General features: G+C 44.1%; 1 pseudogene; it reads left to right on the top strand.

The window, feature by feature from the left end:
- Window positions 1-220: 220 nt before the first annotated feature.
- LOC129051216 (cytospin-B-like) lies at window positions 221-93,873 on the top strand (annotated as a pseudogene).
- The last annotated feature ends 28,445 nt before the right edge of the window (window positions 93,874-122,318 follow it).

The following is a 122,318-nucleotide window of genomic DNA, read 5'->3' on the forward strand; positions in this document are numbered from 1 at the left end:
ATACATCATGTTTCTCTGACTGTTCGTGGCCTCAGCTGTTTCTGAGGCTAATAATGCAAGAAACAGCACATGCCAAAGGCGTCTTTGCCACTGTGTCCATGAGCCTGCTGCTGACTTGCCAGGGGCTTTTTGTGATGTATTATTTTAGATTGAGGGGGTTCATGTACAGGTTTGTTACATGGGTATATTGTGTCATGATGGGGCTTTGGCTTGTAGTGGACTGATCGCTGTGGGAACTTTGTTGTTAAACCGACCAGGGAACTTTCCTTTTATTTTAAGTGGAAAAAGATTATTCATACCTGAAGGAGATGTGTAATCGCCAAGCAGAACAGCTAAACAGAACCAGCCTAAAGCTGCAAGAAACATCATCAGAGAGTGATGCAGAGATCAAAGACATGAAAGAAACCATGTTTGCACTGGAAGATCAGGTGGAACAGCACTGGGCTATCAAGTTACACAGTACTCAACTTACCAGTGAGCTAAAAAATAAGTGGGGTCAAGCCCAGGTGAAATGTGGAATGGGAGTGAGTAGGACACTAAAGAACCCAGCAGCAGTGGGTGACTGTGGGAAGGTTTTTGACCGTGTGTTGGCTGGGGTTTATGAAGAGTCTTTCGTTTGAGTGTGCTATAATCTCCCGGGAAGAATGTCACCTAAGAAACAATCATTAATCTCTTAAACTAAGTTGAAAACTGGATAACAGAAGAAAAGAGTAAGCAACGTAAGTGACTGTGAAAAATAGCAAATGCTTTGTTGTTTGTTGTTTCTGTTGTTGTTTTAGAGAGAAGGTCTCAGTCCTGTTGCCCAGACTGGAGTGCAGTGGTGTGACTATACTCACCACAGCCTCAAACTCTTGGGCTCAAGCGATCATCCCAAATCAGTCTCCCAGAGCACTGGGATTACAGATGTGAATCACTGTACCCAGCCACAAATGTTTCTTGCCTGTGCTAGATGTGCTGTGTGTGAGCCATGCTGCTGCCACTGTCTCTAAGCAGCCTGATGGGCTTGGAGGCCACAAGTTGGGACACTTCAGCTGTGACTGTGTGAGAGTTCACAAGGACTCTTCCTAAGGACATTCTGTGGGGTAGGAATGCATTATTCAGAAGAAATAACTTGCCAAGCATTGATACTGTGTTGTCACCAAGCATTGACACTGTGTTGTCTCTTGGAGCTGATAGAGATGGATGATAGGTGTCAGAGTGGATGAAAAATGTGTGCTCTTGGTCTAAGGAAGAAAACAATTCCTGCATGTGTGCCATTGATGGTAGGATATCAAGTAACTTACAGATGTTGGCCACTTAGTTGCTGAAGAGGCATCATTATGTGGCTTATGAGCTCATTGTTTACTTTGACTTGGGAAAAGAAATTTTTAAAAGGGATTAAACGTTGCCTGCTTTGTCCAAATGAGCCTTATCAAATTATCACATCTAATGTGCTTCGCTTTTGTGACAAAAGACTTAATGGACATGGCCAGGTGTGGTGGCTCACGCCTGTAATCTTAGCACTTTGGGAGGTCAAGGTGGGTGGATCACCTGAGGTCAAGAGTTCGAGACCAACTTGGCCAACATGGTGAAACCTTGTCTCTATTAAAAATACAAAAATTAGCTGGGTGAGGTGGCAGGTGCCTGTAATCCCAGCTACTTAGGAGGCTGAAGCAGGAGAATCGCACAAACCCAGGAGCTGGAGGTTGCAGTGAGCTGAGATCATGCCATTGCATTCCAGCCTGGGCAACAGAGTGAAACTCTGCCTCAAAAAAAAAAAAAAAAAAAAAAGATTTAATGGACAAAGCATTTAGGTCACACCAACCATTACTAAGAATAGCCTGGTCAGTTGCCTGAGAAGTTCCCCACACCGTGCAGCTGATCCTTCGTATTCACAGATTCACAGATTGCACATTTGTGAATTCACCTGCTTGCTAAAATTTTTTTTTTTTTTTAGATGGAGTTTTGCTCTTGTTGCCCAGGCTGGAGTGCAGTGGTGTAATCTCGGCTCACTGGAGGTTATCCTGCCTCAGCCTCCCGAGTAGCTGGGATTACAGGCATGCACCACCATGCCCGGCTAATTTTGTATTTTTTTAGTAGAGACGGAGTTTCTCCATGTTGGTCAGGCTGGTCTTGAACTCCCAACCTCAGGTACCACCTGCCTCGGCCTCCCAAAGTGCTGAGATTACAGGCATGAGCCACTGCGCCCAGCTGCTCAAATGTATTTTAACCCTCAAATCAACACACAAAGCACTTCCACAGAGTCATTTTTGTCATTTTTGGACATGCACAGAGAAGTGAAAAAGTTGAGTCATCCAGTGCTTATGCTCCCCACTGAGGTCAGACAGACACTTTACCTTCTCATACTGTACGTGTGTCTTTTCCATGGTCTGTTTAGTACCGTGCTTTTAGCATTTTTTTTGCTTGGTTTTGGTGACTTCACTGTTTAAAATGGCCCCGAGTGCAGTGCTGCAGTGCTGTCCACTGTCCCTAAGCGCAGGGAGGCTGAGAGAGACCTGCAGAGAAAACACGTGTGTTAGGGAAGTTTCTTGAAGGCGTGAGCTCCTGTGCTGTTAAGCCTGAGTTACTGAATTGACAAGACAGTGCATCAGAGAAAGGGAGAGGAAGTTTGACAATATGTATGTAAAGCTGCCCTGACATGCTAAAGGGACATCTGTAGAGTGTGATGCAGCTGTGGAAAAGATGGAAAAGCAGCCAAATTTATGGATTCGTGAGAAGACAGCCAATTTTAAAAAGCAGTGGGCAACATTATTGTGAGACTGAAAACCAAAGACATGTACGTGCACATCGCCTAAGGTCAGGAAAATATTAAATCCTTCTTGGCTAGTGCTGGTCGGCTCCTAGGTTTCAAAAGGCTGTAAGGTGTGAGAACGGTTAACGTTGCAGGCAAGGCAGGTTGTGCAGATCAGCAGGCTGAGGAAGAATTTAAAAATACTTGCTCAGTGTTAGGAAGAAGGAAATGGGAAGAATGGGTTTCCACTGCTGATGAGACTTGCTTGTTTTATGGAGATATTGCCAGATGCAACTCTGTGCACAAACCTGAAAGTTGACTGTGTATTCCAGATATTGATTAGTTGGTTAGAGTGAGAGTTGACAGCACCTGCCTCATTTCTTCTTGAACATGACACACAGTAGAACTGTGGAACCTCAGCATTCAGTGTCGGTGCCATCCAGGCTGTTCTCAGGATACAACTGAAAACCTGGATGCCATTATCGTCAGTGTATCCTTCCAAACCCAGCACCATGATTGAGAAGAAAAGTCAAAGAAGACAAGTTCTGTTCTGTTTGTTTTTGTTTTTGTGATATTTTGCTGTTGAGAATGGGGTTGTATTGTCCCTAAATCCTTAAAAGTCAGCACAGATACACCAAGAAAACCAGTGTATAATTAATGTCCACAGCAAAATTTAGGCCCACCCCTGTGGTTATATCATCATATATCCAAGACTGAACAATAACCCAAGCCATCTTTTGAAAAGCTGTTAAACTTTTTAAAAGGATTTTGAAGTATTATTCAGATATCTTTTTGCTCAGAGACCCCGAGACACACGGATCCAGCCCTAGACCGATCACTCCTTCCCATGAGATCCTGATGGGAGAGAAATGGACTGAAAAATAAAAGGAAATTAGGGAGTGTTTTCTACTCAGCAGAATGATCCCAGACGCAGACTTCCAGGCCCACTAGAACTAGAACTGCTGGGGTAGGACCTGCCCACAAGCATCTTTTTAGCCTTCTCTGGTGATTCTGATTCACAACCTTCATAGAAAACTGCTCTAGGTTATTCCATTTCTTTGTATCCTCTTTTATTTCATTGAGCAGTGGTTTGTAGTTCTCCTTCAAGAGGTCCTTCACGTCCCTTGTAAGTTGGATTCCTAGGTATTTTATTCTCTTTGAAGCAATTGTGAATGGGAGTTCACTCATGATTTGGCTCTCTGTTTGTGTGTTATTGGTGGATAAGAATGCTTGTGATTTTTGTACATTGATTTTGTATCCTGAGACTTTGCTGAAGTTGCTTATCAGCTTAAGGAGATTTTGGGCTGAGACAATGGGGTTTTCTAGATATACAATCATGTCATCTGCAAACAGTGACAATTTGACTTCCTCTTTTCCTAATTGAATACGCTTTATTTCCTTCTCCTGCCTAATTGCCCTGGCGAGAACTTCCAATACTATGTTGAATAGGAGTGGTGAGAGAGGGCATCCCTGTCTTGTGCCAGTTTTCAAAGGGAATGCTTCCAGTTTTTGCTCATTCAGTATGATATTGGCTGTGGGTTTGTCATAGATAGCTCTTATTATTTGAGATACGTCCCATCAATACCTAATTTATTGAGAGTTTTTAGCATGAAGAATTGTTGAATTTTGTCAAAGGCCTTTTCTGCATCTGTTGAGATAATCATGTGGTTTTTGTCTTTGGTTCTGTTTATATGCTGGATTACATTTATTGATTTGCATATATTGAACCAGCCTTGCATCCCAGGGATGAAGCCCACTTGATCATGGTGGATAAGCTTTTTGATGTGCTGCTGGATTCGGTTTGCCAGTATTTTATTGAGGATTTTTGCATCGATGTTCATCAAGGATATTGGTCTCAAATTCTCTTTTTTGGTTGTGTCTCTGCCTGCCTTTGGTATCAAGATGATGCTGGCCATGCTCATGGGTAGGAAGAATCAATATCGTGAAAATGGCCATACTGCCCAAGGTAATTTATAGATTCAATGCCATCCCCATCAAGCTACCAATGACTTTCTTCACAGAATCAGAAAAAACTACTTTAAAGTTCATATGGAACCAAAAAAGAGCCCGCATTGCCAAGTCAATCCTAAGCCAAAAGAACAAAGCTGGAGGCATCATGCTACCTGACTTCAAACTATACTACAAGGCTACAGTAACCAAAACAGTATGGTACTGGTACCAAAACAGAGATATAGATCAATGGAACAGAACAGAGCCCTCAGAAATAATGCCGCATATCTACAACTATCTGATCTTTGACAAACCTGAGAAAAACAAGCAATGGGGAAAGGATTCCCTATTTAATAAATGGTGCTGGGAAAAGTGGCTAGCCATATGTAGAAAGCTGAAACTGGATCCCTTCCTTACACCTTAGACAAAAATTAATTCAAGATGGATTAAAGACTTAAACGTTAGACCTAAAACCATAAAAACCCTAGAAGAAAACCTAGGCATTACCATCCAGGACATAGGCATGGACGAGGACTTCATGTCTAAAACACCAAAAGCAATGGCAACAAAAGCCAAAATGGACAAATGAGATCTAATTAAACTAAAGAGCTTCTGCACAGCAAAAGAAACTACCATCAGAGTGAACAGGCAACCTACAAAATGGGAGAAAATTTTCGCAACCTACTCATCTGACAAAGGGCTAATATCCAGAATCTACAATGAACTCAAACAAATTTACAAGAAAAAAACAACCCCATCAAAAAGTGGGTGAAGGACATGAACAGACACTTCTCAAAAGAAGACATTTATGCAGCCAAAAAGCACATGAAAAAATGCTCACCATCACTGGCCATCAGAGAAATGCAAATCAAAACCACAATGAGATACCATCTCACACCAATTAGAATGGCAATCATTAAAAAGTCAGGAAACAACAGGTGCTGGAGAGGATGTGGAGAAATAGGAACACTTCTACACTTACAGTTGTTGGGACTGTAAACTAGTTCAACCATTGTGGAAGTCAGTGTGGGGATTCCTCGGGGATCTAGAACTAGAAATACCATTTGACCCAGTCATCCCATTACTGGGTATATACCCAAAGGACTATAAATCATGCTGCTATAAAGACACATGCACACGTATGTTTATTGTGGCACTATTCACAATAGCAAAGACTTGGAACCAAGCCAAATGTCCAACAATGATAGACTGGATTAAGAAAATGTGGCACATATACACCATGGAATACTATGCAGCCATAAAAAATGATGAGTTCATGTCCCTTGTAGGGACATGGATGAAACTGGAACTCATCATTCTCAGTAAACCATCGCAAGAACAAAAAACCAAACTGCATATTCTCACTCATAGGTGGGAATTGAACAATGAGAACACATGGACACAGGAAGGGGAACATCACACTCTGGGGATGGTTGTGGGGTGGGGGGAGGGGGGAGGGATAGCATTAGGAGATATACCTAATGCTAAATGACAAGTTAATGAGTGCAGCACACCAGCATGGCACATGTATACATATGTAACTAACCTGCACATTGTGCACATGTACCCTAAAACTTAAAAGTATAATAATAATAAAATTAAAAAAAAGAAAACTGCTCTAGGTTAGAGCATGAGGACCTATTGAGGAATTTCAGCTTGGTGACTGACACCATCAGATTTAAACTCGAATGACTCTGATAGCCATATGGAGAGAATTGGAGGCGAGGAGAACGAGGGGCTGCAGGTGTCCTTAAGTAGGGAGAGTCAGGCAAGCCACCAGGGAAGATGTTAAATGTACACATCCTCGGGTTCTGTCTGCGCTTGAAGAGTCTGCCTTCAGGTGTCTGGAGTGTGGGACTAGAACATCGGTGCTTTTGAAAAGCTTCACCAATGATTCAGAGGCTTAACTGCCATTGAGACCCATGACTCTGGAAAGTGCTTTACAAACCACAGGAGGAATAAGCAGTCATGTGCTCTATTATGTGAAAGCCTCTATCTCACAGCAATAAAGGACACTCAGGATGATTGTGTGTGAGTGCGAGGGAGGCCGGGCTCGGTGTGCAAGTGTGTGTGGCCATGGAGGCCTCTTCCCGTAGTGCTGCTATTTGGTTGTGCATCCTGTCTGCTGAGACTGTAACCTCAGTATGCACCACGTATTTTTCAGATCATCGTGTTCCCTATCTTGGAGGAACTTACTGCTTCCAGCCCCTCTTTGCGGGGTAAATTGAAATTGCTAAATGTTGCCTTTAGAGTAGAATGCATTTAGAGTAGATTTGAACACCTGCTGTGACATGTGGAGCTGCCCGTTTGCTACCTGACTTATCTTCTCTCAAGAGTCTCACAACTCTTCCAAGGCCTGTCTGAATTGTTTATTTCTAGGTAATGTGATCAAGCTGGAGAAACAGAAGTCAGATCTGGGGAGGCAGCTAAAAACTCTAACTGAGCAGATACAGGGGAGATGTGGCGGGAGCCTTCACCACCATCTTCCTATAAATTACCCCCTCCGAGGTCTGGATCACTCTCTCTATCCTGCTTTATCTTGGAACATTTTCATGACATGGGCCCTGAAACTGTAAATTCTTGCCAGCAGGAAGTAAAATCAAAGCAGTCATTTGTTGTCAGGATGGAGAGCTCTCATAACCTGAAGGTGTAATTTCCACCAGTGCCTTTTCCTAGCAGCAAGACACTGTGAAAGCAGGGCCTCACTAAGCACTGCTGGCTGTTCTTTCTTGGTGACTGACACAGGGGCTCTGGAGTCTCTGCCCAGGCACCAGCCCTGACAGGCATCTGACACAGGGGTGGGCTCTGGCATTTTCAGAAGGAGACCATGGAATGGAGGTGGTTCCAGCCGGATCTGCAGACTGTGGTGGCAGTGACCAGCAATGTCAAGTGAGAAGCCCAGCAGGAGCTGGGCACTGTGAAGAGGAAACTGCTGAACTGCTGGAGGAGGAGAAGGAGGAGGAGAATGCCTGGCTGCAGAAGGAGCTGGGGGATGTGCAGGGCCGCGGCAGGGTGGTTCCCAGCAGAGCTGCCCCTCCGTGAGTCTAGTGGGCACCCAGGCCATGCTTGCTTTTCACTTAATCACTGTGCGTGGGGCTCCCTGGTGGGGATGAGACACTTCATGTCTCTCTGTGCAAGGCTCTGCTGTTTCTTTTCTGGGATCAGTCTGCGTTACCAGCGCATCACTAGGAACATTCCGTCCAGTGCCCAGTTTCTGCCATGCTTAGCAGCATAAGGGGCTGCTAAGCTTCTTACTTACATATGAAGGGCAAGTTCTAGCCAAGTATCCCGCTAGGCTTAAAGAATAGAAGTCCTGTCTAGGATGCTCCTTGAATCTTAGTATTTATTAGTGCAGGGAGTGCACACTAATAAATACAAACCCACCACCTTGCACAGGTCACTCCCATGCAGTGGGAAAAGCTGGAATCACTCCCGAAGGGAGGAGCCACCATATAAGGACACATTCCTCCTGGCCCAGGGATGTGCCTACTTATTGACAACACCCATGGGCTACTTCAAAAGGCCTTGACATAACTCACTTTATTTTAAAAAGAGTGGAAAACATGCATTTGGCTGATGTATGACATTCCCTCTGCTCTTGACGGGAAGAAACACACAGCCTGTCAGCCCAGAGAGCTCTGCTAATAGTGACATTTAAGAGTATTTGGGACTACAGTTGCACCAGACAAGATCATTACTTTATAGCCGGACCTCTACCCTCTGGCCACCAAAGGATGTGGATTTTAGCAAAACTAGATTTTGCAGTGTTCCCTATTGAAACAGCAGTGAGGCCATTCTGGGTGGCCTGTGTGTCTACTGTTGTTTGTTTGCCTCTGTCTTGCTTCCCTATTGTCTGTCATTGGAAGAAGATCCCAGTCAGAACTTGTGTTGCTTCACATGGACGTTATTTTAATGATAAATGGTAAAAAATAAGTCCTAAGTTTCTATGGTAGCCCTGAATAAGCAGGTTCTTGTATGAGCTGCTGCATTTCTTATGTATACTGTGAGACACAGGCCATACCATGCAGTGTGAACTCTGGTATTCTAGGAAATCTCTGCATGCATCCTGGCAGTTTAGGACTCCCTATGCTGCATCCTGCATCTTCAATCTTAACGTCACTGTTTTTTTAAACACAGAATTTTCTTTTTTGATTTTCCAGTGGTTTGCAACATTACTTTCTCAATATAGCAGTTTAATCCCTTACCACAAAACATTTCAAAATTTTGGAACTGACACCAATGAGAACATGTCATGGTACTGAAATCAGGCATCATAATGATTTTGCCTGTCATTGCATTTGACAGGAAGTCAGACAAGTGCCAGTGATGGTTTCTTGTCTGATTTTGCACTTCTCTGGCAAGCTGTCACCTCTGAAGAGTTGACTATTGGACAATTACTTGCTCATGGCTCGGTCACTTCTGGAACCTACCCCATGAGCAAGAACTAAAACCAGTTCACACCCTCCAAGCTCCAGAAGCCAGCCAGTGTTTCCATCTTGGCTGAATGAGTTCTTGATTGAAACTCAATTTGACTTTGGCAGTCATCTAATAAGAACTCAAAAGTCATCCTTGGTTCAGCCACAGCAAAAGAACTTGCAGAACATTCTCTGATGAGATCTTCCAAGTACAGCTGAGAGAAGGTAAGAACACCCAAAAAGCACCTGGATCCTGACACGAGATTGCCTGGTTCTTAAACTCTGTTTGCCCCCATGGGCACTCACAGGGATGGTTGCAGCCAGGCTGATAGGCATGAGATGAAGCGCCCAGGCAGGAATGCACATCAGCATTTATTACCGGAACTCAATGACTACACAGTGGAATATTATCTAACTCATCAATGATCCTCAGCCCTGTTACACTTTCAGAAATATTTTTATTTCAGAGTTAGAATAACTGATGTTAAGGTATGTGGGGAAGGAAGGTGGTAGCCTCATCTTTGCAGCCAACCAGCAGTATCTCATTCTCAGCCTCATCTTTGCAGCCAACTAGCAATATCCTATTCCTAGCCCCATCTCCTGCTTCTGTTAAAAGAGGTGAGAAAAGTGAGTAGTTTTCTTTTTTTTTTTTTTTTTTTTTTTTTACAATATCACTAAACTTTATTTCAATTTCATTAGCTCTTTCTGTTTTGAAACAAAGTCTTTCTCTGTCACCCAGGCTGGAGTGCAGTGGCATGATGTCCACTCACTGCAACCTCCACCTCCTGAGTTCAAACGATTCTCGTGCCTCAGCCTCCCGAATAGCTGTGACTACAGACATATGCCACTGTGCCTGGCTGATTTCTCTATTTTTTTTTCTTTTCTTTTTTTTCTTTTTATTTTTTTTATTTATGAAGTATTTATTGATGATTCTTGGGTGTTTCTCGGAGAGGGGGATATGGGAGGGTCATAGGATAATAGTGGAGAGAAGGTCAGGAGATAAACACATGAACAAAGGTCTCTGGTTTTCCTAGGCAGAGGTCCCTGCGGCCTTCTGCAGTGTTTGTGCCCCTGGGTACTTGAGATTAGGGAGTGGTGATGACTCTTAAAGAGCATGCTGCCTTCAAGCATCTGTTTAACAAAGCACGTCTTGCACCGCCCTTAATCCATTTAACCCTGAGTTGACACAGCACATGTTTCACAGAGCACGGGGCTGGGGGAAAGGCCATAGATCAACAGCATCCCAAGGCAGAAGAACTTCTCCTAGTCAGAACAAAATGGAGTCTCCTATGCCCACCTCTTTCTACACAGACACAGCAACAATCTGATCTCTCCTTCCTTTCCCCACACTTCCCCCGCTTCTTTTCAACAAAACCGCCATCGTCCTCATGGCCCGCTCCCGATGGTCGCTGTCTCTTCAGAGCTGTTGGGTACACCTCCCAGATGGGGCGGCCGGGCAGAGGTGCTCCTCACTTCCCAGACGGGGCCGCCGGGCAGAGGCGCTTCTCACTTCCCAGACGGGCGGCCGGGAAGAGATGCTCCTCACTTCCTCCCAGACGGGGTGGCCAGGCAGAGGCGCTCCTCACCTCCGAGATGGGGTGGCCAGGCAGAGGCGCTCCTCACTTCCCAGACGGTGTGGCGGCTGGGCAGAGGCGCTCCTCACTTCCCAGATGGGGCAGCCAGGCAGAGACGCTCCTCACTTCCTCCCAGATGGGGTGGCAGCCAGGCAGAGGCGCTCCTCACCTCCCAGACGGGGTGGCCAGGCAGAGGCGCTCCAAGTGAGTAGTTTTCAAGGTCCGTTTAAGCTCTGCTATTCTCTGGACTGGTTGGTCAGCTGACCTTTCCCTGGTGGGAGAGTCAGAAATTCCTGTGCTAGCCTTAGCATCTTTCTGATGCAATCCTGTCAACCTCTTTGACACAGTGGTTTCCCCACTGTTGATGAGCAGTGCAAGACAGAGTCTTCTCTAACAGCAGCGGAGAAAGACCTCTGCATTTACTGTGTTTGTTTATTTCTCTTGTTCTGAAACAGTAAATGCTGTTATTTCAGGGTGACTTACCTAATTCTTACAGTGTTTATGTAACACCAGTAAACATCCATAGAAAACATCTTTAAAAGAGATCATTAAACACACCTAACATCTGTGCCTAATTAATGCTATTGGTATCTAAATAGAAGGTCTGTGATTCGAATGTGTTTTGCCTGCACCACCAGTTCTTGGGTTGTCCCCTCTCGGAGGTGAGCAGTGTGGCAGCACAGCATGTGCAGACTCCGCTGGAATTGGCTTAACTCCGTGTGTGCACATCAGTGTCAGCCCGAGCGTCACTGCATGTGCCCGCACTGCCCTCTGTGTTGCTCTGATGGCTCTAATGGATCACAGCCGCTCAGCACATGTTCTCCAGCTGCTGTGGAGAGGGGAAGGGCAGAAGTTGGAGGTATAGATTCTTGGGTCCCTAAGGTCCCTTTTCAAGCTCTCTTGCTGTAGATGCTCTCGTACTGAGTCCCTGTCCCAGGTGGAGGGGGCCCATTCCGCTGAGGATTCCTAAACAGTTTCTGAACAGACTTCACCGTAGCACCCATGACCAACAGGGGCTTCTGGCATTTAATTTGGCCCTTAATGTAGAACCTGGTCCTCTCATATCCTCTTACTGTAGCCAGCATTATCTGTTGACTCACATAGTACTTTTTTTTTATAGTTTACATTTATGACATAGATACACAGTCTGTAATTCTAAATAGCTGTGTCTGCCTCGCTGTTCCCTAACCCGCATCTTTACAGATTTGAACAGTGTGGACATAAGCTTCTCTTAGGCCTTTAGGATTTTTAGGTTGAAATTATGCAAGAAAAAAAGTTTCTTGGCCTTGACAGTAGAGGGAAGCACAAGCCTCTCTAAATTCTGGAGGGGCCTGTGGTGTTCATCATGGGCATCTCTGCTTCACCACACAGTTCTTTGTTGGAGAAGTTCTGGTTGGAGGAGCCTAGTACAGGCATTTGTAGTCTGACTTTTTTTATGTCCGAAAACCTTTGGCTTCCAAAAAATTGGAACAGTAGGAATTAAAACCCATTGGTCTATCCTGGACATTAGCTTGTCCCTGTAGGACAGTGTAAGCTGGAAATTCTTGCGTTTGTGAACTAAGACCGTGTTTGCCTTAGGTAACTCCTTTACAGCCTCTCCCTCCCCATTTCTATTTTCACCTCTCCGTGGGCTCTGTCAGCTAGCAGAGCATTTGGTGGAAGAAAGACAGCTCAGCTCTTCCCATGATTGGGAGCCACAGCTATCTCTATATGAAAGGGGGAATGTGTAGAAGAGAAATTGCCTCTTTACAAAGAGTCCAGGTGTCTCCTGGTAACATTCACTGTTTCTCGGAATCATTGCCTTTGAGTCTCTGCTTTTTGTCCACATTTTGGAATCAGCTCACTGCATGATCAAAGATGATCCTTCACTCTTTTTTCTTTTTCTCAGAAGCTTCAGCAGTCTTTTATTTGGAGAATAAAATGAAGTTGTACTGAAAAAACAAAGTACAGGTCTCTTGAAGAAGAGTTATTTGCAGCTGGAATATTGAGAGGGCACAGTGGCAGAGCAGATCTGAGTAATGCTTATTCTGAAGAAGTCAGAAAGTTTGGCTTCCTTCTGTGGGGTCTTGATTGTGCCTCTTCACGCAGGGTCTGACTTCATTACCTCATCTGAAACTAAGTGCCACTAAGCTTTGGTTTGATTTCCAGAATCTTGCTGGGCTAAACACAAGTAGATGTTTCGTTGATTGTTGGGAATAGGCCCCCAAAATCTGGCCATAAACTGGCCCCCAAACTGGCCATAAACAAAATCTCTGCAGCACTGTGACATGTTTGTGATGGCCGTGACGCCCACGCTGAAGGTTGTGGGTTTACCAGAATGAGGGTAAGGAACACCTGGCCCACCCAGGGCAGAAAACCGCTCAAAGGCCTTCTTAAACCACAAACAATAGCATGAGCGGTCTGTGCCTTAAGGAGAGCATGCTCCTGCTGCTGATAACTAGCCAGAGCCCATCCCTTTATTTCAGCACATCCCTTTGTTTCCCATAAGGAATAGTTTTAGTTAATCTATAATCTATAGAAACAATGCTTATCACTGGCTTGCTGTCAGTAAATATGTGGGTAAATCTCTGTTCGAGGCTCTCAGCTCTGAAGGCTGTGAGACCCCTGATTTCCCACTCCACACCTCTATGTTGCTGTGTGTGTGTCTTTAATTCCTCTAGTGCCGCTGGGTTAGGGTCTCCCGACCAAGCTGGTCTCAGCAGTTGATCATAAAGGATGCTGTTAAGCCAGATAGGTAAGCATGGTGACAGTGGCAATAGAAATCTAATGGAAAACGGTTGAATGACAACTACACCAAAAGCCTCATGGATGAAACTCACCCTGGAAACTTAGTATTCAACACAGAGCAATCCACAATTTTATGTGGATTTTAAACTTCCAGAAATGTGATTTTAAACTTCTGGAAATACCTGTGTTTGTGAAGATCCAAATCCAATTCAGCAACCTCCATCAGGCAGAAACCTCCTGCAGTTCTCAGCATGGAGCTATTAGCTATCCAAAGGAAAGCTAGTATCTATCTTATCCAAAGGATTAGACAAGGCAAGAGTTACTGTCTAATAAAAGGAAAATTAGGAACAGGAATGCTCTTTAAACTCAGGAAGATGTTTTGGGGTGTCAAACCAGACAGCACAGAATCACTAGAAACATTAGCTTGATGTGAGAAAGAAGAGACATTGATATCTTCTGTGTAAAAATAACTTAAATACTTGCGAGTACGACTGCATATTCTGGGAGCTCTTTATCTCGTATTCAGAGTTGTTGGGATGATTTAAAACTCATTTGCTGGATGTTTTTAAATATAAACAGTAAGAAAACTGCAACCTCAACTTAAAAGGCATCACTGTATTTGCACCCCACATTTTGTCCTATCTTTACTTCAGGTACTGCTGAGTATTTTTATCTGTAAGCATTTGTAAAATGCTAAATATTATTATACAGAAGCTCATCTGCTGCTTGAGGATTTTTTTTTTTTTTTTTTTTTTGAGACGGAGTCTCGTTCTGTCGCCCAGGCTGGAGTGCAGTGGTGCAATCTCAGCTCACTAACCTCCATCTCCTGGGTTCACGCCATTCTCTTGCCTCAGCCTCCTGAGTAGCTGGGACTACAGGTGCCTGCCACCACACCCAGCTAATTTTTTATATTTTTAGTAGAGATGGGGTTTCACTGTGTTAATCAGGATGGTCTCGATCTCCTGACCTTGTGATCTGCCCACCTCGGCCTCCCAGAGTGCTGGGATTATAGGCGTGAGCCACCGCGCCCGGCCTGCTGCTTGAGTTTTAATCACCAGCTATGTTTCTGCAGGGCCTTTATGTCATTTTGTTCTACATTTTTTCATGAATATAGTTTCAGAGCTTCAAAGCCTCCTCAAATAATAGAATTTGAAGGAGAAACAAGCTGAACTTTAAATATAAGTTGTAGATAGAAGATTGAGCTGGGATATGAATTATTTTATTATTAGAACAAGAGGACGTGGAGCAAAAACACTAGTTTTGCATAAATTAATTTTTAAGCAAAACTGTAGAATCTCAGAAAATATAGTATGGACTTTTTAGTCTAGATGTGTCTTGTTGAAATTTAAAAATGAGTAGACTGGTGAATTAATGTATTGGATTTTTTCCTAATTATGAAGTAATATTTAGGTATACTGGTAGCAAAATGGAGATGTGTCAAGAAAAATACTAATCTTTCTCCTCCTTCAGTACTCACCCTGCAAGGTAATCACTGGTAACAGTGTGTATATTTTTTGTTAATCATAAAATGTATAGGCTTCATTTGTATATGTTTAAATATAAACAGGACTATGTTCTACACAGTATGCTGCACCTTCACTTTTTATTTCATGTAACGTGGGCATCCTTCCAGGTCAATACATACAAAGTGAACTCATTTTAAGAGCTGCATGGCCTTCCACAGGAGGGACGTGCCCTGGAATATTCAAATATTGTCTTACTAATTCCAGCAAGGTTATAGGTTTCTTTGTTACGAATAATGCTATAATACGCGTCCTTATTCATATAGTCCTATATAGTTGTGATTTTATTTTTATAGGATGAATTTCTAAAACTATGACTGCTGCTGTAGAGAATATACACATTTTTATCTTAATAGATGTCTCCAGGTTACTCACCTGACTGCTGTGACATTTCACTCTCTTTTTTTGTTTGTTTTTTTGAGACAGAGTCTCGCTCTGTCGCCCAGGCTGGAGTGCAGTGGCACGATCTTGGCTCACTGCAAGCTCCGCCTCCTAGGTTCACACCATTCTCCTGCCTCAGCCTCCCGAGTAGCTGGGACTACAGGCGCCCGCCACCATGCCCGGCTAATTTTTTGTATTTTTTAGTAGAGACAGGGTTTCACCGTTAGCCAGGATGGTCTCGATCTCCTGACCTCGTGATCCACCTGCCTTGGCCTCCCAAAGTGCTGGGATTACAGGCGTGAGCCGCCGCACCTGGCCGACATTTCACTCTTGATGAACGTGCCCATCTCTGCATAGTCTGAGCAGCCACAGAAAGCGTTGATCTTATTTTTGCCATTAGGATAAGTGAAAAATACTATCTTATTAGATTTTGATTTGTATTTCTCTGAGCATATTTTTATGTTTACTAACCAATTGTACTTTCTCTTCTAGAGTTGCTAGTTCAGCACTTTTGCCTATTTTTTCACTGAGCTGATTGTTTCTCATCAGTTTATAAGTCAGTATTTTATTAGGGATGTTGGGGTTTTTTGTTTCGTTTTGTTTTGGGGGGGGTTTTGTTGTTGTTGTTGTTTTGAGACAGGGTCTTGCTTTGTCACCCAGGCTAGAGTGCAGTGGCATGATCACAGCTCACTGAAGCCTTGACCTCCCAGGCTCAAATGATCCTCCTACTCAGCCTCCCAAATAGCGGGGACTACAGGCGAACACCACCATGCCTTCCTAATTATTTCAAATTTTTGTCCAGATGGGGTGTCACTTTATTGCCGAGGCTGGTCTTCAACTCCTGGGCTTGAGTGATCCTCCCACCTTAGTCTCCCAAATCACTGGAATTATAATTGTGAATCACTGTGCTTGCCCAAAGATGTGTTTTTATCCCCAGTGTGCTACAGGCCTTTGGCTTTAACATCTGTATCATAGAAAAGTTTATATTTTTATATAATGTTAATTGTTAGTGTTTTGTTATTTCTTTTTGTTTGAAGGTTTTCCCTCTCCAATCTTATTTGTTACAAATAAGCTATTAAGTTTCATTGTCTATTTTATGCGTGCGCACACACAGACACACACACAGATACACGCACACACACGCGCGCAGGCGTTTGATCCACCTTTCTTTAATCTGATGTGAGCTGTGCGTCTTTCTCTCCCGGTTAGATAGCTGGTTATGCCAGCACTATTATCAGAACCATCCTTTGTCCACTGAATTGAAATCCCACCTTTACATGGTTCATTTCATCTGCATTCAGAGAGAACTGCCCTAAATATGTCCCCATTTCTTTGTCTTTTGAGTTAGTTCTGCTTTAAAATATTAATGAGTTATTAGATTGCTTATATTATTTTTAACTCACTTTTCATTTTAAATTGTCATCTTTAATTTATGTCTTCTTATTTTATTGAACTTTAAGGTAGATACTATCAGTGTCAAATTGTTTCTGGTCATGAATTTACAAACGTTGGTCCTCTCTTGAGTGCAGTTTCCTCTTCACTTTGTATTATGAAATATTTGCATCGGCTGGGCATCGTGGCTCATGCCTGTAATCCTAGCACTCTGGGAGGCCTAGGTGGGTGAATCACCTGAGGTCAGGAGTTCGAGACCAGCCTGGCCAAAATGGTGAAACCCCGTCTCTACTTTAAAAAATACAAAAATTACCTGGGCGTAGTGGCACCTGCCTGTAATCCCAGCTACTTGGGAGGCTGAGGCTGGAGAATCTCTTGAACCCAGGTGGAGGTTGCAGTGAGCTGAGATTGTGCCACTGCACTCCAGCCTGGGCGACAGAGTTAGACTGTATCACAAAATAAATAAATAAATAAAATAATAAAAATTTTAAAAAGAAATATTCGCATCAAGCAGGGCATTATTTTGTTCATCACCTTCTCTTGCTGAAGCAGATCCAGGTGTGGCAGGGCCTGACGTTTGGCCCAGGTCAGTGTCTGGATCCTGTTCAGACAGTGCTTAGGATCTTATGACTGAAACGCGTTGGAAGGCTCTTGAAGGTGCATATATATTACATATTGAAAGGTAGAGAAGCTCAGGTAGAGTAGAGAAGGGTGAGTGCCTAATGGGGAAATTCACCTGTGCCCAGTTTGTTCTCTGCTTGGTGAGCCTGGAATACAGAGCCAACTCTCTGGGTCTACATTTGCATGCCCCTTGTCCATTTCAGATGCACACCATGGCTTTTCCTGCCCTGTCCCTTGTCACTACTGTCCTTTGTGTCTGGGGTAAACCAACCTTGGCCTCCTCAGATGTAAATTCCTCTTGTTCCTGATCTTTTGCCAGAATGCCCTGCATCTCTCTGGGCTTCTCATGCTCCTCACCAGCCCTGGCCTTCTAGGGTGGGGGACATTAGTGGAGGGTTTCCCTTATCTCTATTTTCTTTGGAAGGGATTTGGGGGAAAGCTCTTGGTATTTTATTTTAATTTCCCCCCCACCACATACTCTCTCTCTTTTTTTTTTTTTTTTTTTTTTTTTTAGTATTTATTGATGATTCTTGGGTGTTTCTCGGAGAGGGGGATATGGGAGGGTCATAGGATAATAGTGGAGAGAAGGTCAGGAGATAAACACATGAACAAAGGTCTCTGGTTTTCCTAGGCAGAGGTCCCTGCAGCCTTCTGCAGTGTTTGTGCCCCTGGGTACTTGAGATTAGGGAGTGGTGATGACTCTTAAAGAGCATGCTGCCTTCAAGCATCTGTTTAACAAAGCACATCTTGCACCGCCCTTAATCCATTTAACCCTGAGTTGACACAGCACATGTTTCACAGAGCACGGGGCTGGGGGAAAGGCCATAGATCAACAGCATCCCAAGGCAGAAGAACTTCTCCTAGTCAGAACAAAATGGAGTCTCCTATGCCCACCTCTTTCTACACAGACACAGCAACAATCTGATCTCTCCTTCCTTTCCCCACACTTCCCCCTCTTCTTTTAACAAAACCGTCATCGTCCTCATGGCCCGCTCCCGATGGTCGCTGTCTCTTCGGAGCTGTTGGGTACACCTCCCAGACAGGGCGGCCGGGCAGAGGCGCTCCTCACTTCCCAGACGGGGCCGCCGGGCAGAGACGCTCCTCACCTCCCAGACGGGGCGGCCGGGCAGAGGCACTCCTCACTTCCTCCCAGCCGGTGTGGCAGCCAGGCAGAGGCGCTCCTCACTTCCCAGAGGGGGCGGCCAGGCAGAGGCGCTCCTCACTTCCCAGACCGGGCGGCCGGGCAGAGGCGCTCCTCACTTCCCAGACGGGGCGGCCGGGCAGAGACGCTCCTCACTTCCTCCCAGATGGGGTGGCGGCCAGGCAGAGGCGCTCCTCACTTCCCAGACGGTGTGGCAGCTGGGCAGAGGCGCTCCTCACTTCCCAGATGGGGCAGCCAGGCAGAGGCGCTCCTCACTTCCTCCCAGACGGGGTGGCGGCCAGGCAGAGGCACTCCTCACTTCCCAGATGGGGCGGCCGGGCAGAGGCGCTCCTCCCTTCCCAGATGGGGCAGCCGGGCAGAGGCGCTCCTCACTTCCTCCCAGACGGGGTGGCGGCCAGGCAGAGGCGCTCCTCACCTCCCAGATGGGGCGGCCAGGCAGAGGTGCTCCTCACTTCCTCCCAGACGGGGTGGCAGCCGGGCAGAGGCACTCCTCACCTCCCAGACGGGGCGGCCGGGCAGAGGCGCTCCTCACTTCCCAGATGGGGCGGCCGGGCAGAGGCGCTCCTCACTTCCTCCCAGATGGGGTGGCGGCCAGGCAGAGGCGCTCCTCACCTCCCAGACTGGGCGGCCAGGCAGAGGTGCTCCTCATCTCCCAGACGGGGCAGCCGGGCAGAGGTGCTCCTCACTTCCTCCCAGACGGGGTGGCGGCCGGGCAGAGGCACTCCTCACCTCCCAGACGGGGCGGCCGGGCAGAGGCACTCCTCACCTCCCAGACGGGGCGGCCGGGCAGAGGCGCTCCTCACCTCCCAGACAGGGTGGCCAGGCAGAGGCGCTCCTCACTTCCCATATGGGGTGGCGGCCAGGCAGAGGCGCTCCTCCCTTCCCAGATGGGGCAGCCGGGCAGAGGCGCTCCTCACTTCCTCCCAGACGGGGTGGCGGCCAGGCAGAGGCGCTCCTCACATCCCAGACGATGGGCAGCTGGGCAGAGACGTTCCTCACTTCCTATACGGGATGGCGGCCGGGCAGAGGTGCTTCTCACTTCCCAGATGGGGCGGCTGGGCAGAGGGGCTCCTCACATCCCAGACGATGGGCGGCCAGGCAGAGACGCGCCTCACTTCCTAGACGGGGTGGCGGCGGGGCAGAGGCTGTAATCTTAGCAGTTTAAGAGGCCAAGGCAGGAGGCTGGTAGGTGGAGGTTGTAGCAAGCCGAGATCACGCCACTGCACTCCAGCCTGAGCACCATTGAGCATTGAGTGAGCGAGACTCCGTCTGCAATCCCAGCACCTCGGGAGGCCGAGGCAGGCAGATCACTCTAGGCCAGGAGCTGGAGACCAGCCCGGTCAACACGGCGACACCCCGTCTCCACCAAAAACACAAAAACCATTCAGGCGTGGCGGCGCGCGCCTGCAATCCCAGGCACCCGGCAGGCCAAGGCAGGAGAGTCACAGGAGCCCGAGGCAGGGAGGTTGCAGCGAGCCGAGATTACGGCAGCGCACAGTCCAGCTTCGGCAACAGAGGGAGACCGAAAAAAGAAGGAGAGGGAGACCGAAAAAAGAAGGAGAGGGAGACCGAAGAAAGGGGAGAGGGAGAGGGAGAGGAGGGAGAGGAGGGAGAGGAGGGAGAGGGAGAGGAGGGAGAGGAGGGAGAGGAGGGAGAGGGAGAGGAGGGAGAGGAGGGAGAGGGAGAGGGAGAGGAGGGAGAGGGAGAGGGAGAGGGAGAGGAGAGGGAGATGGAGAGGAGGGTCACATACTCTCTATTAGCAGAAATTCTTCAAAGTCTAGGCTTGTAGATGATACCTGACTACAAGATTTTTACCGTTTCTTTGATTCTTTTTGTTCAGATTTGTAGATGAAGATGCTTATGTTCAAATTGCCGTCTTATCCTGTTTGATTTTATTGTTGAATATGCTTATATTGAAATTTGAAAGTAAAATTCAGAAGATACTGTTTGACATCTGGAGACAGAGTACTTCATAATTTCTGCTCACAATAGAGGGACAAATTTCTCTTAGATTCATTTTGTGTAAAACCATAAGAAGTATTTAGAGAAAATTACACTCCAGGCAAGGGCATAGAATGAGCAAAGGCACAGAGGCAGGACATAAAAGAAAAAAAACTTCAGGTGGCTGGGTGTATAGTACAGAAACTAGACGGGTAGAGGGGACTCATGGGAGATCAATCGAAAGGCCTGGTACTGGGCTTCATCCAGGTGTTCAGGAAAGATCCCAGAAGGCATGAGCATGTGGTTGGCACAACCCGCCCCCTTCACAAATAGTAATCTGCCAGTTGTGAAGGTAGCAGTGGTGCCATGCAACACTTCCCAAATGGAGTTACCCTTGAATACTTAAAAAATCATCATGGGCTGGGCATGGTGGCTCACGCCTGTAATCCCAGCATTTTGGGAGGCCAAGGTGGATGAATCACTTAATGTGATGAGTTCAAGACCAGCCTGACCAGCCTGGCCAACATGGCAAAACCCTGTTTCTACTAAACATTAAAAAAAAAAAAAAATCATGTATAGGAGCTCACCTGTGCCTGGATCAGAATAAACAACATAAAGTGGTGTCTTGAGGAAGTAAAAGCTATAGACAATCACTGGCATTTGAAGACTCTGTTCTCTAATATAACAAAGAAAGCAACAAATTAGAGAGGTTAAATAAAAGTTTTAAAGGGAAATAATTACCGACATATATGTGTATGGTCTTAAATGACAAGGTAAGACATAGAAGGCAGACCAACGTTCATTGAGGAGGGCCGTGCACCTTGTTGTGCTCTGTGGAGACGCTGCCTGCTTATAGGGTGCGTGCATGTCACCTGCTGTGTGTGACACACCATCAGAAAGTCTGGCCTCCAAATGTTATTTACAGGTATGGGTTGCCACATTGTAAGAACAGATTATTGTACAAAAATAGGAATGTTGAAAGAAATATTGGGAATGTTTTTTCTTAAATATTATTATATTTTAAGAAGAAATACCATCAGCATTATTTTTGGAACCTTGTATACCTCTCACAGAACACTTGTGCACAACAGAAAATTTGAGAAAGGCATGGCCAGAGCTGGATTTGCATCCCAGATTTACCATTCATGAACCATCTGACCATCATCAAATTTTCCTCTAAAATAAGAGATAATATGTGGAGGTTTTGTGGAAAATTAAATTAGATAACATTTTTAAGACACATGGTAATGTGCCTGTCATATACAGTGGAGTTATACTGCATTAGTTTGTTCTCACTTTGCTATAAAGAACTACTTTGAGGCTGGGCACAGTGGCTCATGCCTGTAATTCCAGCACTTTGGGAGGCCAAGGCAGGCGAGTCACTTGATGTCAGGAATTCAAGACCAGCCTGGCGAACATGACAAAACCGCATCTCTACTAAACATACAAAAATTAGCCAGGCATGGTGGCACACACCTGTAATCCCAGCTACTTGGGAGGCTGAGGCAGGAGAATCGCTGGAATCTGGGAGGCGGAGGTTGCAGTGAGCTGAGATTGCCCCACTGTATTCCAGCCTAGGAGACAGAGAAAGACTTAGTCTCAAAAAAAAAAAAATTGAATTACCTGAGACTGGGTATTTTATAAAGAAAAGAGGTTTAATTGCCAGGCACAGTGGCTCACACCTGTAATCCCAGCACTTTGGGAGGTTGAGGCAGGCAGATCACAAGGTCAGGAGATCGAGATCATCCTGGCTAACACGGTGAAACTCCGTCTCTACTAAAAATACAAAAAATATTAGCTGGGCGTGGTGGTGGGTGCATGTAGTCCCAGCTACTCGGGAGGCTGAGGCAGGAGAATGGCGTGAACCTGGGAGGCAGAGCTTGCAGTGAGCCAAAATCACGCCATTGCACCCCAGCCTAGGCAACAGAGCCAAGACTCCGTCTCAAAAAAAAAAAAAAAAAAAAAGAGGTTTAATTGACTCACAGTTCACAGGTCACACAGGAAGCATGGCTAGGTAGGCATCAGGAAACTTACAATCATGGTGGAAGGCGAAGGGGATGCAGGTACATATTCACATAGCTGGCAGGAGAGAGAGAGTGAATGAAGCAGGAGGTACTACATACTTTCAAACAACCAGCTCCCTTGAGAACTCTTATCACAAGACAGCACTAGGAGGACGGTGCTAAACCATTAGAAACTGCCCCCATGAGCCAGTCACCTCCCACCGGGCCCCATCTCCAACAATGGGAATTACAATTCAACATGAGATTTGGGTGGGGACACAGAACCAAACCATATTATGTCTGCATATTTGTTTCAGTGAAATTTTCTGTTATTAACATAGTTTTATATGCTGGGGACAAGCAGAACACATGCTTCATTTTGTTGTGTTAAATGTGGCCCCTAAACACAAAGCAGCTATTTCATCAGTGGTGTAACTAAAGAAAGAGCCAACCTCAGTGGCTCATGCATGTAATCCCAGCACTTTGGGAAGCTGAGGCAGACGTATCGCTTGAGTCCAGGAGTTCGAGAACATCCTGGGCAACGTGGTGAAAGCTCATCTCTTAAAAAAAAAAAAAGAAAATTAGCCACGTGTGGTGGTGCACATCTGTAGTCCCAGCTACTCTGGAGGCTGAAGTGGGAGAATCACTTGAGGCTGGGAGATTGAGCCTGCAGTGAGCCGAGATGTTGCCACTACACTCCAGCCTGAGTGATCCACCTCGGCCTCCCAAAGTGCTGGGATTACAGGTGTGAGCCACCAGGCCTGGACACTAATAGTATTCTTTTTTTATTTTTATTTTTTATTTTTTATTTTGAGACAGAGTCTCTCTCAGTCGCCCAGGCTGGAGTGGGAGTAATCTCCACTCACTGCAACCTCCGCCTTCCAGGTTCACGTGATTCTCCTGCCTCAGCTTCCCAGGTAGCTGGGATTACAGATGTGTGCCACCACCCACGCCCAGCTAATTTTTGTATTTTAGTAGAGACGGGGTTTTATTCTGTTGGTCAGGCTGGTCTCGAACTCCTAACCTCAAGTGATCCACCCGCCTCGGCCTCCCAAAATGCTGGGATTACAGACATGAGCCACCATGCCCAGCCACCAATAGCATTCTTAATAACCATATTCTTTGGTTATTTAGTTCAGGCTTTGTTTTGTGAATGCCTCCTACACACATACACCTACACATACACCTACACATACACACACACACACACACACACTTGCTGTTATATAACATGGGAAGTATTTAGTGGGTATTTCTCTAATCTGCTTAAATGATGCAGGGCTTTCTCATACTGAGTGGTATTGTTCTAGCCAAGCAGACTGAGCATTTGAAATAACATCTTAGGATGCCCAAAGACAGGGGTACTGGAAATTAATTCTTGTGGCCTTGCTTTTTTCTTATACACTCTGAATGAGTCTATTTATCGTTCAGTAGAGAATGATAAATAGAATTTAGAGATGATAAATGATAAATAGATAAATGATAAATAGAATTTAGATGATAAATGAATTGTAGAGAAACTTAGATAACTAAAAGGAATACCTCAGCAGAATGTAGGCTTCTCTATTTTTTTCTTATTAAATTATCAAAGAAGGAAATGAACATGAATTATTTAAAATGATTGTCCTTGGAGGCCTTGGGGACCAAGTCATTTAAATGGACTGATAAGAAGGTGGCCCATTTTGTTTCTTGATGACGTTCCTGAGAATGGCTGGCACAGACAGAGGAGATTTTTTTCTCCTCAGACCTAACCTGATTTCATTCTGTTTCTGCATATTTGCCAACCTGATTTTATTCTGTGTAACATAAAGGGGAAAATGTGAAAACCAGTTCCTGTCAGTAAACCTTTAAAAATTATTTAAAAACCCAACCCCCTACAATTTGTTAAGTTCCTGATGGTTTCTTCCAATGAAGTTTTCAGTTTACTGATTTTTTTTTCCACTCAGAAGAAGGGGCTGTGAAGTCAAGAGTGTAAGACAGTGTGGGTTAACCGTTTTAAGTTCTGTTTCTGTGAAATGTATTCTATTCATGTTTACACAGCAACAGAGGAAAGCTTGGAGAATTAAGTACACCGTAAATTCAACCACAGAAGCTTATGAGTAGCTAGATTAACTTCAAAACAATCAGTAAATAAATATTTTAAACTTCCACTGACCTTTTTAAAATCTACTTCCAGATACGTTGTTTGAACTATTCTCATAAATTAGTCATCTTGCAAAACAGCTGTGACAATATGATATAATGAAGAGAGCAATGATTTAGCAATCAGAAGGTTGGGAGTCCTTGTCTTGGCTCATTCACAGGGAGATCACATGACATGCCAAAGTCCCCTAGATGAGGAAGCCATGCATGAGAAGATTGAGGATTGGGTCAATGATATATCATAAAAGACTTTCTATGAGTCTGTGCTTAAACTTAGAAACCTCACAAAGAACACACCAGGGAATTTGGGTGAGAGCAAGAGCTTCACCTCATGCAGAATTGCAGTGTTATTTTAGAGTTGTGTTATGACTCAGGCTTAGAAGACAGAATGTCTGAGTCAGGATTCTGTTGTGTATAATGGATTGCACTCTCGTTGGCTTAGACAGAAAAGCGTTAAATGGCTTGCAGAATTGTTGGGAGGGCTGAGCTTCCAGGGGCAGCTCCCAAAGTCTCCACACAGAATTGGACCACCAGGGAACCTGCTCCCTCCACCAGGACAGAAGCCTTAACTTCAGAAAGCTGCCCACCCAATTGGAAAGCTGCCACCTCAGTCACCAGCACCAGAAGCATCTTGTCTCTGCTACAGTCTCTGTGCACATAGTGAACGCCCTGTGCCCTGCCTCTCTCCCCCTGACTCAGTTGCCACTCCGGGTCTCGCCCTAGTCTTTCTGATGGTGAAACTTAAATCACACCCAAAATCCCAGCTGCAGGAGAGCTCTGAGATTTCATCTTTCCAGCCTCTGTGTGCTACGTGGGGTTTGGAGCATTTGCCAACAAGCCAATCCACTGCATTCACCATTGACAATAAGCAAAATATTTATGATCAGTAACATTTGCATTTTTTCACAATTTGCAGCATACAGGCTTCTTAATTAGAGCTAATGTCAAGTCATTCTACATATAAAAATATCATTTTTGACCATTTCTCAAGAAACAGCTTTTTAAAAAATTGAGAGCAATGCCTACATTATTTCCTAATTCAAAGCTGGTAGAGAAAATAGGATGTTAAATTTAGAATTTCCCTTCCAGCTTTGTTTATTTTCTCCACATCAGCTCTGTTTTCCTCTGTGTCTTTTTCTCCCATGGAGACATCATCCACCTTTTCAGTCTGATTTGACCTTTGCCGTGCAGACCTGTGGATGAAGAGCCAGAGTCCCCCAAGGTCGATGCTGCTGGCCAATGGCCTGGTGTCTGTGTTAACAGAACACCTCCAGCGCCCTCAGAGCCCATGACCACCATAAGTCACTCATCAAGTCATTTGACTTGCGATGCCCTGGTATTTAATCATTTTTTTCTATAAGCAAAGTTCCAAATTCAAACTTTGGCCCGACATATCAAACGTTTCTCGACTCTACCCTGGCCCCACATTGTTACAACCGCAAGGGCACTTTCCAGGTACTACCACATGCAGCTACTGCATGCAGGAGCCTGGCCAAGGCTCCGGGGAGGCACTGATGGAGAGCCTGACTCATAACACAAAAGCAGCCTCTTCCTCTCTACCTCTTCCTCCTCTCCAGTTCTTGTCTTGCCTCATTTCTTTTCTGCCTCTCATAGCCATTAAAGTCAGGTCACTACTATTTGCCATTTTCTTATCTCATGAGAAATAGCACGGTCAGCCAGAGGCTTCATCTCCAAGGAAACCAGGCGTCACAACTGTGCACCTGACCCTTTTGTAGGCACCCTTTGGCCATCCCCATCTTGCAGCCTGCTAGACATTTTTCTCCCTGGTCTTGTATGTGAGCACCTGTGTTGATCTGTCATTTCTGATCTTGGTGTGCTCCCAGGTTTCCTGGAATTTTCTGATAGACTCACAATACCCCTTTAGTCATGTTTATCTTCATATATGAGAAAGATGCATAGCTATACTTCATACATATACTGTACACATAAAGATAGCAAATAGAAGAAACAGAATATGCATCTGTCCACTGTAACAGTATCTTTCTTCCTGGACTGCAATGAACATGCCATTGTATTGAAAGACTCTAGTAGGCTGGGCACGGTGGCTCATGCCTGTAATCCCAGCATTTTGGGAGGCTGAGGCGGGTGGATCACGAGATCAGGAGATCGAGACCATCCTGGCTAACATGGTGAAACCCCGTCTCTACTAAAAATACAAAAAATTAGCTGGGCGTGGTGGCGGGCGCCTGTAGTCCCAGCTACTCAGGAGGCTGAGGCAGGAGAATGGCGTGAACCTGGGAGGCGGAGCTTGCAGTGAGCCAAGATTGCCCCACTTCACTCCAGCCTGGACAACAGAGCAACACTCTGTCTTAGAAAAAAAAAGGCTGTAGTAAAAATTAATCCTAGAATGTACCCGGTTATTATCTCTGCTAAAATAGTTTGCAATTAAATTAAATGAAGATTAAACTACACGTATTGAAAGACGTGAAAGCCCAGTGAGTGAGTCAGTGAAGATGGGAAATGAATTAACAGTCACAGTTTGTGCAAGAACTTTGCTGTTCCTTCCTCCCCTAGGCACCTCATTATTAAACATATTCGTTTTACTCAGTTGTCCTACATCTAGGACTGGCCTCCACTCAGCTAACTCCTCCTCCCATCTCATTTCTCCAATTCAGCTCTAGTCCAGGGGAGAAAAGGATAATAAATATCACACTAAACGCCATAGAATACTTCTCAAGTCACCAAAGAGGTAAATCAAAAAGTATTATTTGCTATTTTGAACTGGAACAACATGTAAATGTTCCCATCTCTTTTCTTGGCAGGTGGAACTGGACAGAATACTTCTGTCCATAAGGCCCTTAGAAGCCCCTTAAGCGAAATACCAATGAGGACCTCCCCAGCAGCTGCTATCTCTCCTGCCAGGTAGATGAGCCCCAGGAATAACCACTGCTTATGGTTTGTTCTATATCCTTCTAGATGTTTTTCTTTATACATATGTGTGTGTGTGTGTGTGTCTGTGTGTGTTGAGAGAGGGTGTGTGTTGTGTAAATTGGATTATATTACACATTTACACATTAGTCCAACACTTACTCATTTCACTTTGTCATTGGAATGTGAGCTCTGTGAGGACCAAGATTTTTGTTTATTTTGCTTGCTAACACATCTTTTGTTGATAACAGGGAGTGAAACATGGTCACGTCATGATAGAAGCTCAACAAATATTTGTTGAATGAATAAAGGAATATGTCTGAGACATCTTTACATTGCAAAATTTGGAGAAATGATTCCTTTTTGTGAAGGTTACATAATACACATCAATTTATGTAGCTGTACTTCTACTGATAGATTTTAGGTTACTTGGGGTAAATAATAAAGTGAAGATCCTTATGCAATTTTTTGACCACTAAAGGGGCTATTTCTATATAAGGGTGGATCAAGATTCATTTGCAAATATGAGAGATCACTGTAGTTAAGCAGAAAGGGATTTAATCCACGGCATTTGGTACTGGAAGGGCTGGAGAAGGCAGTAGGCTCCATCCACTGAGCTTCCAGGAAGGGTTCCCTGAGCATCTCAATGCTGGTCCAGTAAAGGAGCTTCTGTTCCTGCCAGAATCAGGAAGTCTTTCTGTAGGTACATGCCCAGGTCCACCACTGCTGCCAAGATCTAGGATCAGCCTTGGGACCACACAGCCATAGGTGCAGTCCATGCCAGCACACCATGCTCTGTGCCTGCCTCATACTGCCCAGAAGATGATGGAACAGACCCAAGAGTCTCCACTTCGCTGCCACTGAACAGCAAATGCCTTCCCAGCCATGCTTGCCAGGAGAAGCTGCAGAAGGGAAGCCTTCTACTCCCTATACCTTCCACATCCTCTGAGAAGGGGCCCGTTTGACAGAAACTAGGCCACTTGATGAGCCAAGCTTTAAGGACTTTGGGAAATACACCCCTTAGCTTTCCAGTCTCATATAAGTCAGTAAGTCACCCTTCAAAGAGACGAGGATGGAATCAAGTGAGCCTGTCCTGAGATCTTCCACACATTGATTCCTAGAAAAGGAAAATGGAGTCCTAGAAAAGGAAGTGTATTTGACCTGTCCTGGCACGTTGAAAAACTTGATAGACACATTGCCCTTCAGTTTACCCTCCCACTCATAGCATGCAAGGTACTGTTTTCCCAGAATTTTCACACTCTATAAATTTTAAAGATTAAGTAAATGAACAATAATATCTTGATTTACTTTGTCCTTCAGTAAGGTTGAGCACTTCTTCATATGTTTACAGACCATTTATCTATCTTTATATGTGTGAATGAAAACTTACATACTTGGCCTATATTTATTTTGAGGTATTAGTCTTTTTCCTATTTGTAGGAAATCTTGATATATTGTGCTTTTTAACTTTTTTATATGTAATGCTATTTTCTTTATCTTTGAACTTTGTTTGAAGTTATATTTTACTGAAGAAAAATGTTGCATCTTGTGTTCAGTGCTTTCCTTTATGATTTTAAGTGTTTTGTTTCCTGCCTTAAAAAGACCTTTCTAGCTGTTAGATTATGAAAATATTCTTCCTTAACATCTTAAAGAAGTCTTTTATTTGTTCAGTCTTAAAACTCATAGAAACATGGGTTTGAATTTAAGTGATCTTTCCCTATCTTAACTGCCTTCTGGACTCAAATAAATACTCTTTGAAGGAAGATTACATCATCCAGAACCTCAACTTATAGCCACATTAAAAAAAATATGGTGTCATAGTCAATTTTAAAAATACTAAGTACACAAATAGATAATACCAAATGATGAAAAAACAAGAGAAAAATAGGCAACAGAAACAGACACAGGAGATCCACATATTAGACACGGACTTCAAAACAACTGAGATTAATCCAGTAAAGAAAATAAGTAACAAGGTGGATAATTTCAGCAGAAAACCACAATCTATAAAAAAGAATCCATTAGAAATGTTATAACTTAAAAATAAAATGCCTAAATTTAAGACTCAACAAAGTTTACCTGTAGATTAAACATTTTCAGAGAACTAAAGACAAGTTGATAGAAATATCTGAACTGAAGCGCAGAGAAAACAAAGAATAGGAAATAGAGAAAAGGACATAAGAGCTATATGGGATGGGGTGAAAAGATCTAATGTGTAATTGGAGTCCCCAAAAGGGGAAACAAGAAAAACAAGACAGATAGGGCAGAAGCAGTATTGGAAGAGATAATGGCCAAGAATTTTGAAAACTAAACAGATGTTAAGCCCTAGATTCAAGAACAATATGAACTGAAAGCTATGAACTGAATGCAAAGTAAGTGCAAAGAAAACCACCTAGACACATTAGGCTAAAACTGCTAGTAATGAAAGAGAAACCATCGTAAAAGCACTCAAAGGGGAAAAAGAAACCTTAATGTCAAAGGAGCAAGAGCTAAAACTGACATCTGCCTTCTCAGCAAAAATGATGGAAGCCAGAAGACAATGCAATGGCGTCTGCAAAATGCGGAAGGAATGCCTGCTTTCCTAGAATACCGTACTTGGTGAAAATACCCTTCAAAGGTGAACACAAAAGGAAGATGCTTTCAGTCCAACAAAAACATTTCTTTTTTAGCAGTGTACTTGTGATGAAAAGATTATTTTAAAAAGTTCTGCATGAAGTTTGTTCTTTTAAAAGATTATTAAAATTGACGAACCTCTGACAAGGCTGATATAAAGAAAAGGCATAAATTAGCTATATCAGGAATTTTTAAAGGGGTATATCACTAAAGATCCCATAATTATGAAAGCAGTGATGAGGAGATTACAGATTAGTGCTCTGTATAGTACTACTCTATAAATTAGAAAATGTTGATGAAATGGTCAAAGTCTTAGAAAAACATCACTTACTAAACTGACATAAGAAAAAGTAGTAGGAAATCCTGATAGTCTGTAATTTAAATATTTATCTCAAAGGAAATGCCAGGAGGCCCAGATGGTTTCATCATGAAATCTCCCAAACATTTAAGGAAGAAATAACACCAGTCTTACATATTCATACAGAGACTAGAAAAAGACTAGAAAAAAGGGTAAACTTTCTTAGATCATGTAAGAGGCCAGTATACCTTCGATACCTAATTCTTGCAAGGACATTAAAAGACAGGAAAATTAAAAGGTCAGTCTCTCTCATGAACCTCCATGCAAAAATCCAGAACAAAATCTTGGAAAACCTAATTCAGAGATACATTTATTTATTTATTTACTTATTTATTTTTGAGACAGAGTTTCACTCTTGTTGCCCAGGCTGGAGTGCAATGGCACGATCCTGGCTCACTGCAACCTCCGCCTCCCAAGTTCAAGTGATTGTCCTGTCTCAGCCTCCCAAGTAGCTGGGATTACAGCCATGCGCCACCATGCCTGGCTAATTTTATATTTTTAGTGGAGGCGGGGTTTCTCCATGTGGGTCAGGCTGGTCTCGAACTCCTGACCTCAGGTGATCTGCCCACCTCGACCTCCCAAAGTGCTGGGATTACAGGCGTGAGCCACTGCACCTGGCCTCAGAGATACATTTAAAAGATCATGTTAAATTGGGTTTATTTGAGGAATGCAAGGTGGTTTTAACTACTGAAACCAACCAGAGTTAATTTACCACATTAACAAAGGTATAAAAAGTATACAGTCATCTCAGTAGATGACAGCAAAATATATTCAATAAAGATTAATACCTTTCTTAATGAAAAGTCTTAGAAAACTAGGAATAGAAGGGCAATTCCTTAATCTGATGAAGGGTCTCTATTATATATCTACATCATATGTCATACTTAATGGTGAAATATTGGACGCTTTCCCACAAGATTGTGAATGAGATAGGAATGCCCCATATTGTCACTTTTGTTCAGCTCATTTCAAAAACAAGATATAAAACTACTTTTGAAAACTGTATACCATTATATTAATGTGGGACATGGATACATGGAATTGTGTTTAATGCGATGTGGAGTAGGACCTCTAAAGGAAAGAATGCTTTGGAAAGCCTCACAATGGCCCTGCTACTCATGTGCACAGACAGATGTACCAGGATGTTCATTTCCTAATACTCATGTCAATATCAATGCCAGTATTAACAGAGAATTGATCAAATAAATTATGGTAATGAAAATAGCTAAAATCTGCTGAATGTCTACTATGTACCAGGCCGTGTTTTGATTGTTCTAACTGGATTTAACTCTTTTTTGTTTGTTTGTTTTTGAGACGGGGATTTGCTCGTTGCCCTGGCTGGAGTGCAATGGCACCATCTTGTCCCACTGCAACCTCCACCTCCTGGGTTCAAGCAGTTCTCCTGCCTCAGCCTCCCAAGTAGCTGGGATTACAGGTCTGCACCACCACACCCGGCTAATTCTATGTTTTTTTAGTAGAGATGGTATTTTACCATGTTGGCCAGGCTGCTCTTGAACTCCTGACCTCAAGTGATCCACCTGCCTTGGCCTCCCAAAGTGCTGGGATTACAGGCATGAGCCACCGCACCCGACCAGATTTAACTCATTTAATACCCCCAACAATCCTCTGGGGTAGGTACTATTTATATCAGTGCCATTTTATAGATAAAGAAAGTGAAGCACAGAGGATGAAGTAACCCAGAGTCGTGCAGCTGGTTGGTGGCTATGTGGCCCCAGAGCCCTGTGCTTGGCCTCTTGTGTGATACTTCCCATGAGAAGCCACCAAGAAGGTAGGTAGAGAATGACCAGTAAGTGAAAGAAGCAAAACGGTATGCAAAGCAATGGAATCCTGTTGTAACATTTGTGTTTTTAGAATAACAGAGGGTTTTTCTTCAAGGTTTTTCCTTGAATAATATCACTCTCACCTGCATTCTGAAATGCTTTTTTTTAATGGTGGTAAAACAAATACACCATGAAAACTACCCTCTTAACAAATTTTTAAGTACGGTTAACTATAAGCACAATGTTGTACAGCAGATCTCCAGAAACTTTTTCTAAAATTTCAACTTTATTTCAGATGCAGGGTACATGTGCAGGTTTGTTACATGGGTATATTGTGGGATGCTGAGGTTTGGGGTACAACTGATCCCATCATCCAGGTGGTGAGCATAGTATCCAATAGGTAGTTTTTCAACCTTTGCCCCCTCCACATTCTACCACTCTCCAGTGTCTATTGTTGCCATCTTTTTGTCCTCTAGAACTTTTTTATCTTGCTTGCCTGAAACTGTACCCACTGAACAACTCCCCACTTGCCCTTCCCACAACCTCTGGCAGCCACCACTCTACTCTCTGCTTCTGTGAGTTTGACTACTTTAGATTCTTCACTGATATGGTTTCGCTCTGTGTCCCCACCCAAATCTCATCTCGAATTGTAATCTCCATAATCCCCATGTGTCTAGGGAGGGACTTGGTGGGATGTGATGGGGTCCATTTCCCCCATGCTGTTCTTGTGATAGTGAGCGCTCACGAGATCTGATGGTTTTATAAGTGTTTGACAGTTCCTGGTTTTATAAGTGTTTGACAGTTCCTCCTCCACATGCACTCTCTCTTTCTCTGTCCCCCCCTTCCCCCACCTCCCTCCTGCCACCTTGTGAAGAAGGTGCCTATTTCCCTTTCCACCATGATTGTAAGTCTCCTAAAGCCTCCTCAGCCATGTGAAACTGTGAGTCAATTAAACCTCTTTATAAATTCCCAGTCTCAGGGAAGGTCTTTATAGCCGCGTGAAAACTGACTAATAGTGTAAATTTGTACCAGTAGAGTCAGGTACTGCTATAAAGATAGCCTGAAATGTGGAAGTGACTTTGGAACTGGGTAACAGGCAGAGGTTAGAACAGTTTGGAGGGCTCAGAAGAAGATAGGAAGATGTGGGAAAGTTTGGAACTTACTAGAGACTTGTTGAATGGTTTCGACCAAAATGCTGATACGATGTGGAAAATGAAGTCCAGGGTGAGGTGGTCTCAGATGGGGATGAGGAACTTATTGGGATCTGGAGCAAAGGTCACTCTTGCTGTGTTTTAGCAAAGAGACTGATGGCATTTTGCCCCTGACTTAGAGATCTGTGGAACTTTGAACTTGAGAGAAATGATCTGAAATTGGAACTTATGTTTAAAAGGGAAGCATAAAAGTTTGGAATCTTTGCAGCCTGACAGTACAATAGAAATGAAAAACCAACTTTCTGGAGAGATACTCAGACCAGCTGCAGAAATTTATATAACAAGGAGCCGAATGTTAATCATCAAAACAGTGGGAAAAATGTCCCCAGGACGTGTCAGAGATCTTGGTGGCAACCTGTCCCATCACAGGCCCAGAGACCTAGGAGTTAAAAATGGTTTTGTGGCCTGGGCCCAGGGCTGCCGTGCTCTGTGCAGCCTTGGGACTTGGTGCCCTGTGTCCCAGCTGCTCTAGCTCCAGTGGTGGCTAGAAGGGGCCAATGTACAGCTTGGGCCATTGCTTCAGAGGGTGCAAGCCCCAAGTCTTGGTGGCTTCCATGTGGTGTTGGGCCTGTGGGTACACAGAAGTCAAGAACTGAGGTTTTAGGAACCTCTGTCTAGATTTCAGAGGATGTATGGAAATGCCTGGATGACCAGGCAGAAGTCTGCTGCAGGGATGGAACCCTCATGGAGATCCCCTGCTAGGGCAGGGCAAAAGAGAAATGTGAGGTTGGTGCCCCCACACAGAACCCTCCTGGGGCACTGCCTAGTGGAGCTGTGAGAAGAGGGACACCGTCCTCCAGACTCCAGAATGGTAGATCCACTGACAGTGTGTACCGTGCACCCAGAAAAACCACAGGCACTCAACACCAGCCCGTGAAAGCAGCTAGAAGGGGTGTTGTACCCTGCAAAGCCACAGGGATGGAGCTGCCCAAGACCATAGGAGCCTACCCCTTGAATCAGTGTGACCTGATGTGAGACATGGAGTCAAGGAGATCGTTTCAGAGCTTTAAGATTTGATGACTGCCCCACTGGGTTTTGGACTTGTATGGGGCCTGTGGCTTCTTTATTTTGGTCAATTTCTCCCATTTGGAACAGGAGCATTTATTCAATGCCTGTACTCCCATTGTATCTTGGCGGTAACTGACTTGTTTTTATAGCAGCCTGAAGCAGACTAATACACTCACATACATGGAATCATGCAACATTTGTCCTTCTGTGATTGGCTTCTTTGACTTAGCATAATGTCTTCAAGGCTCATTTATGTTGTAGCATGGGACAGGATTTCCTTTTTATGGGTGAATAATATTTCCATTTTATGGGTGAATAATATTTCCATTTTATGGGTGAATAAAATATTTCCATTTTATGGGTGAATAATATTCCATTGTATATTATATACCATCTTTTCTTCATCCATTCATCTGGTGGTCGACACTTGGGTTGCATCCACCTCTTAGCTTTTGTGAATAACACTGCAATGATCATCAGAGTGCAAATACCTCTTTGAGATTCTGTTTTCAATTCTTTGGGATAAATACCTAGAAGTGGCATTGCTGGATCATTCGGTAGTTCTATTTTTATGTTTTTGAGGAACCTCCATACTGTTTTCCATAATGGCTGCACCATTGTACGCTCTCATGAACAGTGCACAAGGGTTTCTCTGCCTCCTCGCCAGCACTTGTTTTTTTCTGGGTTTTGATGATGGCCTTCCTAACAGGTGTGAGGTAGCATGCCACTGTGGTTTTGATTTGCATTTCCCTGATGATTAGTGATGTTGAGCATCTTTTCACATACTTGTTGGCCATTCAAAATAGAATGCTTTTACACACGTCCTTGAATATACAGAGAACGTTCCAGGAAAGATATTCACAAAGCTGATTAGTAATGAGTACTCTTGGGAAGGAGAACTGGGGTGCAGGAGTGAAAGGGAGACTTTCTCTTCACTATTTACCCTTTTTGTTTCTTTTGAGGATTGTGTCTATTGCATATATTATCTATTTGAATAAATGAGTTAATTAAAAACTCCCCCAGTTATTCCACTGTGTTTAAGAACTGTTGGACACACGCGCGTGCACACACACACACGCACCTGTGTTGGTGCTGTTCTTGATGTTACAAGCTCACCATTCTGGTGCCCCCCTGGTTTTTACAGAGGCATCCGGCTTAGGGCAGTGTGCGGTCAGCCGGCAAAGGGATGACTCAATGCTTGGACCTTCCTGACCTTCCCTTCTCAGGTAAATTATATAAACATAAAAGACTTTTGACTTACTGCAGTTTCAACCCCAGAATAATGGACTTGTCATGGACGTTAGATCCAGCAGTGCAGCTGACGCGAGGAATAAGTGTCTTATCTCCTGCCAGCCGCACCTCTCAGTGTGCTTGTGCTAGGGAGACAGGAACTTTGTTGCTGATTTTTTTTAAGACATAGGGTCTTGCTTTGTTGCCCAGGCTGGTCTTGAATTCCTGGCCTCAAGCAATCCTCTCACCTAAGCCTCCCAAAGCACTGAGGTGTGAACTACCATGCTTGGCCAAAAAAACTATTGTTTTCATTGCCAAGATGCATACTAAAGTTGAGACCACAACAACTATTGCCCTGAAGTAAATACCTCATTGACAATACTCCCCACTTAGCTCCCTCCAGGCACCTGTCTGCTTGGATGATTCTACTTACTGTAATAACAAAGGATCACAGTGACAATTGCTTGCTTCCAGCAATCCCCAGAAGTTGCTTGTCAACATTGACATCATCAGAAGCTGCAGAAACAGGGATTAATGGGCTGTTTTTGTTGTTCTCTTTAGTGATGTAAATACTGTTTTTCTCTGCTATTTAGAGCTAATTAGCCCCACTCCCAACTTTAGTACCCATAATTGGTGGCTGTGAGCTGTAGAAGGATTGTTTTCTTCCGTGACTATTTGTGGGTCACGGGCAGCAACTGTGGGCCTGGTCTCTGGCTTGCTGTGTAGCTCTAAACAAGGCACTTAGTTCTCTCAGCTCCAGTTTCCCCTATAACTATAAACTAGACAATCTTGGAAGGTTTGTCCTGTTCTATATTTTTATGGTCCTTTACGAAATATCCTCTGACCAGGTATCATGGCATGCTCCTATAGTCCTAGCTACTCAGGAGGCTGAGGTGGGAGGATCACTTGAGCCCAGGAGGTTAAGTCCAAATCCAGCCTGGGCAACATAGCGAAACTCCATATCTAAAAAAGAAAAAGAAATATCATCTGGAGGATTCAGTCTATTTCATTATCTGTTTTGATTCTGACTAATATGACAGCAGAAAGAGCCTTGAAAGAATTAAGGGAGGAGACCACTCCTCATATTGTCTTATGCCCAATTTCTGCCTCCAAAGAAAGAAGAAGTAAAAACTGAAAGTCAGAAATGAAATCCACAAGCAGACGGCCCGGCATCACACCCTGGGCCTGGTAGTTAAAGATCGACTCCTGACCTAATCGGTTATTTGCATAAGAAAAGCACTGTGAAGATCCCTGTCCTGTTCTGTTCCGTTCTAATTACTGGTGTATGCAACCCCCAGTCAGGTACCCCCTGCTTGCTCAGTCGATCACGACCCTCTCACGTGAACCCCCTTAGAGTTGTGAGCCCTTAAAAGGGACAGGAATTGCTTACTCAGGGAGCTCGGCTCTTGAGACAGGAGTCTTGCTGATGCTCCCGGACGAATAAACCCCTTCCTTCTTTAACTCGGTGTCTGAGGGGTTTTGTCTGTGGCTCTATCTGCTACAGAATGATTTCTGCTTTTTTATTGAACCAGGCCCTGTGGCTGGAATGGCCTTTCTCATGTAAAATAGTTCTTCTTGGTTCCCAGCTTCCTTCTTGCCTGCTGCTGCGTGTGACCTGATCATCACATGAGGCATTTTCCTGCCACTCTCTCTCTCTGATGTCTGTCAATTAAAACAAAACATTACCTGGGGGCAGGTAATGTCTTTCCTCAGGTAAGGGCAGTTTCATAAGGTCCTTAGAAAGGTGCATGCTGGGTTTAATGCTCTGATGACATCGTCTTGAAATTCAGAATGATTTTTGAACAAGGGTTGATTTGGATATAGATCCTATAAAGGATGTGGTGGTCCTGCCTGGAGAATCCACTTCCCTATTGCATTTTTATTACATCAGAAGCATATATATGTTTATACTTGAGGATAAAATGAGAACTCTATTGTACTGGAGAATGATGTTTGATGGCAATCAAGAGCCTCTTCTTCAGGAATAGGTGATTATGTGGTTGTTCCCACAGATCTTCGAAAGGGAAGGACCTAGGAACTGAAGCCAGACCCCCACCTCTGCAAGAGTTCCTTGCTGGAGTCACTCAGCAGACCCCCCCTCTCTGGACTTTGGGGACATGAGACTGCTGATCACCTCCACCAGAGGGAAAGTGGAAGTGGCCCCAAGAAAGAGGGAACCATGAAGCAGTTTCAGGTATCGTGTCTCAAACAGTAAGAAATCAGAAAAACATAGGGCTGATCAGCTTTGATTGTTCCTTCTGTTTTGTCCTCCTGGCCAATTGACTTCGACAAATATTTGCTGCATGAAAATAATTAAGATGCAGTGCCCATCTTCAGTGAGTTTAAAAGGAGGATGCTGGACAGTAAGTAGTGTGCAAGATGAAATTAAGAGCTGTAAAAAAACAATACTAAATAGGCAAAGTCCTTGAGAGTTGTTAGTTGGCATAAGAAGTCTAGAGAGAAGTAGAAGTTCAGGGAATGTGGGTGGTAGTGTGTGTCTGGACTAGACTGTGGGCTTCTTAAGGCCAGGGACTCTGCCATATATATGCATGGTAGGCTCTCTGTCAGTATTTGTTGGGTGGATGGATAGGTGACTAGGACATTCCAGCTGGAAGGCAGGTTGGAGCCATATTGCAAATCTTCATTGCTAAGGAAGAGGTTTGTGCTTTATTTTGGTAAAGCACTGAGGAGCCACCAAGTTTGTGAGATTTTGTTCCTGTTTTTGAGTTATGGTACAGTGAGATTGGACCCATATTTTAAGGAGGAGTCATCAGAAAACAGTGGCATGTAAGGATTAGAGAGGCATTTTGAAATCAGTGTTTAAGGAGGACTTTTGCAGGGATGTGAAGGAGGGCTTGGCAGAGGGAGAGGACTGCAAGGCCAACAGGGTGGTCACCAAGAGCTTGTCTTTGCTGCCACACCTCTGTCACCTCCTCCCTTTTCAGTGCCCCTGGTCACCCAGGTTACAGCAAACCTCTTTCAACTGTTTCCTCTCTCATGTCTTCCTGCTTCTTCATGTTGGTTCATCTTCTGAAGCACTGAGCACATACTGCTGCAGACCTTGCAGAAATTTCCCATGACTCTGTCATCCGCACTCCTCATCCTGATCTTCTAGATGCTCCACTACTTAGCACCACCCCTGCCCATCTGCCAGAATGGCCCGGCCTCTCCCTCCACCTGAACCTGTTTTAGTCCGTGCCTTAGCAATATTGCACAAGCATATTTGAGTGTAATTCTTTGTGTATAAGGTTCTAACTTGAATTGTCTTCCTTTTGTCTTTTCACACTCTAAATACTATTCTCTTTATTTAAAGGTCAAAACTTTCATGAAGTTACAGCTAACACCTGGCAGCATTGACATCTCCCTTCTCCCTTTTTTTTTTCTTTTTCTTTTTCTTTTTTTTTGAGACAGATCCTCACTCTGTCACCAAGGCTGGAGTACAGTGGCATGATCTGGGCTCACTGCAGCCTCTGCCTCCCAGGTTCAAGTGATTCTCATGCCTCAGCCTCCTGAGTAGCTGGGGTTATAAAGGCATGCACCATGACACCCAGCTAATTTTTGTATTTTTTTTAGTAGAGACAGGATTTCACTATTTTGGCTAGGCTGGTCTCAAACTCCTGATCTGCCCACCTCAGCCTCCCAAAACGCTGGGATTGCAGGTGTGAGCCTCCATGCCTGGCCAACTTCTCCCTTTTCTGACTTCGGTGTCTTACACTGTTTCCGGTGTTTAATTTCTGTACTGCTTTGTGGTGTGGATAACTTCTGCACAATATATGCCTTAATCTCCATTTATGCTGTAATTTAGTGGACAGTAAATGTTCAGCTTACGTTTGGTATCTCTCCCAGCCCCTTGCATTGTGCAACACACGCAACATTTCACTCAGTAAAACTTAGGAGTATGCTCATTCATATACAATATGAATGTATTGTTTATTTATCAATATACAAAATTGGCTACTTTTGGAGTAATAGCTTTTTTTTTTTTTTTGGGGAGACAGAGTCTCACTGCAACCTCTGCCTCGGGTTCAAGCAATTCTCCTGCCTCAGCCTCCCAAGTAGCCAGTAGTAGCTTTTTAATAAATATTATAATTACTAATAAGAGTACTCTCAAAGGATTTATGAAAGTCTGAATGAATAAGCTAGGTCTTATTGTTATACCTTTGGATGTAGCCTATATTTGCACCCAAATAGATGAAGTCATATATTTTAGAGATTTAATTTAAAGCCCCAGATATTACATATTGTCCTGTTTATGTGCACGAGATTTAAATAATCAAAAGAGGTTTTAAAAACCAGAATTAGTGCTATTCTAAAATTCTCCTTTTCATTATACCAGAAATGCATACAGGAAGGCTATGGGTATATTAATATGCTACTGATATTTTATCTTTCATAGTGAAAAGTTAAATTAGTAAAATCAATTTATTTCAATTTTACATTTATCTCATTGAGGTAAAGCAATGGCAGGATATCTGGTATTTTTAATATGCCCTTCCAATATACCTTGGGAAATTTTTTTTTATTTTTTAGAGATGGGGGTCTTGCTCTGTTGCCCAGGCTGGAGTGCAGTGGTATAATCATAATTCACTACATCCTTGAACTCCTGGCCTCAAGCAGTCCTCCCACCTCAGCCTCCTGAATAGCTGGGACTACAGGTGTGCGCCACCATGCCCAGCTTATTTATTTATTTATTTATTTATTTCAGAGTTGAGGTCTCACTGTGTTTCCCAGGCTGGTTTCAAGCTCCTGGACTCAGGTAATCCTCCTGCCTCAGCTTTCCAAAGTGCTGGGATTACAGGCATGAGCCACTGTGCTGTGTCAGTCTCTACCTTTTAAATGTTATTTAGATACTGATGTAGTCTTGAAACCTGTAGAATGCTTTTGTATAGATATCCTTAATTCAAATGAGATTGAATTAAAGGTTCTAGCCTGAATTATATTTACACAAATAAAAGACTAGATGGATGAGCAACAGATGGATTTTAAAACAAAATGTAGCAAAACTCTCCCCAGACTCATGACAGTCAGGAGGCACAATTTCATGTTTATTTCACACTGTGAGACATCAAATATATTATTAATGTAACTAATGTGGTTGTTTCTTCAGATTCTGGCTGAGTAAACTAGACATTTGCTTTTCTAAAGTAGGTATTTATTTCTTGTGAATCTGAGGATTCTAAACATTAGCATCTTCTCCTTAACATGTGCTCTTCTCTCTAACCAGTGTGGAAAGAAGAAACCCTCTGGTGGCCTTGGCCCAGGAATATGGCAGTTTCAAGTGCAATGCTGTACTGAAATGGTACGAGAAGAAGACAGAAGGTTACATGGTAAGGGACAATGCCAGCCAGCTTCCACCAGCCCTGGGCAATAGTAGTCCTGTGCCAGTACATGTTCCATGTGTGCCTGTGCTTGGTGGGCCAATATGCATGTAATTATCATCTTTCTGTCCTCCTAGACAGAGAGGCATATGCAACGGGAAGCCAGTTTCCACTCCACCTACCAAACATATGGGTGCATGCAGAGCTGCATCTCCCTAGGGAAGGGGGACCTTTTCCTTTGCTCAAAGTGTTACCGACCACGGGTTCTTAGGCTCTTGATGCAATAGAAATTCTCACCAGGCCAAAAGAGTTTTCCTAGCAAGGCTTTATTGGAGCATATGCCCAGGCACAAGGGAAGAAGCACAGGAGAGGGAGGATTCTCTGGCTGACTCCCTGAAACGAGCTGATAGGGATTTCTTTTATTAGGCAATGTGCGGAAATTGATGTCAAGGTAGGGAATGCAGGCTGGGCAGGGTAGAGAACGTGACGGGGAGGGGACGTGGGTCAGCTTATCTGCTGGCAATGGTTGTCTTCAGTAATGGGCCACCTGGTGCTCTGGTTAGTGGCAGTAAGGCTGTATGAATCAGTTGTTTAGCATTCCTTCCTGAGGTGGGATACTTGCAACCTTGGTTGGATATTTTGGATCTTCTAAGGCCAGTTCCTGTAATCCTTTAAGTAAAAGGCAAGGTTAAACATTATGAGAGCACCGAAGAACAATATAGAATGGCTGTTTTCTTTGCGTGACTGTTAGTGGGTATGGCGTCAGTGAGGTAGTGGTGTGGGTTTTGTGATCAGTGGGAATGCATGAAAGAATGCTGTAGTGGGGCCTCCACCCAAGGAGACAGCTTTTGCTAAATTACACTCCCAAAGAAGAGTGCTTTGCCTAATTCATGTAAAGGCCCTACATAAATGAGCCTCCAAAACTTCTCCAAATATTTTCTTTCTATTGCTTTCAGAGTTGTTTGTGCTTAGTTTAAAGAGTTTTTGTTTACTAGGACAGTATCTGTTTTCTGTTCAGAAAAGGAATTAATACATGGTATAAGTTTAAGTTTTTTGTGCGTGTGAAACACTATACACAAAGATAAAAATGTGCAAAATGTAAACTATAGTTTTTTTGTTGTTGTTGTTGTTTAAGAGACAGAGTCTCACTCTGTTGCCCAGGCTGGAGTGCAGTGGCGTGATCTCGGCTCACTGCAACCTCTGCCTCCCGGGTTCAAGCAATTCTCCTGCCTCGACCTCCGGAGTAGCTGGGATTACAGGTGTGAGCCACCACACCTGCCTAATTTTTGTATTATTACTAGAGATGGGGTTTCACCATGTTGGCCAGGCTGGTCTCAAACTCCTGACCTCAGGTGATCTGCCTACCTCAGCCTCCCAAAGTCCTGGGATTACAGGCATGAGCCACCACTCCCGGCCTCAAATGATAGTCTCTTGAACTATGAGGAAGTGAAAAGTCACACAGTCACCACTCGCATCCAGAAGAGCATCGCCAGCTCCCCCAGACCTTTCCTACAACTTTCCCATCATAACCCCTCACTACTCCCTAAGATAACCATTGTCCTCAATTATTCTCCTTATGGATTTTCACAAAAGTATGCAGCCCTGAATATTATGTTAGTATTGCTTGCATTTGAATTTTATTGCAAATGGAATTTTAAAAACTATGTAATTTTGCATCTATCTTTTTTATTTTTTTGGTTTTAGGGAGCGGAGAGTTTAATAAGCAAGAAAGATGGGAGAAGGCAGAAAATGGAGGCTCCCCTGTACAGAGACAGAGGGAGGGGAGCTTTTTTTTAAACACAGTATTGAATCAGTGAGATTTATTCATGTTGTCACCTATACTGTAATTTGTTCATTTTCTTCACCATTTAGTAACCCATTGTAGGATTATAGCATTATTTAGTTATCCATTCTATTATTGATAGATAGTTGAGTCAAGTCCAGTTTGGGGCTAAGGTGAATAGCGCTGTTATGTTCTTGTCGATGTCTCTTGAAACACATACGTGCTTGTTCCTGTTGGTTACATACTTCGGAATGGAATTCCTGGGCCTTAGGGTATACATACATTCTAGGATGGTACCAAACAGATGCCTGAAATATTTGTATAATTTATGTCTTTTCAGCAATTTATGAGAGGTCAATTTCTGTGCATTTTCATCAACACTTGGTAGCATCAGTCTTTTTACTGGAGGTCATGTGGGTAATGTGTAGTAGTGTCTCATTGTGGTTTTGATTTGCATTTTTCTTTTGGCAGTGGAGATTGAGCACCTTTTCATATGTAAATTGGCCATGTGGATAGTCCCTTTTGGGATGCACCTGCTCAGGTTTTTTGCCCACTTTATTTGTTTGTTTGGCAGTGGGGAGGGGGGGGTATTGGCTCTGTAAACAGGATATGAACTTTTGTCCATTTTAAGAATCAGATGTCATTCTCTTCCTTATTGCTTTTAAGAATTATTTATATATTCTCCATTTAAGTCCTTTGTCAAATACATACATGGCAAATACCTTCTCCCGGTGTGCCTTAAATTTTCTTCTTTTGATGAACAAAGTTCTTAATTTTAATTAAGTCTAATTTATCAGTCTTTCCTCTAATGGTTAGTGCTTTTTGTATTCTGTATAAGAAATTGTTTATTCATGGCCGGGTGTGGTGGCTCACACCTGTAATCCCAGTACTTTGGGAGGCCGAGGTGGGCAGATCACAAGGTCAGGAGATCGAGACCATCCTGGCTAACACGGTGAAACCCCGTCTCCACTAAAAATACAAAAAATTAGCCGGGCGTGGTGGCGGGCGCCTGTAGTCCCAACTACTCAGGAGGCTGAGGCAGGAGAATGGCGTGAACCCGGGAGGCGGAGCTTACAGTGAGCTGAGATTGCGCCACTTTACTCCAGCCTGGGTGACAGAGCGAGACTCTGTCTCAAAAAAAAAAAAAAAAAAAGAAATTGTTTATTCATGGATCATAAACATATTGTCCTACTTTTTCCTGTAAAAGCTTTATTGTTGTATCTTTCACACTAAATAGAAACCCTCTTTAAAATCACCAATTCCCACTGCATTCTTACAATATTTTGACAAACCTTCCAACGATTCTGGCACCACAACACTCCCTTCCCAGCCTCAAGCTTTTTGGGGAGGTGGGGAGAGAAAGAAGGTGGAAGGAAAAACCCAGTCTCAGCCAAGATGCAGCCCAGATAGCAAATTAGCAGGACTGGGAGTCTCTGTCGTATCAGCAGTCAGATGTCTTAAAACCAGAATCTACCCAGAGTGTATGTACCTTGTATCTTTGCCATTAGCTTCTTTTCACTTTATGTTAAAAAAAAAGAGACCCAGCGCGGTGGCTCACGCCTATAATCCCAGCACTTTGGGAGGCCAAGACAGGAGGATCAGTCGAGGTCAGGAGTTCGAGACCAGCCTGGCTAACATGGTGAAACCACGTCTCTACTAAAAATACAAAAAATTAGTTGGGCGTGGTGGCGTGCACCTGTAATCTCAGCTACTCGGGAGGCTGAGGCAGGAGAATCCCTTAAACCCAGGAGGCGGAGGTTGCAGTGAGCTGATATCACACCCCTGCACTCCAGCCTGGGCAACTGAGTGAAACATCATCTCAGAAAAAAAAAAAAAAAAATCCCAGCACTTTGGGAGTCTGAGGCAGGAGGATTACTTGAGCCCAGGAGTTTAAGGCTGCCATGAGCTGTGATAGCTCCACTGCACTCCAGCCTGGATGACAGTGACAGAGGGAGACACTGTCTCAAAAAAAAAAAAAAAAAAAAAGGGAGGGAGAGGTCTATCATGTTACTGACCAGTAATAGAGGCTCCCAAAGTATAAACGTGCCTTAGACCCCGTTTGTTCCTATTTGTTCTTCCTGCTACTCTGTCCATTCTGCCGCCTCCCTGTTCCAAGACTGGACCATGCCATGAAGGAAGGTCCCTCGATTACAGCCTCCCCAGCCCATCAGCCACACTGCCCAAGGACATGGGAAAGAATAAGAAGCCAGAGGGAGACAGCTGCCAGCAGGAGGTTTAGCATAAAGGAGATAGGAATGGTAATGAGAAATTGAAGAAAACAGTTAAAAGGAGCAATCATTCAAGAATGACACCACTGGCCAGGTGCGGTGGCTTACACCTATAATCCCAGCACTTTGGGAGGCTGAGGCGGGTGGATCACCTGAGGTCAGAAGTTCAAGACCAGCCTGGCCAACATGGCGAAACCCCATCACTATTAAAATATATATATATACACACACAAAAATTAGCTGGACTTGGTGGCTCAGGCCTGTAATCTCAGCTACTTGGGAGGCTGAGGCAGGAGAATTGCTTGAACCCAGGTGGTGGAGGTTGCAGTGAGCCGAGATCATGCCACTGCACTCCAGCCTGGGCAACAGAGTGAGACTCCATCTCAAGAAAAAGGGAAAAAAAAAGAATGACGCCACTGATGCCACCTGTGCTGTCCTCCACCTGACAGAAATGGACTGAGGCAGCTGCCAGAGTGGATATGAAAAGGCAATTCACATTTTTGATGTAACCTTGTTGTAATGAGATTGCAGCGAAGAGACAGAAAATAAGATGTTTCCAGTCATGATCCTAAGAATAGTATTTCCTGCTGGAGTGCTTTTTTTGTTTGTTTTTGTGAATGTCTTATATTAGCTTTCTTAACATTTTACATTTAATGAAACCCAAAACTCATTTTGCCTGGAGTACTTTCCATTCGTTGTTAAATCTCTGTAGGATTGGAAATATAAATATGTGTCTGCTTTATTTACTCTTCACAAAATATTCTGTCTAGACCTGTTTGTGTAAGATGGCTCATAGGCTTGTTCTCTCAGAATTAGGAAGGCAAAAAGAACGGGTGAAAGTCAGATGTTTCATAGTCTTTTTGAAAACCAGTAGCCATGCACCTTTTATTTTAGATTCAGGGGTGCAGGTTTGTTACATTGGTATATTGTGTGATGCTGAGGTTTGGGGTATAATTGATCCCGTCACTCAAGTAATGAGACTAGTACCCAGTGGTTAGCTTTTCAGGCCTTGCTCCCTACCCTCCCTCACCCCTTTTGGAGTCCCCACTGTCTGTTATTCCCATTTTTTGTCTCCGTATACTTGATGTTTAGCCCCATTTATAAGTGAGGACATGAGGTATTTGGTTTTCTGTTCTTGCATTAGTTTGTTTAAGATAGTGGCCTCCAGCTGCATCCATCTTGCTGCAAAGGACATGGTTTCCTTCTTTTTATGGCTGTGTAGTATTCCATGGTATATACGTACCATATTTTCTTTATCCAGTGTATCATTGATGGATATTTAGGTTCATTCCATGTCTTTGCTATTGTGACTTGTGTTGGAATGAGCATACGAGTACCTGTGTCTTTTTGGTACAGTGATTTGTTTTCCTTTGGGTACATACCCAGTAATGAGATTGCTGGGTTTAATGGTAGCTCTGTTTGAAGATCTTTGAGAAATCTCCAAACTGCTTTCCGCACTGGCTGAACTAATTTACATTCCCACCAACAGTGTATAAGTGTTCCCTTTTCTCTATAGCCTCACCAGCATCTGTTACTTTTCAACTTTTAGTAGCCATTCGGACTGATGTGAGAAGGCATCTCATTGCAGTTTTGATTTACATTTCTCTGATGATGAATGATGATCAGCATTTTTTCATGTTTGTTGACCACTTGTATGTCTTCTTTTGAGAAGTGTCTGTTCATGTCCTTTGCCCATTTTTTAATGGGGTTATTTGTTTTTTGTTTGTTGATCTGTTTAAGTTCCTTATAGACTGTGGATATTAGTTGCATAGTTTGTGAATATTTTCTCCCGTTCTATAAGTTGTCTGTTTACTCTGTTGATAGTTTCTTTTGCTGTCCAGAAGCTCTTAATTAGGTCCCACTTGTCAATTTTTGGTCTTGCTGAAGTTGTTTTTGGGGACTTAGCCAAAATTTCTTCGCCAAGGCTGATGTCAAGAAGGGCATTTCCTAGCTTTTCTTTTAGTATTTTTGATAGTTTGAGGTCTTACATTTAAATCTTTAATCCATCTTTAGTTAATTTTTGTATGTGATGAAAGATAGGTGTATAGTTGCATTCTTGTGCATATGGCTAGCCAGGTATCTCAGCATCATTTGCTGAATAGGAAGTCCTTTCCTGTTGCTTGTTTTTGTTGAAGATCAGATGATCATAGGTATGCAGCTTTATTTCTGGCTTCTGTAACCTGTTTCTATTGGTCTTTGTTAATATATTATTCAATAATGAATTGAATTATATATATTATTTCAACAATGAATTTTTATTGAGGGACCTGTTCAGCTCCAGGTAATTGCAGTTGCTGGGGATTACACAGCAAATGAAACAGGCAAAAGTTCCTGCTGTCATGGAACTTACATTCTCAGGGGTACTGTCAGTTAATTAAAATTAAAAAGTAACGTGTACCGTATTTGAAGGTCGTATTGCTGTGGAGAGAAATAAAGCAGGGAAGGAGGATTGGGAATGTTGGGCGAGTGGTACAATTTATACACAGTGGTCAGGGAGGTGACATTCGAGCACTTGCTCCCCTCCCCTGAAGGGCTTTGGTGTCTGCATGAAGGTTTATTTCCCACCAAGGACTAGGTGTGGAGGGTCAGAGTAAAGAGGTCCTCACTGCCGTGACTGTGCGATTAGAGCTGAAGTGACACAATGGTGGCAGTCCCAGGTCAGCAGCACTGGGAAGTGAGCATCACAGCCAGACCCACCTGCCAAGCCCCGAGCCAGCTGCCTGACATCTTGAGTGGCCCAGGATTGAGACCCAGTGAAAGGATGTGAGTCTGCCCTCACTATGAAGTGAGGCCCTCACTGAGCTCAAAATGATGCTCCTGGGAGACCCTTCCACACATTCCCCTCAACTCAGACACCCTGGGGTCTTTTTGAAATAAGTCACTCCCAGGAAGGGCCTGCAAATTACTCTCAGTGCTCACATTTCATGCTCCTGATGCTTGTTAGCTGTTTTCCAAGATAAAGGCAGCCCTGACCCAGGGAACCCCTACACCTCCTTTTCTTTCATCTAAAAGTCTACTTTGAGCTCCTAGTTTTGTTATGATGGGAAAATCTCTGTATCTAACGTAATTACCAGTAAGAATTCTGAAAGGAAAGAAAGCCAAGAGGGTCAATGTGACAGGCAGAATTCTAAGGATAACCCCCATGACTCTCCCTAGTATAATGTCCGCCCCTTTATATGACACAGGCAGATGGTCTGGATGTGCCCCACCTAATCACAGAGCCCCTTAAAAGCCAAGCAGTGTCTCTGGCTTGTGGCAGAACTCGGGGAAATTCAAAGTGTGAAAAGGACTCTTTGTGTTCTTAGTGGCTTGAAGAGGGAGGAGCACGTGAGAAGCAGCCGAGAAGGGCCCCTGGCTGACAGCCAGCAGGAAACAGGGACTTTCTAGCACTAAAGCATTAGTGCTGAGGTCCTAGCTATGGCCAGAAATTGTCACATGGGGCACTCTGCAGTTTGGAGATTGACAGCTGCAAGTGTGGTGCCACCAGGTCCTTTGTCCTCTCTCCCTGGCCTAATGCCCTCAGACCTCAGCTAGGCCAAGGGATGCTCAGTTTGCTTTGCCTTCTGCTTTCCCTCAGCTGGGGGATCTTGGGCTAAAAGGTCACTCTGATGAATGTGTAGAATTCAGCTCTAAGTCTCTCCTAAGTCCTCTGTCACATCTCAAGAAGCTTCAAGAGGTACAGCTGCCTCACCCCTTCATGGGTGGCACGTTAGCTGTGCTCCCTGGGCCCTTGGCCAATACTGGTGAATCAGGCAAGGGCAGGGGTGGGGAGTCCATACATCTCACCTGCATCTCCAAAGCTGGAATCCATAATCGTTAGGAAGTTATAATGGGCCAAGTTTAAGAATTTTAAAGTCCTCTGGTTTCACATGTCAATTTAGAATATTAGAGCAGTATTGTAGCAGAAAGGAAAAGGTGTAAAGTGACAGCAAAGTTCACTCTTGTGGAAAACATAACTTTGAAAACAGTTTGGCTAGAAATGGCCAATACTTTTATCGCTTTCATCTAAGTCATTGCATTAGTTTTCTTTCACTGGGTAACAAATTTATCACAGACTTGGCGACGTAAACATTATGTGTTCATTAGCTCCCAGCAGGTCAGAAGTTTGGCTTGTGAGGCTGGGCTGTCCACTGAGGGTCCCCTGAGGCTGAAGTCAGGGCATCAGCTGAGCAGCGCCCTCACCCAGAGACTCTGGGGAGAGCCTGCATCCATGCTTATCCAAGGATTGATGAGCTCTTTTACGGTGGTAAGACCGAGGTCCCCGTTTTCCCTCTGGCTGTTGGCCAGGGGTCACGCTCAGCTCCTAGATCGAGGCTGATCCCGCATGGCAGTGCCCTCGTGGTCGTGCCTCCAATCTCAGACTTCCTCTTCCACCAGCTGGAGAGAACTCTCTGCCTTTAAACATCCAACGTGATTAGGTCAGGCCCACCCGATCTTCTCCCTACCTTAGGGTCAGTTCATTAATCAGCTAATCACATGTGTAAAATCCCTTTGCCATAGGTAATCATGGGAATAACATCAGGTTGACACCAGGGAGCAGAAGTCATAGGGGCGTCTTATAATTCAGCCCCTCAGGCAGGGTTCGCAATGTGGACTATGGATTGGAACCACCTAGAGAGCTTTTAAAAATACCTGTGTCTGGGCCTAACCCTGGATCTAAAGAATCAAATTCTAATGTGGAGAGCCCCAGGAACCAGGGTTTCTAAAAAGCTGCTACTGTGGTCTGAGTGTTTGTGTTCCTCTTATCCCAACCCCAGATTGGTATGTTGAAACCTAATCACCAATGTGACCGTGTTAGGCAGTGGGGCCTTAGGGAGGTGATTCAGTCCCTTCCTGGGGTGAGAGCCCTTATCCAAGAAACCTCAGAGCTGCTTTGCCTCTCTCACCATGCGAGGACACAGTGGGAAGGTGTCACCTATGAACCAGGAAATGGGTCCTCACCAGACACGAAACCTGCCTTGACCCTGGACTGTCCAGCCTCCAGAACTGTGAACAAGAACTTTGTGTTGTTTATAAGCCACCCCACCCATGGTACTTCGTTGTAGCCACAGAATCATCTAGGACAGCTACTCAGGTGATTCTGACACGCAGGCAGCGTTGAGAACCTCTGATCTGAAACTCATGCCTGAGCCTGAGAGAACTCTGTCCACTTCTGTGTCTCCAGTTGCCAGCCGTCTGCATGTTGTAAAAGATGAGAAACAGTGGACATGAATGATGGAGACACTGGTGGCCTGAAGAAGAGACCACCACTCTTTCACCATCTAGGCCAGGAAAATAATCTGATCCTAAGGAACTGTGGAATTCTGTGTTATTTCTTGATCCCAGTAATTCCACTCTTCAGGTTTCTGTTGCTGCAAAATGCTACAAAGATAGTTGTTTAAACAATGCCATTTAGCAGCTCACAGTTTTGTACATCAGAAGCCCCTATGAGCCCAGGTAGGTTCTCTGCTCCGTGTGTCCAGGTGTCAACTGGGCTCTTACCTGGAGGCTCTGGGAAGGAATCTGATTCCAAGTTCACTCCAGTGTTGGCAGACTTCACCCTTTTAAAATTGCCCTATGACCTCAACCACATCACCATTGTCAGCTGCAGAGTCTAGGACATGGCAGAGCCCTAGAAACGCAGCCAAGGTGCAAGCCGTGGAGGTGTGCGGTAGCTGTGCCTCGTCATGCTTCTTGGGAAGTGACAGAGGACTGAGAAGAGACCTAGGGCTGAATTTCACACGTTCATCAGGTGACTTCAGCACGGGGAAGGCAGAGGGCAAAGCAAACTGACCATCTCCTGCCTATCAGGACAAGGAGAGAGAAGACAAAGGACCTGGTGGCACCACACTTGCAGTTGTCAACCTCAGCACTCTAATGCTTTAGTGCTGGCCTGTCCCAGTCAGCCCACAGGCACCAAGGAAGAACGAGGGTTCCATAGTTGGATTTGGATTCACTAGAGGCACCCCTTATGTCAAGCATCCTACAAGGCCAGACCTAAAGATTCTGAAGTCTCCTGACAGAGAAAGCCCTACACTGCCCATGGAGTGGGTCATTTACCTCATGACTCTTTGAGTTCATTTACCTCTTAACAGAAATCCATTTTCCTATATCCTGTATGATAATAAGCAAATGCTATTTTCTATAACAAGCCTGTTTACAAGCTTTGCTACCGTAGTATACTTCATAGTTAAGGACTTCATTTATGAGAAATTAAACCAAAAACTATGGCAGATGGTTGAGTAGCTCAGGGAGCTACTTTCCCCTTCTCAGAACATTTTGAACAGAATGACTGTGATTTCTGATGAGTAAGAGAAGCACCACAGGTTTAAACTCAAGTAAGACCTTTGCCCTCTTCTGATCATGCTTCTCCTCCCAGTACGTTTATAGTCGCTGGAGTATAATATCTTCTAACTGCCTCATCCTTTATGTGCCTTCAGTGAGGTCACTGACATGAGATCAGTGAGAAAAGACAATTTAGTAAGAGAAGTTCAATGTCAGCAGGAAGGTTTCTTCTCCAAGCACTCGTTGCACATCACTGTGATTCACATTTTATCTTTTCATTGTAATCCAGGCTGAATCAGCATTTGAGGGGCTTATGATTTTATTTTGCAAGCACTGGGCTCAGAGGAGTAGAGTCAGAGGATGAATGGAGCCTTGCTGAGGCTGCAGGAAGAGCAGGTGTTGGAGACTGGGCACTGCTATGATGGCGGCAGTGCCGCATCCAGAACTTTCGGTTCAGGGCAGCTTCAGGGTTGGGGGTACATCATGGGCATCCTTCAGCCCCAACGTGAGACAGTCTATTAGGTGAGTCATGACTGTGGAATGACCGAACAAGTTCCAGTCCAAGGGAGTGGTGGGGGAGGGGTGGTCTCCAGGCTAACTCTGTTCACACATGTGTGCACTCAGTAAATATATTCTAAATACTTGCTGGATGCTGTGCTCAGCAACCAGGCCTAGACCCCCAGGAAAAAGGTGGGTCAAGGGCAGTGGGACAGACAAGAAAGAAAAGAGAAGGGGAAGGGGAACAGGCCCAAGGGCTGTGCAGAGAATTGCACAGGATTGACAGGAGTGCCTGGGGTGCTCCAGGTTGGGAAGGCCTGCTGAGGAGGTGACATGTATGCCTGGACCAGATTGAGAGGAAGAGCCAGCTCTGTGGAGATGGGGTGGAAGGATCCCAGGTACAGGGAGTTAGAGCCAAGGGCCTGGGGCAGGAAGGAGCTTGCCATGCTAGGGGGACAGAGGAAGGCTCTGTGGCCAGGGTGATGGTTGGCTGTCACAGAGTGGGTGCGATGAGATTGGAGAGTTGAACCAATATTGCATCATAGGTTTATTATTTCTAGTGGAAATGGGGCTTCTGGGTGAGGGTTCAAGGCCCCCAAAAGGTGATGGCTGCCTGACCTTTGTTGCATCCCAGCTGGAAAGTGGCTACCCTTGAAGTCATGGACACCTTAGTGCCTACGTTTGTCGCACTCCCTATGTGTTGCCAAGGGATTTAATGTGGCAACCCTGCCCTCCCAGAGCACTGAACATCTCTGCAGCACAGGCTCAGACAGCCACCTCTGACTGGAGATCCTGGAGCCCAATGTGGTGAACCACTACATAAGTTAAAGTGGTTGGTTTCAATCATTAACAGGCATTGTAAATAGTTACAAATAGCCAGAAATATTGAAATTGTTTTATAAACTAAATGTAAAATTGCTCAATCCCATTGGTCACCAAAGATATGCAAATGAAAGAATGGAATGCTATTTCTTTTCTTTTTTTTGACAGAGTCTCACTCTATTGCCCAAGTGGGAGTGCAGTGGCGTGATCTTGGCTCACTGCAACCTCTGCCTGCTGGGTTCAAGCGATTCTCCAGCTTCAGCTTCCCGAGTAGCTGGGATTACAGGCATGTGCCACCACACCTGGCTAATTTTGTATTTTTGGTAGAGACGGGGTTTCTCTGTGTTGGTCAGGCTGGTCTCGAACTCCTGACCTCAGGTGATTCGCCCACCTTGGCCTCCCAAAGTGCTGGGATTACAGGCATGAGCCACTGTGCCCAGCGTGAAATGCTATTTCTTTGCTTACAATATTGGAAGATTTTTTTAATGGAAAGGTGGTCCAAATGAGAATCCTACTACACCATTGTTGGGAGTGCAGATGAATACTGCTTTTGGGGAGGACAGTTTAGCAGTGTGTATCAGGAATCTTAAAAATGAGTACGTTCTTTAACACAGAAATTGTCTTTCTAGATATTTAGGTCAAGGATATAGTCATGGATGCCTGTAAAGATGTAATTGCAAGTAAGTTCGTAGTAGTTTTTTTTATAATTATTTTAAAAGAACTGGAAATGGTATACATTTTTAACAGTAGGGGAATCAACTAAGTAAATTATCATGTATGTGTATGGTGGAATATTATAAAGCCCTTAAAAATCATGGATTGGGAAAATCTATTTAAAGGCACAGGAAAAAATGTGCACAGTACGTTAAGTCAAAAAGCAGATTTTAAGTCTCAGGAGTATAATTTCAGTTTTGCAAAAGAGATCTATATAAATGTTAACATTGGTTATCTCTGGGTGAATATTTAAAATTTATTCATGCTTTTCTGTATTTTTATATTTTCTGCAATGAACATCTTATATGTATGCATGTGTATGTGTGTGTGTGTGTATATATATATATATATATATATATTTTTTTTTTTTTTTTTTTTGACATGGAGTCTCACTCTCACCCAGGCTGGAGTGCAGTGATGAGATCTCGGCTCACTACAACCTCTGCCTCCTCAGTTCAAGCGATTCTCCTGTCTCAGCCCCCCGAGTAGCCGGGAAGGCACGCTCTACCACGCCGGCTAATTTTTTGTATTTTTAGTAGAGACGTTGGCCAGGCTGGTCTCAAACTCCTGACCTCAGGTGATCCACCCGCCTTGGCCTCCCAAAGTGCTGGGATTACAGGCATGACCCATTGTGTCTGGCTAAACATGTTGTATTTTTAACAGAAAAAAATGTTTCTAAAATTGCATTTTTTTAGCATAAAGAAGCCAGGTGCGAAATGCCACATCTTGTATGATTCTATTTGTATGGAATGTCCAGAATAGGCAAATCCTGGAGACAGGAGATGAGTGGTTGCCAGGAGCTGGGGAGAAGGGATGGGGAGTGACAGCTGATAAGACAGAGCTTCTTTGGGGGGTTGAAAATGTTCCAGAAGTAGACAGTGGTGGTTGCATAACCTTGTGAATATGCTCAAAACCACTGAATAAGGCTGGGCATGGTGGCTCACACCTGTAATCCCAGCACTTTGGGAGGCTGAGGTGGGCGGATCACAAAGTCAGGAGATCGAGACCATCCTGGCTAACACGGTGAAACCCCGTCTCTACTAAAAATACAAAAAAAAAAAAAAAAATTAGTTGGGTGTAGTGGCGGGCACCTGTAGTCCCAGCTACTCGGGAGGCTGAGGCAGGAGAATGGCATGAACCCAGGAGGTGGAGGTTGTAGTGAGCTGAGATCATGCCACTCACTGCACTCCAGCCTGGGTGACAGAGCGAGACTCCATCTCAAAAAAAAAAATACAAAAAAACCCCACCAAATAGCACATTTTTAAAGGGTATGTTTTGTGGTGTGTGATTTATATACCAATAAGTTATTTATTTAAAAAAATAAATATAGTTTGAAGGGCTTAAGTAGAGGAATCAGGAAGATGTTGGGAGGGAGTACATCGGGTGGAGTAGGAGCTGCCATTTAAATTATAAATATTATCAAACTATAATTTAAAAAATATACATGTATTACTTTGTATATTAAAAAATAATTGAAGGCCAGGCACAGTGGCTCATGCCTGCAATCCCAGCACTTTGGGAGCCCGAGGTGGTTGGATCCCCTGAGGTCAGGAGTTCGAGACCAGCCTGGCCAACATGGTGAAAACCCGTCTCTACTAAAAATATAAAAATTAGCCAGGCGTGGTGATGCACAACTGTAATCCCAGCTACTTGGGAGGCTGAGGCATTAGAATTGCTCAAACTCAGGAGGCAGTGGTGGCAGTGAGCCAAAATCACGCCACTGCACTCCAGCCTGAGTGACAGACGAGACTCCATCTCAAATAATAATAATAATAATTGAAGCAAAACAATAAAGTAGAAGAGATAGATGCAAGTTATTAGTAATCTAGTTTTTACTTGGGAGGCAGGATTCACAAGTATTTATTTTGTTATTATCGTTCATAATCCAAGCATATTCTTTGTATCAAAGGTTATATTATGACCTACAATTTGGAGGTGGAAAATCTGAAGGAAAGGCCATGAAGAAGTATTGTGGTTAATAATTAAACCAGATGCTTTCTGAGAAAAGATTTAAAACGGTGAAATAAAACCCATGAGGAGGGTGCTCTCCTGGAATGGCAGTGTCAGGAATGGACCTGAGGGGCCTCCTGAGCTGGGCACAGTCCACAGTGCTGCTATCCCACTTCACAGCCCTGTGACAATTCACAAGTCAGTTATTTCTTCCTAAACTGTGACTTTTTAAATTAAAATATACACATAAAAGAGTAATAAAAACATTTTTCAGAAAAATGGCATTTTTCCAAGTGGCTTACCTAAAAATGCCCTTAGCCTGAATTGCATATACTGTGTTATAACTCAGAATTTTCTCATTTTGATATAGTCCCTTCTTATTTTATAAAGATAATAAAAGTGAGCATTTTATATCATCAAAGCTTTTGCAATTTGAAATAGTAATGATGTGAGTGATACTGTTAAACTAGATTTAAGTCTTGAGTCAGATGAATGGCAAAACCAGCCCACCACATGTTTTTGTAAATAAATTTTGTAAGCACACAGCTCCACACATTCATTTACATATTCTCTAGAACTGTTTTTTGCTGCAACTGCAGAGCTGAGTAGTTGCAACAGAAATTTTTCAGTTAGATGACCTACCAAACTGAAATTATTTACAATTTGACCCTTTATAGAGAAAATTTACTGAGATGAAGATATATATTAGGTTGGTGTAAAGTAATCGCGTTTTTTGCCATTACTGCAATTACTTTTGCACCAGCCTAATACACATATTCCTTAGATGAAGATATATGCAAGTATCTCCTGTAGTTCAAATCCTATTTGGGGCCTGGCAGGGTGGCTCACACCAGTAATCCCAGCACTTTGGGAGGCCAAGGCAGGCAGATCCCTTGAGCCCAGGAGTTTGAGACCAGGCTGGGCATACCAAAAAGTTAGCTGGTTGTAGTGGCACATACCTGTAGTCCCAGCTACTTGGAAGGCTGAGGCAGGAGGATAGCTTGAGCCCAGGAGGCAGAGGTTGCAGTGAGCCAAGATCGCGCTACTGCACTCCATCCTGGATGACAGAGTGTTATCCAAACTGAATCTTGTTTTAAATCTGGAAAGAACACCCACGTTGCAGGCAAATTGTTTTTCTGTCTCTGAGTTCTCACAGACAGGCACTAAAATCTGCTTAGCCAATAGCAAGCAGCCCCTGAAATATCAGCCCACCTGGGGCTCTGTTTCTTGTCTTTTTTGAGAGAGGTCTCTTGAGGGCTACATGCACAATTCAAGAAACATAAATCCTTTGACTTATTTATTGCCATCAGAGTGGTCCTTTCCCTGACTTCGTTGTGAAGATAGAGCCCCAATAGCAGATGCGCGGCACTGTGGGCTTCCACTATATTGAGGCCTTTTCTACCCGCTCTCCCTGCTTCTGTGCCTTTTCTGACACAGTGGCTTCTGAAGTGGCACAGGCATTGTGCTACAACCTAACAGTGGAGTTTGTTTGAAAATAAAGACGAAGGGCTTTCCCTTGTTGTGGGAGACACAGTCCTCTACTGATGGCCATGTTTCTGGTTGGTTTTCTGTCATGAGCCAGTGTGCTTTGGGGCACCTGCTCCCACTCTCAGTGGTGTGTGCACTCCCAGAAGTATGAAACTTTGAGAAATAAAAATGGCTTTCTGAACAAAAATATCAAACAGTGTAGAGACCTGTCAGATTGTTCGCACAGCAGTTGGGGAGGGACGCATTCTCCCACTTTAATGTACACAAACACCAAAGAAGCAGCCCCAACAAGTCTAAGCTGGGCCCATCAGCCTCTTCCTCGGGAATTTTGGAAATAAAACTGAGTAAGATCACCTTAAAATACAAAGTCCAGATGCTGTTGGCAGCCATGTTTTTGCCTCTGTGCAGAAAAGAGTTAACCCAGGAGGCCTGGGACAGCTCTCCTTAGCAAGGCTGCTTGCAAGGCTGGCCCTTGGCTGGAGTCTGAGAACTAGGATTACAGGAGGGTTCACACCATTCCCAGAACTGATGAGAGGGGCTCACGGTGCTGAAACTCTTTGTGCAAACACGTGGTTTGTGCTGAACAGCGGCTTTACTGTGAGGAGTCTGGAATGTGGTATATGCTGGGCAGAAGGAGCCCATGTGACCAGCCCCTGATAAAAACGCTGGATGCAGAGTCCCTAATGAGTTTCCCTCATTAATTAATTAGTTAATTCCTTGGGGGAATTAAATGTGCCCGTGACTGCTGGAGAGGACTCTTGGAAGCTCATGCCTCTAGACTTAACACCCTGCGCCTTTTCCCTTTGCAGATATGGCTTTGTGTCCTTTCACTGTAATAAATTTGTACATAGCTGTGGCCATGACTTCATGCTGCGTCCTGTAGGTCCTCCCTCTGATCATTGAACATGGGCTTTTTACTGAGCCTTAAAAAGGAGTAAGGCACTGACACAGCCTGCAATATGAATGTTCACTGAAGACGTGATGCCAAGTGAAAGAGCTGGGTGCAAAGGCTACATCTTGTTTGAGTCCATTTATAAGAAAAATCCAGAATAGGCAAATCCACAGAAACAGAAAGCAGATGAGTGGTTGCCAGGGGCTGAGGAGAGAGGGGAATAGGGAGTGGGGTGGCTGCTTAGTGGGTACAGTTTTCTGTTGCATGATGAAAATGTTCTGGACTAGTGATGGTCGCACAACATTGGGAATGTACTAAAAGCCACTGAACTATACACTTTAAACTGGTTTAAATATACAAATTTGGTTCCATTGGTCTTTTATACCAGTACCATGCCGTTTTGGTAACTAGTATAATTTGAAGTCCAGTAATATGATGCCTCCAGATTTGTTCTTTTTGGTTAGGATCGCTTTGGCTATTCAGGCTCTTTTTTGGTTCCATATGAATTTTGGGATTGTTTTTTCTAATTCTGTGAAAAATGATGGTATTTGGATGGGAATTTCATTCAGCAGATTGTAGATTGCTTTGGGCAGTATGATCATTTTCACAATGTTGATTCTATGAGCATGGGATGTGTTTCCATTTGTTTGTGTCATCTATAATTTCAGCAGTGTTTTGTGGTTCTTCTTGTATGGATCTTTCACCTCCTTGGTTAAGTATATTCCTAGGTTTTTGTTTTTGTTTTTGTTTTGCAGCTGTTGTAAAAGGGATTGAGTTCTTGATTTGATTCTCAGCTTCGTCGTTGTTGGTGTATAGCAGTGCTACTTCTTTGTGTACATTGATTTTGTAACCTGAGACTTGACTGTATTTGTTTATGAAATCTGAGAGTCTCATGGAAGAGTCTTTAGGATTTTCTAGGTATATGATCATATCATCTGCAAATAGAGATAGTATGACTTCCTATTTTCCAATCCTGTTACCCTTTATTTATTTCTCTTGCCTAATTGCTCTGGCTAGGAGTTCCAGAACTATGTTGAATAGGATTGGTGAAAGTGGGCATCCTTGTCTTGTTCCTGTTCTCATGGGGAATGTGTTCAACTTTTCCCCATTCAGTATTACGCTGGTTGTGGGTTTGTCATATATCCACATATATATTATTTTGAGGCAAGTTCTTTCTATGCCTAGTTGTTAAGAGCTTTTATCATAAAGAGATGCTGAACTTTGTTGAATGCTATTTCCGCATCTATTGAGATGATCATACGGTTTTTGTTTTTAATTCTGTTTATGCGATATTACATTTATTGACTTGTGTATCTATCACCTTATACAAAAAATCAACTCAAGATGTATCAAAGACTTAAATATAAGACTTGAAACCATAAAAAGTTTAGAAGACAATTTTTGGAAAAGCTCTTCTAGACTTCGGCCTCAGCGAAGAATCTATGACTAAGACCCCAAAAGCAAATGCAACAAAAACAAAAATAAGTAAATGGGACCTAATTAAACTAAAAAACTCTACAGCAAAAGAAATAATAATCAGAGTAAACAGATGACCCACAGAATGGGAGAAAATATTTGTAAACTACAGTCCAACAAAGGACTAGTATCCAGAATCTACAAGGAACTCAAACAAATCAGCAAGTAAAAAACAAATAATCCTATCATAAAGTGGGCAAAGGACATGAATAGACATTTCTCAAAAGAAGATATACAAATGGCCAAGAAACATGTGAAAAAAATACTCAACATCGATAATCATTAGGGAAATGCAAAATAAAACCACAATGAGAGACCACCTTACTCCTGCAAGAATGGCCATTATTAAAAAGTCAAGAAACAATAAATGTTGGCGTGGATGTGGGGAAAAGGGAACGCTTATACACTACTGGTGGTAATGTAAATTAATACAACCTCTTTGGAAAATAGTATGGATATTCCTTAAAGAACTAGAAATAGATCTACCATTTAATTCAACAATCCCACTACTGGGTATCTACCCAAAGGAAAAGAAGTCATTATATGGAAAAGACACACATGCATGTTTATAGCAGCACATTCACAGTTGCAAAGATGTGTAACCAACCTAAGTGCCCATTGACTAATGAGTGGATAAAGAAAATGTGATTTTTTATATATATATATACACACACACATACACACACACACACACACACACACCATGGAATACTACTTAACCATAAAAAGGAATGAAATAATGTCTTGCAACAACTTGGATGGAGCTGGAGGCCATTATTCTAAATGAAGTAACGCAGGAGTGGAAAATCAAAAATCATATGTCCTCACTCATGAGTGGGAGCTAAGCTATGGGTATGCAAAGGCATACAGAGTGGTATGGTAGACTTTAGAGACTCATAAGGGAAAGGTAGGGAGGGGGATTAATTTTTTTAATAAAATAAAATTAAAATATATGTATTTTACCCTATTTTTAAAAGTGTCGTGGCTGGGCACAGTGGCTCACTCCTGTAATCTCAGCACATTAGGAGGCCAAGGCGGGAGGATTACTTAAGGCCAGGAGTTTGAAACCAGCCTGGGCAACATCATGAGACCCTGTGTCTACCAAAAAAATAAATGAATAATAACCAGGTGTGGTGGCATGAACCTGTAGTACCAGCTACTTAAGAGGCTGAAGATGGAGAATGGCTTGAGCCCAAGAGTTCAAGGCTGCAGTGAACTATGATCATGCTACCCTACTCCAGTCTGAGCAACAAAGAGAGACACCATCTCTGAGGACAAAAAATGGCCATAATGATGAATATCACTTATCGTGCCTTTTTATGCTTGTGCTAAATAGTTGTGAAATACTGCTAAATTTTGTAAAATAAGTTCCTAGAAGCGAATTTGCTTTGCAAAAGGGTGTGTTATACTTTCCACTTTAATATATATTCTCAAATTGCTCTCCTGTAAGGCTATTTAGTTTACACTTCTCTACACAATGTGCAAGATAATACACATTCCCAATACTGGATACATGTACTCTTTTGATCTTGTTCAGCCTAAGAGGAGAAAATGGCATTCCTTTTAATTCTTCATTGTAGATGAAAGTGAAGCACTTTTTATCAGTTTGTTAGTCATTTACATCTTTCTTCTGTGAATTACTAGTACAGTTGCTTTGCTTGCTTTTCTGTTTGCATGTTCTTTTTTCCTCAAAATTTGCAACAGTTTTTTGTTTTGTGTTGTTTTTTATTTCTTAAGAAAGCTCTGTGTTCCCATAATCAAGTCTGCAGAGATCCTGATGAGCAAAGCAGTCAGCCTGGCCTGAGAGCTCTGCTTCCTGCTCCCCAGAGTCAAGCGTCTTCAAGTCACCTTGCTGATTTTTTGGCATTTACCTCTACATTGCTAAACAGCCTGCTTATCACTGCTGTTTCTAGTTTTTCATTTTAGATGTTGTATTTTGACTTCCTACTGTGAAAGATGAGGATTTATTTCTTTTTGGCCCCCAGCCTCCGTGCTTCCTGTCTTTGCATTCTCTCATTGTGGTTTTGTGTACCTGGAGTTCACATTAAGATGCTGTGAGTGTCATTCATAGATTAGCCATGTAGTAGTATACACTGCTGCTGCTTTTTCTTTTACACAACCTTTTATTCACCCTCCACTTAAAATTATCTTATTTTTGTCTGTTTACTTAGTTTTCTTTTGCTTTTTTTTTGAGACGGAGTCTCACTCTGTCGCCAGGCTGGAGTGCTATGGCATGATCTCGGTTCACTGCATCCTCCTACTCCTGGGTTCAAGTGATTCTCCTGCCTCAGCCTCCCAAGTAGCTGGGATTACAGGCACATGCCACCACACCCAGCTAATTTTTGTATTTTTAGTAGATGGAGTTTCACCATGTTGGCCAGGATGGTCTCGAACTTCTGACATCAGGTAATCCACCCACCTCGGCCTCCCAAAGTGCTGGAATTACAGGCGTGAGCCACCGCGCCCAGCCTGTTTACTTAGTTTTCTATGTAAATGTCACTAATTCAACCCCAACTCTTTGTGAGATATCCCCACACATCACAGGGGTCAGGGATCACAGCAGTGTCATCTTGAGATCTCTCTGGAGCCTCTGACCTCCTCCATCATGGCTGCCCTCTGTGCCTGGTGCGCAGATTCCCGTTTAGTTCTTTGCCTCTCTCTTTTTTGATCTTCTGTATCCTACATCCTATTCTTTTTCTTTTTCTTTTTTTTTTCCTCCAGTATCTCCCTGAGAATGGGTTCATAGAAGGTAAAATTTTATGGCCTTGCATCTTTGTTTTACCCTAATGCTTGATGGTTTCCTTGGGTATAACATTTTAGGTCAGAAACTATTTCCCTTTATAATTTTGTGGGCATTGCTCCATTGTCTTCTATTTGCCAGTGTTGCAGCAAGAAGAAAATAATTCCAGTCCTTTGTGACTTTTCTCTCTCCAAAAGCTCATAGGAGGTTCAGGCTGTTGCCAGGATTCTAAACTTTCAGTGTGGTTTGCCTTGCTCTATAGCTTAAGGTTTTGTTTTTTTTTGTTTTGTTTTGTTTTTGTCATGCTAGTCACTCACTGCACCCTTTCAATACAGTAATTCATGTCTTTATTTTCTGGAATTATTTCATTGGTAATTTCTTCTACTCTGTTTTCTTCTTCTGGAACTCCCTTTACCCTGGTCCCCTAATTATCATATTTTTTTCTCCTGTTTTCTATCTCTTTGCCTTATAGTTTTGTTTTCTGGGATTAAACTTGAGGCTTCCCTAAGTTTAATCTTCCAAATTCTATTAAATGCTTCATTTCTGCTATCTTTTGTTTGTTTTTGCATCACTTCAATTTTCTTATTTTCAACTGTGCCAAAATACGTGTAACATAAAATTTACCGTCTGAACCATTTTTAAGTGTACAGTTCAGTATTGTTGAGTATATTCACATTGTTGTGTAACCAATCTCCAGAACTTTTTCATTTTGCAAAACTGAAACTCTTACCCATTAAATACCGACCTGCCATTCCCCTTGTCCCCCAGCCACCATTCTACTTTGTATCACTATGAATTTGACTACTCTAGGTACCTCATATAAGTGAAATCATATAGTATTTGTCCTTTTTGTCTGGTTTATTTCACTTAGCATAATGACCTCAAGGTTCATCCACATTACAGCATGTCAGAATTTCATTTCTTTTTAAGGCTGAATAAAATTCCATCGTATATGTTTGCTACCATATTTTTAACTTCTAGGATTTTTTTTTTGTTCCCTAAATTTTTTATAGCATCCTGTTCTTGTTTCCTAGATGTAATGTCACATATGAATTTTGCTGAAGATTGTAGGTTGATTCTATCACCAAATCTCCCTACCTGGATTGTTTCCTACAGTCCCTTTGTTCCATTGGTATCTTTAGGTCTCTATCTTTATGCTCGAGGTTTGACTGCTGATGTTTAGGTGGAGGATCTGCAAAGCTGACCCCTGCCTGGGCCTGTGTATGCAGCCTGCAACTATGGTCTTCATAGTAGAGAGCTGTTCCTGTGGCATGTCCATGACAAACTCCTGATGTCAGTGTCTTTAGGTCCTTCCTCTTGGGCTCATCCATTCCCCAGAGAAGGGCCTTCCAGTCTCCTGCTTGAGGGCTTAGACTTGGCAGCCAGGATTATGGGATCAGTCAGAGAAGAGGCCTGGGGGTGGAGAATGACTATCTCAGCCCTCACCTTGTAAATTCACTTAATTCCCTTGTTTTCGGTGCATCAATTGTGCCTCAACTGCTCAATATCCACCCAGTCCAGAGGCTTCATTTTATCCTCTGTTGTGCAGAGAAAAGAGAGAGTGTCTGGAGCATTGGGTGCTCTGTGAACAGATCTCTAACCCAGTCCTCCTGTTTTTAACCACCTTCATTCCCCCACCTGAAGCACCTCTTGCCACAAATTTCCTGAGCCTTTGGAGGATTTTGTACCATAATCAGATTGGGTCTTTGCCCTTCCCCACTGCTGGCTTGGGATTTAGTTTGCTGCGGTCTGTTATGTTAGTTATTTCTTGTCCATCAACTTTTCAGCTGCCAATGTTTTATTTTCTTTCCTGTTTTCTTTTTCCTTGTCAGTTAATGCTTTTGGGGGAAAAAAAGAAATTCCTTTCTGTGGTTTCGTGGGGCTTCACAACGGAATGAGATTGTGAGTGCATGTGTTTCATTGCTGTCTGCCTGGAGGCCTCAGAGAGCTTTATTCATTTCTCCTGAAGGATATTAACCATATCTGTCACAGAGGTTCCAGATATCCTTTTTATATATATATATACACACACACACACACACATATACACACACACACACATTATATAAATACACATACTCCTTTGTTCTGGATGGCCATTTATTTCAGCATCACTTATTTCATCATCTCTCTTGAACTACCTGATAGGCCTAGGTATGAATGGGAACTGAGTGGTGTCTGGACTTGCTGTTCCCTTCTGTGGCTCTGTGGGTCTGGTCCTCTGCCACAGGTTGCTGCCGAGCAGAGAAATGAGAGCATGATCTGAGTGCGGCACAACATCCTGGGTCCCAGCCAGGGCCCTGTGAGTGTCAGCCAGTGCTGTGATGTGCATTGTTGTCATGACTTTTATGCCCTGGCATTTTTCATTATTTCATTATACTTGTTGGTGTTCTAGATAAATTACTACAAATAATGATAATTTTATTTCTTCTTTCCAATATTTATACCTCTTGTACTTTTTTGGGTTTATTGCATTCATGACAGTCTGGAACAACTAATACTTATTAATGCTGGACATTCTTGTTTTATTTTCCATTAATAGCAATAATCTTTAAGATTTTTGTATTGTTTTCTGATGAATAGTTTATCAATTAAGGGAAGCTTACATCTGTTTTGAATTTACTGAGTTTTTTAAAATCCAGAAATAGATAAGAATTATAGCAAATTCCTTTTTGGCAGTTAATGAGCTATTCATATGGTTTCTTTTTAAACTTATTTATGTAATTAATAACATAAATAGATTTTCTAGTAGGAAAAAATTCTTACATATCTGGGGGCAAAATTCCAATTTGGTTATGGTGTATTACTGTTGTGGGAAATCTCTACTTGATTATGGTTAATATTTAGTATGAAACATATTATTTTTTATACTCTTATTGATGAAGAGACATTTGGCTTGTGGTTGCTTGCTTTAAGTATAAATGAAGTTTTGTGTTAATAAGGCCTGATTTTTTTAGTTACAATGCTAGTGAGCTCTAAAACCCAGTATCATCTTTTTATATAGTCAAAAATGCAGTAAGGGCCAAGTGCAGTAGCTCACACCTGTAATCTCAGGGCTTTAGGAGGCCAAGGTGGGAGAATCGCTTGAGACCAGGAGTTTGAGACCAATCAGGTCAACATAGCAAGACCTCCTCTTACAAAAATGTTTTAGAAAAATAGCTGGGCATAGTGGCACATGCCTGTAGTCTCAGGTACTTGTGAGGCTGTGGTGGGAGGATTGCTTGAGCCCAGGAGTTCAAGGTTGCAGTGAGCTGTGATCATGCCACTGCACTCCAATGTGGGCAACAGAGTGAGTCCCTGACTTTTTTTTTTTTAAAAAAAAAAGAAAAAGTAATAGGTATTTATTTTACTGCCTTCTCTAGTAGTGTTGGTAACAGAATTAATTCTCAGCCAAAGTTTTTTTTTTTTTTTTTGAGACGGAATCTTGCTCTGTCGCTCAGACTGGAGTGCAGTGGCGCGATCTCCCCTCACTGCAAGCTCCGCCTCCTGGGTTCACGCCATTCTCCTGCCTCAGCCTCCCGAGTAGCAGGGACTACAGGTGCCCACCACCATGCCCAGCTAATTTTTTGTATTTTTAATAGAGACGGGGTTTCACCATGTTAGCCAGGATGGTCTCGACCTCCAGACCTCGTGATCCACCTGCCTCAGCCTCCTGAAGTGCTGGGATTACAGATGTGAGCCACCACGCCCGGCCTCTTTTTTTTAATTTTTTATTGTAAAATACACATAACATGAAATTTATCATTTTAACTGTTTTAAGTGTACAGTTCAGAGGCATGAAGCACGTTCACATGGTTGTGCAGTCATCACTACTTTCTATTTCCAAAATGTTTTCATCATCCCAAACTGAGCTCTGTATGCTTTAAACACTGGGGAGGGGGCTTCCTATTCCCAGTCTTCAGCCCCTAACCACCATTTTGTTTTGTCTCTGAATTTACCCATTCTGGGCACCTCATAGACGTGGACTCACACCACATGTGCCCTTTGATGAGGGGCTGATTTCACTCAGCACAGCTTCCTTAGGCCCATCTGTGTTGCGGCGTGTGTCAGTCACGCTGCTTCTGCATCCATCCGTCCACCTTCTTCTCTCCATAGCTCCTACCCCATCCTAGTTCAGGAGTTGTGGTTTTTCTTGTGCCTTCCAGAATCACAGCTGGGAGACCGCCTACCACTATGGCTTGAAAACCTGTACTGACTCTGTAGCCAGCGGAGTTAGACCCATATTCCTGGCCTGTGTGGAAAGACTGGCTTTTTCTAATAGGAGTACTTAGCTGTTTTATTTATCCTCCCTTTTCTCAGAGGTATGGAACGCAGCTCCCCTCCCTGCCCTCACTACCACCTACCTGAAATACGGGAAGATTAGGTCCTTCCTGTCCTTAAGGAAAAGGGGAGAGTGTTTTGGTTGCCAGCAATTTGGGCTCCAGGCCATCATCAAGGCAACTCATCAAGGTTGGAGAATTAGAGGCAAGAGGATAAGAGAGGCAGAGGATAAGAGCGGAGGCTTCAGTGGGCTGTGGAGGGAGAGCAGAGGCCAGCATGCCCCCTGGAGGTGGTGGCCGGTGGCTGAGAGGAGCATCTAGGAAGACCAGAAACTCAGCCACCCTGCAGGCTAAGGGCCCACATCGTGCCTCTTCTGACCTGCCAAATTCCTGTGAAATGTGGGAGAAAGTGAGGGGACTCACAAGGTGGGCTTTTAGAGACTGCACTGGACTCCAGTTAAAGGTTCTTGGCCAGGCACAGTGGCTCATGCCTGTAATCCCAACGCTTTGGAAAGTTGAGGCAGAAGGATTGCTTGAGCCCAGAAGTTCAAGGCTGCAGTGAGTCATGATCATGCCACTGCACTACTGCCTCGGTGACGGAGTGAGACCCTGTCTCTAAAACAAAAGAAAGGTTCTTATCATGAGTTAGCCTCATTTTCTGGCTTTCCAGCGTCATTTGAAGGAAGTATCTATATCAAAACTGTCCATTTACACTTTTTTACATATAAATAGAAATACTAGAATGTCATACCAGCTTTAGGAAGGAAAAATAGGATTTTCAAAATAAAATATTGTCAGAACGTGTCCTCCTCCTGGAGACTGAGAATGATTTAAGTTTCTTTGTCTTCTTTCCTCCCATGGGCCGTTTGTCTCAGGTTTGACTCAGTAGGGCAAATATGCCAGCAGCTGGTGCTGCAGCATGACACCACCCAACACCAAAGGCATCATGTCACCATTCAGAAAAAGGAGGCCTTGATATTTGCTGCTGTTCCCTCTCCATCCCCCAGGACAGTATGTGAGCCTATTTAGATAATTACAGTCCCAAGTGACTCTGCACTGAGCATTTTTTCCATTCCCTTACTCATGAAATGTTGTCCATTTGGGAAAGAGAAGTAATTTCACCACAAGACACTTATGATTTTAGAGGCTGAATTCAGCCTTTCTAAGGATAAGAGGTTAGCAGGGGGCTGAAGTTTACTTTTCTAGTATAAACTAAACTTAATCTTGGGAAAAAATTCCTTAGAACTAATTCTTTAATTATTACATATTATTTTCTAAGTAAGCACATCCAAAAATACAGAAGTGCTGTTTCCTTTAAAAAAATTTCACTTACTAAAAATGTTCTCTTTGGAGCGCTAGAACATTATAACATGAACAAAATCATGTTTTCTAAAACTGTGGATTAACTTATGACTTAGTGTCTTTCCACATAGGCCAGGAATATGGGTCTAACTCCACTGGCTACAGAGTTGGAAAGGGTTTTCAAGCCATGGTGGCAGGTGGTCTCTCAGCCAGAACTGTGGTTCTGGAGGACAGGAGGAAACCCACAACTCCTGAACCATGATGAGGATTGGGGGATTGGGGGATTGAGAGAAGAAGGTGGATGGGTAGATGCAGAAGCAGCATGGCTGACACACACCACAACATGGATGGGCCTGTGCTGAGTAAAAAGAAGCCTGTCATCAAAGGGCACATGCTGTATGGTGGAGGGACACAGTCACACGTGTGTTGTTGGGAGGCAGAGTCTAAGGTGGAAGAACCTCTTTGAGGGTAATTTGGCAGAGTCCATCAAAATGAATTCCACCTGTGTGTAGAGACGTGCTTAGGAGGATAATTATTGCAGTAGTGTTTGTGATAACAAGACTAGAAACACCCTAAATGCCTGCTGTCTCCATCCATGTGATGAACCTGCGTGTGTCATCAGAGAGTGAAGTAGTCAATGGTGACGGAATTAAAGCTAGCAGTGATGAAATATTTACCATGTGACCAACATTGTCTAAGTGCATTTGGTCTTGACCACAATCCCATGAGTCAGGCATTTTATATCCAGTTTACGAATATGAAACCAAAGCAGCAAGAGGCTCCATGACTGCTCAGAGTCACACTCTAGTAAGGGTCAGAGCTGAGACTGAACTCCTGCTGTTGGGCCCAGCATCCAGTCCCTTGGCCTCCACACTGAAACTGTTCCTCCAGATGTCATGAAGGACCTAGCTCTGTATATCTTGGTAAAGGAGCAGAACTTGCTGCCATCTGCATAAAAGAGGGGAACTATGCATGCATGTTTGCATAAGTGCAGGGCAGTGCTGTCCTGTAGAACCTTCTGCGATGATGGGAATGTTCTAGATCTGTGCTGGCTGAACCTTAGCCACAGGTGGCTGCCGAGCACTTAAAAGGTAGCTAATGTGACTAAGAAATTGAATTTTAATTTTATTGAATTTTAATTTTAAAATTTATTAAAAAATTTTTTCTTCAACTTTTAACTTCGGGGGTACACGTTCAGGATGTGTAGATTTGTTACATAGGTAAACGTGTGCCATGGTGGTTTGCTGCACAGATCAACCCATCACCCATCTTCTTATTAAGAGTAAGCCCAGCATCCATTAGCTATTATTCCTGGTGCTCTCACTCCCTCCACGCCCCCAGACAGGCCCCAGTATGTGTTGTTCTCGCACATGTGTCCATGTGTTCTCATCATTCAACTCCCACTTATAAGTGAGAAAATGCAGTGTTTGGTTTTCTCTTCCTGCATTAGTTTGCTGAGGATAATGGCTTCCAGCTTCATCCATGTTTCTGCAAAGGATGTGATCTCGTTCCTTTTTATGGCTGCATAGAATTCCATGGTGTATATGTACTGTATTCTCTTTATTCAGTCTATCATTGATGGGCTTTTGGGCTGATTCTGTGTCTTTGCTTTTATGACTAGTGCTGCAGTGAACATATGCATGCCTGTATCTTTGTGACAGAATGATTTATATTCTTTTGGGTATGTGCCCAGAAATGAGATTGCTGGGTCAAATGGTATTTCTGCTTCTAGGTCTTTGAGGAATTGCCACACTGTGTTCCACAATGATTGAACAAATTTACACTCCGACCAACAGTGTAAAAGCATTCCTTTTACTCCACAAACTTGCCAGCATCCATTGTTTCTTGACTTTTTAATAATCGCCATTCTGACTGGTGTGAGATGGTATCTCATTTTGGTTATTTGCATTTCTCTAATAAGTGATGTTGAGCTTTTTTTCATGTTTCTCAGCCACGTGAATGTCTTCTTTTCAAAAGTGTCTGTTCATGTACTTTGCCCGCTTTTTAAAGGGGTTGTTTTTTTCTTGTAAATTTGTTTAACATTTTAACTAATTTAAACAGCTACATGTGGCTGCTGGCTGTTCTTTGGGGCAGTGCAAGGTAAAACATAGACAGAAGGTTGTAAAATAAAAAATCACTGGATTTTGTGGTTTGCAAAAACCCTACCTTTAAAAAAGCTTCTGCAGGCCAGGCATGGTGCCTCACGCCTGTAACCTTAGCATTTTGGGAGGCCGAGGTGGGCAGATCACTTGAGGTCAGGAGTTCGAGACCAGCCTGGCCAACATGGTGAAACCCTGACTCTACTGAAAATACAAAAATTAGCCATGCATGGTGGCATGTGCCTGTAGTCCCAGCTACTCAGGAGGCTGAGACACGAGACTTGCTTGAACCCGGGAGGCAGAGGTTGCAGTGAGCCGAGATTGTGCCACTGCACTCCAGCTTGGACAACAGAGCAAGACTCCGTTTCAAAAAAAACAAAAAACAAAAACAAAAACAAAAAACCTCTGCAGAAATGTGAAGTTGGAAGGACAGTTTTCATAACTGTTTATTTCAGAACCACTAACTTAATCTAGCCACTTCATCTGAGAGATGAGAAAACTAAAGGCAGAAAAGTTGAGTCATTTTCCTGAAGTCACACTGAGTTGCTTTAATGAGAGAAGGAGGAGCTGGTCGCAGTTTGGGTTGGTTTGTTACTCTTTAAAGCAGTGGACATTTAGGTTAGCCAGGGACTTCATTCAATTTGATGTCAGCTCAGTTCTTAGCGTGGCCAGTTGGTTCCTGGAAACTGCAGCTTTGGGTGAAACCACATACCATAAGCCAGGGAACTCAACTGTGGCTCATATCAGTTAACCTGCAGTGAAACTGGTTTTGTCACACTTCACATCACCATTTCACTTAACATCACAGTGTCCAAGAACCTCTCAGTGACATTAAGTGAGGACTTATTATAAAAGAAAGAAAGAACCAGATTTTGTCTCCCGGGCTCCCAGAACTCCATGAGGAATCTTGTAGTGGCTCGCCCTTTCCTGAAGCCCCAGAGTTCATCCTGCCTCCTGTACACCCCAACCTCAGGCTGTCCTGCCTGCCTGTGCCACAGCATGGGTAAACCACATGCAGTAGGACCACACTTCCCTGCGGGTGTACTCGTCAGCCCCTCATGCATGGAGGGCTTTGGAAATGTTTGTGTGGACTCTACTCCCAGCCTTGAGGGCTGAACCGATAGTGAGTCTTGCAGGTGGCTCATGAGGAGATTTCTCCAGCGTTTCCTTGGGGGAGCTTCTGGACACAGGTAAACGCTCATCAAGGAGCAGGATGGGGCTTAGGGGGGCTGCCAGTCCACTGACCCTGGGTGACTCCAGCAGGAGAGGAGCCAGCAGAGCTGTGCATAGCTATGACCTTTTTTAGAAGCAGCAAGCAAGGAAGAAGAGTGGAATTTATGAAAATGAGGTAGCCAACTTAACAGAAAGGCAGAAGAAGAAAGGAGAGGAAGAAAATTCCAGGAAAGTGTTTGTCCAAAGGCCTGGAATGTGGTCCTGGGGACAGAAGATGGCAGGGAGTCATGTGGGTCCTGAACTGAGGGCACAGAGAAGACCTGCTCTCAGGATGCCACAGAAGAACCAGAGGCCCCTGCTGAGCCACTGGGCTTCACCTGCCTTCAGGCGCTGTGCAAGGCCAGCACTGCCTGAGCTGCTGGTGGGCCAGAGGAAGTGGATCCAGCCAGGGGGCAGGAGATGTTGGCCCGTGCTTGCAGGGCAAGCAGACCCTGTGTCATGATGCCAAAGCCAGTGAACCTCAGGGAGGAAACACTGCAAGTGGGGACTCCTGATTGTTTGTCAAATGAAAACAGAGGAAGTAAGAAAGATGGGGCCCCAGCCACTTCTGAGATGTAAATCTCCTGTGATTCTGTCTCCAGGGAGAGGCTGTGCAGCATCTGCCTGAACATCTCTGGGACACAGCCGTCCTCTTGCCATGGGAAGGCTCTTGCCCACAAAGGAGTAAAGGGAAGGGCACTGCTTCCTGGACCAGCTCACCGTGGTCACTGTCTCCTCTTTCCCAGTCTCAAACCCTGAGTGCTGTCAGTGCAGATAGTGAGAGGAAACATTTAAAAAGCGAATTATTCCAAATTAATCTCCAGTTGAAATCCCAGCAGACTTTCTTTATTCTTGAACTTAACAAAATAATTAAAAATTCACCTGGAAGAATAAACAAGAAGAAAGTTTAAAGAAAGAGTGCTGATGAAGGCAGGTTGCCCTGCCAGATTGGAAAGGTGCTATGAAGGCCCCCTTCACATGTCATTCTGCCCACCCTAGCATTGCGGAAGGGAAGACACAGTGGAAACAGCCATGAGCATGGCCCCTGCAGCTCATGTTTCAGAGTAGTAATGACATTGAACTGAGTGGGTTGAGGAGGTCTGCGTTTTTTTAAATTTTAAAAGATAAGTACGCTGGGCACGATGGCTCACACCTGTAATCCCAGTACTTTGGGAGGCTGAGGCGGGCGGATCAGAAGGTCAGGAGATTGAGACCATCCTGGCTAACACGGTGAAACCACGTCTCTACTAAAAAAAATACAAAAAATTAGCCGGGTTTGGTGGCGGGCGCCTGTAGTCCCAGCTACTCGGGAGGCTGAGGCAGGAGAGTGGCATGAACCCGGGAGGCGGAGCTTGCAATGAGCCGAAATCGTGCCACTGCACTCCAGCCTGGGCGACAGAGCCAAGACTCCATCAAAAAAAAAAAAAAAAAAAAAAAAAAGCAGAAGTTGCCAAACTTGATTTGGGAGATAATGAACCATATAAAATAAGGTGACTCCGCATATTCTCACTCATAGGTGGGAATTGAACAATGAGAACACATGGACACAGGAAGGGGAACATCACACTCTGGGGACTGTTGTGGGGTGGGGGGAGGGGGGAGGGATAGCATTGGGAGATATACCTAATGCTAGATGACGAGTTGGTGGGTGCAGCGCACCAGCATGGCACATGTATACACATGTACCATAAAACCTAAAGTATAATAATAATAATAATAATAATAAAATAAAAAAAAAAATAAATAAATAAATAAATAAATAAAATAAAAAATAAAAATAAAATAAGGTGACTAAAACAATAATATGAACAGGATCAGAATTGGAAAAGAATTTCAAGGAACCCCAGAGTTATTTGCTTGGGGGACAATAGGTTGCTTTCCACCGCCATAGAGATGTGATTCACTCCTTTGCAGCAGATATGAAAGAAGTCAGATCAGGTGTTCTGGTTGCTATAGCTGTAGAGCAAACCACCCTGAAACATAGTGGATTAGAATTAACAACAGTGTTCATTTTGTTTGGGTATGACTGCCGTCTGCTCCTTGGTCACCAGCCCTCATGGCTGCGGCTGGGACGGTGGGGTCGCCATCTCTCTCCATGCAGCCTATATGCTTGGCCAGCGTGAATTTCCACACACCCCAGGAGCCTCAGGGGTCCAAGAGAGCATTCCAAGAATCCTGGGTGGGAAGTTCAAGCTTCTTAGGAACTGGCCTTCTGAGTCCCAAGTCACTTACTCCTCATTCAAGCAAATTGTTAAGGCCAGCCCAGATTCAAGGGGAAAAGAATTGGACTCTGTCTCTTAAGTGGAGGATTTCCCAGACTCTGTAGACATCTTTAACCTATCACATAAGGTAAAAACATTAAGGTCTGCCTTTCTAGCAAGGATTTAATTGCACCTTGCTTCCCTCATTTACAGCCAAGTCTTCTTCAAAATTTTTGGAATAAAAAGGAGAAGGCATTCCCTCACAATCTGTTTGACACAGAATCATATAATTACTAGAACTCTTATTTATTCATGACTTTGGAATCCACATTGGCCTGTTTTATCTATATGTGATGCCATATATATATATTTTATTTTTATTTTTATTTTTATTTTTTTTGAGACAGAGTCTCACTTTGTTGCCTAGGCTGGAGTGCAGTGGCGCTATCTCGGCTCACTGCAACCTCCACCTCCCAGGTTCAAGTGATTCTCCTGCCTCAGCCTCTCCAGTAGTTGGGATTATAGGTGCCCGCCACCACACCTAGTTGATTTTTGTATTCTTAATAGAGACAAGGTTTCACCATGTTGGCCAGGCTAGGCTGGTCGTGAACTCCTGACCTCAGGTGATCCACCTGCCTCGGCCTCCCAAAGTGCTGGGATTACAGGCATGACCCACTGCACCCAGCCCACCACTAATATTTTTAATCATGTGTATTATTTTTACAAATGTGTAATTTGTAAAAGTAATAGCTGGTCATTGTGAAGAAATTTAAACACTCACACATTAAGATGAAGAAGAATCAGGTTAAATGTCAGCTCACTTAATTTGGTTCCTATTTCTGGCATATCAAAATCTTTTTGGATACTAAATCTATTAATTTTTTATTCTCTATCCTTCCCAGACTTCTTTGACCACATTAGAAAATGTAGAAATGCGCAGGACCAACCTTTTAGGTTGACATGTATCAAATAATTAGTGAAAAACATCAAGTACCTAGAAGGTGCTGCATATAGCAAACCCATCAAAAATCAGAACATCAGTTTTGCCATGAGCTTTACAGGAATGTCTGAAGATTAGCCAACGGAGTAATAGATTGTTTTTTATAAAATTTTTTTAAAAATGTTTACTCAGCCTAGGCCGGACGTGGTGGCTCACGCCTGTAATCCCAGCACTTTAGAAGGCCAAGGCGGGTGGATCACTTGAGCTCAGGAGTTCGAGAGCAGCCTGGACAACATGGCAAAATCCCGTCTTTACTAAAAATAAAAAAATTAGCCAGGTGTGGTAGCGTGCGCCTGTAATCCCAGCTACTCTGGAGGCTGAGGCAAGAGAATCGCTTGAACCGGGAGGTAGAGGTTGCAGTGAGCCAAGATCATGCCACTGCACTCCAGTCTGGGCAACAGAGTAAGACTCTGTCTCAATAAATAAATAAATAAATAAATAAATAAAAGTTTTCTTAGCATAATTGATAGATAATTCAGATATTTTCAGTTCCCCATTTTGAACAGTAATGCTGCAGTAAACGTCCTTGTGGGTGTGTTATGTCCATTTCCTCTACACTGGACACCTAGGTGTGATATTACTGGGTCAAATCATATTTTCATTTTCTAAAAAATACTTCCAGTTGCCTTCTTAAAAGCCTGTACCATTTTATGTTCCCATCAACCAATATAAGACTACCCATTTCCCCACATCTTCATTAACCCTATGGATTAAGAGTCTTTTTAAATTTTTGCCAGTTTAGTGAGTGAACATGATACTTTACCATTTTCATTTTCTATGAGACTGAACATCTTTTCGTACATTTCAGACTATTTGTGTTTCCTCTTCAGTATGTTACTGGTTCATTTCCCTGCCAATTTTTACTTGAGTTATCTATGTCTTTCTTAGTGATTATAGGAATATATTCTGGATATTAGTCATTTGCTATATATATACTGGTTTTAATTTTGTCATACAGAAACTTAATTTTTTGTAGTCAGATTTCTCAGTCCTTTCATTTATTTATTTATTTATTTATTTATTTTTTGTATTTTGTGCCTTATATGGCTTTCCTTCCCCAGGATTATAATCTTAGTTCTTCTGTACTTTCTTTTTATAATGTTATAATTTTGGGTTTTAAGCTTAGCCATCTGGACCTCATCTCTAGGAAACAAGCAGCATGGGACTAATCCCTGAGAGAAGGGAAACTCCTACAGTGATGGCTAGCTCACCAGCTCTCTGCCTGGGAACAATATCCACCTCCCAGTGCAGGGAGCTGGCCTCTGAGCAGAGCACAGCAGCCCCACTGGCTCAGAAGGCGGTGATGAGAGAGGGCAGCCGAAGCAGCCCATTTTATGGAATGGGGCATCAGAAAGGAGGATGCTATGAAGAGAGGGGACCCAGGAGCCTATGTGCAGGTCTCCACAAGCCCATGCCCAAGGGCTGTGCTCTCCATGTGCAGATAGCCTGAGATTGGAACAGAGGTACTAAAATTGGATATCTGTGGCTGGGTGCAGTGGCTCACACCTGCAATCCCAGCACTTTGGGAGGCCAAGGCAGGCAGATCACCTGAGGTCAGGAGTTCAAGACCAGCCTGGCCAACATGGCGAAACCCCATCTCTACTAAAAATTAAAAATTAGCCGGGCGTGGTGGCGGGCGCCTGTAGTCCCAGCTACTCAGGAGGCTGAGGCAGGAGAATCGCTTGAACCTGGGAGGTAGAGGTGTCAGTGAGCTGAGATTGCACCACCTGCACTCCAGCCTGGGTGACAGAGTGAGACTCTGTCTCAAAATAGATAAATAAATAATAAATAAATAAAATTGGATATGTGTATATGCCTGTCCCAGGCAAGGACTGAACACTGAATGCGCAGCAGGGAAGGAGCACAGGCTGCATTTGCTGAGATTTCACATGAACCCGCTTATGTGTGCATTTGTTTTGTATTCTCTCTTACCAGACCTTTAATGTAAGTGTGGTCCTCTCTGGGCTCTTATTGCACATGCTGAGCTCTAGTGAGGAATGAGCTGCTTTTATCCTCTGTGATCTGTAAACTGTTACATTTTCCCAAAAACTCAAACTGATTCCACAGCTGTAATAATAAAGACCTATTGGAAAAACCCCAGAGAGATCCTGGGAATGAGGCTGTTTAGATCGCCATCAGCCTGAGACAGCTGGTTCCTGCAAGAATGAATGTACAGCACTTTCTATCTTTTTTTTTTTTTTTTCCAAGATGGAGTCTCGCTTTGTCACCCCGGGTGGAGTGCAGTGGCGTGATCTCGGCTCACTGCAACTTCCACTTCTTGGGTTCAAGTGACTGTCCTGCCTCAGCCTCCTGAGTAGCTGGGATTACAGGTGTGCGCCACAATGCCCGGCTTTTTGTTTGTTTGTTTGTTTGTTTTGAGATGGAATCTCCCTCTGTTGCCTAGGCTGGAGTTCAGTGGTATGATCTTGGCTCACTGCAACCTCCACCTCCTAGGTTCAAGCAATTCTCCTGCCTCAGCCTTCTCCAGTAGCTGGGACTACAGGCACGCACCACCATGCCCAGCTAATTTTTAATTTTTTTGTATTTTTAGTAGAGACGAGGTTTCCTCATGTTGGCTAGGCTGGTCTTGAACTCTTGACCTCAGGTGATCTGCCCACCCCTGCTTCCCAAAGTGCTGGTATTACAGGCATGAGCCACTGCGCCTGGCCTAATTTTTTTTTTGAGACAGAGTTTGAGATAGAGTTTCACTCTTGTTGCCCAGGCTGGAGTGCAGTGGCGTGATCTAGGCTCACTGCAACCTCTGCCTCCCGGGGTCAAACGATTCTCCTGCCTCAGCCTTCCAAGTAGCTGGATTACAGACAGGCACCACCACGCCTAATTTTTGTTTTTTTAATAGAGACACGGTTTTGCCCTGTTGGCCAGGCTGGTCTCAGACTCCAGACCTCAGGTGATCCACCCGCCTTGGCCTTCCAAAGTGCTGGAATTACAGGTGTCAGCCACCATGCTCGGCCGAGTTTTTTCGTCATGTTGGCCAGGCTGGTCTCAAACTTCTGACCTCAAGTGATCCGACTGACTCGGTCCCCCAAACTGTTGGGATTATAGGCATGAGCCATGATGCCTGGCCCATACAGCATTTTCTAATCAGTCTCCTGCCTCCTTCCCAAGAAGCTTTGCTTTTTTCTTTTCTTCTTTTTTTTTTTTTTTTTTTTTTTTACTTTAGCAATTAGTGTACACAGAGTCAATTCATTAATAGACACCTCATGGAGGCACCTAGAGGACCTCGGCAAAGGTGAAGAAGTATTGGCTGGGAATGCAGCCACGAATCCAACTGTGTCCTCAGTGGAATTTAGCACAGTACACAATTCAGTGTGTACCCTGCAGCTTCTCCCCCACAGTGATTGATGTCTTTATGAAATGTTAGTAACCAAGGCAAGGCAAGTAACCAGGCAATCAAGGCAAGCGAAAGCATCTTCTAGAAGCAAATGCCATGGGCTGTGCGGTTTTGCTTTGCCCCGTCCTGCTGCATTATTCATGAGTACTGTCCCTACATTCCCCTGTCTGGAACTTTAGTACAACCTCAACACTCTGGGAAGATATTCTTGGTTATGCACTAAAATTAGGATTTTACCTTCCCATGTGCAATTCAATATCTTCATTTTTCTCAAATGACTTTTGCTGCATTGAGGGAAATAAAATTCTGTATATTACACAATATTTGTCTAAGCTCTCCTAGAGACCTAACCAATTTTGGAGATGCTTGGAATGTTAACCTTTTTTATATCTGAGACTTCCTTCTATCAAAAAGTCCCATATCCTACTGAGAAATATCTCTAAGGTATTTATATCCTAGGGAAAGTTAGAGATAATTTGCAATGAGTAACTACCATTTCCCTGGGAAAAATAATGTTGAGTTTCTTTCTGTTTTTGCTCTGCTTTTTCCTTCCAATAAATCTTGTACATAAATTCTAAATGTTATCATTCAGACTGTACACCACACTCCAGACCCTTAAGATAATCAGCCCACCCTTCTTTCCTTCCTTCCTTCCCTCCTTCCCTCCCTTCCTTCCCTCCCTTCCTCCCTCCCTCCCTCCCTCCTTCCTTCCCTCCCTCCCTCCCTCCTTCCTTCCCTCCCTCCCTCCCTCCCTCCCTCCTTCCCTCCCTCCCTCCCTCCCTCCCTCCCTCCCTCCCTCCCTCCCTCCTCTTCTTCCTCCCCTCTGTAGCCACTGATAAGTTCCTATCACTGCTTTCCAGAGAAAGCCCTGCTGGAATCTCACCTTCATGTTTCAAGACCTTGGCCAGCATTTTTCAAAGCCTATTCCAAAGAACCAGCAAGCACCAACAAAACATTCCCTGCTGGAACACTGTATATTACATGACATTTGTAGACAGCACAGTGCCTATTAACACATTAAAGACGTCAAGAAGTCCTACATTAAGAAATCTGTGTGACTGTTTAACCCAACATAGATCAGATCCACATAACCTCTTTACTTACATTTGTTTATTTTACTACAATCAGTATAACAAGGGTTGGCAGATTTTCCCTGTTAAGGACCACGTAATAGGCTCAGTGGGTCAGTTGGTCTCAGTCACAACTATTCAACTCTACCATTGGGCTAAAGAGGCCTTCGACACTTTGTAAATGAATGGGCATGGCTGTGTCCCAACAAAACTTTATTATATGAAAACAGGCTATAAGCCAGATTTGGCCCATGGGCAGCAGTTTGCCAACCCCTGACCTAGAACATCCTACAATATGTCCCACAGAACATACTTTGGAAAATGCTGTGCTGGGCCCTACACTCGGTCACTCAAGAATTTCTTGCCAAGGACCAGGCACTATCATAATAAGATAGCAATCAACAAGAGACATGTTCCCTAAACTCATGAACTCTGAACTCTCATGCCCTCATGAACTACACAGACAAGCAAGCTTTAGACTTTATAACAAATAAAGTTATTAATGAACAAGGATAAGTCATCAAAGAGCCCAGAGAAAAACTCAGTGCTGTGAGAGTGAGTGACGGGGATCACATTTAGATGAGGGAGACAGTGGCAGTGATGTCAAAACCGGTGTCAGAAGGTGGAGGAGGCAGCAGTGCAGAGCCAGAGCGAAGGAGCAGCTACAGCCAGGAAACACCTTGGTGTGGTCCAGGACATGGAAGAAAGCCGGTTGGCTGGATGCGGTTAGTGGGGCCAGAGAGGCTGTGCTGATCCGGGGAGTCCAAGGGGGCAGGGCCTGCAGAGCTTCCACGGCTCAGGTTTGGCCTCACCACGAGTAACCACGAGGGTGGTAGCAACGCAGATGGAAAGACATAGAAAGATTAAAAATATGTCTTAGACAGAATCAACTGGACATAGTGACAGATTGGTTGTAGGGGAGGAGGACAGGAAGGAGTCAAAGACAACACCCTGGTGTCTGGTTGCACAGGGCCATTTTCTGAGATGGGGAGGGCATAGATATGTTTAAAAGCTCTGTTTTGATTACTCCACATCAGGATTTAAATAAAGTCCAAAGAATGGTCATAGTAATGACAATAACTGAGCAAAGTAATTTAATTTTTTAAGGTGTTAGAGTTCTCTAGAGAAGCAGAATTAGTAGGATATCGTGGGTAGTGGGGAGGGGAGAGGGATTTATTCTAAGAAGTTAGCTCAAGAGTATAGAAGCTAGAGACTCCAAAATCTTCAGGGTAAGCCAGCAGGCTAGTATCAGGAAAGAGTTGATGCTTTGAGTGTGAAGGCCATCTGCTGACAAAATTCCTCTTCTTGGGCGAGGTCAGTATTTTTCTATGAAGGCCTTCAACTGATTAGATGAGAACCATCCACATGATTAGATGGTCCTCATCTAGGTAGACTTAATAAGTCTACTAATTTGAACTAAATGTTAACATTTAAATCTTAAGCTCATTTTAAAAAAACACCTTCACGGAAACATCTAAAATAATATTTGGCCAAATATCTGGGTACCATGCCTATCCAATTTGACACATACGATTAACCATCACAGAATGTACTAAAATCTTTAAATTACTTTTCTGTGGGGTGCTTTGTTTGTGAAGCAGGCTGGACAGGATTATTAAACATTCTGGGGGAAAGATTGTATTTATTTAAATCATGTGGAGTCTGAGGTGCTGTGAAATATGCAGGTGATGATGGCAGGCAGGCGATTGCACAGCAAATCCGTAGCCAGGATGGGACAGCAGAGCTGGAAACACAGATCTGGGGGTCGTCCATGATCCATGCCATCTAATGGAGGTTCCTGAGATGATGGAAATGTTCTGTATCTGCGCTGCCTTCATGGCAGCCACCAACCACATGGGGTCTTGAGTCCCTGAAATACGGCTAGTGTGTCTGAAGACTGAATTTTTAATTCCAATTTTAATTTTAATTAATTTTAATTAAAATAGCCAGATCGTGTGGCTGCTGTGTTGGAGAGGGCGGGCACAGCGATGGTATTTAAAGCTGTCGGAGTGGAGGAGAGTATCCGGGCCCTCGGTCTTGGGGAAGCATAGAGAGGGAGGACTGAGGAACACACCTGGGGACCCCAGTGTTTGCCCACACAGGAACAAGAGACAAGGCCCTGCACTCCCATAAATACAGCATTAGTACCAAGACCCCTGTGTAAAGTCAAGGCTCACAACATGCTGCTGTTTTTAGTAAAAGCAGAAATTTTTGCAACTCCACCTGCCAGTCCAGGGAGGTTATAAGGAAGCTGGTCTCCACCTGGTATTTTTTGGGTATGAGCAGAGAGAAAAAGGAGAGAGAGAGAAAAAGAGAGAAAGTTTTTTATGAGGAAAGAAAACCAGGCCAGATGAGGTTTGGAATCCAGATTTATAATATTTATGCTGCATAGAGACATTCGATTATGGTCTCAGATACAGGAAGCCCCTGGGCTTATAGTACACAATAGCTGCTTTAAAAATGACAAAACACTTGAGAAAATTATCTACTTGAACTAGTCAGCAAATACAGCAAATGAAAGGATTATCTACCAGAACTTGAGATGATAAATAATAAGAGACTACGAAAAAACTGTGTTTAAACATATTAAAGAAATAAAGGGAGCAATAGAAACCACAAGGAAGGAATGATTCTATTTAAAAAAGAAATTTGGAAAAAGAATCAAATAACACTTCTAGAAATGAAAATTTGGAATTAAAACCACACTGTCGCCAAACTGATCAGATGCAGGAGAAGAGAGAACTAATGAACTGGAAAATAAATATAGAGAAATTACCCAGAATATAAAAGAGATGTTAAAAAAGAAAATATAATAGAGGGGTTGAATTAGTATGTGTTCACCTTCAAGAAACCAACAGTTGCTTAAACCATTAAAAATGTTAATTTTCTTTTTTAACAAAAGTAGTTTCAGGATTGGTTCACCACTCAGTGTTGTAATCAGGGCCCCAGAGTGTCTCCTCTCCATGCTCACCATCTTTAATCTGTTGGCTTTTGTCCCCATACTTGTTCCTGTGTGGCTGGTTCCTTTAAGCTGCCAAACTTTAGACATCACTTCCACCTGCAGGGCAGGAAGAAGAAGAAGAGATAGGACAAATCCCTCCTATTTTTTCCCTTTAAAGAATAAAAGTAAAAGGCTCCCCGGGTTCCTCTGGCTCATTGGCAGTACTCTGTTACATGGTCCCAGGCTGCAAAGGCATTTGAGGAAGGGAGCATATAACATTTTTCAGCTTCTTTAGTGGGAAGCCTGCAAGGGAGAGAGAGCTTGGGAATGACTGTTGGTCCATCTAATACTGTCTGTCTCAGAGCTTAAGAGACATAGACAAAAAAAAAAAAAATCAGACAATGGCCGTACCCCATGCCCAGAGGGAATTCCAGGTGAAAAGGATAGAAAGAATGGAGTGGTAACAATATTTGAAGATGAGACACCTGAAATTTTTCCAGAATGATGAAAGACAAGAGTTCACAGATTGTTCATTTATCTCAAGCAGGATGAATAAAAGAAAATATTCATCTAGACCCATTATAATGAAACTGCAGAAAGAGCAAAAACAAGATAGGTAATCTATTAAAAATTTCTAGCCAGGCATGGTGGCTCACGCCTGTAATCCCAGTACTGTGGGAGGCTGAGGCAGGAGGATCACTTGAGCCCCAGAGTTGGCGTCCAGTCTGGGCAACATAGCAAGACCTCGTCTCTACAAAACATATAAAAATTAGCCAAGTGTGATGTTGCATGCCTGTGATCCCAGCTAATTGGGATATTGAGGTGGGAGGATTGGTTGAGCCCAGGAGGTCGAGGCTGCAGTGAGCCAAGATCACCCCACTGCACTCCAGCCTGGGTGACAGAGTGAGACTCTGTCAAAAACCAAACGAAAACCCCCCACAACTTTCTGCTAACCAGTAATAAAAAGACAACCTAGCAGGAAATTATCAAAGGCTAGAATAGACAAGTCACAGAAGAGGATCACAAATGTCCAATAGACATTTTTAAAGATGTTCAATCTCATTAGTGATCAGGAAAATCTAAGTTGAAATAACAGTGAGATATAATTTGATAACCCTCAGAGGATATGGGGAATCTAAGAAATGAGAAAGTGAAAGTACAGCTATTGTAGAAAGCTCAACACCATGAACAGTGCTATGCCAGTATATTTCTGAAAGTTTTCTAGAAAAATATAAATATATTTCTTCAAATATTGAATGTAAATGTTTCTCCAAAACTTACTCAAAAAGAAGTAAAACTTTAGTCACACAAGCAAAAAATGTCCCAACAAATCTTTAAGAAACATATCCCTATTGTGTATTTACAAGTCCAGGGAATTTAAAAAAGAGTGAGGAAACTTACACATCTGACCAGGGTGGAGTAGCAGGGATCTCCTTTCAGAAACAACAGAAGTAACCAGTACCAACAGAGAGATCAGTAAGGATAAAGATACAATGAGACCTTGTTGGAAGATTATATTATATGCAGAAGACATTTTTCTTTGGAGTGTTGTAATTAATATTTGCTTTTAATTTTTAATTTTTATTTATTTATTTATTTTAAGATGGTGTTTTGCTTTTTTGCCCAGACTGGAGTGCAATGGTGCGATCTTGGCTCACTGTAACCTCCGCCTTCCAGTTTCAAGCGATTCTCCTGCGTCAGCCTCCCTAGTAGCTGGGTTTTACACTTTCTTAATCTCCCACTTTTTTTTTTTTTTTTTTTTGAGACAGAGTCTCAAAATCCTGAGTAGCTGGGATTTCAGGCACCCACACCACACATGGCTAATTTTTGTATTTTTAGTGGAGATGGGGTTTCACCATGTTGGCCAGGCTGATCTCGAACTCCTGACTTCATGATCCACCCGTCTCAGCCTCCCAAAGTTCTGGGATTACAGGCGTGAGCCACTGTGCCCGGCCTTGCTTTTTAAATTTATTATCTTTGTCTTAATTTTTGTCTAATGCACTATAGAAGTTAGCTGGGAAGAGAATGAGATCATGTTCCTAATTGTCAGAGCCAGGGATTTTATTTGTGTGGATGGTCTGTGAGGAGCTGCTGACACATGTGATAATTCATCTTAAAGTTATTTAGGAGTGTTTGTGAAAATTTTAACCAGCTTATTCCACCAATGAAATAGAAATTTCCTACATTCTTACATTTGTTTTTCAATACCGTGATGTGGATTGAAAAATAATATAGGCCGGGCACAGTAGCTCACACCCATAATCCCAGCATTTTGGGAGGCCGAGGTAGGCAGATCACTTGAGGCCAGGAGTCCTAGACCAGCCTGGCCAACATGGTGAAACCCCGTCTCTACTAAAAATACAAAAATTAGCCGAGCATGGTGGCGCACACCTGTAATCCCAGCTACTTGGGAGGCTGAGGCAGGAGAATCACTTGAACCTGGGAGGCAGAGGTTGCAGTGTGCCAAGATAGCAGCACTGCACTCCAGCCTGGGTGACAGAGCGAGACTCCGTCTCAAAAAAAAAAAAAAAAAAGAAAAAAGAAAAGAGAAATAATATATTGAATTATACATGACACTTTTAAACTACACCCAGTCAGAAGTGACAGCAGTAATAATACATAAATCGTCCATCAAGTTCTGTAATTAGATTATGCAGGGAAAATTTTCTTATATGTATATATTCAAGTAAATAGAAGTTTCTGGGTGTAACATATTAGCAAGGATGAGAGCTTTAATTAATTTATTTTTATAATTTCAACTTTTACTTGAGATTCTGGGAGTACATGTGCAGGTTTGTTACATGGGTATATGGCGTGCTGCTGAGGTTTGGGGTATGATTGATCCTCTTACCCAGGTAGTGAGTATAGCACCCAGTTGTTTTTCAACCCTTGCCTCCCTTCTTCCATTCCTTCTCTTGTAGTCCCCAGTGTCTATTGTCCCCATCTTTATGTCCATGACTACCCAGTGTTTAGCGTCCTCTTATAAGTGAAAACATGCAATATTTGGTTTTCTGTTTCTATGTGGGTTATCTTAGGATTATGGCCTCCAGCTGCATCCATGTTGCTGCAAAGGACATGAGTTCATTCTTTTTTATGGCTGTGTAGTATTTCATGGTGTTTATATGTACCACATTTTCTTTTTTTCTTTCTTTTTTTTTTTTTTGAGACAGAGTCTCTCTCTGTCACCAGGGTGTGGTGCAGTGGCGTGATTCTAGCTCATTGCAACCTCTGACTCCCTGGTTCAAGTGATTCTTCTGCCTCAGCCTCCTAAGTAGCTGGGATTACAGGCATGTACCACCATGCCCAGCTAATTTTTGTATTTTTAGTTGAGACGGGCTTTCACCATGTTGGCCAGGATGGTCTCGATCTCTTGACCTCGTGATCCACTTGCCTCGGCCTCCCAAAGTGCTGGGATTACAGGTGTGAGCCACTGTGCCCAGCCAACCACATTTTCTTTATCCGGTCCACCACTGATGGACACCTAGGTTGATTCCGTGTCTTTGCTATTGTGAGTAGTGATGCAGTGAACATACATGTGCATTTCTCTTTTTGGTAGAATGATTTATTTTCTGTTGGATATGTACCCAGTAATGGGATTGCTGGGTTGAATGGTAGTTCTGTTTTAAGTTCTTTGAGAAATCTCCAAATCGCTTTCCACAGTGGCTGTACTAATTTACATTCCCACCAACAGGGTATAAGCATTCCCTTTTCTCCTCAACCTCACCAGCATCTGTTATATTTTGACTTTTTTTTTTTTTATTTTTTTGACACAGGGTCTTGCCCTGTCACCCAGGCTGAAGCACAGTGATATGATGATAGCTCATGCAGCTTTGACCTCCCAGGCTAAAGTGATCCACCCACCTCAGCCTCCCAAGTAGCTAGCACTACAGGCATGTGCCACCATGCCCAGCTAATTAAAAAAATTTTTTTTGTAGTGATGCATTCTCACCATGTTGCCTAGGCTGGTCTTGAACTCCTGGGATCAAGCAATCCTCCCACCTCGGCCCCTTAAAGTACTGAGATTACAGGTGTGAGCCACCATGCCCAGCCTGAGTTTTTATCAGTAGCCATTCTGACTGGTGTGAGAGGATGCAATCTTTAAAAGTCAAGTTCTGCAGCATTCCCCAGATCTTAGAAAGTGTTCCTCTTCGGCCACCATGTAAGGAAAGCATCTTAGGCAGCCCAATTGCAAGTGTGAGCAATTCCCCACAGAAAGAATTTGGTGAGGGAGGATATGTGACATTGCTGTTGTAAAAACAGTCAGAACGTGTGTCCCCAGGACTGCCATGTCTCTACTGGGCCGTTTAGTCCATGAGGGTTGTTGCTCACTGAGTGCCAGCATGCCCACCAGGACAGCAGCTGCACACACAGACTGGGTGCTGCAGGCTACCTCTAGGGAGATCACCGCAAAGCGATTCCTGAGGCATGACCACACCTACTCTGCAGTCTGAACTTGATGAGCTATACTGAAATAGCTATTTTGAGGCTGGGCACAGTGGCTCAACCTGTAATCCCAGCACTTTGAGAGGCTGAGGTGGGCAGATCACCTTAGGTCAGGAGTTCGAGACCAGCCTGACCAACATGGAGAAGCCCTGTCTCTACTAAAAATACAAAATTAGCCGAGTGTGGTGGTGCATGCCTGTAATCCCAGCTACTCAGGAGGCTGAGGCAGGAGAGTCCTTGAACCCAGGAGGTGGAGGTTGTGGTGAGCCAAGATCACGCCATTGCACTGCAGCCTGGGCAACAAGAGCCAAACCTCGATCTCAAAAAAAAAAAAAAAAAAAAAAAGCTAATTTGAGCTGATTACATGAAAAGCACTTTTTTTCATATTTACTATGTCTATTTACCCATTCTAGGCATTTTCCATGCATAGATTTATTGAACCCTCACGGAGGTTCTGCAAAATGAATACGCTGTATGGGGGGAAACTGAGGCACACAGCTCATAGGCAGCATAGGCAAGAGTCAAGTCCAGGCAGGCAGCTCCAGAGCCCATGCCCTCAACCACAGTGACAGTTGTGTCCACCCTCTGGCTCCTAAAACACAATTTATTCATGATATAATCGAGCACATGCCCTATTATATAGTAATTTATCTGATCATACGGCAAATCTCCTCCCACCACCTCCGCAAGACCACGAGCTCCCGAGAGCAAGAAGTTTTATCTTGTTTGTTTTTTATTGTGGTAAAATACACATAGGAGTCACCGTCTTAATTTTTAGTTTACAGTTCAGTGGTATTGAGTCCATTCATGTTGTGGGTGCAGCTGTCACCACCTTCCTCTCCAGCACTCTTCATCTTCTCAAACCGGCACTCTGTACCCATTAAACATTAACTCCCCATTCTCCCTCCCCTCAGCCCCTGGCAACCACCATTCCACTTTCTGTCTCTGTGAATCTGACTACTCTAGTACCTCATTGGAGTGGAATCATACGGGATTTGTCTTTTTATGACTGGGTTATTTCACTCAGCATAATGTTTTCAAAGTTCATCCAGGTTTAGCATGTACCAGGATTCCCTTCCTTTTTTTTTTTTTTTTTTTTTTTTTTTTTTGAGACAATCTCACTCTGTCATTCCAGGCTGGAGTGCAGTGGCGCGATCTTGGCTAACTGCAACCTCCGCCTTCCAGGTTCAAGCGATTCTCCTGCCTCAGCCTTCTGGGATTACAGGCCTGCGCCATCATACCTGGCTAATTTTTGTATTTTTACAAATTTTATCCATGTTGGCCAGGCTGGCCTCAAACTCCTGACCTCAGGTAATCCACCTGCCTCAGCCTCCCAAAGTGCTGGGATTACAGGCGTGAGCCACTGCGCTGGGTTGCTTCCTTTTTAAGGCTGAATAATATCCCATTGTATGGATAAACCACATTTTGCTCATCCATTTATCATCAGCCGATATTTTCCAAACCAAGTTCATTTTCATCCTGGCTGGAGCCTTTTTCTCTTCTGTCTTCTTTGTTCTGTCTTCAGCATCCCACAAATTGGATACTTACTCCATGCTAACCATCCCATGGCTGTCCACACCAAACCACATGGGAGGATGATTTCCCTATATCAGAGCTGACATACCATTACAAAGGCTACTCGGCTTCTGGATCTACAGTTCCTCAGTAGCCTTGAAGTTCAGAATCAGCTTCAGATGCACAGTAGAAGCATTCTCCTTGTCAGATGAACGGTGCAGAAGATTCCGGAGGGCTCACTGGCAACCTGTCATGGCAGGTTGTGATGGGAAGGGGCCCACGGGGGCTTCTGGGATGCAGATAGTGTGCTACTTTGTGATCTGGGAGGTGATTATATATAATATTTGCTTTATAATAACTCATTAAATTATGAATTTATATTTTATATATTTTTCAAATGTACCTTATGTTTCACAATGAGTAGTTATTAAAAGATTGGAAGTAATTATAAACATCTAGATGGATTCTGCAGTTTGCTTCATAACTGTCTTTAAATTTTTGCTCCACTTGAAAATTTTTAAAAAGTAAATTAGGGCTTTCTGGACTGTCTATTTTGGGTCTGGCTTTTGCAAGAAAGATGGCATCAAGCCCTCAACGTTGCTCAAATAAAAGGCCTAGGTTCAAATCATTAGATGGGCAAATGAGTATGTATAGTTGTATATTTCAAGTTAAAAGGAAAAATATAAGATTGAAATGAAAAATATATATTATTTTCTGTGGTTACCCACTTTAGGCTGTATTTTTGTCTAGATACAGCGGGAACTTTGCTAAATTCACCTTTTATGTAAATTGGAAATTTTACTTAGAAAGACCTACTTTAGCACAGTGTAGGGGGAAGAAAGCACTTTCGAGGCTGAATGCTACCCGGAGACCCTCCCCATGCACCTATGCTTCAGAATTGCCTCCAGCACTCACTGTCAAGCCTCCCAGCCTGTCGCCACCCTAGCATCTCACTTGCTATCTCCCTGTGGGTTTTCAATTTCTTGTCTGGAAAATTATTGGGTGAATTAATATCCTTTGGAAGAATTTGTGTCCACATTACAAAAGTTATTCCATAAATGATTTGATTTTTTGGTGGTGGTTTTAGTTGCGAAAAGTAAGAGTTCAAAAGTAAGAGAGTTCCTGTTGCCCCCATCTCCGCATCAGCATTTGGTATTATCATTTTTTAGATTTTAGCTGCTCTAATATGTGTAGCATAGTATCTCGTGGCTTTAATTGGTATTTCCCTACTTCAAATTATGTAGAATCTCTTTTCACAGGTTTATTTCCCAGCCCATCTTCTTTGGTCAAGTCACTATTCAGAACTTTTACTCATTTTTTGATCTGATTATTTTCCTGTTGAATTTTAAGAAATTTTTTTTGTGTGTGTTCTGGATACAAGTCATTTATCATATATATAATTTTTAGATATTTTCTTCTAGTCTGTGGCTGGTCTTTTCATTCTCTCAGCAGAATCTCTCTTAGCACAAAGTTTTAACTTTTAAAAAATTATTTATTATTTAAGTTAAAAATAGAGACAGGGTCTTGCTATGTGGCCTAGACTGGTCTTGAACTCTTGGGGTCAAGTGATCCTCCCACCTCGGCCTCCCAAAGTGCGGGTATTACAGGCATGAGCCTCTGCACCCAGCCAATTTTTTTCTTTCTTGATGATATTTTACTGTTGTCTGTAAAAACTCATCACCAAAGCCAAGATCACACAGATTTTCACCTATATTTTTTCCTAGAACTTTTGTACTTTTGCTTTTTTTTTTTTTTTTTTTTTTTGAGACGGAGTCTCTCTCTGTTGCCCAGGCTGGAGTGCAGTGGTGCGATCTCAGCTCACTGCAAGCTCCGCTTCCTGGGTTCATGCCATTCTCCTGCCTCAGCCTCCCGAGTAGCTGGGACTACAGGCACCCGCCACCACGCCAGCTAATTTTTGTATTTTTAGTAGAGATGGGGTTTCACCTTGTTAGCCAGGATCTTCTGACGTCGTGATCTGCCCGCCTCAGCCTTCCAAAGTGCTGGGATTACAGGCGTGAGCCACTGCACCCGGCCTGTACTTTTGCTTTTTACATTGAGGTCTATCATCCATTTTGAAATAATTTATTTTTGTGTAAACAATAAAGTATAGGTTTTGGGTTTTTTTTTGTTGTTGTTGCATATGGGCATACAGTTATTTCAACACAATTTGTTAGAGCGTCCTTTAGCTATTGACTTTCTGTACACCTTTGTCAAAAATTAGTTGACTATATTTGTGTGGTTTTATTTCTGAGCTCTCTTTTGTTCTATTGATTTATAATCTGTTCCTTACCAATACTACAGTCTTGATTAATATAGCATTATTAAAAATCTTGAAATCTAGTCTTCTTTGTTCTTTTCAGAATGTTTTAGCTATTCTAGTACCTTTGCCTTTTTAATTTTAGACTCAGTTTGTCATTATCTACCAAAAAAAAGTTTGCTAGAATTTTGATTAGGATTGCATTGTATCTGTAAGTCAAACCGGGAAGAACTGACATCTGAACAGTGTTCAGTCTTCCAGTCCAGGAACACAGAATATATCTTCTTTTATTTAGATATTTGATTTCTTTTATCTGTGTCTTGTAGTTTTCTGCATATAGATCCTGCACATATTTTGTTAGATTTAGACCTTAGTTCTTTTTGTTGTTGTTGGGGGGGTTGTGATTGTAAATGGCTTTTTTTTTTTCTTGTCACAAAATCCAGTTGTTCATTTCTGGTTATAGGGTAGCAATTGACTTGTTGTTGTGTTGTTTTGTTCTTTTGAAACGGAGTCTCGCTCTGTCACCAGGCTGGAGTGCAGTGGCGCAATCCTGGCTCACTGCAACCTCCACCTCCCGTGTTCAAGTGATTCTCCTGCCTCAGCCTCCAAGTAGCTAGGACTATAGATGCATGCTACCACACCCAGCTTTTTTTTGTATTTTTAGTAGAGACGTGGTTTTGCCGTGTTAGCTAGGATAGTCTCGATCTCCTGACCTCATGATCTGCCCACCTCAGCCTCCAAAGTGCTGGGATTACAGGCATGAGCTACTGCACCCAGCAGATTTTTTTTTTTTTTAAGAGGGAGTCTTGATCTATTGCCCAGGTTGGAGTGCAGTGGTGTGATCTCAGCTCACCACAACCTCCACCTCCTGGGTTCAAGCGATTCTCCTGCCTCCGCCTCCTGAGTAGCTGGGACTATAGGGATGTGCCCCCATGCCCAGCTAATTTTTGTATTTTTATTACAGACGGGGTTTCACTATGTTGGCCAGGCTGGCCGCGAACTCCTAACCTCGTGATCTGCCCACCTCAGCCTCCCAAAGTGCTAGGATTACAGGCGTGAGCCACTGTGCCCGGCCACAATTGAATTTTATATACTGACTTTGTATTCTAAGACTTTGCTAAACCTTCATGTAAACCCTTTGGGGTTTTCTACATAGACAATCATGTCATCTGCAAATAAAGGCAGTTTTATTTCTACCTTTCCAGTTTGTATGCCATTTATTTCTTTTTCATGCCTTTTTGCACTAGCTAGAACTTCCAGTACAGTGTTAAATAGGACAGATAAGAAAAGACATCCTGGCCTTGTTCCTGATTTTATGAGGGAAGTGTTCAAGTCTTTCATTATTAAGTATGATGTTAGTTGTTGTTTTCTGCACATATCCTTTATTAGGCAAAAGAAGTTCTATTCCTAGTTTGCTGAGAGTTAGCACAAATAACTGTCATGGTTGTTGAATTTTATGTAATGCTTTTTCTTCATCTGTTGATATGATCATATGGTTTTTCTCATTTAATTGATTAATATAATGAATTACATTGATTTACAAATGTTGAACCACCCTTGCATTCCTGGGATGAACCCCACTTGATCATGATATATTATACTTTTATAGATTAATGGATTTAATTTGCTATATTTGTTAAGGGTTTTTGTGTCTGTATTCATGTGAGAAATTGGCCTGTAGTTTTCTTGTAATGTCTCTGTCTAGTTTCGGTATTAGGGTAATGCTGGCATCATAGAATGAGTTGGAAAGTATTCCATCCTCTTCCATTTTTTGAAGAGATTTTGTAGAATTGGTGTAATTTCTTCCTTAAGTATTAGATAGAATTAACAAGTGCAATCATATGGGTCTGGTGGTTTTTTGGAAGGTTTTAATTACTATTTCAAACAAATGTCATGCATTATAAGATTATTCCTAATACAGCATACTCTCTTCTGACATGTGCAAAGTAATTCTTCACAAATTCTCAAATGTGATGTTAACAGTGTATCAAATATTTTTAGTTCAAGTATTATGAAGTTCAAGCATGTAAGATAGTCTGTGTAAAACTGTGAATATTGATTGGACTTCTGAGTTCTCTCTGAGTTTAAAGACACCCTTCTCATCATACAGAGGAAAGCTTGCCATCTCTCTTGGGTTTGTAGGCATCCCTTCTTTGCCCAGAGCTCATCTATCCCCCAGATAGCATGCCCAATTCTTCATCACTTGCTTTCTGTAAGTCATGTTATCAAACCTTCATGGTAAGGATTTTAGCTTGCCAGGCTTCAGTCTGTGTGTAGTCATGGCTAGAGCAGTGTAGGTAGAAGGAGACTTTCTATCCTTGTATACTGTGAAAGTGTTTTTTTTTTTTTTAATTGCTCTAGGTGTACCTGTGTGGAATGTTTCACTCCTTTTGCACACCTTTCCCATGACTAATGATATGCTGATAATTTTTTAGCATCACCTGGAAGCAGAATAGATGAAGTCTGTTCAGATGTTGAATCGGGGGACCAGTGTGCTGAGTTCAGCCTTACTTTTCCATGGCATCTCTGCTTCTGGCTTTACATCAGGATCCTTTCCTACTATTCTCTTGTAACCACACAGGAATCCAAATTCAATCCCAAAGTTCATTATTAAATATGTCCAGTGACGCAAATTTCAGAAAAGCTTGACTGAGTGCCTGACAGGATGCCCTTGCCCCTCCCTTTCTGGGCTGGACCTTATGTGTGCTCAATACAAGCTTACTTGCAAAATGAACAAAAATAAATCAATCAGAAAAAGCCAGCAAATTAACAAAAAATAAAAATAAGCAAAAAAATCACCAAACTAAACAACAACAAAAAACACATTAAATGGTAACACTTAATGCTGGTAAAATAAATGGTTGCATTCGAAATTGGTTCAAGACTTTCATAATCCCACTCTTAGTAATTTATCTTGAGGGACTAGTTTGACAGAAGAAAATACTGCACAAAGATGCTGATCACAAAGTCTGTGGTGGTGACGAGGTGAGCGTACACTGCACGCCGTGTCCCTTGTGGACAGCAGTTTCCCTGGTCAGTGCGCATCCGCTAGAATGGCAGCCCGCACAATGGCACAGCAGCACGGGGACCCAGGTGTGAAATGCTCAGCCCACATAATAGCACGTGCACTGTGCTGGGAGCCTGGGGAATTAGAAATGTGGATTCAAATGTAATTTAGAAACTTGGAAATCATCTTAATCGTTAAATTATGGGTGACTTTTTTTTCTTTTTTTTTGAGACTTGCTCTGTCCACCCAGAGCACCCAGGCTAGTGTGCAGTAACAGAATCACGGCTCACTGCAGCCTCAACCTCCCGGGCTCAACCAGTCCTCCCACCTCAGCCTCATAAGTAGCTGGAACTACAGGTGTGTGCCACCATGCCTGAGTTTTCTTTTTAAAACTTTTTAAAATGCTGTCATACGGTTAAAAGGTGAAAGTGGCAGGCGGTCATGTCTTCCATTTTTGGAAAGGGGTAGTATCTCCTGAGTAAGTGGGAGAAAAAGTCTTTTCTTTTAACTTATCACATTCAGCTCCACCTGTGCTGGCCTTCACATTCCATCTATGTAGGTGGAGGGTTTCCAGGCAGCGTAAGACCTAACCTGGATTGAAGTCCCTGAGGGGAAGGGTCTGTGATGTCCTGCCTTGTGCTCTGTCCCCCATCCGTTTTCCCTGCAGGAGCTCACAGCAAGGTGCTGAACACCGACTGGCCTGACTGGCAGAGCAGATGCAGTATGTGGCCCAAATCTACAAGTACTTTCGGATGTAACCCCTGAGGGCCTGGAGCAGCCACCACTGCCACCCACTGCAATTTGTCCTGGAAGCACCTGATTACTGTCCACTGACCCTGCTCTGCCCACCACCCAGCTAGATGGACTTCAAAGGCAGGCTCAATCCTAGTGGACCAACACCCAAATAAGAAACACAGTGTACCTGTTTCAAGTGCAAACACAGCTGGAGTGTAAATTGGGGACGCTTTGCTCTTCCGTGGGACACTTCTAAAGGGGGCAGCCTCCCTCCTTCCGGACCAAGACCCCACCCCCAGGCTTGTTTTGCTAATTACATTGGGTGAACGAACACATCATCTGCACAGAGATTCAAACAAACAGCCTCTCCAAATTAGTATCTTTTTTTGCTAAAAAAATACCCTGCCTTTGGCCTTTATAAAAACTTTGCCCTTGGCTGAGTGTGGTAGTGCTCACACCTATAGTCTCAGCACTTTAGGAAGCCAAGGCAGGAGGGCTGCTTGTGTCCAGGAGTTGGAGGCACGGTGAACTATGATCGAGCCACTGCACTCCAGCCTGGGTGACAGCAACAGAGCGAGACTACGTCTCTAAAAAAACAGCAATAACAACAAAACTTTGCTCTTGGGAACCTTGTGCTTTCTCTTATCCAAAAAACACACACAGAAACAAACATTTGCTTCAGGGCAACCTGGAAACACATGGGCCCTGCCTTTCAGGAAATATGAGAATTCTAGGTAACAATGTTAACACCTAGAACTTGATTACATTTTTAGCTCTCATAGTCCTTTATTTGACTCATTGTAGCGAAAGGAAAGCCTGTGATAATGCAAGGGAGCCCCTGGCTGCTTTGCTGGAGTCCCTGGGAGACGCCCCACACCTCTGCCACCATAGTCTGTGTGCTCCGGAGCAGCCGGCCTCTTTCATGCTAAGGAACCCATGGTCCTCGTTGCCCACGCCTTTGACTTCCGGTTCTTTAACACTCCCATTCACACCCACACAGGCTTGTCCCCCACAGAACTTGACAGGAGGTCATGTTTGTGGGGATGGCCTGTGTCTGCTTTGCAGGGTTGAGCAGGCTGAGGGTGTGTGCCTCTGGGGACCCTGGGCTGACAGCAAATCCCAACAGTATTTCGGCTCTGGACTGACTTGGCCTTCAGTGCTTTCCCAGGCCTCTTACATCAGCATGGGAAAAAGAAGCCCTTAGGGATGGGCAGTGAAGGCCTGTTGTTAATTAACAAAAAGGAATGCAGCTGCCCCTGGCATCCTACTGGTTACCCCCAGTGGCAGCAGAGCCCTCCCCAGAGCCACTCCAGTCCCTCAGAAGTGCTGGATCCAGCCCAGGTGCCCATCTGGTGGCTCTGTGGCATTCTTCTGGGCAGATCTGTGTGCACTACACAGCGAGTGAGGGCGTGGCTCATACAGGTGGTTGAGGGAAATGGGTAATGCCCATCCCTTGCTGTTTTAAGTGTAAAACAGCCTGTTAGTGCTCCTCTGACAAAGGATCATCCTTCCAGTGAGTCACTGAGAATGACAGTGACTGCCATTACTACTCAAAGTACATCTCTGATTGCTGATCTCAGCCCCTTCAGAACCAGGTTCTAGAGTAAGCTTGTCCAACCCATGGCTTGCAGGCCACATGCAGCCCAGGGTGGCTTTGAATGTGGCCCAACACAAATACGTAAACTTTTTTTTTTTTTTTTTTGAGACTGAGTTTCACTGTTTCACCCAGGCTGGAGTGCAGTGGCGTGATCTCGGCTCACTGCAACCTCTGTCTCCTCAGTTCAAGTGATTCTCCTGCCTCAGCCTCCCGAGTAGCTGGAATTACAGGCGTGTGCCACCACGCCTGGCTATTTTTTTGTATTTTTAGTAGAAACAGGGTTTCACCATGTTAGCCAGGCTCATCTCAAACTGCTGACCTTAGGTGATTCACCCGCCTCGGCCTCCCAAAGTGCTGGGATTACAGGCATGAGCCACCATGCCCGGCCTACAAATATGTAATCTTTTTGTGAGATTATTTTGCGATTTCCTTTAGCTCATCAGCTATCATTAGTGTTAGTGTATTTTATGTGTGGCCCAAGACAGTTCTTCCAGTGTGGACCAGGGAAGCCAAAAGATTGGACACCCCAGGGGCTGCAGGTTCAGCCCCTCCCCATACCTGGAAAGGGCAGGAGCTCGGTCCCCTCCTTCAAGCCAGACCTTTGCAGAGGTGGCATCTGGGCTCTGCAGGTCAGTGGATCCCTGAGTCTCAAGCCACCACTAACCTGGGGACAAGAGACTCTGCCCCGGCTCTGTTAGTGGATCCCAGCTGCAGCTCTGTATCAGAATCTTCAGGGCACCGTTTTGAAAACTGATTGCCCCATTTGGTTGACTGAGAATGTCTGGAATGGGACCAGAGATGCAGTCTACATGTTTTGAAAGTTCTCTAGGCAACTCCAATGCACAGCTGCATGGAGAACCACTAAGTGGGGCAGGGATCTCCCTGGTGGCCCCAGGGCAGGCAGCCTGTGGGAGCTCCTGAGCAACTGCTTGGCGATGGTCATTATATCACCCGCGCCTTTGTTTTTAAGTGAAACTTGAGGCACCATGAGAACCAATTCAACCCGAGAGTTATTATTTATGCTGCTTCACGCAACTGTCTTTTGTTGACATAACCAAGCATTTTTCTTTCTCCTTGTGCTTCTACTTTGCCTGCTATTAAAGTGGGGGAAAGTAATATCCCAAGTAGTTGAGTTGTTGGTTGTTGGGTTTAAGCTGAAATTACTCCAGGGGTTTATGTGGGGAGGCAGTTGTGGTCTTGGGATACCCGGAGTCAGTGTTTACTGTGATTGGCTCTGAGTGATTACATGTAAATGATCTAGAACCAGCTCTGCTCAAAGCAGTTTCTATGCTGGATGTTGTTGTGGTTTCCCTCCCTCCACACTGGAGCCATACCAGCCCCTCTCCAGTGGGAGCCCAAATTGCTGATTACTTTAGCCAAACTCAGCCATTCTGGTCTCTATCCTGATCCCTTTAGGCTAACAAGAAGGAAAGAAACATCATATGAAAGAAAGGCCATGTGCAACTTATTTTTATAACTCAAGGAGGTTCCCTGACTGCCATTTTACTTGCCAATAGACATGCATGTAGAAGAGAAATGGCATGTCCTATCCATAGAAATAACACGTGGTGGCTGGGCGTGGTGGTTCATGCCTATAATGGCAGCATTTTGGGAGGCTGAGGCAGGAGGACTGCTTCAGCCCAGGAGTTCAAGATCAGCCTGGGCAACATGGCAAGACCCTATCTCTACAAGAAAATTTTTTTAAAAATTAGCCAGGCCAGCTGAGTGTGATGGCTCACACCTATAATCCCAGCACTTTGGGAGGCCAACGTGGGTGGATCACCTGAGGTCAGAAGTTTGAGACCAGCCAGGCCAACAGCAAAACCCCATCTCTACTAAAAGTACAAAAATTAGCTGGGTGTGGTGGTAGGGGCCTGTGATCCCAGCTACTTGGGAGGCCGAGGCAGGGAGAATCGCTTGAACCTGGGAGGTGGAGGTTGCAGTGAGCCGAGATTGCACCATTGCACTCCAGCCTGGGTGACAGAATAAGAGTCCGTCTCAAAAAAAAAAAAAAAAAAAAAAGCCAGGCCCTGGTGGCACATGCCTGTAGTCCCAGCTACTTGGGAGGCTGAGATGGGAGGATTTCTTGAACCCAGGAGGTTGAGACTGCAGTGAGCTATGATTGCACCACTGCACTCCCACTTGGGTGATAGAGGGAGACCCTGTATCAAATTTAAAAAAAAAAATGCTGGTGGTGTTTCAGGGCAGTGAGGCTGCCTGTCCTGAAATGTTCACTTCTTCCTCCCAGGGAAGCCACACTGTCCCAGCCTTTTTCTCCCTAGGGTCTCTTCATCTTCTCAGACAGCACAGGCTCGGATAAGGGATCATCACTTATCACCTAGCCAGGATAGCAGCCACAGCTCACTTCCCTCTTGGGCTGTCAGGTGACAAGAGAAGCTGTGTCCGGGAGATACCACGTCTCATTTGCCCAACATCTGATCACCTGCAGGTGTCTTCAGCTGCTCAGTGGTTCACACATGCATATGCAGGCATATGTGAACACACGCACACAAACACGCACGCACACACACATGGACATTTTATGGAGGGCCAATGACTTAGCACTTGGGATGATCTCTTCCGTATTTGCCACTGTTTGGGCCCCATTAGGGAGGTTCCCATCCTGTGGCCTGGACTGCTACAAGAATAAAGCATCATCCGTATACATTTCGAGCCTGGGCTGTCTGAGCACACACACTTTACAGGTACCTGGCTTCAGGCCACTTAGTTGCACTGAAGCCCCAGGGCCTATTCCTCTGCCTCTGTAGCCTAGATTCCTCATATGGTGATGGAGAGAAAACACTCACCCTAGAAAGTGGTCGTATTAAATGAGGTGTCAGGTGAGAGGCTCCCAACGTGCCCCCTGAGGCATCTGTTGTTGCACTGTCTGTGGCAGTGGTCTCTGCTGCCCAGAAGCCCATGGGGACTTGCCCACCCTGTGTCCCTTGGCCCACAGCTGGCTCTTCCTTCCCTGAGCCAGAAGGGCTTGGATTCTTAGGCTGTGCATTTACACCCTGCACTCTGAGCTCCTTGGAAGCAGAGCTGTGTATTTACTGAGTCAAAATGCTACAGCCTAATGTGTAACAGTTGCTAAATAGATAATTTTTGATTAATTAGTGGAAATATCCGGCCCCCACTGACCCTCATTCTGACTTGGAATTCTTCATTGAACTCAAGGAATAAATACCTCCGCATCCAGCCTGGCTTCAGAGCTGCAGTCAGTCTTGTTAACAGTTGTTTCCAGCCTTTTCCAGCTTGATGGTGAAAATCCCAGAATTGCAAACAAGAAAGACCCCTGGAGAGAAACTCAAAACCTGGCCATTCTAAGACTTTTGTCATTTTTCCTTCTTTCTTTGCTAATATCACTTATGGTATCATGAATGGACACAATACATTTTCAAGCAGAATCTCTGAACCTTCCAAACTCATTAAATTGATAAATTGTAACTTGACTCACCTGCCCTATTAAAACCTTACCAGGATTTTTCTAGATTATGACAAATATGCTATAAAAAGATTTGGCCTGGACATCTTGCAGTTTTGGCCAAAGGGCCGGTCCCATCACCCCTCCCATATGTCCATCTGGGTTACTATTTATATCACCCTTTAAACCAGATCATTACCCTCATATCAGAAAAATAGCAAAACAGAAAATGGAACATGGGAAAAGTTAGCCGCAGCTTGCTTTTACTGCTGCATGTGACCTCAGAAGGCCTGGCCACTGTTTGAAAAGTCTAATCCTAGACAACACATCTGACTGGAGAAGGAACCTTGACCACAGCAGAGTCTTCGATCTTCTCAGGGGCAGGAGGACTTCACTGTGCTCTTCTGATAGCCAGGAACAGGCACCCAGGCAGGCTGCCCCAAATCATGGGGACATGCAGCTCATGGCAAGGAGGAAAATGAGCCATACGGAGTCCTGGGAAGGCATTTGGAACTCACATTTTACTCCCACACATTTGACCACCTATAGTTGGAAGAAAAAATAAGACTAATTCAAAAAAAAATTCTTTGAGACAATCTCACTCTGTTGCCCATGCTGGAGTGTGGTGGCATGATCCTAGCACACTAGAACCTTGAACTCCTGGGCTCAAGGGATCCTCCCACCTCAGCCTCCCAAGTAGCTAGGACTACAGATGCATGCCATCACACCCAGTTGACGTTTTATATTTTTACTTTTTGTAGAGAGAGGGCTCTTGCTTTGTTGCCCAGGCTGGCCTCAAACCTCTGGCCCCAAGTGATCCTCCCATCCCAGTCTCCCAAAGTGCTGAGATTACAAGTGTGAGCCACTGCACCCAGCTGTTAAAAAAAACAGGATGTGTTTATTGTCACCTGCCTTTGCAGCCAATAATCATGTGCCCCAGAGCAAGCATGAACCATATAGCTGGTCCTATCTACAGCCTCAGCTCCTGTGGGTCACCCATTGTGTGAGTGTCCCGTGACATTGAGTGCAGTTTCAGTATTTAAAACTTTCTTTGCTTGCTTGTTTGGATACAGTATGGACCTTAACTGCAAGCTAACTGTTTCATCTAATGCTCAGCCCATCCCTGGAGGAAAACTTGGCTGTGTTGGGGCCGTTTGAGAGGAGTTTTAGATGTTCCAGATGGTAGCTTGATGGCAGCTGACACAGGAGAATTTCCAACTTGTGCACTGACTTTAGATCCTAACTTAGGCAACTCTCCTCAAAGTTAAGGTCTTTTGGGGCAACCCTCATTTTGTGACTACCTCGGGCTGGGTCATGACTGCTCACTGTCATTGTATTCGCTTCCTGTGGCTGTTGTAACAAATTATCACAAACTCAGTGGCTTAAAACAACAGGAACTTGGTATCTCACAGTCCTGGGGTTCAGAAGTGCAGCATAGCCTCACTGCATTAAAATCAAGGTGTCACAGTGCAGCTTCCTTCCTGGAGGCTCTAGAAGAGAATCCGCCTTCTCACCATTCCCAGCCTCCAGGGGCCGCCTGCATTCCTTAGCTTGTGGCCCCTTCCTGCATCTTCAAAGCCAGCAGCGTTGCCTCTGTGGCTGTTCTTCCAGTCACATCTCCCCTGGTTCTCTGCTGCTGGAAAAGGCACTCTGATTTTAAGGACTCATGTTAAGTAGATTGGGCCTATCTGGAGAATCCAGGCTGTTCTCTCTATTGCAAGGTCTCCAACCTTAATCACATCTGCAGAGTCCCTTCTGCCATGTAAGCTAACACATTTACAGGTTCCAGGGACTCAGGAGTGGACATCTCTGGGGACCATTATTCTGCCTGCCATAGTCATCTCTTCTTTCTTTCTCCGCCCATTAACAATCCATGGAATCTTTCTGTATTTTCTAGTTATAGTTACCAAGCTGTGTTAGTCAAGGTTCTCCGGAGAAACAGCCCCAATAGGAGATAGGTAGGTGATAGATAGATAGACAGGTGGACAGAAAGGGAATGAGATTTATTATACAGAACTGCCTCATGTGACTATGGAGGCTGAGAAGTCCCACAATCTGCCATGACCAAGTGGAGACCCAGGAAGGCCAGTGGTGGTGTTCAAAGGCCTAAAGAATTAAATATTCCTCCACCCTTTGGTTATATTTAAGCCCTCAGTGGATTGGGTGATGCCCACTGATATCGGGGAGGGTATCTGCTTGATTCAGTTCACCAACCCAAATACTAATCTCTTCCAGAAACACCCTCACAAGCCACCCCAGAAATAATGTCCAACCAGCTATGTGGACCTCCCTTGACCCAGTGAAGTTGACACATAAAGTTAACCATCACACAAGCTGAAGAATCAGATCGGCCTGCGTTAGATCTCCCCATCCTGCCTGAGCAGGCACTGATTTTCACATGGGATCACCTTATGGGTCACTAACCAGTCAGCGGTCGGCTGCCCTGGCTGTCAGCTGGGGTGGGGGGTCACGTGGCACTGACTATGGCTGTCTGCTTGAGAACAGGTGAAGACTTTTGCAGCCCAGAGCTGTCTCCCTCCAAAGGCAGTGGTAAGCGGGATGAGCTGCAGGCTGTTATGTGTCCTGGGATGGGAATCAGGTTTCTCCCAAACAAGTCAACCTTACTGGGGACTGCAGCTTTTTGCTACTGCAGCTGGAAGCCCAGCAGGACCGTGGGTCTGAGCCAGCCCCTGAGTTGAAGTGTAGCAGGACAAGCCGCAGACAAAACCCCTCAGACACCGAGTTAAAGAAGAAAGGGCTTTATTCGGCCAGGAGCTTCGGCAAGACTCACGTCTCCAACAACCGAGCTCCTGAGTGAACAATTCCTGTCCCTTTTAGGGGCTCACAACTCTAAGGGGGTCCGCGTGAGAGGGTCGTGATCAATTGAGCAAGGAGGGGGTACATGACTGGGGGCTGCAAGCTGCTGCACCGGTAATTGGAACAGAACAGAACAGGACAGGGATTTTCACAGTGCTTTTCTATACAGTGTCTGTAATCTATAGATAACATAACCGATTACGTCAGGGGTCGATCTTTAAGTACCAGGCCCAGGGTGTGGTGCTGGGCTGTCTGCCTGTGGATTTCATTTCTGCCTTTTAGTTTTTACTTCTTCTTTCTTTGGAGGCAGAAATTGGGCATAAGACAATATGAGGGGTGGTCTCCTCCCTTAGAAGGGGTTGTGGCACCAGTGAATTAGGTCATTGCTAGACCATTTTATAGACCAGGAAACTGAGGCACAGAAAGGCTCAATAATTTGCCTAAAGCAGCTCAGCTTGGAGAAGGCAAAGCAAGGATTTAAACCTAAGTGATCTGGCACCAAAGCCTGCACTCCTAGCCACTGCTCAATGCTCCACCATCGGCCACCTGTCCTGGAGAAGGAAGAGCACTTGCTGTGATCTCTTAATTGAAAAACAAGGCGGTGCACAGTGGCTTCCCAGCTCTTTGGGAGGACAGCACGGGAGGATGGCTTGAGCAGGAGTTAAAGAACAGCCTGGGCAACAAAAACCAGACTGCATCTCCACAAAAAACTAAAAATGAGCTGGGCGTGGTGGCGCCTGTGGTCCCAGCTACTTGGGAGTCAGAGGCGGGAGAATCGCTTGAACCCGGGAGATAGAGGCTACAGCGAGCTCTGATTGCGCCACTGCATTCCCTCCTGGGCAACAGAGCCAGACCGTGCCTGCCACGGTACGCCGGTGTCCTCTTGAAGAGGGGTCTGGGCGGGGACAGCGGTACCCACGGAGTCCCGAGGGGCACCTTCCCTCAGGGCTCCCAAGGGGCGACCGCAAGGCGCCAGGCTGAGCCGGCGCGGCCAAATCCCCTCAGGGCTGCGGCCGCCCATCCTGGGCCCGCGCCCCTGCACCATGTGGACGGTGCGGGCTGGGCTGGGGTCTGACGCCCGAGGACCCCTTCCCCCTGCCCAGCCCTGCCCCCGCAGGCACTGGAGGGCGCCCCTAGGCGGGGCTCCGGGCTAGGGAACAGGGATGCCCAGCGACCTCGCGCTCCCGGGGCGGGACTCCAGCGGCAGGGGTTTCCCCAGGCTGCGGCTCCGGCTCCGCGCCGGTGACCGGGGCTCTGCCGAAGGGTTCCTGCCCCTGCCCAGCCTGGCTCGTGCTGGCCGCATCCGGGTCTCCATTCAGCAGACGACCCTCCGGGCCTGGTGCGGGCAGGGGCGCGCAGTCACCGCCTACTCGGTCCCTTGGCTTAGGCTCCCCAACCCCTGCCACAGGAGGCCGCACCAAACTTCGCCTGTCCAGGCGAGTGCTCGGGCTTGGTCCCAACCCCGCCTCCCGCCACAGTCCGTCCCTCCCTCCCTCTCTCCCTCTCTCTCGAGCCTGCACTGGGCCCGGGCTGTCCTCCTCCGTATACCTGTGGGTGATTGTACGTCCAGGCGGCCTTCGCGAGTCACCTTAGACTGGGCGGCTTAGAAACAACGTTGCTGTCTCGTGGTCCTGGGAGTCTGCGCTCGGGGTGGCAGCGTGGTCGGGCTCTGGAAAAGGCCTTCTTCCCGGTTTCCCAAGGCTACCTTCTTGCTGTGTCCTCACTTGGACAGAGCGAGCTGCTCCTGGCCGGCCGCCTCTTACAGGGCCAGGAATCCTTCGGTCCTCATGACCTGGTCGCCTCTCCAAGGCCCCAGCTCCTCATACCCTCACCTTGTTCGGGTTTCAGCAGAGGAATTTGGAGAGGGGCACACAAACATTCAGTGCATTGCCGTGGGCTTATATCTTCTTTTGCCTCTTCTGGCCCCTTAAAAGTCGGAGTCTTAAACCTTTTCTCCGGTAGGGGCCTAGTTTGTAGGCTGAGTACAGCCGCCACATACAACACAGGATGCCCAATTAAATTTGGATTTCAGATAAACAATGAATAATTTCTTTTTGTTTGTTTTTTTGAGGCAGAGCCTTGCTCTGCCACCCAGGCTGGAGTGTAGTAGCATGAGGTCGGCTCACTGCAACCTCCGCCTCCCGGATTCAAGCGATTCTTCTGTCTTAAGCCTGTCGAGTAGCTGGGATTACAGGCGAGCGCCACCACACCAGTTTGGTTTTTGTATTTTTAGTAGATATGGGGTTTCACCATGTTTGCCAGGCTGGTCTCGAACTCCTGACCTCGTGATCCACCCGCCTCGGCCTCCCAAAGTCCTGGGATTCAGGTGTGAGCCACCGCGCCTGGCCAACAGTGAATAATTTCTTAGCATAAGTACGCCTCCTGCAATATTTGGGACAGACTCAGGAATTATTGGTTGTTTATCTGAATTTCAGATTTTGCTGGCAGCCGTGTAAGAGCCTTGGGACAGGCAGGTCACTGTGTGTGACAGGAGACAGCCAGAGGCCCAGGCAGGAGGAGCAAATAGTGAAGCCTGAGTGAACCACCCAGGCAGGTCCTGAGCGCCCCCCACCAACATCCAGTTACTGTCCCTTCTCAGTCTCCAGGAGGAGGTTTATTTTTTCCTCTGCATCCTGGGCAGCTGTCCAGTGCCCAGCCTGACTGCTGGCAGCCCTAAGCAGATGCACTCCAGATGCAGCGTGACCTCCTCATTGCCACCTCTTGGGAAAGGAAACTGTGATGGGCTCCCTGCCATCCTACAACCACGGCGCCCACTGGAGGTGTCTTGTTCTAAAGCCCAGTGGCCTATTCCAGGCCCTGGTAGGAACCAATTTGGATTATTTGACCCGAATTTTCCAGCCAAAGCCTTCAGAAGGTGCCCATCCAATCCCACTGCAACCCGTTGAGTCATTCCTGCATCTGTCCTCTACCTACCAGCTTCTACTTACCTTTCAGGACTACCTAAAACAAGACTGCCTTAGAGAAGCACCTCTCCATTCCCCCACCCCAATTAAACTGGGCTCCCTGAAAAAATGTGGCCTTAATTTTTCCTTCAGGGCCATCATCAGATGTTTAACTCTCCAGCTATGGGTGTCATTTTGGGGTGAATGTCTTTCCCACCCTCAACCAGGGACTACAAGCTGTGCCAGGGCAGGGACCTGTATCTTTAGTCCCCTAGTGTGTCCTGGCACCACCTCCTCAGCAGGAAATGGGTGCCTGGAAGCCGAGTGGTAGGCATGTTGCAAGGGTTGAGCCTCCTGAGGTCAGGAGACAGCCACCAGGTGCTGCGGTGGAGGTGCCCAGTGGGTGGGAAGGGAAGGGAGGCCAGGTGGGATGCCAAGTGGGGCAGAGGAGGCGCCAGTGGCCAGCTGGGTGTACAGGGTGGAAAAGACCCACTTTCTCCAGCCACCTTTTATAAAAAATAAAAATAATTTTTTTTAAAAAAACCTTTGTTCATGAATAAATTGGGTGAATGTGTCTAGACAAGATTGGATGTAATACAGACCCAAAGATAGTTTCAATTAGTGTCAGCATGAAATCCTGTAAGCCAGAGTTTTAAACCTTTTCCCTAGACCAAAGTACCCCAGTGGCCCCCTAGGGGGTCTCAGAACACAGTTTGAAGCTGTGTAGTACAATAATTTTTTTTGAAATCTTTCATTTTGAAGCCTTATAAATGCTTCAGAGTTTTCAGAAACTCAAATACTGAATGTTCTCATTATAAATGTACACATGGACATGCGGAGTGGAATAATAGACATGGGAGACATAGAAGGGTGCGAAGGCGGAAGGGAGAGTGAGGCATGAGAAGTTACTTAATGGGTGCAATGTACACTATTCAGGTGATGGTTATACCAAAAGCCCAGACTTCACCACTGTTCAGTATACCCATGGAACAAAACTGCAGTCGTACCCCCTAAATTTATGCAAAATAAATAAAAAGTTTCTATTCCCCTCATGACATAGCAATGATTGTTTCATACAAAAATGACTACTTTCAAGCCAGGCGCGGTGGCTCACGCCTCTAATCCCAGCACTTTGGGAGGCCGAGGCGGGTAGATCACAAGGTCAAGAGATCGAGACCATCCTGGCCAACATGGTGAAACCCCGTCTCTACTAAAAATACAAAAATTAGCTGGGTGTGGTGGCACATGCCTTTAGTCCCAGCTATTCAGGAGGCTGAGGCAGGAGAATCACTTGAATCTGGGAGGTGGAGGTTGTAGTGAGCCGAGATCGTGCCACTGCACTCCAGCCTGGTGATAGAGGGAGACTCTGTCTAAAAAAAAAAAAAAAAAAAAAAAAAAATGATGACTTTCCTCATCACAAATTTTCCCATAAAAATGACATGCCAGAAAGGTTCATCACAGCACTGCGCAGGTATTTGTGACAGGCCTCATCCCTTGGAGGTTGCGAGCCCAGCTGGAGAAGCACAGCAGGGGGCCAACGGGATGACTCACAGATTGCACAACTGCAGGCATCTGGGAGCTCCCTGCTGATGGTCTTCTCAGACTTTCAACAGGTCTTCTATAAAAATCTCTCGCTCTGGAATTGTTTGTATATGGCAATATAGGAAACTGGTGTTTGAGTCCAAGAACATGTGCCAGCCTTCCGGCCTTCCGATCATTCCAGGATGAGTCAGTGAGCCAGTGGGGCACCCATGTGAGTTTTATCATCCATCTCCCCAGGCCATGGAGGATTTCTCCCCTGCTTCAGACAGTCGTAGACAATGGAAACCTGTTTCCCAGCAGAAAGCAGACAAGCTGAGCCTGGGGATTTGCCAAATCTCAATCAGAACTGGCTCCAAGCATCTTCTAGGTCTCACTTACAATTTAAAGCAACAGGCGGCTTTTACTCAACTGGAAGGTCTCAACCTGTTCTTCTGCAGCAGCAGTGATGCTATGGGATCTCTGCTGCTAACAAAGCACCACTGCAAATGGCTTCTGGAGATATTATCCCTCTTGATGGTTGCTGTCCTTATTGCCTTTGAAAGTGAAATTTACCTGACACGAAACCAGAAACTAGAAGATCCATTTTCTGTAATCGTGTAAATGTTGTTTTAAAGTGACAGTTGATGCTAAAATACATGTTCAGTACAGAAAATACCAAGGCACAAAGAAAATAAAAATGTCCTATCATCACACCAAAAATGGGTAATGAAAATTAACGTATTTTTGGTAGTTTATCAGCACACGTCAGTATCAGTTACAATTAGGTTAAGTGGCAAGGGATAGAGGCCTGAAAAACAGTGCTTTCAGGTAAGAAACTTCCTCCCTTCTCATTAAAAAAAGAAGTCCAGAGGTAAAACTTCCAAAGCTAGCATGCTGAATTCACAAAATTATTAGGGATCCAGGCACCTTTTAGCTCTCACATCCTTAAGGGAGTGGCATTTATCGTCATAAATGAAAATGGCTGCCAGAGTTCCAGTCATCACAACTATATCCCAGGTGACAGGATAAAGTTTATGTCTTCCTAGAAGACTCATGTGACACTTTGTTATATTTCATTAGTCCCATGGCTACACCTAGCTTCAAGGAAGGGTGGGAAATCTAGTCTGGGGTTCTACTACAAAAAGGAAGGATGACTTGTGTAGGGAATTAGAAGTCTTTGACAATTTATATACTTTTTCATCTTAAAGTTTAACTCCGAATAGATTCAAACATTTATTTTTACTTGACTCAAAAATAAAAAATTATGAAAAAATACACAGTGAAAGACGCTGCCACTCAGTCTTCCCTTCCCTTCCCAGATGCGTACACACTGGTAACTACTGTTATCAGTATTTTGTGTATCCTTCTAGAGTTTCTTAGGCACATACAGGCAAATGTGAGTAGCATCATATCCTCTTATTTTTAACCCCAAAGTTAGCATGCTATGCATTTTATTCTGCACCTGGCTTTTTTTGTTTGGGTTTTTTTCTTTTCACTTAGGCAAATGTCTCCAAGACACATTGCTATCAGTACATAGAAAGCATCAACATTCTTTTTTTCTGCTGCATGGTATTCTATTATATGGGTGTAGCATCAATTATCTAGTCCCTTATGATTAGGGTAGCCATAAAACCAACCATCCAGATTGGGACATTTTCAAGAGTGAACAGGGCTCTATTATTAATTATACTGGGGCAAAGGTGTAAACCAGGGCTGTCCCAAGCAAACTGGGATGTAGGGTCACCCCATAGATGATGAACATAGGGACTGTTTCCAGTCTTTTGCTCTTATGACAATGCTATCATTATTAATGTGCTTATGTATATGTTCATGTGTGTAAGTTTCAAACATATATTTGCTGGGTCAAAGAGTTTATGCTTCTGACAGAACATGCCAAATTGCTCCTGTGGGAATTGGATTAACTTGTTCTCCCATGAGCATCATAGGAGAGTGTCTCTTTAACCACAGCTTGGCCCACAGAGTGTGCTATCAGACATTTGGATTTTTGCCGGTCTAATAGGTGAGAAGTGGTGTCTGAATTTAGTCTTCATTTGCATTTTGTTATAAGTGAGACTGAATATGTTTTAAAATTCTATTTGTGTTCCTTTTTCTGTGAACTGCCTTTTCATATTCATTGCCCATATTTCTTTTTCTTTTTTTTTTTTTTTTTTTTGAGATGGGGTCTGGCTCTGTCACCCAGGCTGGAGTGCAGTGGTGTGATCTTGGCTCACTGCAACCTCTGCCTCCCAGGTTCAAGCGATTCTCATGCCTCAGCCTCCTGAGTAGCTGGGATTACGGGCACCTGCCACCACGCCTGGCTAATTTTTTTTTTTTTTTTTTTGTATTTTTAGTAGAGATGGGGTTTCACCATGTTGGCCAGGCTGGTCTCAAACTCCTGACCTCAGGTGATCCGCCCGCCTCAGCCTCCCAAAGTGCTGGGATTACAGGCATGAGCCACCACACCCTGCCATTGCCTCTCTCTCTCTCTCTCTCTCTCTCCATATATATATATATATATATATATATATATTTTTTTTTTTTTTTTTCTTTTGAGATGAAGACTCCCTCTGTCACCCAGGCTGGAGTGCAGTGACGCGATCTTGGCTCACTGCAACCTCCGCCTCCTGGGTTCACACCATTCTCCTGCCTCAACCTCCCGAGTAGCAGAGACTACAGGCACCCACCACCACGCCTGACTAATTTTTTTGTATTTTTAGTAGAGACAGACTTTCACCGTGTTAGCCAGGATGGTCTCAATCTCCTGACCTCGTGATCCTCCTGCCTCGGCCTCCCAAAGTGCTGAGATTACAGGCATGAGCCACCGTGCCTGGTCCCATTGCCCATATTTCTTAGTGAGTGTTTGGAAACCTCATCTTGGAGCTTTTAGTACATTGGAGAGATGTCTGTGATTTGAGATGCAAATAGCTTCCCCAATGATTGTCTTTGTTTCTGCTTATGATGATTTGTTTTTGCCATGCAGAAAATTTTTTAAATTTTTGTCTCTTCTTTTGCAGCTTTTTTTTTTTGTTATTGTTTTGTTTTGTTTTAAGACAGAGTTTTGCTTTTGTTGCCCAGGCTGGAGCGCAATGGCATGATCTTGGCTCACTGCAACCTTTGCCTCCCGGGTTCAAGCCGTTCTCCTGCCTTAGCCTCCAGAATAGCTGGGATTACAGGCACCCACCACCATACCCAGCCAATGTTTATATTTTTAGTAGAGACAAGTTTTCGCCGTGTTGGCCAGGCTGGTCTCGATCTCCTGACCTCAGGTGATCCACCCGCCTTGGCCTCCCAAAGTGCTGGGATGACAAGCGTGAGCTACTGCGCCCAGCCCTTTTGAGGCTTTGGATAAGTCAAAGCTAGAAAGCCCTTCCCCATTCCAAGGTTATAAAGGTGTGCTCCTTTATAACCTTCTACAACTTTCATTCTTCTAGAACTTTCATTGTTTTCTTTTAGAACTTTCATTGTTTTGTCTTAAATCTTTGATGCATTTGGGATTTATCTTGATGTACATGGTGGGGTATGAATTTATATACATTTTAAATAAATATATTTACTTTTCCCATAGTAATACAAGCTTATTGTTAAAAAGTTAAGCAGTATTCTTTGGGAGGCCGAGGCGGGCAAATCACGAGGTCAGGAGATCGAGACCATCCTGGTTAACATGGTGAATCCCTGTCTCTACTAAAAATACAAAAAAAAAAAAAAATTAGTCAGGCGTGGTGGTGGATGCCTGTAGTCCCAGCTGCTCGGGAGGCTGAGGCAGAAGAAGGACGTGAACCCAGGAGGCGGAGCTTGCAGTCAGCCGAGATTGCGCTGCTGCACTTAAGGCTGGGCGACAGAGCGAGACTCCGTCTCAAAAAAAAAAAAGTTAAGTAGTATTTATGGTATATATCAAAAGACAACAGTCTCCTGTTATTATCCTTCCCTGTTTACCCCCCTTAGCCCCTCCAGTCTTTCAAATGTTTATCTTTTTTTTTCTTTCTTCCTTTTTTTTTTTTTTTTTTAAAGAGACAGAGTCTTGCTCTGTCACCGGGCTGAAGTGTGCAATACAGTAGTGTGATCATAGTTCACTGTACCCTTAACTTCCTGAGCTCAAGCAATCCTCCTGCCTCAGCCTCTGAGTAGCTGGCACCACAGGCATATGCCACCACACCTGGTTATTTTATTTTATTTTATTTTGAGATGGAGTCTGGCTCTGTCACCCAGGCTGGAGAGCAGTGGCATGATCTTGGCTCACTGCAACCTCCACCTCCCGGGTTCAGGTGATTCTCCTGCCTCAGCCTCCCGAGTAGCTGAGATTATAGGCGCCTGCCACCATGCCTGGCTAATTTTTGTATTTTTAGTAGAGACAGGGTTTCACCATGTTAGCCAGGCTGGTCTTGAACTCCTGACCTCAGGTGATCTGCCTGCCTCAGCCTCCCAAAGTGCTGGAATTACAGGTGTGAGCCACCATGCCCAGCCTACTTTTAAAATATATATAGAAATGGGGGTCTCAAACTCCTGGCCTCAAGCGATCCTGCTTGAGTACTGGGATTACAGGCAGGAGCCACCGAGTCTAGCCTGAAAGTTTCTTTTTATATGTATCTCCCTATTTATAAATAGTAATCTAACACTGTTGTATGTTAACTTCATTAATTTTAAGCATGCTTCATTGTTATGTTGCGTGAGAGGTCTTCTCTTCAAATAGAGGTGAAGTAATAAATGTTAGTGAACTCTGTGTCAGTATTTCTATGCAGTTAGTACTAGGATTTGACTGTTTTCTTTCTGCATATTTGAATAATTAACCTGAGTTGGTAATTGTGACCTCCTTTTCAAAAGTGTAAAAACCAGACTGCACTTTGGGAGGCCAAGGCGGGTGGATCACGAGGTCAGGAGTTCAAGGCCAGCCTGGCCCAGATGGTGAAACCCTGTCTCTACTAAAAAAAAAACAAAAAAATTAGCCGGGTGTGGTGGTGTGTGCCTGTAATCCCACCTACCCAGGAGGCGGAGGCAGAGAATTGCTTAAACCCAGGAGGCAGAGGTTGCAATGAGCCGAGATCTCGCCACTGCACTCCAGCCTGGGCAACAGAGCAAGACTCCGTCTCAAAAAAAAAACAAAAACAAAAAACAGATTTAGGGGTAAGGCGCATGGGATGAGAGGAATTCCTTATTTTTTTCTCCAAAGCAATTTTTTCTACTTATACAAACTTATTGTTTAAAATAGCTGGTTGCATTTGCCTCTGAATAAGCAATAACCCAGCGTCAGTTTTATTTACTTCCACGCTTTCAGCCTCGCATTTCTGAGCAGCCCCAAGATTGCTCTGCAGATGCTGTACAGGCTCCTATGTGCCAGGCACCCTGCCAGTTGCTGGAGATAGAACAGTAAGTGAGACAAACGGGGTTGTGCCCTTTTGGAGCTCACACTCTGGTAGGGGACGCAGACAAGAAACAGCCCAATACACAAGATGACAGGTGTTGATAAGCACTAGGAAGACAAGCAGAGCAAGGCGAGGGAAGAAGAGCCAGAGAGAGGGGTGCTATTCTAGGGAGAATGGTCAGAGAAAGTCCCTGAGTGGGTGACACGATGTGAGCAGATACCTGAAAGGTATGCAGGGGGAACCATGTGACAATCTGGGGAGAGCTTGATGGGTGGGCACGGTATGTCCAAAGGCCCTGTGGCAGGGACATACTGGTTCACTGGGGAGGGTCAGGGTGTGGGGGGCAGCAGAAGGCCAGTGTGAACAGCAGAATGGGCAAGGCAGCTGCTAGGGCATGGCTCATGAGAGATGGGTAGGGCAGAACCTCCCAGGCCTTATCTGAGGAATGGCAAAGTTCTGAGCAGGACCTAATTTACATTTCTAAATTTTTTTGTTGGGAGACCGAGGTGGGAGGATCGCTTGAGCTCAAGAGTTTGAGACCGGCCTAGGCAAGATAGTGAAACCCCATCTTTACAAAAAAATTTTAAAAATCAGCTCGGCATGGTAGTGTGTACCTGTGGTCTCAGCTACTCGGGAGGCCAAGGCAGGAGGACTACTTGAGCCTAGGAGTTCAAAGCTACAGTGAGCCATGATTGCATCACTGCATTCCAGCCTCGGCAGCAGAGCAAGACCCTGTCTCAAAAAATAAAAATTTAAAAATAAGCAATCTCTTTGGTAGCCATACAGAGAGGTGGTTGTAGAGGCACAAGAGTTAAAAATAAAATAATAGGCTGGGCACGGTGGCTCACGCCTGTAATCCCAGCATTTTGGGAGGCCGAGGCAGGCAGATCACCTGAGGTCAGGAGTTCGAGACCAGCCTGGCCAACATTGTGAAACCCCATCTCAACTAAAAATACAAAAAATTAGGCAGGGTGCGGTGGCTCACGCCTGTAATCCCAGCGCTTTGGGAGGCCAAGGCAGGCAGATCACGAGGTCAGGAGATCGAGACCATTCTGGCTAACATGGTGAAACCCCGTCTCTACTAAAAATATAAAAAATTAGCCGGGCGTGGTGGCACGCGCCTGTAGTCCCAGCTACTCGGGAGGCTGAAGCAGGAGAATCCCTAGAACCCAGGAGGCGGAGGCTGCAGTGAGCCGAGTTTGAGCCACTGCACTCCAGTCTGGGCAACAGAGTGAGACTCTGTCTCAGAAAAAAAAAAAAAAATTTGCTGGGTGTGGTGGCGGGTGCCTGTAATCCCAGCTACTCGCAAGGCTGAGGCAGGAGAATCGCTTGAACTCAGGAGGCGGAGGTTGCAGTGAGCCAAGATTGTGCCACTACACTCCAGCCTGAGCAACAAGAGCAAGACTCCGTCTCAAAAAATAAAATAAAATAAAAGTAAGGCCTGGCTAGGATGCCATTACAATAGTTCAGGTGAGAGATGAGGGGACTCAGCCCAGCAAGGGCAGAGCAGATGGAACGGCTGTGGAGAGTGCAGGAAGGAGAGGAATCCGGGATGCCCCTCAGTGCCTGCTGCTGCTGACATGGAGAAGACTCGGATCCAGAGTCAGGCACAAGATGGCTTTCAACATCCAAGTGGAGAAGGTGAGTAGACAGGGAAATATAGAAGCCTAAAGCCCAGAAGAAAAAAGACGAAGCCCTGGTGCCTGCCAGGAGTGGCTGAGCTGGGTGGGCAGGAGGGAGGCCGTGGGTTTCTTTTTTTTTTTTTGAGACGGAGTCTCGCTCTGTTGCCCAGGCTGGAGTGCAGTGGCGCGATCTCGGCCCACTGCAAGCTCTACCTCCCAGGTTAATGCCATTCTCCTGCCTCAGCCTCCCGAGTAACTGGGACTACAGCGCCCGCCACCACGCTCGGCTACTTTTTGTATTTTTAGTAGAGATGGAGTTTCACGGTGGTCTCGATCTCCTAACCTCGTGATCCGCCCGCCTCAGCCTCCCAAAGTGCTGGGATTACAGGCATGAGCCACCGCGCCTGGCCGAGGCCATGGGTTTCAAGAAAGAGGAAGTGATGGGTGACAAACTGCTGAGTGGTTGAGCAAGGCCTGAGGGGCGGCCATTGGGTTTGGCAAGACGTATGTTGCTGGTGGTGTCAGGAGTGGGGACCGAGGGCAGATCTCGCTTGGAAAGAGTCTTGCTGTAAAGGGGAACAGAGAAATGGGGAGATCATCGGAAAGGGATGTGGGATTAGGGAGGGTGTTTTCTTTCCTTTTTTTTTTTTTTTTTTCTGAAAGTATGGAAAGAGAACAGTGCATTCTCTTGCCTGTGGGGGAAAATGCCCAGTGAGGGAGTTTGTGCGGATGCCAGGGAGACGGGGAAGGAGCCAGATTCCAGGCACACATGAAGCAGGGAGGCTGAGCATGGGGAGGCTGGCAGCTGAGGCGTGTCATTGCTTCTTACAGCGGGTGCAGCTGTACAAGGGCATGGGACTGGATGTCAGCCAGACAAGGCTGGGGGACAGGTAGAGGAAATAGGCTGGCAAGGTGGAGGCAGTTGTCCAAGAGGGGACACCTGAAGCAGAAACTCTGGAGAAGATGCAGTTACTGAGAGTGACAAGTCTCAAGCCTTGGCCAGGACTCCGTGAAGGTGGGTCAGGTGTGTTGGAGGGAAAGAGGGTTGTGGAGGAAGAGATTGGGAAGCAGAGGCAGGAGGATTCATGGACAACATTGTTGAAGCTGCCAGAAATGAGCACAGGAGTGTCTGGCGACAGAAGGACAGTGTGAGGAGGATGAGAAACCTTCCCTGAGTGGTCAGAGTGGCTGGACGTCTGGAGGTGACTGTGGCAAGCAGGGCTCGAGGGTGATGTGGTCCCCAAGCATGCTTTTGGAGAGGCTGGGTTGTTATGGAAGGAGAGGGGAGGAATATTCTGGAAAAATAGGGAGAAGAGCTCTGTCAGCTGCGGGTCCTCAGAGAAGGCAGGGTGTGGGAGACAAAAACAGACACCCCTTGAGAGAGCTGCAGGAGAAACGGCGTCTTCAGGGGAGAGCCCGACTTCTAGCAGAGTGACAGAGTGGAGGGACATCCGAGAAGAGGCTGAGGAGGATGTAGGGGTTTTCTGATGACACCGTGAGTTGACACCGTGAGTTCCCAGTGGCCTACTGACAATTTGGGGGTCACTAAGAGGTAGACATTTAGGTCAGTTTAAAGAATGTTTGAACCCTCTGGAGATGACAGTCGTGTGGAATGTGAAGTGGAATCCAGACTAAAACAGCAAAGAGCTAGGAGCACTTTCTGGAGTCGGGTGAATGGAATGACCGGGTGAGCCCAGGAGCCATGGGGTGGACTCCAAGATGGGCTGAGGCTACAGTAGAACCATCGAGGAAGAAACTCACTGACCATGCTCTTCTCAGCCCAGTTCATGAGGGGCTGCCCTGGCCAGGAGGGCTTTCCTTGTGGAGGTGGCCAAGGAGCACTGTGCTCTCCTCCCTCCACCAGGTATCAAAAGTCAACCTGGTGCCCACCCACATTCACAGCAGCATTCCGAACAATAGCAGAAAGGTGGAAGCAACCCAAGCATCCATCTACAGATAACTGGATAAACAAAACATGATTCATCTATATAATGGGATTCAACTTTAAAAAGGAAGGAAATTCTGACACAGTGCTACAACCTAGATGAACCTTGAGGACGTTATGCTGAGTGAAGTAAGCCAGACACAGAAAGACAAATCCTGTGTGATTCCACCTACATGAGGTAGTAGAGTAGTCAGATTCATAGAGACAGAAAGTAGAATGGTGGTTGCCAGGGGCTGGGGGAAGGGGAAAATGGGGAGTTAGTGTTTAATGGAGACAGAGTTTAAGTTTTGCAAGATAAGAATGGTGAGGTGAATGGAGGTGATGGTTGCACGATAAGGTGAATGTACATTTTGTTAATGCCACCAAAATGTTTAAGAGGATGTTAAAAAATGTCAGCTTGGGGAAACTGAAGCTATCCTATTGCCTCAAGGCCACACAGTTGACAGAAGGCTGCAGCGTTGGACCAGAATGTGTCTCTGACCCCACATCCTACAGGGGCTCTGCAAGGCAGAGGAAGAATCGGGGCTGTGGTGATTAGAAACAGTGAGCATCCTGGGGCGATCCTGTTGAGCCTCTTAGGAAGAACTTTTTAAATTTTTATATATTTTTTGTGGTTGGTTTATTTGAATGTGAGACACTACAATTGGTTTATATGTCTCCTTTTTTTTTTTTTTTTTTTTTTTTTTAAATTTTGAGACAGGGTCTCACTCTGTCACCCAGGCTGGAGTGCAGTGGTGTGATCTCAGCTCACTGCACCCTCCGCCTCCCAGGCTCAAGCAATCCTCCTACCTAGTCTCCAGAGGAGCTGGGACAACAGGTGTGCACCACCTCACCTGGCTAATTTTTGTATTTTTCTTAGATACAGGGTTTCGCTGTGTTGGCCAAGCTGGTCTTGAACTCCTGAACTCAAGCGATCTGCGTGCCTTGGCCTCACAAAGTTCTGGGATTACAGACATGAGCCACCGCCGTGCCTGGCCAGGAAGAACTTTCACTGACTCATTTGCCACATTCAGATCTTACCCAGAGACATTTGAATTTCCAAGGGTGATGATTTGCATCGGGTGGAGCAGAGCACCATGGGCACTTAGCTTAGCCCAGGCTCAGCAAAAAGCGAAATGCTCACAAACAGCAGGCCCTGGGCATTATGGTTATTTTCCTGACCTCAGTCTCAAGTGCCAAATCTCAAAACTATCATTAAAATGTCCATATTTTTTCATTTAGAGAAAACAGTGTCTGCTAAAATCCATAATATCCACCTGAGTGTTTGTTCAGCACAGCTGGCCTGACAGCACTTGTTTGGAACTTGACAAGTAAGCCTAAATTCACTGGGAAGGATGAAGCTAAGAAAATTCGGAATAAGAATGAAGGTGAATGCACCCTGCACATATCAAAACACACCATAGAGATGCAGTGCTGGCCAGGCACTGTGGCTCATGCCTGTAGTCCCAGTGTTTTGGGAGGCCGAGACAGGAGGATCGCTTGAGCCCAAGAGTTTGAGACCAGCCTGGGCAACACAGCAAGGCCCCATCTCTACAAAAAATTTAAAAGGAGCCACACAGATAGGAAAGAAAAGAGAAACGCAGGGTGTCCAGATGTAATGTCTATGTTATCCCACCTGGAACTTTCCCCTTGGAGCTTAGCGCTTCAATGCTGGCCTCTACCAAGAGCCTAAATCCAAGGTCACCCTGAGGCAACTCTTCATCTTACTCCAGAAGGCTGGAAACCTTCAGTCCTCCCCAGCACCCACTCATGTGTGAAGTGAGATCTGATATCTTTGAAGGACATCAACATTGGGTAGAAATAGCCTAAGAAAGACTTCCATGTCCTTTTCCTTAGCAAGGATCCACGTGCAGATCTGGCCCTGGGATGGGCATGGTGTGGGCATCACCAGAGGAGCAGCAGGAATGCAAACAGACCTGGCTTAAGATCCAGCTCTGCCACTTAACCAGCTATGTGTGGGTGGCTCTGGGAAGGTCATCCAGTCACCTGCAGCCTCAGCCACTTCACCTCTCTACACAGGATCAAGTTACAAGCTATGTGACTTGCTTTTGTATATCTTCTTTGGAGAAGTGTCTATTCAAGTCCTTTGCCCATTTTAAAAATTGGATTATTTGTCTTTTTTTTTTTTTTTTTGAGATAGGGTCTCACTGTTACCCAGGCTGGAGTGCAGTGGCATGATCTCGGCTCACTGCAACTGCTGCCTCCCGGGTTCAAGCCATTCTCATGCCTCAGCCTCCTGAGTAGCTGGGTTTACAGGCACTCGCCACCATGCCCTGCTAATTTTTGTATTTTTAGTAGAGACGGGGTTTAACCATGTTGGTCAGGCTATTCTCAAACTCCTGACCTCAGGTGATCCACCCGCCTCAGCCTCCCAAGTGCTGGGATTACAGGTGTGAACCACCATACCCGACCTGGACACTAGACTTTTATTAGGTATATGATTTGCAAGTATTTTCTCCCATTTTGTGAACTATCTTTTTATTCTCTTGATAGTGCCCTTTGATGTACAAAAGTTTTTAACTTTGATGAAGTTCAATGTATCTAATTTTTTATCTGATTGCTTGGGTTTTTGGTGTCATAGTTAAGAAATTGTTGGCCGGGCATGATGGCTCATGCCTGTAATCCCAGCACTTTGGGAGGCTGAGGTGGGAGGATCACTAAGTCAGGAGTTTGAGACCAGCCTGGCCAACATGGTGAAACTCCGTCTCTACTAAAAATACAAAAATTAGCTGGGCGTGGTGGCACATGCCTATATTCCCAGCTACTGGGGAGGCTGAGGCAGGAGAATCCCTTGAACCTGGGAGGCAGAGGGTTACAGTGAGCTAAGGTCATGCCACTGTACTCCAGCCTGGGCGACAGCGCAAGACTCTCTCAAAAAAAAAAAAGAAATTGTTGCCCAAGCTAATGAAGATTTACACCTATGTTTTCTTCTAAGATTTTTATAGTTTTAGCTCTTACATTTAGGTGTTTGATCCATTTTGAGTTGATTTTTGTATATGACTTGAGGTAGTAGTTCAACTTAATTCTTTTGCATGTGGATACCCAGCTGTCTCAGGAGCATTTGTTAAAAAGGCTATTCTTTCTCCCATTAAATTGTCATGGAATCCCTATCAAATATCAATTGACCATAACTGTAAGGATTTATTTCTGGATTCTCAGTTCTAATTCATCAGTCTATATGTCTGTCCTTATGCCAGTACCACATTGTGTTGATTACTATAGTTTTGTAATAAGTTTTGAAATCAAGAAATGTTCATTTAAAAGTAAAAACTTAAAAATAACAAATAAAAATCAAGGGAAAAAAGGTGTTAGTCCTTCAATTTTTTTTGTTTGTTTTTTGTTTGTTTGTTTGTTTGAGACAGAGTCTTGCACTCTCGCCCAGGCTGGAGTGCAGTGGCGCCATCTCGGCTCACTGCAAGCTCTGCCTCCCGGGTTCACACCATTCTTCTGCCTCAGCCTCCCAAGTAGCTGGGACTACAAACGCCTGCCACCAAGCCCGACTAATTTTGTATATCTTTAGTAGAGATGGGGTTTCACTGTGTTAGCTAGGATGGTCTCGATCTCCTGACCTTGTGATCCACCTGCCTCAGCCTCCCAAAGTGCTGGGATTACAGGTGTGAGCCACCGCGCCCGGCCTTGTTTTTCTTTTTCAAGATTGTTTTTGCTATTCTGGGTCCTCTGCATTTCCATATAATTTTTAGGATCAGCTTGTCAATTTTTGCAAAATTTTGAGAGATTGCATTGAATATGTAGATCAATTTGGGTAGTATTGCCATCTTAATAATATTGTCTTCCAATCCATGAATATGGACTGTCTTTCCAGTTATTTGGGTATTTTAAAATTTATTTCAATTATGTTTTGTAGTTTTCTTTGTAAAAGTCTTGTACTTCTTTGGTTAAATTTATTCCTAAGAATTTTGTTTTTGATGCTAATGTAAATGAAGTTGTTTTCTTAATTTTAAGATTATTCATTGCTATTGAGTAAAGATACAATTAATTTTATATTTTGTCCAAGATACTCATCTTGTATTCTGCAGCCCTGCTGAAGGGCATTTATTTGTTCTAAAAGGTTTTGTTTTTGTTTTGTGGATTTCTTAGGGTTTTCTATATACAAGATTATGGCATTTGTGATATACGTATATGTATATATATATAGAGAGAGAGAGAGAGAGAGAGAAATTTGTTTTTTAATTTTTTCTTTTGGCTTTATTGCCCTGGCTAGAACCCCCAATACAATTCTGAATAGAAGAAATGAGAGGAAAATCCTTGTCTTATTCTTGATCTTAGAGGGAATGCTTGCAGTCTTTTATCATTGAGTATGCTATGTTAGCTTTGAGTTTTTCCTAGATGTCCTTTATCAGGTTGAAGATATTTCCTTCCATTTCTATTTTGTTGATTTTTTTCAAATCATGAAAGGATGTTAGATTTTGCCAAATACTTTTTCTATGTGTATTGAGATGATCATGTTGTTTTTCCTTTATTCTATTAATAACGTATATTACATAATTAAATCTTATTCATTAAACCAACTTAGCATTCCTGAGATAAATCCCACCTGATCATAGTATATATTTTATTTATTTATTTATTTATTTTGAGATACACTCTGGCTCTGTCACCCAGGTCTCACTTCAGTGGCACAATCTCAGCTCACTGCAGCCTCTGCCTCCTGAGTTCAAGCAATTTTTCTGCCTCAGCCTCCCAAGTAGCTGGGACTACAGGTGCATGCCACCATGCCTGGCTAATTTTTGTATTTTTAGTAGAGACAGGGTTTCACCATATTGGCCAGGCTGGTCTCAAACTCCTGACCTTGTGATCTGCCCACCTTGGCCTTCCAAAGTGTTGGGATTACAGGCGTGAGCCACCACGCCCGGCCTCTATATATCTTATATCCTTTTTGTTCCTCTATTCCTCCATTGTTGACTTCTTTTTTGTTAAATAGGTATTATCTAGCGTACCATTTTAATTCTTTTGTCAATTATTTGTTAAAACGTGAGAATATATAATGATATAAAAAAGCTTTCTTCCTATATCGTTCCATATTCTCCTCTCCTTTTGGCTATTAACATCATACAAATAATATCTTTATACATTGTGTGCCCATCAGCACATATTTCTAATTATTGTTTTATGCTGTCTTTTGTATTTATTTATTTATTTATTTATTTATTTATCTATTTTGAGACAGAGTCTCGCCCTGTTGCCCAAGGTGGAGTGCAGTGGTGCAATCTTGGCTTACTGCAACCTCTGTCTCCTGGATTCAAGTGATTCTCCTGCCTCAGCCTCCCAATAAGCTGGGACCACAAGCACATGCCACCATGCCACCTAATTTTTGTATTTTTTGGTAGAGACAGAGTTTCACCATGTTGGCCAGGCTAGTCTCAAACTCCTGACCCCAAACCTCCCAAAGTGTTGGGATTACATGTGTGAGCCACCGTGCCTGGCCTGTATTTACATTTCATACTCTCTTTTGTAGTTGTCTTTGTAGTAGCTTTTTCTGGTGTACTTTATTTCTTCATGCATATTGAGTTATTGTCTAGTGTGCTTTCATTTCAGCCTGAATAAATCCCTTTAGTATTTATTGTAGATCTCTTAGTGAATTTTTGTTTATCTACTCTCTTAATATCTGCTTCATTTTTGAAGGACATTTTTACTAGATAGAGAATTTTTGGTTGGCAGTTTTTTTCTTTCAGTGCTTTTACTATATCATAGTAGATGCCTCTTCTGGTCTCCATGACTTCTGATTAGAAGTCAGATGTTAGTCTTATTGAGGGTTCTTTGTACATAATAAGTCACCTTTCTCCTGATGCCCTGAAGATTCTCTCTTTGACTTTAGCTTTTGACAATTTGACTGTGGTGTGTCTAGGTGTAGATATCTTTGATTTTATCCCACTTAGAGTTCACTGAGTTTCTTCGATGTACATATTTTTTTCATCAAATTTGGGAAGTTTTTGACCATTATGTTTAAATTTTTCTGTTTCTCTCTCACTCTCTTTCTGGTACTCTGATTTTGTGTATATTGGTACACTTAATGATATCTCCTAGGTCTCTGAAACTCTGTTGATTTTTCTTTTATCTTTTTTCTTTCTGTTCCTCAAATTGGATTATCTCAATTGACCAGTGCATTCAAGTTCACTAGTTTTTACTTTTGCAAGTCCAAATTTGCTGTTGTGCCCTTCTATTAAATTTTTCATATGTTATTGTACTTTTTTTTTTTTTTGAGATCGAGTCTCGCTCTGTCGCCCAGGCTGGAGGGCGGTGTCGTCATCTTGGCTCACTGCAACCTCCACCTCCCAGGTTCGGGCGATCCTCCCACCTCAACCTCCTGAGTAGCTGGAATTACAGGAGCATGCCACCATGCTCAGCTAATTTTTTTGTTTTGCTTTGTTTTTAGTAGAGACGGGGTTTCAACATGTTGGCCAGGCTGGTCTCGAACTCCTGACCTCGAGTGACCTGCCCTCCTTGCCCCCTTGGCTTCCCAAAGTGATGGGATTACAGGCATGAGCCACCACACCTGGCCTGTTATTGTACTTTTCAACTCCAGAATTTCTATTTGATTCTTCATCATTTCCATCTCTTTTTTGAGATTCTCTATTTGGTGAGACATCTTTCTTTCAATTGTTTAGAGAGATTCCTTTTTTTTTTTTTTTTTTTTTTTGATGGAGTCTCTCTCTTGTCGCCCAGGCTGGAGCGCAGTGGTGCAATCTTGTCTCACTGCAACCTCTGCCTCCTGGGTTCAGGCACTTCTCATGCCTCAGCCTCCCAAATAGCTGGGGTTGGTTATAGGCGTGAGCCACCACCCTCAGCTAATTTTGTATTTTTTTAGTAGAGACAGGATTTCACCATGTTGGTCAGGCTGGTCTCAAACTCCTGACCTCAGGTGATCCTCCCACCTCACCTTCCCAAAGTGCTGGGATTACAGGCATGAGCCACTGCACCTGGCCCTTTTTAATTTTTTGAACATGTTTAAAATAGCTGATTTAAAATCTTTGTCTAGGCCTCAGGTGCAGTGGCTCATGCCTGTGATTTCAGCATTTTGGACACCAGAGGCAGAAGGATCGCTTGCAGCCAAGAGTTTGAGACCAGGCCGGAAAACAAAATGAGACCCCATCTCTACAAAAAAATTAAAAAATTGTCCAGCATGGTGGCACATGCCTGTAGTTCCAGCTACTCAGGAGGCTAAGACAAAAGGATCACTGGAGCCCAGGAGTTCGAGACTGCAGTAAATCATGATTGTGCCACTGCACTCCAGCCTGGACAACAGAGTAAGACTCTATCTCTAAAAAAATTAATTAAATAAAAATAAATAAAACATACATACATACAATCTTTGCCTAGTAAACCTAACATCTCGACTTTCTTAGGAGCAGTTTCTATTGTTTCTTTTTTCTCTTGTATGTGGGCCATATTTTCCTTCTTATATGCATGTCTTACAATATTTTGTTGAAAGCACAACATTTAAAATAATACAATGTGGCAACTCTGAAAATTGGATCCTGCCACCCCAGGGTTTGTGGTTGATACTGTTTGTTGCTGTTGCTGCTGTTCATTTGTTTAGTGAATTTCCTGGACAAATTCTGTGATGTCTGTATTTTTTGTCACATGCAGCAGCTAAAGTCTCTGCCTAGTTAGCTTAGTGGTCAGCTGATAATTGGATAGCAATTTCCTTAAATGCCTTGAATCTATAGTCTCCCAGCCTTTGCAAAAGGACTTAGTGTGTGTGTTGGGGTACGCTTTCACCATTGACAACTCTACTTTAGCCTTCATTTCCTGCTTATGCACAGCCCCAAAGTCAGCCAAAGGTGACAGATTATGGCATTTTCATGTGTTTCCTGGGCCTATGCACATGCACAAGGCCTTACATATTCCCAGGAATAAGAGCTTTTCTTTTTTTCTTTTCTTTGCTTTGCTTTT

Source organism: Pongo abelii, chromosome 19 (assembly GCF_028885655.2).
Source record: "Pongo abelii isolate AG06213 chromosome 19, NHGRI_mPonAbe1-v2.0_pri, whole genome shotgun sequence".
Lineage (NCBI taxonomy): Eukaryota > Metazoa > Chordata > Mammalia > Primates > Hominidae > Pongo > Pongo abelii.